Genomic DNA, 144,179 nt, shown 5'->3' on the forward strand with positions numbered 1-144,179 from the left:
TGTGGGGAACTCGGCAAGAAATGCTCCATTTTGAAAGGTGCACGTTCAGCAACGTGATGCCCATGTTGCACGTACGTTTCTTTATCGTCCTCTGTTTCTTGCGCCGTTGTTAACCGCAAGTATCATCAACCCATATCAAGAGTTGGTTAAAAAGATGTTTTGGGAAAGATGGCGTTTTGTCCCGGGACAGACGGAATCGGGTAAGGAAAATTACTGCCGAGCTTGTAAAATAAAAGTTGATGCCTACGATCGTGAGTAATTGATTTCAAGGCCACCGTCGCTCGGAGTTCCGCACAATTGTTCTCGAATGCTTTTAATGCTGGCAAACGGAATAACGACCGAACACAAATATTAAGTAAATCTGATTTTATTTGGTGTTTCCTAAAGGAGTACTGACACGAAATTTCAAAGCTGAGGTAACTATGTAAAAGGCTTCCTTTTTATCAGGAGATATCTCCCAGCAATTTTTAACAGCAACCGTACGGCGTAGCATATTTTAAACCCATTTTAATCTTCGCCAGCACGAGAAAGCCCAGGACGGGCCGACATGACATCATCTACTACTTGCCCCAAACTGCCGACGTCGAGGCTCCCGTGACGAAGCCGACCCGCTGGGTGTGGCTGGCGCGCGCTGCTCCGGCGTGTGGACACGTCATGGTTTTGGGACTGACGTCATGCTGCCCTGGCGCGTGGGGACGGTGAAGACCTATAATAGGCCGGTCTGGGCGCGCGTGTGCGCTCGCTTGCGCACGCGTCTAGAGCGGCAGCGGTACGGCAAGAATGGTGACGTCACGTGACACCTCCTGTCATGGCAGCCGCTCGGCGTTCGTTTTGTCGAAGCCGGAAGTGACACGAATAAACGACGCTGAATGTTTACGTTGCGCTCATTCTATGATAAGTGGGCTGGTAGGCACGCATAGCAGCGAAAAAAACGTAACACGAAAATTTCGTGTCAGTACTCCTTTAAGAAAGTTTTAAGCCCGGTAAATATTATATGGGCAATGGCATCGGGTATCCATGGTCACCCGAGGGTGGCAGAAGAGAGGAAAAGGCAGTAAGGTGTAAAAAAAATGTTGGCCTCCTGGTCTAGGCTGCCCGGGGAACCCCTCCACTGCTCAAAGGTGGGTTTGAAAAATGGGGACAAGTCCGGATGCGTTGGCACGCCCATACCATACCATATAGCGTTGTCAACACAAACATACCAGCCTGCAAATTTGGCAGTTGTTTATTCAAGGATATTTTGTAAGCGCGAAAATGTCCACCGCTGCTCCACACAAATTTCCGCCCTAAGATTACCGACGTAATAGTACCAAACGCCGAAAGCAGATAGGAGAATGCTTTAAAACTTCTTAAAGCATGAAATCAGTTCCTAAAATGGAGTTAAACGCCGCTGTTGAGTTCCTTCGAACCTATATTGTTAACAAGACAGAGTGCCCGCTTGTAAAATTTACCGGGCACGGGGACTTGATACCATTGTTGCTTCTCCCTAATGTACAAACCCAGTGGGAAAAAGTGTGACAGTGATTGCAGAACCAACTCTACCTTATTAAATCCAGGGATATGCTTGTAGAAGATGCAGCGGAAAGAATTGGGAAATCTTTACTGCAGGCTAACCAACGAAGCAACATCGGCCAACCGCTACACAAAAAACCCCGACATGCCCCCGCGGGAGGGGCACGAGTAAATGCAGAGCATTAGCGGCGTTACGCGCGTGGCGGTGGCGATGGGTGTTGTAATGGTGGTGGTAGGGTTGTTGTTGTTGTTGGTATGATTGGGGAAAGAGAGAACGAGACGAGTATTAGGTAACGTCATGTGTTAGGCGGCTGACGCGACGACACCCGGGTTTATATTCCCAACGAACGCAGTAGAGGGAGAGGAGGCGGAGAGAGAGCGCGCTATCACGCCACCGTCACGCCACGACGCGCCCGCACCTGCTGTTGCTTGCAACGCCGGAGCGCGTTGTTGCAAGCGTGTTGAGGGCGAGGAGGAGTGGGGGAGAGGGCGCATCTGCCGTGGTGCGGAAGACGAGTTACGGACGCATCACAGTATTTCTTTCTCTATGGACGCATAACATCGTGAGTTAAAGAAATGCTCTGCATTTAAAACACATGTGCTCTCTACACCTTCATCTAGGTGACAGCACCCCACGGCCGTCTATAAACCGGACTGTTGGCGCTGCTTTTTTTTTTTTTTTTTCATTAACACAGAAAACACAAGAGAAACTGGAAAGAGAAATGCTGAGTCAATGATCTTTAGACAACAAAGCGTTGTTTTTCGAGAAATATGTTGTGCTGTGAAATTCCAGTTTAATTTAAACCTTTTCAGTATGTGTGCGAGTACTGGAAACTTGAAATATTTTCCGAGGAGTGTTTCTTTTATATTTGATTCACAGCGCATTTTTTGCCCCTCAGAGTATTCGGTGTTTTCGAATATTCGACACTCACGAATTATAGTGCTGTAACCGTTGGCTCTGCCGCGCGACAAACCTACTTCCAAGCAACACCGCATAGCAGGCCATTCGCCGCTGGCTTTTTTTGCACGGTGCCTAAGTGATGCAAAAAGGCTATCACGTGCAAACCTTGGGCGAAAAGAGTGTTAAAGGAGTACTGACACGAACTTTCAAAGCTGAGATAACTATGTGAAATGCTTACTTTTTATCAGGAGATATCTCCCAGCGAGTTTCAACAGCAACCGTTCGGCGTAGCATATTTTAATTTAATCTTCGCCCGCAGGAGGAAGCCCAGAGCGGGCCGACATGACATCATCTGCTGCTTGCCCCAAACTGCTGACGTCGGGGCTCCCGTGACGAAGCCGACGCGCTGGCTGTGGTTGGCGCGCGCTGCTCTGGCGTGTGTACACTTCATGGTTTTGGGACTGACGTCATGCTGCCCGGGGGCGTGGGGACAGTGAAGACCTCGGCCGGTCTGGGCGCGCGTGTGCGCTCGCTCGCGCACGCGTCCAGAGCGGCAGCGGTACGGCAAGACTGGTGACGTCACGTGATACCTCCTGTCATGGTGGCCGCTCGGCGTTCGTTTTGTCGGAACCGAAACTGACACGAATAAACGACGCCGTAAATGAACGTTTACGCTGCGCTCGACCGTCTAATGTGTCATTCTATGATTAGTGGGCTGGTAGGCACGCATAGCAGCGAAAAAATCGATTTCCTTAAAAAAAAAAACGTAACACGAAAATTTTGTGTCAGTACTCCTTTAAAGTCTTGTGTGCCAGCTAAATCGGAACGCTATTTGCGCAACGTTTATGAGCGCGAAAAAAAGAGGTCCCTATCACCCTATCAATTTGGGTGCGTAAGCGAGGGATGAGGAGTTATGATTTGTTGGCGTGCAGTAAGGCCATGCCAGCCATTAGCATACGTAGCCACTTTTAGTTCACAGTGAAGGTTCAATCAAATATTTACTCTCGCAATACGCTCACAGCATGATGAGGAAGGCGCATTTTCTTCAACATAGGCAATTTCTTTCTTCCACTGCTTGACATCTTCTTTTTATGTTTCTTTTTTTTTTGTTCCATTTCATTGCCGAGTACTGTTACAAATAATACTCATATGTGTTAGAAAGCTGTGATAAGTTTTGACTGCCGATGTTATCGTTTTGTACATCTGTTTTGGAAGCTGTCGGCGCGCTAAAGCAGGAATATTCTCATTCAGAAATATTCAGTTCAATCCGCATTACTTTTTATTATTTGTGCTAGAAAAAATGTTATTCGATTCGCACTCACAAATTAACTACTCGCAAACTTCTACTTTTCAGCCTCTCATCGTCTGCTGTCAGAAGACGAAGGATGACTACAGGGAAGGAAACGGCATCGAAACCCATTTTCGCGTGACTCGACTGAAGCATGCAACCAAAACTTTGTATTCAAAATAGCGCCGCTATAAGAGACGCAATCAACAAAAATTATTTACGTACTAACAAACAGCGTTAATTTAATTACTTACAATATAAAGCAACGCAACGTTAAAAACAATGCTACTAACAAAACGTTACGCGAACATTCGCTTCAGTGTCATCTATTTCTTACCAGGAACAGACAGAATGAGAAAATAAAATAGGCCGCTAATGATACCATTCAATTTGCAAGGATTCGTGACATTGAACTAAACAATTAACACACTAAGCTTAATTTACAGAATGCGTAGTAGTAATCTTCTAATTGGACAATATGAAAAGCTACGTTCACAATACAGCGGAATAAATAAGTGTTATATATACAGTATTAATCGGATACTAAGATACTGCACCTTACAACCCAGGTTCTCAGGAGCGAAGCCAGTTCATTGTACGGATGTAAGATGTGGCTCAAGTGGGCAAAAACAAGAGAGAAAGAAAAAGAAAACCCCGAAAAATGGCTCCCGAGTAAGCTGGCGAAATAAGTCTACAAAACACCTTTCATGTAGTCGCTTGCAAGTCTTCAGAAATTGAAGTTTCGCAACGCTGCCTGCGCCGAGCTCCGCCTCCTCCATAGGCTTCCGGAGTAGAACTGACGTCCGTGTTGCTCAGTTAAGTCGACGCTCAACTGGGAAGGACCGTGAATTTGAAGATGAAGTCTCCAATAGTGTTAGGAAGGCCAGGTTGATGATTTGGCAGATGAAGGTGATGACCACGCCGGGGATGAACTGCAGAGTGGATTCTAGAAGTCATAGGAATGTGTAACCGTCGATAAGTCCGCAGGTCCGTCGGTCAGTAAAAAAATGAAAAAAGCTCACGCTAACGCGTACGACTTGAAAGTAGTGAGGCTATAGGCAACCTTCACGACCATCACGACGGGTCAAGTCCACGACTGCCGCTGATTTGGTTCTTCGCCACCGCAATGACCTTTACTCTATTTATTGTTGCTGTAAGTGTGAGCTTCTTTCTTTTTTTGGGGGGGAGGGGGAGTGGAGTCATAGCTTGTATTCACTGGCGAAGCGCGCATGCAGGCAACCATGTCAGTGCGGCGTTACTCGTTACGTCGGGCTCCGAGGGATGGCGGTACTTGCACATGACTTGTGTTGGACGTTCGAAACTGTACCCCACAGAAGGCAAAGTAATGGCTCGAGTTCAATGTGAGTGCGATTAATAACATCTCTGTTGACACCACCGTTGAGAATCGGGTTGAAACGGAACAGACGACACACGCCGGTGTTTTCTTCTTGTTCGGCGTGCAGGCGCAGGGGTAGAATGACATGTCTGTGGCGCATCGGTCATGTCCATGGCCGTTTCCAGTGTTGCCAAGCGAAGAAATTGACAGCTAAACCTTTCAATGAATACCAACTATAATCATTGGACATCACGTTGGAGGGGCGTACGCTATGACGTGTCTTTCTCGTTCCGAGCAAATGTTGCCACGATTACGGCGAAAGCTGGAGTTCCTTTTCTTTTGGTTGGGTGGGTGGGGGGGCGGGAGGGGGAGTCTTGGCCAATCTCTCTAACTGGGTATGCTTGGCTTGATAAGCGTGCGCTGGGGACGCTGGGCGGTCACCGCGAGGCAACGCACCCCACGAGCGCTCGGCATTTTCTTGGTTTTTTTACTTTCGAGTGGTCGCCGCAACCTTGGCCAATCTCCCTGAGTGGCCATGCGTGGCTTGACAAACGTGCGCAGGGGAAGCTCGGCGGTCGTCGCGAGGCACGCACACAGGAGCGGTAAAGATTTTCTTGGTTTTGCTAACTGCCGGGCGGTCGCCGCGATGCCCGCGCTCACGTGCGCGCGCTAGTGACTTTTTTAGTATTTTTAACTGCTGACACAAACAATTACGCTTTGCTAAACCACTTCGCTATTAAAATAAATAATTCATCCCTCCAACCCCCCCCCCCCCGGGACGCCTCAGCCTTCGGTCCCCGACAGCTGGCATTAAGACAACACGTGTAGGCAGCCCCTGCTCAGGGTACCTAACTGAGGTACTCCAACCACAGGTAAAGCGATCCAAACGACCACACTGTTTGCTCGATAAAGTTTGATCCTCTTCCACAAGCTTCACATTTACAATTTCGTCTGAGTCTCATTGGATCACATTGCCCCTGACCATACACGGCTAGCTCGGCCGTTTACATGTATGTATGTATGTATGTATGTATGTATGTATGTATGTATGTATGTATGTATGTATGTATGTATGTATGTATGTATGTATGTATGTATGTATGTATGTGTGTGTATGTGTGTATGTATGTATGTGTGTATGTATGTGTGTGTATGTATGTGTGTATGTATGTGTGTATGTATGTATGTATGCATATGTGTATGTACGTATTGTGAGCGCGAGGCTCTGAAGCATAGAAATTCATCTTTTTAACGTCCCCATTATCCCCATCATCAAACACTTCCAGGAACCCTTCGTCTAATTCTGGGCTGATCACCATCATAGTTCGTTCGTATACCGGTGTCCGGAGACGGCTGTGTCGTAAAATAAACGTCCTACTTCACCAAGTACCCAAGGCTCTTACAGTATGTATGTATGTATGCAAGTATGTCGATCTGTCTGTCCGTAAGTCCATCCGTCCGCCCGCCCGCTCGTCCACATGTCTGTCTGTCTGTCTGTCTGTCTGTCTGTCTGTCTGTCTGTCTGTCTGTCTGTCTGTCTGTCTGTCACTCGATTGAACTTGTTGCCCCCCGGATAAGAATTGGGCCTCGTATCTGTTTGTACCGCTGTAAATTAGGTCTGTCATGACTCGTACATGTCAACATTATACATTGCCAAAAGAAAAATCTGGCACCTTTTGGAGAAAAATTTCAGTACAACACGAAAAGTACCTGCGTTTTTCTAATTAAAGGAACAATAGTATTGCTTTTCACGATGGCAAACGAAAATAAACAACGCATTAATTAAAAGCGGCGTCGAAGAGAGGCGCAGTCCCAGCTGATGGCGCGCCACTAGTGCCAAACTACCACCAGTGAACAAACCCGGCCACTTATGATGCGAGTCTGTGAAACAACGTCGGAACGATATGTCGTTCTCCTGCGGTCATGGAGCTAACAAGCGGGTAAATTTCTTGGGCCTGACGAGCGATACCGCGCCCCATGACTGCGCGGTCCAAAGCCGTTGTTACGATTCATCAGGCCAATATTCTGTTGATGATGATTGCTATTGGTTTCCCCTTTGTAGCGGGGTGATGACATGCCATCTTACCAAAAAGGACTAATATGCCTCTGTTTTATAGTCTTGGTTTAATACTAGCGCTGCTTAGGGCAGGCACAAAAAGCATATTAGGCACAAAATACTTTTTTTCTGTTACAGGTGGTAACTGTCCTAGGCAATATTCCCCACTCTGTTTTTCGTCCAGCAGCATTCTAATATTCTTATCGTCGCCTCGACAGCCTTGATGTTAACTTCCTACGAATTATCGTATAAATTTTCCTTTCTGATGTTCAATTTCTCAGCCCTGTACATCTGTAACGACGTTTTAGCTTCCATTTTTTCTCTCCATTTATTCGTTTCAATGTGCCTTGCCTCTTATTTGGTTACCTTGAATGTTTTGGATTCTCCACTGTTCTTTCCGTATTTCTTCGTTAGCCTTTTAGTCTTCCTTAACCCCTGCGTGCCTACGCTTTTCAAGTATAGGTACCTAAAAACCTTAGCTGCCCACCATCGTTGATCCATTGCTCTCAACCTCATCTCAAAACATATGTTACTTTGTGCTCCTCGAACTTCAAACGACGCCCAGCCCACATCTCCCTGTAATGCCTCGTTAGTTGTTATTCCATGCGCGCTTAAGGCCAAACGGCCTACTGTTCTCAGGAGCACCGTGTTCGCGCGCACTGCGAGCTTCGCACGGTGCTCCTGTGCTTTGTGGCAAAGTCTCACACTACGTGCGCCTTCCGTTTGGGCGTCTCGCTGTCGGTGACTCAAACCGTTGCAGCGACAGCCAACGCATCTTCTATTTGAAACTTTCCCCGGCAGGTGGACGGCGCGACCGAGATCTCCTCTCCGCCCTAGCTCAGACGCAGCCAGCGCCGCTGCTGCCGGCCCCTCACGAACTGTGGAAAAGGGGATGTATGTGTTTGTATAGTTAAACCTGGATGTTACGAACCCCTATGCAACGAATACCTGCATTTAACGAAGTTTTTAAATTCCATATTGTCAGCCCCATTGAAACCCATGTGTTTACGACCTCTGCCTAACGGAGGCGTTGCCACGGTAAACGTTGAAGTAACGAATTCTCTACGCTGATGAACCATTGTTTTTTTTAGCTTTTTCTGAAACATCGGCTGGAGAAATACACAAATTTACCGAATTTCTTCCGCGTCGCTAACTACCGTGCATTTCCACGTGCGAGTGCGGTGTCCGTTAGGTGCTAGGCCTGCCTGTCGGCGTGTAGTCGCGCTTCTCCACTGCCACGGTCGTGCCACTGCTACCTGAGGTGTAGGTTCGTAGGTGGTGAGTTCTGCTGCCATTGCGAGCTTTGCAAGGCAAGCTCGCAATTTTAAATGCCGTCTCCACCGGCGAGCGAGAAAGAAGAATCTAGCCGCCCGGTACAGTATACCAGCTCTCGCCAATTTTGAGTCCGGAAAAGAGCATCAATTAGTTCACAAAAACACGCCCTTACAGCATAAGTTTGGTTCTTGGAACACGTTAAGGCATCGAAGTGTCTCAAAAGGCAAAATTGAGTTAAGTACGTTTGTACGGGGGTGAGTAACTTTGTCACGGGTGAGTAACTTTGTAACTAAGTCACGCCTTTTTTTATTCTGAAATAAATTCTTGAAGGGTGAGTTCACCGTCACTGATGTCTAGCATAATGGTTTCGTTTCTGCTTCATTCACGCGAGTCTTAACGCGAAACCAGCATGTAACAAAAGTCTGTATGTAACGAAAAATTGCGAATTTTTATGAACTTGATTACATCCAGGTTAAACTGTACTATTTGTGGGCCGTGTCCACAAAAGCACTGGGAAAGCCGAGAGGCCGTTAAGGTTTCTGTGTAGCGCCGGTATACGGCCCGCCCTTACGACCTCGGGAATGGTGTTGTGTGTGTTGTGAAAGTGTGTGTCTGTACTATTTGCTGGCCGTGTGCACAGTAGCATTCCGCAAGCCGCGGAGCCGTTACAATAGTGTATAAAACGGCCCTCTCAGGGAATAGTTCGCATTCGTTTTGGAGCAGCGAATCTATGCTGTCGCTCTGTTCGAGTATGTTGTAAGCGCGCCCGGAAGGGTATTGTTCCTGTATAGCTTCGGCTCATCTCTCGCCAAACCACGTAAGTTTGCCTTCGGCGTCTTGTCGTCATCACCAAGGCAGCAACTTTTGCTGGCCGCTCACCACCACGTTACCACACGCATGACGCAGCCGACGAAGCCCTGTTCGGGCACCCCTTCCCGAATGTAACACCGTTCACACTCAAAAGAATCACTGCGCTGGCGGCGCTTCGACGCTGCGTTAGTTATAATTACCAGGTCGGTGGTAGTCACGTGTCCCTCGTCGTAGATGATTGCGATAACCAGGAAGGAGGCCGGAAAGTTGCACGGCTTCGTCACGGACAGGCAGACGGGAAATACGAGATACAAGGGATTTAGCCGCCGCTTGCACGCTTGGAATGTAGTAGAGAGTTCGACAGAATGCCGTCTGGTCAGAAAAAGGTAACAAAATTGACGTTTCGGGATCCGCACGGATCCCTGGTTTTCGATGGATTGATGGCTTGGCAGCAGGCTCCTAAGTAGCGTTGAGCGCATGACGTAATGTTCGGGAGTGCACGTGGTTTAGAGTGCCAGATGATCTGTTAATTGTGTTGCTTGTTTTCTGAATTATTAGTGATTCGAGATTGAGCCTCGTTGCGAAATTCTTTTCCGTGATTATGATGCGCGCGTGGTCCCAGTCTATCTTATGGTCCATCTTCTCGGCATGCTCTGCAAGTGCATTCGCCACGGTGTGCCCTCGGTGACGTCGTTTTTGTGCTGTTTCAGACGCCGGCGGAAATTTCCGCTTTCACCAATGTATACCGAGTCGCAGTCGGCGCATGGGATTTTGTACACAACACCAGGGATTCACATTAAGCAAGTCACCCTTGAGCTTGCTTGCTGGAACATGCGCGATTTGTACACCACGTTTTCTGAAGACACGAGCCAGGGCTCCACTTACACCTCGAATGTAGGGAACCACAGCGCGCTTGCATCTTGACACTGTGTTATCCATGGCCTGACTGTTTGGCTGCTAGTTATGCATGATGAAATTATTTATCTTCCTAATAAAATGTTTGGGGTACAAATTCCTCATGAGGTCGTCTTCAATGGTCTGGAGCCCCTCCTTCAGACTGCTTTCACCGGAACAGGTGCGAATGACTAGTTGAACCAAAGAACGAACCACTGAGCACTTGTGATCTACCGGATGAGATGAATCGTAGTCCTACCGGAGTGGGTTGGGTTTCGGTACACGCTGAAGGCGAGGCCTGTGGGAGCACGCTTCACAACTGCGTCTAAGAAAGGAAGGCAACCGTCTTTCTCTTCTTCCAAAGTGAACTTGATGGAAGGCTCGACCCCGTTCAGGCAGTCAAGGAAAGGTTGCGCGTCTTTCTTCCTGATAACGCAAAAGCAGTCATCGACATATCTCAGGAACACCTTGGGTCTTGGCTGAAATAATTCCAATCCGTTGTTTTCAATTACTTCCATTGTAATATTTGCAGACGTGACTGAAATAGATGCTCCCATAGCGGTACCGAAAACTTGCCTGTAGAATTCGCCCTTGTACGAGAAGTAAGTGTTAGGCAGGCAAAACTCTAGCAAGGTGCAGAGCTCAGTGACATCGAACGGCGTGCGATCCACTAATGTCATGTCCTTGTGGAGCAACTGCCTGCAAGTTTCTACCGCAAGATCGACGGGAACACTTGTGAAAAGGGAGCAGACGTCAAAACAAACCAGTACTTCGTCTGTGTCCACAGTGATACTCCTCATCCTGTTTACGAAGTCATTCGTGTTCCGGAGGTGAGTTTCAGTCTTGCCTGCCAGGGGAGCCAGGATGCCATGAAGGTACCTTGAGAGGCTGTATAGGGGCGACCTTGTGAAATCTACTATGGGCCTGAGAGGCGTCCCAGTTTTGTGGATCTTCGGCAAGCCGTAGATCGCTGGAGCAGAACCATTGGTGCAGAGCAGTTGGAAGTATAGCCTTTTTGCTGATGCAGGGAGCGTCTCGAAAATACGAGAGAGCGTCTTTTGCAGGCACGTTTGTACACACGCTTGGGATGGTGCCTAGCAGAGAGAGTGAGTGACTGGCAGCCCCTCCTTCTCCTGCCGCTATCGCTCCCATCCTCCTCCTCCGCCTCACCCCATTCCCTCTCCGCTTTCTCGTGTTCCTTCTCTCTTCTATTTCTGCCCCTTTATCTCAGCCTCCTTTAGTGACTGGCCACACAGAGCGAAGTTGAGTTACGGGCTGCGTGGTGGCGGCCTCTTCGTTGGGCGTGAACTCGGTCGGCAGGGTGGCACCCGGGAATAATAATACCTGCAGCTGCAGTGGGGTGCGCAGATTTAGCCTCTCGACAATCATCACGAAGTCCGCCGAGACGCGCGTCACCTGCGTAACACCCGGTGGGCACGTGGTTTAATAGCTGCAGCCAAGGCTTTCCCAAGCGTGCATTTAACAGTAGACTGCGGTAACCTGCTAAACGTTCTACCGCGATGTGGCTGATGAAGATGCGGCACATGTAGGCGGAATTGTGAACAGGCACAATATTGCTATGAACTAATCTCGCTGCAACTGTCGGCCCGTACATGCTGGAAAGGTAGTGCTTTCTCCATCAAGCGGATGGGTTTCGTACGAAGGCAAGTTTCTCTTCACCGACGCACTTAAAAACAGGCCGCATGTGCGATTGTTTCCGTGATCTCCAAAGGCCAATAGAGCCCACTGATCTTCGCTGCTGCCACACACTTACGGTCCAGAAATCCTCGTCATAGCCTTCGCAGTATCCCATCAATCTAGCCCTGGTAGAATGAGCAATATTTGCACCGATTCGAAAAAGGACGCCTTTTCTTCGGCCAAAACACCAACCATTTAAGAGTATTAACCCTTTCTTCACCATCAAAGGGCCAGTTATGGTGTACTCTATCATTAGCTACACTGGTAGGTCGTAAAATGAAGGAGCTGATGGGTTCACCTGCGGAACGCTTCTCCGAGAGCCCGAGATCATTGTGTCCAAGTCCAAATCCTTATCCCTCCTACCCTCACGTTTGAGAACTATTTACGCGATAAGCGACTTCTGCCGTTCACTCCCCCCCCCCCCCCACCCCCACTGACCCGGCAAGCTAGAACAAGCCCGGACAAACACGTTGCTAACACCAGCCAAAGTTCACCCATACAGGAACAATAAGGACATTTCCCTCCTAAAAGGTTCACGCGGTACACTGCCGCAAGACCAAACCCACTCCCTGTGGGACCAGTCCACCTAGGCCACACCCCCCTAGAGAGGGGCTGACTACCACAAGCACGTTGGAGGAGCAGAGAAGCCAGGCGGGCTTCAATATGAAGGCCACCAGGAGCTACCTGGAATGAGGCGGCTCCTAGACTCCCCCGCCAGCCCCTTCTCCCCGTACCTTTCCAGATGGAATAAAGTACTCCATGTCCTCTCTTTCTGGAAGGTACTTTATGCAGAAAAAGTCGAATGGATGAATCCTCGAGGGGCTTCTCCCGTTCTGTCTTCCTATTCCTAAACGCAGCATGCTTTAAAATATCAAAATTACGTTTTCCAGCTTGCCAAACTCGCGGTTATCGTCATGATCTCCCAGCTGAAATCAAGCTGCGGCACCATATATATTTATCGGTGTTTTGTTTCTATAGCTTTTCCAGCAATTATACATTTTATTATGACGAGGTAAATTGATTCCTAAAATGGATCCCATCAGATGGGATCGCTAATACCTCCACAGCAGGTCCAGGTAGTACAAGAGGCTCGTTCATTCGTTGCATTAGAAATAGGTGTGCGGGCTTTTTGCACTTCGGTCATAAACTTGTTGGGTTAACGCAAAATGGCTCCATAGATGTCATTCGTTCTTGTGTATTCACATTGAGGCGTACGCTTGCAGCAATAGCTCTACCATACTTTCATTCGTTCTGCAGGCACCGTGTTAGCTGCAATGCCCAGAAATTCTGCAGAATAAGGATGCATGGATGTAAATGCGATAACTTGGGCTCTGTACGTTCCGGGTGCTCGGCAAGTTAATAAATGCAAACGGCCTAAATGGCCCATTGAGCGAAAACGCCGGCTTCCGTTCACCAGCTTCCGCGTAACTCCACGTTTCTGAGTACCGGGTGACTCGCCATTGTTAATCACGGAATTGTGGGGCTTCATCTCTAGAGGAACGCAGGAATCACTACAGTGAGGAGCGGGTATACGGCCATTTTAATACAATGCCATTTTCCCTGTATCGCCTTGTCATTATTGATCGGTTCTCGGTACGCCTTTTGCTTTCCACTTTAGACGTTTGCATACTCTTACCATGTTCTAGTGCGCAGGACTCTGGCGCCCGCACTGTAGCTTGACGGCGGCGTTGTCCTCGTTACCGAGTAAACGGAGGGAGAACCGAAGACAAAGAAAACGGAGGAGAAAAGTATGATGAAAGTGTGAGGGGAGGGAGTGAGACATGCTGGGCGGTGGCGCCGCGCTACGAGATGACGCCATAACAGCGCGTGCCGTCGTTCGTTCGACGATGAAGCGTTCATTTCCTGAGACGCAGTTCGCAGCGCCGCCGCAGAGGCTTACCATCGCTGACATTGCGCGGGAGGTTCAAACACGATTTACAGCATGCTCGGGGGCGGCGACACGCTGCGTGCTAACGGCAGAGTAGCATGCGCCGCCGTGGGTTCCCTGATCACGTGACCACTTCCTGATGCGCACCAGCTATGCGTCGTGACCGAGAAGACCGCAGTTCGCGCTGCCCTCAAGTTTCGCATTAGGTAGTATAGTAATCGTCAGCCCTTTCTTTTATACTTTATCCTCCATTGAGCAATTTTAAATAAATAGGTGAGTCAGTAAGTGCGGATTCATCAAAGCACCCCAAAATTGGTCTAACCTAACGTAGTAGCGACATGGGTTATTTGATTCAAGTGGATTTTTTATTCATTGCGGAAAAGTATAGACAAAAACCAGAATGCATTCTTCGTTCTAAAGCAACACCTGCATTTTGATGCACGCCGTTGTGTAAAGTTCAGAATTCAGATCACATGAGTGTCTTTAACGTGCGCCATAATTTCGAAACACGAGCGTTTTCGTTTCTCGCCTTAGCCAGACAAACAAGGCGCCGAGGAAATGTATGATTATCTGAGACTTAATAGTGTTACTTCGACGTCGAGGGAGAGTTTTGGAACGAAGCTGGTGCATTCACCATTCATGCTCTACAAGCGCTAAGGGTCTGTTGGAAGAGCGAGAGTAGAGCCTCGTTTACTTGGATGCGACAAGAGCCCAGAGCCGCTGCCCGATCAGCACAATTTGCGACCCCGACCACGGTTGCCCGTGACGGGGCATTCCATTGGCATGCACACGGCACTTGGCCTTTTAAAGCAAAGCGTTACTTATTTCGTCCAGAGATTTCACAGCGGGCGCGCAAGGTGACCTTTTGACCGGAGGAGACACACTCCCGGCGCACACCCCTCGAAGCGCATCGCGTGATTCGCCAAAACCGCTGTCGGCGCTGCTGCGGGCCCCGACAGCGGTCGCCACCGCCGCTGCGGCCGAGGCAGCCGACCACCCCCGCAGCCTCCCATGCATGCGGCATTGGGTCGTTTCGGGCTACGTGACTCGTCTGGCGTCCGGCAAAGAGGAACGGTGCGTTCGCCCGACCTCTTTCTGAGCGTTGCACAGAACCGAACGGCTTTGAGACGTGGTCGCCAATACAGCTAAATCAAAGGTTAACAAATCGAAACCAAGACTCAACCAGACTAAGCGAAGCTTTTGCTTTGGATATCCGAGCTTAGCTGATCTAAGCCGCAGCCATTTTTTTTACTTCATTTACAAATGGCGCTCTTTTAAAACGATTCGCAATGACGAAGACGAGCCGTCCGACGAGTGAGCGGTTTACCCGCTACCACCTGATTCTAGCCAATTTAAAGTTGGCCCTGCGTGGCCACCACATCCGTCATCAGCGGCGACTGAAAACAAAACAATTCAGGAAAGCTTTAATCACGCGCAAGACTTGAATGGCGGAGCTGTTGTAGATGAGCGTTGCCGGACACATACTAGTTCAGTTTCAGTATCATTGTTTGTTTGCACAGTTGCTGTGCTAGTAATCGCCGTCACATGCTTCGAAGAGGTCGTCTTCTTCGCGGTGAGTGGGAAATGCAAAGTCATCCCCAGCATTCTAGACTTCTCCCCAGCTCTACACAGACTCGAGGCAGCGGTAACAGGATCTGCAAGTAGTCTCGGGAAGGAGTGGCACATAGGCCTGTCTCCAAATATCCATAAAGGCTTCTAGAGATATAGCCAATGAGAGCTTGCTTCTGGGCTAGTTGGTACATTATTAGGGGCGAAGCTCCTAAAGCTATGGGTCTGTCCATCCGTTGTGTCTTGTGGTACGTGACCGCCGCATGCTTTCGGAGATGTCGCAAAGTGGGCCGCGTTGCACGCGCAAGAACCGGCTGAAACCGGCAGCGCAAACTCAGCACCGGGAGCGCGAGCTTGTCTGTGTTCGCCAACGGAGGCGCGAGCGCACGTGCACTGCGAGGGGGAGATCACGCAAGAGATCACGCCACGAACGCAGGCAGCCGTTCTCGGAGATCGAACGAGACGCAAGGACCTTTGCTCGTTTCCTCTCGTCTTGTTCGGGCACAAGTTCGCCCTAAATAAAAGTTCTTTCTTTACCGTTGTGTCCCATCCTACGTGACAAATTGTGGTGGAGGTGCGGGGTAGTCCTCGATGGCGCGGGGTCTTTCACCAGGTCTGGGCCTGGGAGCATTGACTCCGAAAATAAAAGTTGATTTGTACAATGTACGCACACAGTCTTACGTTAATGATGTAATGGGCGAACTTTCACGGGAGAGTTACGGTTACCGATGATCTCCCCATCTCGAGCTTCGCCCGACTTATCATCATTCATTCCGTGGATATGGCGTGATTTTTTTCTTGCAAAAACACTGCGCTAAATTGAAATTACGAAGACGAAGGACGGCGGGACACACGATGCAGACTTACGAGTCTGCATCGTGTGCACTTCGTAAGTCTGCATCGTGTGTACCGCCGTCCTTCGTCTTCGTAATTTCAATTTAGCGCAGTGTTTTTGCAGGCTTCTAGAGAATGCGGCGGCCGCGGTGACCTCTCCCAAGCAGAGTGCCCTGCTAACTTTAGCATTAGAGCTGGAGGTTTCTTTTTTTTTTTACATGCGTGGTAGAGGTTAAGTTGAAGCTTTTTCTTTTTTTGCTAAAGCCACTCCGCAAAGCGAGGGCTCGGCGTCGCTGCGAGGCACGCGGTTTCGAGCGCTCGTCATTTTCTCGCTCCTCGGGGTTTCTGCCAGTTTTTTTTTTTTATAAAGCCACTGGGTGTGCCGAGGACGCTCGGCGGCTGCCGTGATGCACGCATCGACGAGCGCTCGGCATTTTCTTGGTATTTTTCAGTTCGCTCTCAATTTTCCTTGTGGGGTCACGTTTTACTCTTTCGTACGTACAATCGTCTTGCAGTAGTTCGCCCATTTTTGCCAGGTAATCTTTGTGGTCGAGTACAACAGTAGCGTTACCTTTGTCAGCCGGCAAGATTTTAATGTCCTCGGCGTTTTGTAGGCTTTTGATGGCTACCCTTTCCGCCTGTGACAGAACAGATTTTCTTGCTTTTGGCAGTAACATTAACAAAAAAGTAACATTAACTTAGAGCTTCCGAAATTAGACCAGTGATGTAGTTTTTCCTCCTGATTCCAAATATGTAATCAGTTTTTACATAAGTACAATACTTAGTGAGTTATGCTGCAAGTAATGGTGAAACTTGATAAGTTTTCCGGGAACTTTCGCGCATACTCAATGTTCATGCAGAGAGTTGTTCAACAGCTCCTTTTGCTCCCTATTAGCCATAGAGTGTCGATATTTAGCTAGAAATTGCGCTCAAACTTTGAAACTATGAAAGAATTATCTGTGTAGCAAAGTACCTTTTTTTGCCACTCAACTATGATTTAATTTATTAGTAGATATTTACGGCTGAGAGGTAGTGCTGACTCAAGTAGATATCAGCACTCTACGCACACTCATCAATGTGTGTGCCAAATTTCGTTGTCGTATGACCATTCTAAGTGCCCGAAACACTTCCCGCAAAAAATGCAAATCGGCAAAAATTGCGAAATGATAAAAACGCGTTTGAAAGTTTGAAAGTGTGTATTTACAAAAATGAAAAACGCAGTAGCACGGAACTTGTGCTGAACACAGACACACATGTCCAGAGGGAATATCGGGTGTCTAAAACTCTCCAGCACCATAGGTTTTCCCTTCCCGGCTGGTGCGGCAGGACTCTTTCACCCGGGCCCTCTTGGCTGCACTGCGACGGTGTGCACTCGCCTCAGCGGTCTGACGAACATTCATCTTGTGCATGCGCATGCTGTCTCGGCGGTCGCTGAGGGTAACCAGGGCCTCGGAAGGAAGTACCCCAAGCTCCTCCAGCACCTTTTCAAAGCTCGCATGGCCCCTGTTGAACCACAGGACTGCAATGGCTGTGGCTATTTCCACAGCAGTCCGAGAAGCAAACCGTGTCTTTGGACACAGCAGCCATATTTTGCTGTTCAGGGACTCGGCAGCGTTCTGTGTCTTGCCGTGGAGGCACCAGGTAAGCAGCTCGCATCTATGAGACGCTTGTAGGTGGGGAGGATTGCCAAACCCTCGGCCTTGGTCAGGAGGGGGGTGTGGCACAGTGCAGGCTGGCCCTGTGCCTCAGCACGTCGGTGCTTGCACCACGAGTCTTGGCCTGCAGGACGGAACTTGTGGCTTCCGGCACCGTCTGTTGAGCACGAGTGCAAATATGAGGCCCATACGGCCGTGTACATCTTGTGGACATTTCCCCGATCGTTCACAATGGCCACCTTAAAGTAGGTTTGAAGCTTCTGGATGGTGGTCTCCTTCAACTTCTCGGATCCCCTCGTGGAAGTGGCGTTGGCAGCTTCCTCAGGCCGGTGCCCAGACGTTTCGCCACGTGGTTGGTGCACTTCTCTTTTTCAATTGGAGTGTCAGGGTACCCCGTTGTAGGCCTTGCTGTCTCTATCGCTTAGGGAGATGGTGAACCGCAGGGGCGTCTCATAGTCCACAGTCCTCTGCCAAACGGGGCATACCGCGCCTTCGACGACGGCCGTCACTGCACCCAACTTGCACAGCACTACGCTTTCGGCACGATCGGCATTCGGCCTGACGTCGTTTTCGAACAACGAGATCTTTTTGTGCGATGCGCTCACAAAATTCACTGCGGCGTTGATCTCGTCATCGCTGTTGCCGTGGTCGATGTTAGGCCTAGCGGCCGCTGCCCCCATATTGAGAAACCCTATGGCTGCCCCGTCGGGGACATTTTTTTCGGCGGTGACTTTCTCGTGCGTCCTCCGCCGCTTCCCTCTGAACTGGTTCTTACTTGTGTATTTCCGGTGGTCGGCAATGGCCTTTTTCGGGCTTGCCATCGCACGAAAACAGGGAAAAATAACTCCGCAAAACAGTGAAGAGAACTACGGGAACAAAACACGGGCGCTGTCAGCTAATGGCGGCCCCGCGTCAGTGGCGCGTGGTTTGAAACGGCGGGAAAAGACTGTTTTTGTTGCTTTTTTTTAGACTTTTTGTGAACATACGAGACTTCAAAAACAGGGATCGTGGAGAGTAAGGACAACTCTACACGAGCCAGCGGCCGCAATATGGCGGACAGCTCTCTTCGCGGCCCCACGAGCACGCGAACAGCACTAAGTTTCGCATAAATTTCGTGATGCCGCGTGTCACTGCCGCTCACTGAGACGCGTTTTTCACCGACTTCTGATGCTAATTTCGATGTGATATTTTCAGATGTCAAAATTAATTTATAAAGATGATAAAGCAACAAAAAACAGAAAAGGTGAAATTTGAAAAAAAAAAAACGCGACTTTTCGACCCCCGTCTCCCCTTTAAGTGAAGCGTCTTTAGAAGTGCACTGTCGTGGCTAATGCGTTTTGCTACTGAGCCCAGGCGTGGCCTCCGCGGCGCGCCGCCGGTAGCCGATCGCGGAGGCCACGGCCCAGGGATGCGGGTTCGATTCCCGGCCGCAGCGGCGCTTTTCTTATGCCTGCGAAAAGCGAAAACGCCCGTGTGTTCGAGACTTCGGCGCACGATAAAGATTCTCAGGTGGTCAAAATGAATCCGGAGCCCTCCACTACGGCGCACCTCATCGCCTGTGAAGCGTCGGCGCGTTAAACCTCATAATCAATCAATCAGTGCGTTGTGCGTCCGCAATTGTTAGGGACCCAGCGCCTGCGTATTCTGTGTCCCGTGCATGCACGGTGATGTCAGTGCAGTTAGCGGGCACCGGACACGTATACGTGTAGTGCAGATGAATCCCTTAACATGCGCACAGCTACTGTGAACAGAATATTTATGTTACCTGTACGCACGGCTACCTAGTTTTGCATAAAGCGGCTCTCACTCTCCCTCATCGTTACGTTCGCGTACTTCCTGGAAGATGGACATCTCAGAACTGCTTGCATTTTGTTCAGACTTCTAACTTAATTCATGCAGAAGCCTTATTAGTCACAGCTGCTGTCCTAGGGGGAGGCCCGCCAGAAAACGACCTTGCCAACTGCGTGAGCATCACTCCCTCCCCAGAGGGAGCCAGCCACCATTCGCATGATGCCGACAGCGGACGTCAAGGCATGTGTACAACCGATGGGGAGTATCGCACGTAACCGTGTGAGTAATTTACCAACGTTGCGCTTGGCGTATATTGCAAACTGCCTCTATTTGTGCCGCAGTTAGGATCGCTTTTTACGCTTTGCGCACTCTCCCGATAGCTGCATTCTGCGCTACTTTGTAAACAGTGATAAAGGTATCGTTCGACATGGCAATGCGTTCCCAAGGCCCAAATTTTAAAACCTTCCTTACCTTACCCCATTTCCTCACCTTACTGAAGGAGCCCTTCATGCTCCCTTACAGTGAGGCGACCTTGCAGCTCCGATTCTCATTTTTAAAGCCTCCCTCAACCTTCCTTACCAAAGGGCGCCCTTACTCCCGTCAAGGAAGACATTCGTGCACATGGGTGCGAGGGTAAGCGCAATTTGTTCTTAAAATGTGCCTTCATTAGCCGTGATAGGCATGTAATTTGTCGTGTTTTACATTTATACGGGCATATATATTTAATGTTTGCTTATTGCGCAGTTCTTGAAACAAGTTGTACCGGTCGGTTACTGCAGTTGCTTGTAAGTCAAATCTAGTCTGGCAACAGTCTCACGTTGATTTTTGTCAACATCGCATTTAGCGTCGAAACGTGCGAGCCAACGTTTTGTGCGAGCGTAGCGCCAGTGTAACCATGCCCGGGAAAGTGTATTACACAGAAGAAAAAAAAAAGAACTTCTCCAAGAACTGGTACGAAAATACAAAAACTTTGTAGAGTGCAACAAGAGCAACGCCATGTCGCTGCACGCGAAACCTAAAGTGTGGAAGCGACTTTGCGACGAATACAACAGCATGCCCAACGTGTGCCCGCGTGATGTAAAACAACTCCGCGTCATAAGCGTTTCCTCTTCGTTGCGTTTGGTAGCCGACGTACTTTGGGAACAGGCGCAAGCACACCGCCTGCGTAACTACCCAGAGCCCATTGCTGACTGTGGGCTGCGAAACGTTGACGAGGTTGCTTCTCAAAATCACGCGATTCCCAAATTGGATGCGCAAACCATACCCTCTAAACAACCGCTCACACACACACACGCGCAAAAAAAAATAATAATAATAAAAAAAAACCCACCCCGCGGGAATTGAACCCCCAACTTCAGCGCACGGGCGCGACGCGCGAGAGCACTGCGCCACTGCCCAAATGGTGCTTTGTTGCGAAATAGCCTGGGTAATAGATGGAGGTCCATCCTTCCGTGTCATACGTCGGTGTTTACTAGCTGGTTTACACAATTCCTGGCTGGTAAACTGAAATTTCTTAAATAGCGCTTGCACAGCAACGTTCCCCGAAGCCCCCACAATAGCTTATCGCCATCAACTCCGCTGCTTCGCGAAAGCGCTCGCAATAATGTGTGTGCACGGCTGCCGGCTGCGACTGCGATTTCCCACTGCGGGGATAGTGCTTGCTGTACTTTGGTTTTACGTTTCACATGAAAAACCTTGGCCGATGTTGATGCCTTATTACCCAAATTACCCTACGTAACTCTTCTTCTGCACGAAACTGACCTTACATTTTTTACAGGCGAGCCGATCGCACACGCATTTGCAGGTTGCAGCTCCGGGGTAGCGGCGTCGCCGAAGAGCACGGCCGAAGCCTCGAACGCCAAAATACGGATTGCATTAGCGCTAGTCTTGAGTTGTATGGGCTTCGTGGACGTTACTGAGTTTATTACACTCCAGAAACTATCAAAATAGAGCCGCATTCATTGCGGCACGAATGTTGTCGGGGAGCAGTTTTCGCTTCTCGGTCAATTCCCGACGACGCGTCCGGCGACCGGTCGGACGACCGGTCGCCGGACGCGTCGGTCAACTCGGTCAACCCGGCGCGGTCGGTCAACTCGGCAGTTGGCCGATGGTTTGGCGACTCGTCGGCGTCGCCGTCGCGTCGTCGTCGCCGTCGTGTCGGCCTAGTGGGAACGCGCCTTAACGAGGCGTGTGCCAAGTGCTGCGGAGAAGTGTGCGTCCAGTTGAAAGAGCGGGGTAAGGTCGCATCAAGGTAGCCCGCGAGCGACCTTGCAGTAAGGAGACATCAAGGGAGCGTTTCGTAAGGAAGCCTCAGTAGGGAACGTTCCAAAATTGAACTAAGGCCTCCTTGCGAGTAAGGTAAGGAAGGTTTTAAAATTTGGGCCCAAGTGTCCCATGCCCGGCAAGGACAAGGCGCGTTCACCGCCAAGTGCGCCGGTAGTGTACTCGGATAGTACTGCGCAGTCGGAGCTTGTGTCGGACAGGACGCAGCCGATGCTTGAATTGATGGCGAAGTTGCTGGAATCAAAGAACGAGTTTGCAATGCAGGTTTACGCACTCGGAGCTGGCAAGCCTATCAGTAATGGCATATCGTTATTCAAGCGCCATCCACCACCGAAGGAAGGTGTCCCTGTATACATGCCGCAGTCGCTAAATTAGGTCGCATTGGCCCAATCTGCAGTCGGTCGCGAAGCTTGCGGAATTAGCAGTGCGTGGCGGAGCGACGCAAACCTAGGGTGCCTGGGTACGTACGCGCTCTATGCAGCGAGTGCACCGAGATCACCGAGATTTGCTGTACATGTTTCTTTAGGGGAGCTATATATCTATATATATAGGTTTGCGTCGCTCCGGTGCACGCACTGGTGGTGGATATATATATATATATATATATATATATATATATATATATATATATATATATATATATATAAACAGTGCAGGGCTTGGCAGATGAATAGTATATTAAATTAGAGTCACCACGAAAAACATAATATTTCATACGACGTTTCGGCTGGGAAACAGCCTTTTTCAAGTGAAGTACATAGGTTGAATACAGGGTATATGTAGGCTCGCAAGGAGCGCTGTGAGCACGTGGACAAATTATTTCAAAAGTGTACAAGAAGGAAGTACAGCAAGAAACAAGTGGAAAGAAACGTACTGCACGACTGGGCTCGCAGGTAATCCATCTCAATATACAACGCGGCGAAAAGCAAAAGCGAGGCACTTAGGAAGCGTGTTTCCCTCAGCCACCGCCCACCCACGCACAGCAATATTAAGAAAAGTAAACAAATAAGAAAGGGGTACAGGGCATCTTACTCCAAAGGAGCGGAAACAACCTGCCGCATAAGGCGGAAGCGTAGAATCGACAATTAGTCATCCAGACTCTGGGGAACGCAAAATGGCAGAAGGCGACGTTGAATTTCAAGATTGCAGGCGGGAGGATTAGCGAGGGGGCCGCGTCCTCAAAGGAAAGTGCCGCCGCTTCGGGAGGAGACCAGATAATAGCCACAAATGGCTTATCCGCGGCCCGCGTCCCGGGCACAAGGCGGACAATGACGACTCCTCGAAGGGCGCCCACGCCGACAGAGCTGTGCGTGAGCCACCCAAGAAGAGCGCAGGCTGTGCGAGGATTTTGAGAAATGACACACAAGACAGGAAATAAACAAAGAAACAGCACACAGAAAAAAGCAGTTGAACGAGCCCCCGGTTCATGACATGAAATGGATAGATACAACAAATTGTCAGCTTACATTTGATATTTTTGCAAGTAACAAGGGTTTGCACATTATGAAAAAAGTAAAAGAAAGATGTGACGCACGTACGAGAACATATCTCCAATGATCTAGGAAAAAAAAACACTTCGTAGCTAGTCATCAATGACAGTATAAATTCGCACACAGCATTCTTTAAACAAACTGACAAACGAAAGAATACAAAGAATACACGTGTACAAATCGTAGAACATGGGGAACCATAGCAGTGAACAAAAATAGCTTACAAAGTGACATTTCGGGCAAAAGAGCGATGAAGCATACGGAGAAAATAAGTTATTCACACTAGACAGAAAAGTGCTTGGAAAGTGTAATGATGGGATACAGCAAGATTTCGTGCAGGAGAAGCATTAAAGCATACGGAAAAGTAACTGCTGACAACGATGAACCATCCAACGGTTGAGAAGTGGTAACGTGCGATACGTGCCGCTACAAGGTCTAGGTTTGAAGGCACGACAGCCTTCCTTGAGACTCAACGATGAACCATCCAACGGTTGAGAAGTGGTAACGTGCGATACGTGCCGCTACAAGGTCTAGGTTTGAAGGCACGACAGCCTTCCTTGAGACTCATTGATACCTCTTGTGAGAGTGTTATATTTGTGGATCAGATAAGATTCGCAGGCTTCCCTGTCGAAATGGGTTTTAAATCCTGATTGGAGCACTGTGGCCTTAAATTGATCGAACGGGTGTTTCAAAGAGTTGATATGTTTTGAAAGGGGAAGATAAGGTTTTGTTTTTGCATCAGATCTGTGATTATTGATGCGAGTTCTCAAAGAATTTTCAGTCTGTCCAATATATTGCACACCACAATCACCACATTCTAGGAGGTAAACTGCAGTGTCACAATTAAAATTGCCCCTTATCTGCATGGAAAAGTCAGATTCCCTGCTCTGAGCGCTTGTTGTTGGTGGCTTGGCTGCATGGCCCCTTTAAGGTGGGCTTTTGTACTTCCAGGTGTGAAATGTTCCATAGCCCCCACACTATGGTGTGGCCAGGGGGGTTGTTTCGGTGTAAAAACACCCCCCAAAATTTTGTGAGCACCCCATCCTTTCTCCTTTTTCTTGCCATACGCTACTATTTACACAACAAATTAATATCCCATAATATCAAGAAAAATACAGTGTGTGGTTTTCTTTTTAACGAAAAATGACTAAAGTTATGGGGGGGTGCAGAATCCTCTCTCTCTGTGTGTGACAGAAATCTCATGCCCCAGAAGATGTTGGCTGCAGACTAGAACCTTGATTCCTTGTAGCTGTGCAGAAATGCACTGTAAAAGATGGCCGTACTGGGCAAACTCAGTTGCTTCGAAATGGCACCATCCGACCCACACTGTGGACTTGGCGACGAGATTGCAAGGGCTGCGACATGGAAAGCGATCCTAGTGAAGAGAAAATTGCACCCCAAGATGAGGTGACAGGCTGTGTTTATTGAGCGTGTTGCAATTGCTTCCCAAGTGTTGCATTCATCCGTGGCCCAATGGCAAATTTCAACTTATCCGGGCAGTCGGAAAGTGGTAGTTGCACTGCAGTTCAGCCAAAACTCAAGCAACTCACTTTGATATGCCTGCCGTCCCAAGCTGTTCTGAAACTGATGGTAGACACAGAGTTCTCTTGCACTGCAACTCTTGAGTGTACCTCAGAGGGAAGAACCTTGGCAGGATGACCTTCCATTTTGGCTTGTATTGGTACGTAGGCATCACCAGCCCTGTTTCTCACTGGAACGTGTGGAATGATGTGATTGCAAGACAGCACATTGATTGCAGCATGTAAGTTGCCTGCAGTGTGACCAGGCATTCTTTACTGGGCGCTGCTCAGACGACTCTTTCCCCCACCCCTTGCCTGCGCAGCTACCCGCTGAGCGTCCGGATTGGCCGGCCCCGGCTGACTACCAACGAGCGCATCGTGCTGGCCAGCACGTTCCACTCGTTCTATGCTATCGCCTCGCAGCTATCGCCTGAGCCCAAGTCGTTCGGCATCAAGATCGATGCTGGAGGCAGGGGCCTTCCGGCTCCACTGCTACCAAACCGTGACAGGCATCGAGTTCATCAAGCTCGCAGACGGCCGCCAGTAGGTGCCTGTTCAAGCTGTGCGCCGACTGTGCCTTCAAGAACCCCTTCTACTGGCTTGAGATGCCCATCCGGTGCGAGCTGTTCGACGCCAGCATCCAGGAAGCCGTGGTTGGCTGCCTGCCTCCTTCCTTGTGCCGGGCTTTAGGGTAATTAAGAACAGCAGAGCGGAGGAAAGCAAAAAACTCTCCTAGTCTTGTTACCTCACTGCTGACATCGTACAGTGCGAAATGTGAAAGTCTTTCAGTATTTCTTGTTCTTTTTGTCTAAAGGAAACTGGTTCTTTCAAATTAAAGTTGTATTTTGTCCTCACGGCCCCTGAGTCTCCAACAGAATTAACGTATCCAAAACGTTTTTTATTCATCGTGCACTGCACACACACCAAACTGTCATGCAGGACAAAAATTTTGGCCCATCCCTGTCTCACCCCAGTTGGCCATAAATGTTAACCAGTAGCTTACTGAACCAGTGAGTATGTGTGGGTAGGTATAACAAAAAGTAGCAGGTAGAAACGAAAAGAGGAGGCCACTGAAGTGGAGAGAAATGGGAATAGTCTGGGGCATAAGAAGAGGAAGGAAAGTTGGCGACATTAGAGGAGAGAAAGAGAGGAGCATATAAAAATTCAGTGGAAGAGGTTGGGGGAAGGGAGTGGAAAAGGAGAATTGGGGATGGGATGGGAGCAGAAAGAGAGAAGAGTAGATTAGTCAGTAGCTAACGGACGGGGTTGGGGAAAGGTGGTGAGGTGGACAAGTGGGAATGAGTAAGAGGACGATATGAGGGGGGTCGATTGAGTGGTGTTGGAAGGAATTGGGGGAGAGAGGTGGAAGGGAGCACACGACTGTAGGAGATAGAAGGCTGGTGGGAAGAGGAGGGGTGGATACAGAGGAGCAGAGAGGGGAAGGGAAGAGGACGGGAAAGGCAAGAATGAACCGGAGGTAAGAACGGTAGTAGGGTCGACAGATAAGGTGGGGAAGAGCATGAAAGGGGGAGAGGAGCAAGTATTGCGCGACAGCAGGAGACGAAACCCCATAGTCTTTCGATGTCATTTGCAATAAAGGAAGCACCTATGTGGGCATATGCATATGCAAAAAAATGCATATGCATTTTTTTCGTTCATTTTTTTTGCTAAGCTAAACAAAGTGAACCCTAACGCAGGTATTTTTGCTGCAAAAGCACTTGGTACAACAATGGCTGTCGAGAATAATACAAAGAAATACACCTAAATTTGTTATACATGTGTAAACTATCTGTGCATCACACCCACTATGTCTTCTCACATAGCTCGTAATATTTAATGACCTCTCATGTCAGCATACTTGGTGGGAACCATTTGCATTTCCAAATGGTTTCCTTGGTGTGCTTGAAACTGCTCTGTAACAACTGCCAAAGGGGCTTTACTCCCTTGCAATCGCATTTCATTTCCACGCACCCATTCCCCTCGTGTTGCCTACTAAGGGTGGTTGTGCTCCTTCTTCTCGTGTGTCTTCTGCCAGGGGCGGCGAGTGAGGGCCTTGGGGCAGAAGCGGCAACGGAAGGGCCTCTCCCCCGTGTGGCTGTGGACATGGATGGCCAGGGTGGCCTTCTGAGTGAAGGTCATGGGGCACAGGTGGCAGCTGAAGGAGCGCTCGCCCGTGTGGCTGCGGACATGTCTGGCCAGGGTAGCCTTTTGGGTGAAGGTCATGAGGCACAGGTGGCAGAGGAAGGGTCGCTCACCCGTGTCGCTGCGGACTTGTCTGGCCAGGTTGCCCTTCTTCGCAAAGGCCTTGCCACAGTGGCAGCACTGGTGGGGACGCTCGCCCGTACGTATGCACTGGTGGACCTTCAGGTGGCTTGGGTACAGTGTCGTGAAGCTGCACTGCTCACAGTGCAGCAGCGGACAGCTCGGCTGGGGTCGATGCTGCCAGCTATGGCCATCCATACAGGGGGAAGAGACGGTGAAGCCTGCATCGAAGAGAGAGAGAGGGAAAAAACTGAGAGCCCTTGCACTGACGAACACAGTAGCAGTGCACCAAGACAAAACGAAAGAGCCAGCACAAAAAAGGAAGGAGTATCTCCGTTGGTGCCAGGCGAACCACTCTGCACAGGTCTAATGCACCAGTGCATTGCGTTTCAACGCAGACAAGCCCTTCTCTACCTCAGTGGCTCGGCAGCCTTTCACACAGGAGGGTAATGCACACACAGGGGTTTCCCCAGGCATCGAATCAAGGGGGGGTGTCTCAATGGCTCTGGGGGGGTTCATAAACTAGAAAAGCTGTTTTTTTATCCCACTACCCGGCCGAAAAAAACCATTGGCCGACCTATTGGAATTCCAATGGGTCGGCCATTTGGCCGGCCAATAATGTATTAGGCACCCATTGGCCGGCCAATTGGGCGACCTATTGGCCGACCCATTGGAATTCCAATAGGTATTCCCATTGGCCGCCAACCTGTTGCACTTGTTGCATCCCACTGCCGCAGCCACTCCATCTGAGCTGAAGCTGCAGTGTGTTACCTGTATCACAAATACAAGAACTCTTGGAATGGATGAATATCTTTATTGCTCTGTTGTGGCCCCCAGCAGCCGACGGCTCGGCTGGGGGCCATATTGATCTCTGCGGTCGCCCAAGGAGGGAGAAGGGGAGGAGTCTGCAACAGGGAGAGGAGGGGAAACACTGAGAGCCTTTCCTTTGCAAATGCGGTAGCAGTGCATAAATGGAAGGGGAAAGAAGTGGCACGAAAGAGGAGAGAGCGTCTCTTTTGTTGCCAGGCTAGCCACTCTGCCCAGGCCTAACATGCACGGGTGTTGCCTACCAATGCAGGTGAGCAGACGTCTTTCTTGCTGGCTCGGCAGACTTTCACTCAGGATGCTTTGAAAATTTCAGAATTCCGTTTTGTTCATGGACGACACATGTAGCACAAGTATGAAATCTCTTCCAATGTCGCTCTTCGTGCTGAAAGTTGCAGAGTTCATGCCTACCTAAAAATTCTACACGTTTTCGTGCCACACCACTTGTGTCCCAAAATGTATCTTTCACCAAGCAGACACAATTCCACAGGCTCTTCCTAAGCAAGCTCATGTCAGCTCACTGAGCTGTTGATGCCCAAGCCTCTATGCTGGACTTCTACATGCAAGCACCCCGTCAAACAAAAAAAAACTTCGGAAGACTCGGGCGCCACAGTGCGTGACATAACTGATCATGGCTGCTCTACTAGTTTCACTGTACTGAGAATCTCGGTAGTATTCACCAAGTTTAGAGCAGATGACACACCCAGTAATCTGGTTATCTGACAGCCCGAGATGACATCGACTAGCAGGAGGGCAAAAAAAAAGCTGTTCCCTCCCTGTGCACTGCTTCTCAACTTCAAAGCATGTGGCAAAATGAAGTTAAAACACTCGTTTTTGCCCAATTATAACAATTATGGTTGCATTATTGACACAAAATTTTTATACCTGAACAATGAATATGACATTCATTTTGTTATAGGCGGACGGTAATTTTCAAAAATAACACAGGCAGTTTGGAACTCAGCCTGCAGCCATGACCAAAGAAAGACGACCCACAATCGCATCTAAGAGCAGCCTGCATGAAGTTGTTATCGCACACAGCCTCCAATACCAATATGGTAATCTTTTACTTTCGTGTAGATCCTAGCAATGGAAATACAGGCATTCTTAAAAAGAGGACACGCCTTCCTTCACGCATGGCTGAGCTGTAGCATGAGGATGTAATTTTCTTGCAAAAGAGACAACTTTCAACAGTGCACAATCTTCCCAGTGAAATAAGTGTCGTGTCTGTACTTGGAAGAATACAGGATAAGTCGCATGAGAAACTCAAAAAAGAATGCAGGTGCCTGGTGTCATTTTTGAAGCAGCCCAATCCACAGGAAACTCCAATGTGTCTATTTTTCCAGTTTTGTATACACATCCATGAATGTGCACAGGGAAACTTGGCAGGCTCCAAGCATGACAGCTTGCACTTCCATAAACCAGAACAGTGCGAGAGTGCAGATTTACCAAAAAAATGTGACAACTGTTTGCGCTACATAATATTGCACTACATTTGCGCTACATAATAATATTGCGCTACATAATAGAGCCCAGGCCAACTGCTCAACTAGTTACAATAGACTAGGCACCTTACCAATGCTCATTAAGTTCAGCATACATGACATGCCCAGCTATTAGATTATCCGACAGCATAATATGACGGCGATTAGCAGGAAGCACAAATAAACCTGTCACCTGATCTCCCAGGCTAGAGCAGCAGCAGTCGCTCACAGCTTTCTGAACTGAGAGGGGGCCAGGCATCGCTTTTGTTGGCTCAAATAAAACTGTTTTTCCACCACCACCTTCCTGTGCATTGCTTCACAACTGTAAAGCAGGTGGTTGGGTCAAGTTATAATGTCTCTGCCAACAACCACTCAAAGCTGCTTCCTAATATACACACCAGATGCTACTACAGCAACACCAGGAAAATAAAAACACGCAAAAGAAATATTTATGTACTAGAAGCACCATTGCAGTTCAACTGATGACCCAAAAGTTCACAATCTGAAAAACAATACTTTATTCATTTGGTTACAGGTTGCATGGCTTTTCAAAGATACCACCCAGTGATAAAGAAAGCCTGCAATCATGACCAAAGAAAGTCGACCCATCGTCACGACCAAAGAGCATCCACATGAAATCACAGCCACGCACAACCTGGCATGTTTAGTTGGCATTTCTTGCCATTGTGTGGCCTCTAATAATGAGGAGAAGCTTATTTGCGGCCAATATATGTTCAAAGCAACACGGGAATACAAATTTCAGGTGAAATATTCAAGTAAGGCACATGCTTCTTTCACACATGTTAATAGCATGCAGGCATGATTGGCTCGCCTAAGCCACAACTTTTAGCAGCACACAATTTTTCTGGCAAACTGATTGTATACAGCCGATGCAGGAACAAAACAATAGGCCACATGGGAAACTCCGAAGAGAATGCAGGTGTCCGCTACCATTTCAAGACAGCCCGTTCCACAGGAAACTTGCCCTTTTCCCGGTGTTGTGTGCACATCCATGCATGTCACACATAAAGGATTGACAGGCTACAAATGTAACAGCTCGCACTTCTATAAACAAGGAGAGACAGTGTGTGACCTTATCTCTAATAAGAAAAAAAACACATTAAATCATATTAACACCAGGTGGAGCTGTATCGACCCACAAATTTATTTTATCAAGAGTGCCTGCTTTGGGAGCTATACATATCAAACCCATGCAAACGTAGCACCTCAGATGTCCTTTGGAAAAGAAAACCAGCTGTAGTTTACAAGTGCACCGAAGTCGTGTTTCTGATGCAGAAGTAGCCTACAAGTGTAAATAAAAGATTTTGGGACCTTTTACATAGGGGAGGACAATAGTTTGCTGCAACGATAGCCCTGCTTCTGGAAGAAAGCTACCAAGAACCACAAATTTTTCTGGCAGGCAATTCCGCTAGCTGCCCCCTAAACACATTCGCATAGTTGCTGTAAACTTGCTTTTTCCAATCCCCATTTCAGAAGGGATCCCCCAGTATTTCATTTCTGAAGAGTAAGAGGGGGGCTCATAGGTTGGCTATTTCATTGTGCAAAGAGTTGTAATGTTCAAATAAAGACATTGAGGGAGTGAAGAAGCACACAGACGTATGTATACTAACCTCAACTGTGCACTGCAGATTATTTTTGCCATTTAGCAGATATATCAAAGAAATGAACCACACTATATGACTAATAAGGTAACATGACTATCCCCTTATATATAGCCATTTTCAGGTATCAGCACATTTCAAACAATGACACTTCCCTCCTTTCCCTTTTTTGTTATGGTTTGTGCTACCTTATTCCATGCATTTACCAAATGGTGGAAACAAAGTTGAATGGGTAACCGACATAAGTTTGTCTTGTGTTTCCTTACTCTCTGATTGTTCATAGGTGCACACATCAGTTACCTGTACAAGGAACACATTAGACAAGCACTGAATGTGAACTGTTTTTTACCGACAGAAGGAACCATCTCAGTGGGAAATTACATGAGACACACACAGCTAGTGCATTTCCACGCATATCGATGGTGATGCCTAATACTTGTTCTTTCCCATAAAAGTACCCTTTTTTGTCTGCGTCAGCCTGCACAGCTGCAGCGCTTGTTCAAATGGGCCATCTACTGTGGGTTCCTGAGACAAAGACACAGTTCCCGCCCACAGTTACACTTGCCACACAAGCGTGGAGCAATCGTCACCCAGCTCGTGAGGCCACATTGTGACGGCAAAATTTTCGCTTGCAGCATGGTCTTGTAGGGTAAATGGATCCCTCTCTCTGACCCCACCTCTTTCATGCTGAAAAAACCTCCTCTAAGAATGTTGTGTTTGCACGCACACTCACACAGCTGAGCCCTTCCCCTCTTGCTGCACCAAGCATCCTCAGACAGCGTGCCAAGGCTGTAGATCATAGGAGTCAGCGGAGGGAATATGCGACTTTGTGGCTGCGCACATGGCGGACCAGGCTGCTATTGAAGGCAACAGTCGTGGGGCAAAGGTGGCACTCGAAGGGCCTCTCGCCCGTGTGGATGCGCAGGTGCTGGACCAGGGTGCTCCTCTCTGTGAAGGCCTTGCCACAGTGGCTGCACTGGTGGGGGCGCTCACCCGTGTGGATACGCAGGTGGTTGACCAGGGTGCTCCTCTCCGTGAAGGCCTTGCCACAGTGACTGCAATGGAAGGGGCGCTCGCCAGTGTGGATGCGTAGGTGGCTGACCAGGCTGGTCCTCTGCACGAAGGCCTTGCCGCAGTGGCTGCACTGGTGGGGGCGCTCGTCCATGTGGATGCGCAGGTGCTTGACCAGGGTGCTCCTCTCCGTGAAGGCCTTGCCACAGTGACTGCAATGGAAGGGGCGCTCGCCAGTGTGGATGCGCAGGTGGTTGACCAGGGCGATCCTCTGAACGAAGGCCTTGCCGCAGTGACTGCACTGGTGGGGGCGCTCGCCCGTGTGGATGCGCAGGTGGGTGACCAGGTTGCTCTTCCGCCCAAAGGCTTTGCCGCAGCTGTTGCACTGGTGGGGACGCTCGCCCGTGTGGGTGCGTATGTGTTTCTTGAGGTCACTCGAGTAGGGTGTCATGTAGCTGCACTGCTGGCAGTGGAACAGTTGACGATCCGGTGGGGCGTCGCGCCGCCTCCTGTGGCCATTAGGGGAACGGCCTGCAACAGGGAGGAGGGGGAATGAACTGACAGCCCTGCCACCGAAAAACACAGTGACTATGCACCAGCAGCAAGGTTTTAAAGGGGCCATGAAGGCAAAATGCAAGTTCGTATTATTCGAAAGATCTGGTGGTTTATAGTATCCCCAGCAGCAAACGATGCTTTATTACTGAAAAATTGAACATTTTAAGCTAAAATTTCGGGTCTCCCGCTAGGTCGTGCATTTTGTAACACCAGTGATGACATTTGAAAGAAAGGTGTCTAAAACAAAAACTATTAATATTGACTAGAGCTGCTGCAAATGACAAATCATCATTCCTTGCCTCCTTTACCCTCTGCCTTCACAGATGACGTGAATACCTCTGAAGGACTGCTGTGCGCACTTTGTTTCTGACCAGCTTTGTACCAGGCTTTTGTTACTGTTTATGTTAACAATCGTGAAAAATTGCGTATGCTTGACAAACCGAGTTATGCCAGTTGGCCAGCATTGTTTAAGACAAGCACAACGTGCCTGATGGGTGTGCAGCATCCGCAGGCATACTGCACGCCATAAAAATTGGTGCTTTTATACTGACATGTTTGTTTATTACGCACATTGTTACCATTCTTCCATTCTTACCACTATAGAAAAAATGTGCACTAAGCTTAAGAGTAAGAAGCTCGTTCTGCAAGCTTATAATCCCTTTTATTTTTGCTGCATTTTGTCAGCTTCAGCCAGTTCGGGCATACTGCCAATAATACATCATAAGTAGAGAGCAAAAAATAGTAGAATGTTACATGCCTATTCTGTTTTCATCATTTTACAGCTTACTTGAGTGAAGTTTGCGCTAAACGTGCTGTCAGAGTAATTTTGAAACGGCAACCTTTCGGATGAACCAAACTAGGAAGTCTTTCTTGGACTACTTAAATGCAAAAATTTTGGTCTGCCTGCCTGTCTCTTGACTTCTGGCCAAGAGTTGAACGATTCGCAAAACAGACCATGCCAGCAGAACCATTCCAAACAACTAAATCTGCTGGACTAATTTATACGTCTCCATTATTTATCGCAAAGGCTACCTCAGGCACGATTGACGGGAAATGTAAATAAGTAATTAGTAGCTCCTGTGTTCTTTTAGTCAAGAATACAACTTGGGTTAGTTTTTACGATATCAGGGGGAAAAACAGCCCATTAAAAATGATGCGGAAAGACTCCATTGCAGCCAAGGTAAAAGCAAGCACAAAAAAACAGAGCTCACACTGTCCTAGGCAGACCAAAAAACAGAAGATGGAGAACGGAATTTTCACTATACCAATAGATGGGCACGAGCAGTGTGAACGCGGGAAAATTGAACAGCACTGACCAAACCTCCATTCACCTAATCGCAAGAGGAGTGAGAGGGGAGGGAATTGCATGACGGGTGTGAAGGGTGTAGTGGCAGACGACGATAGTCTTTTGATAACATTTGCAGTGAACCATGTAGATACACTGCCAACATTTTGGCCACTATTATGGAACCCACCAAAATAAGCAAAATCATCCAGTCATTTTTCATAAAAAAACCAGACTAGGTTCCACCCATGGCAGTCACGCAAGGAATCAGCAAACACAAAGCTGTTGCCAGCCGAATGAACTTAAAGAGGCATTGAAGCAAATTAGTTCATGTCCTATTTGCGGCTGCATTATGAACTGTCCTCCACTTGATTAATAGATTATTAGCAGACTCAATAGTCTCGATTTATTTTTAGCAGGTGGCAGAACAGAAACTTTCATGAAATGACCACGGCGAGCCTATAAAATAACCCAATGATGCCACAGTAGTTTGGAATGTCTTTCCATGCTAGCCTTCAGAGCTATAGCTTTTGCCTTGTTTGTTAGTATGGATTGTTTAATGCAACAGCAATCGTAAACTTGGTTGGTCAAAGTCCTGGTGTCGCTAAGCTGAAGAGATAGCACACAACATGGCTGATGGATGGTTCACACATGCACAACAAAGTCCGGCCTCTCAGAGAATGCAAAATAATTAAGGTGAAAGAATGCTCAAATTGGTGACATGTTTCCCAGAAAAGCTTCCGTAAACAAAGTAAAGCAATTGAATTGAAAATAAAATTGAGAAAATATGGATTGGGTAGGAATCAAACCCAAGAAATCTGAAATGTGAGACATGCAGCATCCCCATTACCAGGGTGGCTCAGTGGCTCTAGCAAACTCTCAGTGGCTCCAGCTAACTCAAGATGGCACCAACTGAATGTGCAGTGGCCTTACACTTGGAAACACATGTTAGAGACATGTACTGAGGCCTACTCTCATAGTTGGGGCATACTAATTATAAAACTAGCAATGAAGCGAGTAACACCGTGCTTTGCTGCTAAATGTCTGCTTTGGGTGTTCAACAGCGCCATCATGCAGCCTCTACTGAAACCTGCATTCATACGGTACTCTCCCAACTGATTGCGCATGAGGAGTGCAAACATGGGAAAAGAGAAAGACACGAGGGGGTAATGATAATGAAAGGACATGTTCATCAATGGCACATTAATGCATTTGCATTCAATGCATCATAAGGTGTCCGTGTAATTTCGCGTTTGCTTACTGAATGTTAAACATGGTGGCAGTCTGTTCAATATAGCCCCGAGGACTTTTCTCTGTGCCATTGTAGCTGACATCAATAATATAGCAGGCAGGATTACACGAGGAAAGCGGCACTTTCGACTGCGCTTTGTCCATTAAGAAATGCATGTATATGAACCATGAAAGCTTCAAACCTAGCTTACCAATTCAAAACAGACAATCTTCACAACTGACATAAGTGGGCCTTTAGGCTATTAGACACTAGCTAGACTAGGAGCCAGATTATAAATAGCTATGCAGTGACAAGTATGGGTTAAATTGCTGCAAGCCTGATGCTAAACTATCAAATCAAGTAAAAAGTTATCATTGACACACGGCATTCTTCATACACCACCTAGGTACATCATTAAGGAAGTCCACTGAGCAACAGGTGGGCACGTCAGACATCTGCGAGACGACAACCACAGCAGCATCAGACATCAACTGAAGGGCACTGAACAAGGGCGACCAACAATGGGCAGAGAGCACTTTGTAACAAACGAGCAACAAGCTCAAGCACTGATGAAGTTGGCAGGAATGACACGTGCAGCATTTAAAGGAGCCATGAAGAGAAAACACTAGTTTGGTTCATTCAAAACATTGTCTCGTTAGAATCATACTGACACCACTTTTAACGTAAACTTTGCTCAAATAAGCTACATAATTAGGAAAAACGGGAATGGCCATGCGACCCACCAGCTCATTTCCCGCAACAGAACCTATGATGTCACATGAGCTAAGCTCTGCGATTGGCGGAGGCTGGCAGAAGCAGACGCAAATTAGGTAGAGCTTACAAACTAGACGAACGAGCGATTTGCGCTTAAATTTAGGGCCCATTCTTTACAAAGCAATAAGAATGATGGGACAAACAGTGGAAGTTAAGAAAGCACATGTAAACATAGAAGTACTGATGCGTTCTGCTGTTCGTACTGCACACAGCATGCTTGGTTTAGCTGCACAGCACTACGGGGCTTGGGGTTGTCACAGAGGACACTGGCCGATTGACGCAAGCAACGTTGTCTTACGTGACCCCATTTGTCGAGCGAGCACTGTTTCAGGGAACGAATATTTTCTCCCAGAACAAAAACAAGCCAAGTTTAAATGCGGGCAAAAACAAACCAAACACTTGCCACGGTATGGTGGCGCCATCTAGGTTCGGGTAACGTAAAGAAACGCAGGAACAAACCAACACCGCTGTACAGGGTGGAGACAACCTTTGAACGGTCCCGTGCCGCCGCAATTGAGCCAACGGGCTCAACGCGTTATTCTTTTCGTTTCCCACGAGACCTAGCAACGCGAAACAGACAATATGATTCAAACGTCTTCAGTAAACCGCGTTGCGGCGATAATTTTAGCGCGTTTTTGACACAATGACTTGCTTCGGTGGCGAGCGAGCAACCCAAAATGGCGGCGCCAGCATATACGTGTCTCTACCCTGTACGGCGGATGTGTGAATGAAGGGATTCTAGGCTGCAGAGCGGTCGGTTCCTGTGATGTCATTGCAGACCCCGAAGACAAACGATTTAGTGGGAAAATCAAAATTTTAACTTAAATTGTTTAATTTCTCAGTGAATAAAGCATCGTTTGTATCTGGACAAGCGCTGGGGGCACTATAAAACATGAAATCTTTCGAATAAAACCAACTTGCATTTTCTCTTCATGGCTTCTTTAACGGTGTCACCAAATGTTGCTAGAATCGTCACTCATAACCGAACAACAAATTTCCAAACACAGCCTTCTCTCTGGGTTGAACAGCTGGCATGTTTTTCTCAACAGATCGTACAGCTAGGCTGAGGCACTTCGTAGGACTGGAGGAGACCACAGGGAGGTGACGATTTAACTGCTCGGTCACACATAATGGACTCGCAGATCATGGCCGTGTCAGAAGCCTTTTCAGCCCGATCTTTAGTCCCAGCGAATCAAGCGGGTCAGGGATTCACTTGTGGGACCGATGCCTGCAAATATGGAGCACGACATACCAAGCCGCTTCAGTTTTGCGAAGTCACAAAGCTTATTCTACAAGCTATTATGAAGGCCAGGGGTGCCTTCACAACGGCTCGACAATTCACACCTCCAACAAACAGTTTGATACGAAATTGTTCTGTTTTATTTAGTCTCTTGGAACTTGACTGCCAAAATGAATCGGAACACCTAAGTAGACAGCACACTGTTCTGGGGCGCCCAGCAGCTTTTTTTCTGCTGCTAGCTCGGACATGCCTAACCTGCATAATATTTTACTATGACGCCAAAATTCATGCGTCTCTTTCATAAGATATATCATACTAATAGAGCCCTCTCCGATTCGTTGTTTTTGTCCCCAACCTACATGTCACGCAGTGATCACCAATACAAAGTTGGCATTCCTTTCACCCACATGAACCAATATCTCAACTCTTTTGTCCTCAAAGCTTCCGGCGACTGGAAGCACCTTCCAACATTTATCGCTTCGATCCCCGACGCCAACGCCTTGAAAACAGCCATTTCGAACACTGAATTGTAATTTATTGTAACATTGCTTTTACTGTATGTTTTTTATTTGTTAGCCAAGCCAACTCCTCTCGGTGATGCCCTGTGCCTTGAGAGTAAATAAATGAAATGAAATGAAATGACGCAGGAGAGACCGCCAGTAATAGGATGCACAAGACAGGTTTTGCTCTTACCAGCAGCTTGCTGACGACAGTTAAGTTTGCGCTGTCGTGTTGAGAAGTTCGCATTTCACAACCAAGGCGCTTATGTGAACTGCGTTAGAACTTACCTTTCAGTATGCACTAGCAACAAAGACAGCGAAACTGAGTCACGCTGATTTGAACAATTAGCAGGCATCATCCCGGTTGTCTCAGAGTAGCCAGCAACTAGCAAAATGGACATGTAACGTGCGCTCATGAATGTACTGACTCGTTCGGCTAAGATGATTTGCAAACTGTGCTAAGGGTGTTATGGTGCTCAACGGTCAGTACATACATGGTCCTGTGCAAAAACAACTGAACTGATACGTGTTCAAAGCTCAGTTGTATCAAAGTCCACTGCGCTCATTGTCTTGTCGTTCACCCAAGTCACTGAAGCCTGGTATAAAACAACCATGACGGAAGGCGGCCGGGATAGACAGCATGTAATCCTCACAAACTCCATGCCTCGCGAGTGCTACTTTGCACAAGCTAGCAGCTTTTCCTTTCCTTGGCCATCCGGTCGGCAAACGTCACACTGAAGAGTCCTTCAATGTTTTTATAAGACTGGCGCACACAAAAAGAAATCAGAATCCACTCTCAAATTGTCAAAACAAGCGTCTGGCTTAGCACCGCCATCATTGATGCCATCTTGATACGACTTTGCAAGCGACTCCAAAACGGCTGTGTGTAATTTTGCAAAGAATAAAATTCACGAAGCAGCATCTCAAATTCCATTAAGAAATCAGTTTGAACCAGATCCAGATTATCTGGATTCATGCACACTTGTCCCATCTGGGGAATGAAGTGGCCCACAGTTTTGCCCGTGAACTCGTCAACCGGGCAGTGGACCAATCATGCATGCGAGGGTCTAAGGAGCGTATGGTTACTTTTCAAGAAATTACACCTCACCACAGAAATGAAAGACTAGTTTACCCTGCCCCTCATTATTCCCTAACGAAAATCCAGCAAGCGACATGCAGGCAACTCCAATCTCATACCTTCCTGAACCTTTATAAATTGGCCCTAATGTACCCAGGTCTGTACACCGTGAGGCTGGGTCTCTACCCAGGTTTGTGCGAGGCCGAAAAAGCCGACCTAGCCCATACCTTATATGAATGCCCCGAGCTCCAACCTAAAGCCGAATGGCATCTCTCAAACCAAATAGAATTGGAGACTGCGGTGACCGCTGTAGAAAAGGAGGAAGAGGACGAAGCAGGCCTGAGCACGCGCCACGATCATCATCAGTGTAGGTGTTCGATCACATCGAATAAAGAAGCACGGGTCGCTCTGTATAGGGCTCTGGGCCATGACTGGCAGTAGCTTCCGCGACATTTTTGGTGCCGACCAACCCGGAATATCGCCCTTTGGAGGATCACCCGCATAGCTTTGTCAGTCGACCGCCGTCGGAAGTCTCGTAGCGTCGTCAGGAGCGGCGTCACGCGAGCACTCACCCAGCTAAATGACCTGCTGCAGCAGCCCTCTCTCGACGCGGCAACCCTGAGCTCCCACATTGACTACATCATACAGCGAGAGCCTGAGCTCACCGCCCCTAACGAGAAAATCGCTGATGCCACGGATGACGACGGACTGGAGCAGGAGCTCAAAGGAGCGGCAGAGTACACCCGCAAGATATCTTACGTTGTCTCTCAAGCACGCTTCCTCCTACGAAATGCCCAGCAAGTGCCCAGCGCGACCTCTGTCGCCAGCGGAAAGATAGTTGCTCCAGTTACCGATCCTGTGGGTGCGTCAGGCGGGCACACGCATGTGTCACGTCATCAGACTGTTACGCTTCCCAAGCTCCAGATCCCAGCGTTCTCGGGCAATCTACACGACTGGCAAGCGTTTTGGGATCATTTTAACATGACGATCCATGAAAATACCAAGCTGCCGAACTTAGCGAAGTTTAAGTACTTATTGACATACTTGATCGGCAATGCCAAATGAGCCATTGAGGGAATCCGACTTGCTGACGTGAACTACGGCCTCGCGGTGAAGACCTTAGTTCAGCTATTCGGCCGACGAGACTTGCTTATCAACGAGCACATTGACCAACTCATGGCATCGAAGCCAATACGAAGCTCAATCGATATCGAGAGGCTCCGCGAAATGTACGACAATGCACAATTCCATGTCAGCGCCCTGGAAGTCCTGGCAGTTCCGTGACAGCAATACGCCGTAGTCCTAAACTGTGTGCTCCTCCAATGCCTGCCGGATGACCTGACTCTTATGTACAAGCAAAGGGTTAAGGAGACGGACAAAGGGCTAACGGACAAATCCGTGACGCGGCAGCAAGGAGCTGGCTACGTAGAAGAGCTGATGGAATCCCTATGAATTCAAATCGAAATTCGGGAGGAAGGGAGATAAGGACAGCCTCCATCGAACGCAGGTCACCAGTCCGTCCACACCGACTTGAACTCCCCAGGACGATCAGGACAGCCGTTCTTTCAGCGTTGGCATTGACCGCAGAGACCGAGTCCTGAGTGACGCTGGCGCGTCCCTCGTGTGAAAGCCGTGGTCCCAATGCGGCGGACTGTCGAGCCAATCTGTAGGTGGCCGAGAAGAGCACGTGATTGCACAACGCTCGCTGCTGCTTCCGATGCGGCAGACACACCATGTGGCTCGTCAGTGCACAGCCCCGCGCAACCTGAACTGCAGTACCTGCAACGGGCGTCACCTCACCGTGGTGTGCAATGTGCTCCGGCCGGCTGACCACAGCACCCCCAGATCAACGCCAAAGGTACAACCTGGACAAGGGGCACCGCCAACTGAGGTGATGGCTTCTTGAGTAATGTCAGTACTACTGGAGACGGCTTGAGCCTGGGCAGAGGGTGCTCGGCGACGTATAGTGCGAGTACTTCTAGATACCGGCAGCCAAAGCACCTTCATTCGCCAGGATGTGGCTAGGGCCATGAAATGCACGGTTGTCGGCATGGAAGACCTGTCCTTAGTAACGTTCGGCAGTGCGAAGTAACCCAAGGTTCTACGGTGCTGGCGAGTACAGGTGACGCTACGCGGACAAGCTTGTGGAAAGCCGGTTATATTAGAAGCTTTAGAAGTTCCGAAGATTTGCTCCCTTAAGCGGGATTCACACGACGGAGAACCCCTCTCTTTTTGGCCCGCGGGAGCCGCTCACGTGACCGGTTTTAGGCTCCGCCCCTCGGTGGGGATCGCCCGCGGTGGCTCCGCGAAAGAAAATGCCTCCGCGTGTTTTCGCTCGACGGCGGTGGCCCTCGGCGGGGAATAAAACCTGTTCCTCGGCGCTGTCGTCTGCTACTCACTCCGCGTAGCTCCGCACGTGTGGATGCGCCGCCAGGCCGGATAATCCGGTCACGTGCTGTTGACGTCACATATCCGTCCGCCTCCGTGAGAGGGTTCCTCCGTCGTGTGAATCCCGCTTTACGAGTCCAGAACTCGACAGCGCGACCATGGAAACACTGATAGAAAAGCGGTATGACATAGCCGATGCCTTCCAGCCGAGTACATGGAAGGCAAATGAAATCAGCGTACTGGTTTGTTCAGACTACTGGAAGGTGGCCACGGGCAGGGTGGTCCAAATCAACGAAGAGCTTACAGCGCTGGAAACAGTGCTAGGTTGGACGGTCCAGGGGATGGTCGAATCTCCTCCGTGCAGGTTAGCTAGTGCCATGCGTCTGTCGGGTGGCACACGGAGGCATTTGGACTTCGCCGCGTCCACTGTGTGGCGGTGGCAGAACTGCAGTTCCAGTTTATCACTTCAAACCGAAACCCCTAAGGCCCGTTCGAGCACTCGTAAGAAGGCAAGCGGCAAGCAAAAGGTTGATGAAGTCATTGCCAACGAAGAGGCGCAGGTAATATGTAGTGCTAGCCAGCCGACATCCGAGTGTGCAGCTACCCAGAAGACAGTCAAGACGAAGGTTGCATCATGGAGATGGGAATGCACCGATAGCACCACTGAAAACGTAACACGTGGACGCCAGAAAAATCAATCTGCCGAAAAAGCCCCGAAAGAATATGGACCTAAGGATCCGACGAACCCAAGCGCAGTATTGAAGGAAGGGACCCTAAAGGCATGCTCGAGAGCTTTCAGTCATGAAAGCCCATCCAAGAAAAAGACGAAAGTAAAAGGTACACCTTAAGGACATTCAGCAAAATACAAGAGTGTGCAGGTGGAGAACAGCAAACCAGCAAAGAAGGAAACGACAGGCAGACAATCCAGCACACAAGCGGTTTCTCAAGGCAACGCACGACCCACCAAAAACGTGCACGGGCACTTGTGTCAGCGAGGCCGAAATGTCAATCATCGAGTGGCTGGAAGGAAACTCATACGGTGGTGTGTAACCGGAAGGTTCTCATGGTGTTGACTCCATCACCAAGCCAAGTAAGCAAAACATCAAACACCTCAGATAGAGATCAGATAGAGACGGAGACGTGCTTTGTATTTGCTGCCTAATCTACTTGGCCCCGCAAGAAGATGTAGAAAAGGAGGAAGAGGACGAAGCGGGCGTGTGCACGCGCCACAATCATCATCAGTGTAGGGGTTCCACCACATCTAAAAAAGAAGCACGGGTCGCTCTGTCTAGGGCTCTGGGCCGTGACTCGCGGTAGCTTCCGAGCCTAAGACCCAAATTCAGACTGTGGACTGGGCTTCGGAAGCCGCCATGAAGCAACGTATTCTGGCCACCTCACGGAGTCAAGAAGAAGCCCATCATTCATCAAACAACTCAATGATTGTTGACTAAATAAAGTTGTTCCTCCTCCTACTCCTTTAAAACGCCAGAAAACTGCGGGCTACATATCCAAACCCACATCATGATGCAAAGGCAACTGAAGCCCTGATGCTACGAAAAATACAGTGGAACCCCCATAATACGATTTTCAAAGGATCGCGCAAAAGCGTCATATGGAGAGAGTGCGTATGATTGGGTTATGGGTAAATGCCAGCCTAGTAGTCTTTCTCACACGACAGGTGGGCTAAGAATGAATTTAAATTATTATATGTAGCACATTCTTAGGAAATTTGCGAACTTTTAACTCAAATATAAAGTTTCCAAAAATGAAACGCCTATTTTGTGCCCCCTCCCCTTGACAGCATCTGTTCTAGCCCGCCAGCCATTCACCGTGTGTACACGGCCCCTGTGCCATCCGGCACTACTTATACGCCTCGAGCTTTGCGATGGCTGCGCTGCCTGCGCCGCTTTTCCGCGGCGTCAACGGGATGAGTGCTGGCTGACTGATAGGGGCTCATGCGATGTGTTTCTTCTCTTTCACTTTTTTTTTCCTTTCTGAACCCTAAACAACTTGTTATGGTCACGTCTGTAAGCAAATAGTACGTTTAGGGCACTTGAAAAAGCAGTTGTGGCTTGATCGCGCACTGGGACTCCAACAAAAGTTATCCAGGGACGCGGGTCTGTGCGCTTCCTGAGCGCTCTTACGGGTGTCCGGCATGGCAGCACGGTATCACCACTGTCAACGCCGAATATGTGAGGCACAAGTGAATTCTAGTGTCACCTCGTTTAGACCTGATACTGGCACAGTGAGAGGTCGGTGTTGCCTTGCAGCGCGGACATTGAATGCTGCTGCTTCATTTCAAATATATACGTCGTAGAAAAATCTGTCTCAAAGATGTTGTTATCCGAATGCCTGACACCCACCTGAGCCTTTTAAGGGAATACAAGTCACGCAAAAATGTTGAGCACAGTGCAAGGTTCTGCGTTGTTAAATATGTCATGTCTTAAAAGTAAGAACAAAGGAAAGTTAATGAAACCACGGTATAATATATGGTGTGCAAGTCAGGCAGAAACAGAATATATCTGACAAAATGGGAAAATAAACATACAGCAGCTTCGGAAATGCTTCTTCTAAACTTAAGCCAGGTAGTACTCACCAGACCCAACCAGATGCGAAAGAAGCTGACGTTTAAATATAGTTGTGTCCAAATGCAGAACGAAATCAAAGAATGAACGTTCTAGTAATCACACACACACACACAGACACTATGCGTTTACTTTCCTCTTTTTTGACTTAAACGAACAGCTGATCACTTGGCGGACGCATTTTTTGAAGTACAGGGTAGGCAGTTGACAAACGACAAAAGGTGTCGCTGAAAGAGTGATATCTGATAAGGCCCTCTGATCTTAGTTTGTGCTGTTTCTGCAGGATCCCTGTGTCATATGGTTATGTTTTGAAGAAGCGTTTGCTGCGGACGTGGCTTGCTCTATAAGCTTGTCACTACGCGGCTCGTGGAGGATATATGCAGCAGATGGTGAATGTTTGTGAGATCCCACTTAAGGACAAGATGACCCACCATAAAATTCTTTGTCAGGTGCTGTTTGCCAGGTATAATTTTGCATTATCCGCTGTACTTCTTTCGTAGTATCACCTTAAAATCTATGCCACACTGCTTGTCCAGGGTGGTAATCAATATCCGAGATAGGATATTGGCAACCGTAACTGGCTTATGTGCTGTCAGGTATGAGTGCTCTGCAAGATTATGTAAGCGCACAAAACCGATTTACACCGTTGTGTATAGCCGTAGCATGACCATCTGAGGAAACGCTGCTTACGGAGACATAGTAAATTTCAGGGCAGGAAAATGACAATCAGCTCCACGCATATGCCAGCTTCGCGACATTGGTCTGTGACGAACACCTGGCGCCAACACAGACTGAATGTACCACATTAGGATCGCGTAATACACGTTTACAATCTCGTAAATACATCACAGTTACAAACAGAGGGACTGCTCCACATTAATATTTCAAACGCATGCAAACGGTAAACCTCAGTTGTGAACGTGACCCAAAAGCAGTGGCGGCAGTGTGGAGCGGGCCGGAGCGTCCCGCAGCTGCTGCAAATACAGGCTGCTAGGGGGATTTCAGTGGCGCCCATACAGGCAGCGTTTGAGGCATATAGCCCGCCAGCTTTGCGCTTAACGCACGCTAAATAACGTTGATGTGCTGGATCAGATTGAGAAGGAAAAAGGCAAGAGTGCGATGAACGATAGTACAACGATGAGCGAAATGAACGATAGTACAAGGCGGTGATAGCAAAAAGCAGTGTGTCGAACCGAAAAAAATAAGGTTCCGTTACGGTTTTGGTTAAGGCGAAATCATTCAGTTCCGGTTCAGTTCCGGTTTGACAAAATCAGATACCGAACCAGTTTGCGAACCGGTTCGGGAGCTTGAACCAGTTCACGAACTGGTTAGATGAGTTAATTATCACTGAAATTAGAAAAAATCATTTAGTAGTTTAAAACGACAGTCAAGTCAAAATACAAACAAAAATTAAAAATGCTGCTGTTCCCCAAAGGCAGTGGCGCAACTCCAAAGCAAACTTTAAACAATTACAAGATACTAGAAAAACAGATGAAGTGGCGATGATTTACCACGTACTTTCTCGCCCAGACTTTATGTTGTCCCAGTGACTATACGTAAATCCACCACCAAGAGATATGATGGTGGAATATATTTTCTGCCCTTTCCTTCTTCGTTGAAATCGCAATCGTCGCTATATCGCTATGTAATTTCCCGTCAATCGGCGGCCCAGAAGGCGCCTTCGGAAAACTGGCCAGGGCGGTCGTTCTACTAAAGCGACGCCATTTTGAGATGTTGCAAAATGCGCACAAAGAAACAAGCTTCAACACAAGGCCAAGATGGCAGCGATCGGGCGGCTGCTTCGCCCGCGGAGCGCGCGGGAATTTGAAACAACTTTTGCCTGATTCGGGGCATTTCGTGGCCCCGAGGCATTTCAAAAGAAGATTTTAGAGTATTTCCCGATGGAATTTAGCGTTGATATTTTGAAGGCAGGTACTTAAAGGTATAATTATTCCAAAAACTGGATTTTCTCGAAATCGACATTTTGGCCATTTCTGACTATTCTAAGACCCGCGTCCCCCCTTAAAAGAAAAACTGGCGCATTTGATGCCCCGTGCTATATCTCTGCTCTAAGGCGCAGCTTATGTTGCAGGCTGGCAGACTTATTTTAACCAGCTGGTGATTTTAAACGTGGATCAAAACCTCGATACACGGACGTTCTCGATTTCGATCTACTTCACAAAAACAGTCGTGGGGAAGGGATATCGAGGCCACTTGTGGTCAGCAGCAAACGGCTTAGCCATTAGCCACTGAGCAGCTCCTGCGGTCACACTTGTCAAGTAATACAATTTCCAGGTGTCGGACCTTTAAAACAAACTATGACATGCAAGAAGTTTGCACACATCAGGTGTGGGCTTTCGCTGTTGCACAGTGGAGCACTCCTGCAGCCTGATTGCTCCAATAAAGTCACAGCTAGGGAAGGGAAAAGTAGTTCTATATCCCCTGCAAGCTGCCGAGAATGAAATTTCGTCTGGTCAGGTTGCACTACGCTCGCGCTTCCAGCAGCAACAGACCATTGCTACATTGGTGCTCATTAATTTCCCCAGTTGCTACATAGAGCGTGAAAGTGTCCTCATGGGCACGGCAGCATCGCTGGAATTCGGATGCATAATCCCTTCATGTTTTTCATGCAGTGTTTCGCTACCCTGCTTCTGCTTGAAGCGGGATGCGCGGAGCAACAGAGCTCGTCACATGCGACGCAGCTAATCAACGCAACCCTGCCACACGTGCCAACCATGCTGGCGATCTTGAGCCAAAACGACTCGTGGAAGGACCACCCCAAGTCAGCGACGGTTATCGCCGGAGCTTACCACAGCGCTACCCTGGTGGCGGATTGGGCCTGGCGGACTACGAAACCTGGCAGCGAACATCGACTGGCTCATGGGCACGGCAGCATCGCTGGAATTCGGATGCATAATCCCTTCATGTTTTTCATGCAGTGTTTCGCTACCCTGCTTCTGCTTGAAGCGGGATGCGCGGAGCAACAGAGCTCGTCCCATGCGACGCAGCTAATCGACGCAACCCTGCCACACGTGCCAACCATGCCGGCGATCTTGAGCCAAAACGACTCGTGGAAGGACCACCCCAAGTCGGCGACGGTTATCGCCGGAGCTTACCACAGCGCTACCCCGGTGGCGGATTGGGCCTGGCGGACTACAAAACCTGGCAGCGAACATCGACTGGCTCATGGGCACGGCAGCATCGCTGGAATTCGGATGCATAATCCCTTCATGTTTTTCATGCAGGTAAGAAGGCGGTATGGCAAATGCATCCGATCAAATAATGTGTGCCTGATTGTGCTGCCGTGCCCATGGCTGCTTTGTTCGTTATTTTGGGACTTGGCTTTCTGCGTTAAAGAACTGTTATTACTTGGAGGCGATATAGAGACAAATCCTGGCCCTGACTTGGAATCCATTTCGAAACAACTTGAACTAATTGCTCTTGACCTGAAAGATATTAAGGAACAACGACTAAAGTCTATCGAAACTAAGCTTGAAAGCCTTGCGTTGCTTGACAAGAAAGTATCCTCCTGTATAGACCAAGTCGCTCACCTGCAAACTACTGTGCGTACATTAGAACTTAAGATTGATGACCTCGAAAATCAGTCAAGAAGGTCAAATCTGCTCGTATTTGGCGTCCCGGAGAATGAAAAAGAAAACAGTGCAAGCCTTGATAAGCTAATTAATGAGACCATTATTACAGATATTCTTAAATGTTCCCCGGTTTCCATCGAAAGAATCCACAGACTAGGAAAGCCTACACCCAACAAGCAAAAAACAATAATTCTGAAATTAGTTGACTCTCGCGAAAAAACCACCGTTCTCAAAAGCTGTTCAAAATTGAAAGGGACGAATTACTCGATTAGCGAAGATTTCTCAGCCAGAGTTCGGGATATAAGAAAGAAGCTCTGGAATTACGGAAAACCAAAAAAAGAAGCTGGAGATAAAGTGGCGCTGGCTTATGACAAACTTTGGATAAACGATGAGCCCTTTTATTGGGATGATGTGAGCAATAAAGTTATCCCTTTAAAAGCTGTACCGAACATTGCGGCGCAATCAAAAAACCAGCGAGAAGACGACCCCAGTGCTTCCCCCCTGATGCTAACCCCGTCTTCTCGATCCAGACGAGCAAACCAGCTTCCGAAATAAGCTTCATTAACGTAAATGCCCGCAGCATCCTTAATAAATCAGAACACATGGAATCATTACTGTTGGGCCTCACGTAGCCATAACAGAGACATAGCTAACAGCTGATATCACGGATGACGAGATATCTACGCCCACTTACTCTGTCGCAAGAAAAGATAGACCCACTCGTGGCGGGGGCGTGGCCATATTAATAAAAAACACTATTCCTTTCACTGTTCTCCCAGATGTGGAAAACGTGGAAGCACAATCTTTTGCAAACTAAAAATTGGCTGTCAGAGTGTCGCTGTTGGGTGCGTTTATCGTAGTTCCTCGAGCGATGCTGAAGTTCTACCCTCCTTGTATCACTATATAGGGTGTATTCACAGAGCCTTGGACCGCGCGGCGGCGCTACCAGCGCGGCGGCGGCGATGCCATATTCGAGGTTGCACTCCGCCGCGCGGGCAGCGCGTTTCCTGACGCGAAACGTTGTTTGCGGCGTGGTGCTGGCAAGAACGTTCGTGTGGACGGTGTTTTTCTCTGCGTGATTCGTGTGTTTGAGAATGCCTGGTCGTAACGAGTAGCCAGCATTGTTTTCGCTGCGAAATTCCGGGTGCGCTGTTCACGTCTACAACTGCAGACCCGAAGCAGACCGAACGACAAAAGCAAGCGCGCAGTCTTTTTTTTTTGTTGTTGTTGTATCGAAGCGAAGGCAACGGCAGTGCTTGAAGGCGGTATGATTTCGCGTGACGAATGCAACTGTCCCCGTGCGCTGATTTCATTATTTCCTGCGTTGCTTGAAGTGACCGTGGCACGAGTTGAGAAAATTTCTTCACCCAAGGCTGCGAGGATATTTGATGTGGTGGTGGCGTGTGAGAGAGGAGCTGGTTTTACCGTTCCACCCAGGCATGTTGCGCACTTCTTGAGGATTATGAGAGACGGTGAGGTGCTCTGGCGACAGTGTTCTTTGCGTTGAACGCACGGAGGTCGTCCATTTGAGCTCCTAATGAAGTGGAACAATTACGCACAGGGTCTGGGTGGAAACCATCGCGAGGTAAGTACGTGATAAAATTAGGTAAGGTGGTGACGACAAAGATCCCACCGATGAGTTTCAAGTCTTCCTTTCGGTAAAGACCAAACGGAAATTATAAGCAGAACAAGAATATGGAACACGTACGCCTTGGCTACTTCGAAAGCAGCGCAGAGACAAGTGACAAAGGCTGCTGTAGTTTGTCACTGCATACGTTATGTTAATGTAATACGTCTCTGCACTTTTTTTGAAGTAGTCAAACTGTGTACCCAGCGTCAAGCTTTAGTGTCTGATCACGTAACACGCTTGGTCATTAGAGAACAGTCGAAGGCGACGAAAAAGAATTGGATCAATTTGGATGCCCGCAATTAACTGGGAAGCGATATTGCATGTACGCGTGCGTCCACCTCAACACCCGAAGTATAGCCCATGTTGAGGCTGCGAGGCCAGTATGGTTCATCTCATCCATAAAGTACGCCGGCTACCTTAATTTGTGAACATTTTAAGCATGCGAATGTTTCAAACATGTGACGAGGTGCGAGGTGAAAGCTCCGGCGCCCATCGTCCCGGGGCCCACCTAGATGAAACGGGTTCCAGCAGATTCGATACTGATTAGCCATATTATCGATAACTTCTTTGAGAATTCGTCGAATGAAGACAGACAGCCTTCAAGCACTGCCCTAGCCATCGCTTCGAAACAGCGAAAGGAAAAAAAAAAAAAAAATACACGGCGCGCTTTTTTTATTTTGTCGTGCGGCCTGCTTCGGGTCTGTGGTTGTAGGAGACCAGCGCAGTCCGGATTTTCGAAGCGAGAACAATGCTAGCTACTCGGTAGGACGAGGCATTCGCAAACCCACGAATCACGCAGAAAAAACACCGTCCACACGAACGTTCTCGCCAGCAGCACGCTGCAAACCACGTTTCGCGTCGGGAAACGAGCTGCCCGCGCGGCGGAGTGCAACCTCAAATATGGCGTCGTCGCCGCCGCGCAGGTAGCGCCGCCGCGCGGCCCAAAGCCCTGTGAATACACCCTATAGCTACACACCTAAAAGGCACCAGACTGATCTTGTTTGGCGATTTCAACGTCCCTGATATCAATTGGCAAGCCATGACGTTTCATTCTCCGAACTCCGATATAGTCTGCGATATCATGCTAGATTTTAACCTGCACCAACTAATAAAGCAACCCACGCGCACGCAAGGAACAACGTCTAATGTTCTCGACCTAATATTTATAAGCGATCACTACTCACCCGAAAACAGTAAAATAGATATATTTGAAGGCATATCAGACCACCAGCTGACGTATTGCTCTATACCGGAAGAAGGCCGACTGGTTTCCCTGCCACCACCGACAACGTTTCACGATTTTATGAATGCTGACGATGTAAGCATACTCGACCATTTGATTCACGAATACGACGGCTTCGCAAAGCTTGAGACGGAAAATTCAGCAGACATAGACAGACTATGGCACAAGTTTAAAGATATAATCTTTTTTTGTATTAATAATTACGTGCCAACCAAACGCAAGAGGCCTAATAAAGGAAACCCATGGATTACGCGAGATATCATCCACGCCAAACGAAAGGTGAAATGGCTAAGAAAGGCACGAAAAGCAAACTCTCAACAATCAAGCGAAAACCTACTTGCCACGGCAATTACCACTCTTAAATCTAAAATAAAGATTGCAAAGTCTAATTACTTCACTAAGACCCTGCCTAGTTTTATGAAGAGCGCTCCCACAAAATTTTGGAATTACTTAAACCCCAAGAAACGTAATGATCAACCCACATCAGCTGAAGACAACGTAAAAACAGCAAACTTACTTAATACCTACTTCCAGTCTGTCGTTACAGTCGGTGATGGTAACTTACCACCCATAGGCCCGTTTAATCACGGTACTATGGGACCTCTCACGGTAACCGAAGCCGGAGTATTGAATCTTTTATTAGCCATAGATACAAAGAAATCCACCGGACCTGATAACGTACCAAATATTTTTCTTAAAAGATACTCTGAATGGGTATCAAAATATTTATGCGTTCTTTTTAATAAGTCATTAACTGTGGGTAGACTGCCGAAAGAATGGAAGCTTGCCAAAATAATTCCGGTACATAAATCGGGAAACAAAACGGATGGGTCTAATTTCAGGCCTATTTCTTTAACCTGTACGGTGTGTAAGATTCTTGAACATGTAATCCTTAAACACATAATAACACATCTTGAACGTGAGCACTTCTTGTCCCCTTGCCAACATGGTTTTCGGAAGGGTCTCTCGACGACCACTCAACTGTTAGAGCTCACCCATGATTTATCACTAGAGACCGGAAGTTTAGGCACTAAAAAAACGGGTTTTAGGCGCCTATTGAAGGCGCTCAAAATTGAAATTTAGGCATATATAGGCACTAAGTACTACCATATAGGCATATATAGGCTCGAATAATATTTACTCAGGCGGCGTATTTCAGTGCAATTTTTCGGTTTAGAGTAAACACAGGCTACAAACATCGGTATTTTGAAAATGCAATTTTATTTTCTTCATAAAACACTCAAGGGTGACGATTTCAAGATATCTAGGGTGACGCAACACTGTGCGAAAGGCTGTGGAAGCAGTGGCAAACAAGCACCATCTCCAGGTTTTCGGGCTTGAAGTTGTGCCTTCTGTCAGTCAATATCGTCTTGTACGCAGAGAAAGAACGCTCCACATCCACTGAGGTTAGCGGAGCGTACTTGTACTTTGGCACGTTGGATGTTTTGATTCCATCTGGAATCGCGGTATGTCCGCCGCTCAAAACCTCAGACAGTTCCGTCAGCGTCGAAAATCCGGGATTTCTGTCCAACACAGACTTAAGCTTCTCTATAGCTCTGTCAGCAACCGGTCCCCTGGGAGCACTAGCGAACCTTTCCTGTGCGTCCAAAATCAGCTGAATATTTTCAGTCAGCGTTGTGCCCGAACTTTCAAGTTTCTGTATTGTTGTTGCCAAGAACGTGAAATGGGCACACAAATAGGCCAAGTCACATGCAAGTGTAACATCATGTAGAACCTTCTGGGCCCTTCTCACGGCGACACTCTCATCTTCAGCAAAGCTGCTTACAACAGCCTTGACACCGTTTAAGTGTTGGTTGTAGTATTCCACTGCCGTCAGCCAAGTTCCCCAGCGGGTAACAACAGGCTCCGGTGGAAGAGGTACACCCGGCAGCTGCTCCCTGAAAGCACGAACGCGGGAAGGAGCCTTGAGGAACACCGCCTTCCCTACAGCTATCAGTTCGTTGACCGAACTGAACGACTTTCGTAGCTCTTCACACACCCGATGAATCCCGTGAGCAAGACAAGTGACGTGCAATAGTTCTGGGTAAAAAACCTTGAGAAGTGCACCAGCCTTAAGCATATAAGCTGCTGCATCTGTGTAGAGCAGCAGTACTCGGTCGTCGTGGGCTCCGGAGGGGTACAGAAGCTTCAATGACGAGTTCACGAAGCGGGCGATGGTCTCTCCGCTAGTTTTTTCTAGCTCTTTTGAGCAAACCAGGAAGGGTGTTGTTTTCTCTTCTGCGTCAAGCTTTCTGACTACAAAGTGACCGAGTACTCGTCCGGTGACATCTGTCGTCTCGTCCACAGAAATCCAAATGTGGAATTCACCGATTTCTCTTCTAATTTCTTGTAGCGTCTTCTCGTACAGTGGTCGCAGGTACTCCTTGCGAAGAGTCGACTCTGATGGTACCTTTTGTTTGCAGTACTTTTGCAAGAAATTCTTGAAAGTCTTGTTTTCGATTTTCGCCCAAGGGATGTTAGCAGCGACTAATGCTTCGCACAGGTCAGCGCTGAATTCACTTTTTTTTTCCTTGAGCAATACTTTCAGCCAGGAACGATTGTCTTGATGTCGACGGCTGGTTGCGCAGAGCATTGGCTTGATGCAGTGCTGTTCTTTCATGCTGCTGCAAGTGGAACTTTTTTTCACAGGGTACCTGCGCGAAGAAAACAGTAACGAAAACTAAGATATTGCGTAAGGCACGTGAAACGTTGCTAGTGTACTTTTGCTTTTAGTCATGTAGAGTTGTAAACCTGACAATAGCTCAAGGAATGGCGAAGTTGGCCAGCTGCGCAATAGCAGGTAACCGTTTTTAAAATCATGATGCTTATACAACAATCCGATCAACACTGTGCCGGAAATTTTCAATAAGGAAGCCAGTTCCCGAATTAGGTTGCAAACATTGCACAACAATGAATAGCAGTTACCGTAAAAAGTTCTTAAAACGCACATTATTGGCAAGTTCTGAGCATTCAGAATAAATTTAGCGTAAGCACTGTTGGAGGCGTCACGTTTACGGTTGGTCCAGTGTTCACGTCAAGTGCATGATATCGTTAATTAAGATCAAGTGGAAAGTATTGTATTCTCACCTGCTTTCCGCAGGGTTGGCAGAATACTGTTTCTCCGTCGACGGTGTAGCACTGCGATCCACTGGTCCATTGCCGGATAAGGACACTTTTCGGCGTCTTAATCTTCGGCATTCGTCGGCAGGCTTCGGACGGATTACGGAGAGAGCAGAAACGCCAACTACGCTGACGTGCTGGCTGTAGTGATAGGGTCAATAGGTTTTCTCTTAATCTTGCCACAAGCTAGCCTCGCGCTGCCTCTCTAGGGCACGCTCTAGCCTCGCCCGCGTGCAATCTGCGCTGCAATATTCTCGACACCAAACAAATCCGACCTTTTTTTTTTGGGGGGGGGGGGGAGGGATTCGCGAGCAATTTGTAATTGTTTTGCATTGTTTAGAAAGGCTTTTCGAAATCCCGTCCGAGGTAAATAAGTGGGAAAGGGTTCAGATTTATTTGCAATTTTTTAAGCAGAAGGAAAGGCGTGAAAGTCAATGTTGCGCATCTTGCCGAGAGAGTAGCTGTGCTTTCCCGCAGTACCGTCCTGGCCTTGAGAGGTAGGGCTTTTATTGGCCGGCTCCCTCGCAGGCTGGCGCTTGCGCGCTATCGTTGGGGGCGCTAGCAGACGACGCGCCGACGGAACCCGCAAGAATCTTTTTATGCCGCTAGCATTCAATAAAAACCCTTAAAAATGCTAAATACAACGTTTTCAATTGCTCTCTTGTTTTCTTCCAAACAAGCCAGTGCGAACCCATTTCCAACGCCAGCGCGCCTCGTCATTTTCATTACTTCATACCCCCATTCACAAACATACTGTTTTCTATACTCGCTGCACGCCGACTGGTTGGGGGACAACGCGTACTCTTTATTTTCACCTTGCATGCCTTGCAGACTAAATTCGACGAGACCATTCCTCAAAACACGTGTTCTCCTGTCTGTGACAAAACAATTTATGCCACTGTTAGCACTGTATTATTGCGCGAACAATATATAGGGCATTTCGGGTAATATTTCCGTCGCTACGCGTCACTCTGTCAAACAGCCAGCGACATAAACCCAAAAACGGTAAAGTGAGATAGCGCTTAGAGATCGCCGGCTGCGTGAGTGACGAGAGCGACGGTGCTAAGAATACTTTAACAGGAGTGCGACTGAGCGGCAGCTGCCTCTGCAGACGTGCCCGTCAGTCACGGGGAGTCTCGGCGGGTCTCTGTGACTCCTGCCACTGATTGCCCGCGTTGTATAATTATCGAGCACGCAGCCAGTTTAGGGTGGCAAACGAGGAAGAAATGAAAAATACTGCGGCTAATGGCGATACTGGCAGACTACAAAAGGAAAGACAGGCAGCCAAAGCCGCTGCTAGAGCGAGAAAACGAGACCGCTGAGATTATTAGAACGCTAAGCATGGTTGGCATAGTGTAGGAAGAAGATGATGATATTTTTGTGGTTATACGCTTTACTGAGTGGGGTGAAAGAAACTCTGCGTGGCGGATGTCTGAAGAGAAAGGAATGAGCATCGGGCGAGGCCTCAAGTTAGCAATGGAGAGAGACAAGATGCTCATGCATTCCCATCAGTCCAACAATAGATTTCCTTTTTTTCCATCGAGATATACGACTGATTGAGGCAAAGTCTGTACTCGACAGCACAAAAAAGGCATTTATAGGCGCTTAAAAGCTTGTATAGGCACGAACCTCAAAATAGGCACGTATAGGCACAATCAACTATTGCTTAAAATGTTCCCCTTCCTTTAGTTCATGCTTATATGTTAAATAGGCTCGATACGGACTGGAATAAAAAATAGGCATTTTGCCTAAAGTTCCGGTCTCTATTTATCACTAAGCATTGACGGTCAGAAGCAAATAGATTTAATTTTTTTGGACCTATCCAAAGCGTTTGATCGTGTACCACACAAAAAACTAATTAAGAAACTTGAATCCACGTTAGGCGATGGGGTCATTGTTAACTGGCTCATTGACTACTTGACGGATCGGCAGCAGTTTGTTCTAGTCCAAAAAGAAGCGTCCGAAATTGTCCCGGTCACGTCTGGCGTTACACAGGGTAGTGTCCTGGCTCCAATTCTCTTCCTCATTTACATAAACGACCTACCTGCCCAATCCGGAACCAAAATCAGGCTCTTCGCAGATGACTGCATTATTTACCGAGAGATTAATTCACCTGATGACCACATAATTCTAAATGAAACGTTAAAATCTATTTCCAGGTGGTGTAATGATTGGCAGATGAAAATAAACGTACTCAAATCCGCTTTTTTGATCGTAACGAGGAAAAAATGTATTTCTGAATTTGCGTACACGATGAACGACACGCCCCTTACCAGGGTGACAGTGTATAAATACTTAGGGCTCACCATGACGCATGATCTTAGGTGGCGATCCCATATCAACAACATTACATCATCCGCTCTGAAACGGCTATTTTTTCTCAGGCGCCACCTGCATCTCACGCCCCCTGAGACAAAGCTGCTTGCGTACAACACATTCGTCAGAACAATCTTAGAGTACGCAAACATCGTCTGGTTCCCTTCCGAAAGAGTGCATATCAACAAAGTCGAAGCAATACAACGGAAAACGGTTAGGTTTATATTCAACAAATACAAAATAACAGAGTCACCTTCCGGGTTATTAAAAAAAGCTGAGTTGCTGACCATGCAAAATAGGGCGAAATTAGCGCGTTTAAAGTTCCTGTTAAAGCTGAGTTGCTGACCATGCAAAATAGGGCGAAATTAGCGCGTTTAAAGTTCCTGTTCCAATTGCTTCATAATCAGATGAACATTAGTACCACAAACCTCATCTCGGTCGTACAGACACGACCGACGCGTAATAAGCACTCTTTTACACTCACTGAATTCCCTTGCCGCACTAACTGTCTCAGGAACTCCTTTTTCCCTCTAGCTATAAGAGAATGGAACAAACTAAGCCCATCCATCACGAGTGCCACTTCAATGACAACATTTTTAAAACTTGTGGAAAAGAAAATGGTGCAAATTTAGTTTTTTTTAAACCTAACCATGTGGCGCTACCCGTATTATAAACTGTCGTCATCGTCTGTTTGTATGTGTTACTCTGAGTCTTTTACAGTTCGATTGCTTTTATGGCTGTATGTTTTGTTGAAAGGATCAACCAAATGTATACCTTTTCAGACATAAAGCTGTGTGAGTTTGCTTTTAGTGATGTCAGAGTGTATTAATGCCAGTAATATGCACACGATGATCACTGAAACCGCTCTGTTATTATACATTGTGCGCTGTATTGCTATGCATTTAGTACTGACTATCACATTCTGTGACGCATTTTTTACACTTCAATGTACTTTTTTTTGCCCACCTGCTATGATCTCTCACGAGATTGGCAGTATCTCTAAATAAATAATAAATAAATTGTCTGGAGGGGAAAGTGCGCGAGCGGGTATGAAGTTGATGGTACGTGAAAGAAAAAAGGCCTGAATTCTACTGACAGTGCAATATCAACAACGGAGGGCCGAACCGTTTCGGCATGAACCGGTAACTGTAATTTCTTTTTTCCGTTCAGTTCCAGTTCGGGTTAAGCGTGCTCAAAAAATAACGGTTCGGGTTCAGTCCTGACAAAAATACCGGTTCAGTTCCGGTTTTCGGTTCGGTTTGGTTCCGGTTCGACACCCTGGCAAAAAAAAGGAGCGGAGCGACAACATGGTTTCGAAAGACACTGATAAGCCGAGAGCAGAGATAGAGCGAGAAAGCACTGTGAAAGGAAGAAACTTGCATCAAGCGGGTGAGAAAAGCAGGTGTTTGCGTCATAAGACCCAGGGATGTATCAGCGGGGTTCCACTGTACGAACAGTTTCATTTATAAATCTCGCTGGGCAAAGGTTTTCCGCCAATGGCACGCTGCTACGCCGAAGACTGCAAGCGAACTGGAGAGACTGCTAGCCTCTTCCATGCCACGTGGGCATGCCCACACCTCGGAGAAGTGGTGTGGGTGGCTCACACATTACAGGACCCACCACCGACTTCATAAGAATCATGGGAGGCCGTCCACCAGCCCTGACTAACAGATCCCAGAGGACTTAACCAGCCAGGCGAAAACGGGGGCAAGAGCCACTGCAGCACTGTACTAAGGGCTCCACCTGTGATTCCCTCACACTTCTCTTCCCCTCCACGTTCCTCCATCTTTACAGCAATAAACTTTATTCATTCACTCAGTCGTACCCACAATCAGACTTCCCACACTAGAGTGGAGCAATTGTCACCCTGCTGGTGAGGCCACGATGTTAGGACAAAACATTCGGCCGTAGTCAGGTCCCATAGAATAAAATGGGATCTTTCTTTATGACCCCCCTTTTACTGTCCTGCACAATCCCTCTGGCTAATGACCGCACAAAGGTACCTGCTCCCTCCGATCTCATTGGAGGGAGTGTGCGCAACGACCCACCTGGTCCCTGCTCCCTGGGCACTACTGGTGGTGGCGGTGATCCTTCTCCTCGTGGGCTTTCCTCCGGATGTGACGTGTGAAGGCCATGGTGCAGAAGACGCAGGGGAAGGGCCTCTCCCCCGTGTGTGTGCACGTGGGTGACCAGGTGACTCTTCTGGGCAAAGGCGTTGGGGCACAGGTGGCATCGGTAGGGGCGCTCCCCCGTATGTATGCGCTGGTGCCTCTGCAGGTGGCTTGGGCACGTTGTCGAGAAGCTGCACTGGTGGCAGCGCAGCAGCCAGCGACCAGCCGGGGAGTCGTGCTGCACCTTGTGGCCATTTGGTGAGGGAGAAGAGCCTGCAACCGAGAAAGAGAGGGAAAATTTCAGTGCCCTTCCACTCTGTGTGAACAAGGATCACCAGCGGAGCTCTGTAGCATAATGTTAGAATAGTCTTAGCTGCTAATTCTCACAGAATTTTGTTTCCAGATAGTTCTGGTAAAACGACAGTTCTGACCGCTTCTTTTATAAACACACTCCCTCTGCAGACAGCCATGTATTGACAGCGCACAGCGATTCTGTAGAACAACTTCACCGTAAACTTATGACTAGTATATGAAACTCAGCATCTTAGTAATCTTTGCAGTTGATTGCCACAATTTGTAGCGGAATACTCTATAACACACAAGTTAGCCATTTTTTGTTATCGTTGTCCTTCCAGAGATGGCAATGCGTCACAGTGCAACAAACAATGTGGAAAAGCCAGACAGAGCTTACATCAACCCCTTCAAGTTGGTTTCACCTCCAAATAAAAAGCACTGCTGCAAAGACATTTCTCCAGGGGCAACACGACCAGTCATATCAAGTTATGCAGGACGCAGGATCGTGTTTTTATTTTCTATGAGTTTTTTCTATACTGGTAACCGGTTTTTGCGTGGCGGAGAAACTCGCTCCAGAGAAGCATGACACGATACCAGCACAGGCTGTAGACACGGCCAGCGCTAGAACAGCTGCGCAGTTAAAATAGAGCCCTTCCACAGATGAACACACTGACTGAATCAGCACTAAGATTTTATAGATGACAGTCTACCTTAAGCTACTTAAGCATGACAATTTTGACCAGTGTGTCTGTCCCTCTAACTGGCCTTCTGGCCAAAAGTTGAGCCCATTTATCAAAAAGAATTAAGTATCTGCAGAACTGCTTCACACAACTAAATCTGATGTCCTCATTATTCATTGCAAGGAAAACATTGGAGACAAAATGTAAGTACTTAACCGGTAGGTCCCGTGTTCTTATAGTAAAGAATTCACCCGGGTTGTTTTATGATCAATGAAAAAAGGGTGGCATTAAAAATGGAGCAGAAAGACCCCAGCATGTGTGAGGTAAACGAAAGCACGAATGCGCTCAAGTAGTTGTACGCAGAGAAAGAAAGAAAACATAAAGAAAAAGGGGTGCGCACTGTCCCAACAGGTTGCTGTGAGCATTTGAAAGGAGGGAAAATAAGGTCACACTGGACAAACCTCTGTACAGCTAATCACAAGAGAACCGAGACAGGGACGGAATAGTGCGAGGGGTTGGAGTGGAGAGCAGAGGAGTTACATGGCACAGGAGGCACACAACTGTCTTTTGACATTATTTGTAGAGCAGATACATGGCCAATTTCTTTCAAACTGCCTTGGAGCCTTCCCGAAAAAATTGTGTCCATGTTTAACCTCTAACAAATGAACCAGACAAAGTTCCATTCACGACAGTCACGCAAGGAATAGGGCAACACAAAGCTGTTCTCCGCCCAATGAACCTAAAGGGACACTGAAGCAAGTGAGTCTATGTCCTATTTGTGGCCTCGTTATTAAGCGTCGATTGATTGATTGATTGTAGGGTTTAACACGCTGACACAATGCAGGCGATGAGGCACGCCGTATTGGAGGGCTCCGGATTAATTTTGATCACCTGCGGATATTTAACGTGCGCCAAAATTTCGTACACACAGGCGTTTTTGCTTTTTGCCTCCATCAGAAATGCAGCCGCTGCAGCCGAGAATTGAAGCCGCATCCTTGTCCTCAGCAGCAATAGCCACTGAGCCGCCGCGGTCGGTCATTATTGTCTTCCACCTGATTAATTAATTACTTAAAGACCTCTAGACTCTCGATTCATTTATAGCAGGTGGCAGATCACAAAACCCTGTACACCAACTATGGCAACCCTATCAACCGCTGCAATAAAGCCATACTAGTTTGCAGTCTGTTTTCATGCTATGTATGCTTCCCAAACTTTAGATTTTTTTTGTTAGTGTGAACTGTTTAATACAAAAGCATTAGTAGACTCAGTAGGTGAAAAACCTGGTGTTACCAAGGGGAAAAGAAAAGCACACAACATGGCTGACGGATGCTTCACACACACAAAGGAAAGGCCAGTATCTCAAACAGTACAAAACTAGCAGAAATTAAAGCATGTTCCTCAGAAAAGCTCCCAAACCGAGTAAAGCCACTGAGTCGAAAAGAAAATCGATCAAATATGAATCTGGGTGGGAACCAAACCCAGGGCTTCTGAAATGAGAGACAAACAGGCGTCCCCTACAACCCGGTGGCTCAATGGCTCCAGCTAACTGAAGGCGTACACACTGAATGCACTGTGGCATCTGACTTGGAAGCGAACGTTGGATACATGTACCGAGGCTTACATTTGTAGTTCGGAAATGCTGATTGTGCAACTAGCAAACAAGCAAGCCACAACACGATTATCTTCAAAATGCCCGCTTTGCTTAGTGTTCAACAGCAGTGCCACCATTAGGCACCTATACTGAAACCCGCAATCAAATATAACTGCTTCAACAGATGGTGTGAAAGCAGTGCGAAAATGGGAAATGACAAAGGTGCGAGGGGAAGCGATAATACGAGGGCATTTTCAGTAATGGCACATTACTGCACTACCATTAAACTATATCACAAGGTGTCTCCGTAATTTTTTGTTTGTTCACTCTGCATGTTAAACAATGCTATCTTAAATTTAGCCCTGACGGATTGCCAGTATGTCATCATAGCCAACGTAAACAAACTATTGGGGAGAGTGGCATGAGAAAAACAACACTTTCAACTCTGCTTTTCTCCTCAAACATGTGTGTAAGTCAACCATAATCACTTAAAACCCAGCTTATATATTCCAGACAGACAATGTTGACAATATAGTGATGTATCCATTTACGCGAAAAGATGTTAGGCAAATTAGCAGCCGGCTTATGCACAGTTCCATGCATTGTCAAAGATTGGGGAAATGGCTGCAACGATAAAAGATTAAGAATCGCAACGAAAGAAAAACATCTTCATTTACACACGGCATTTTTCGTACACCACCCAAGTGCTTCATTTAAACATGTGCTCACAACCACAGCAGCATCCGTAACAAATCACAATAACACAGCAGTCCGTAACAAATACACTGCAAGCTCAAGCACTGGTGGAGGAGGCAGCAAGGAGGCAGCACAGACACTGCCGGGAGTGAAAACAACGAAATTGGTACGCGTATCATTGTCTATTGTTTGTCTTGCCGTTCACAGCAACCACTGCAGCAAGCGGCCGCGATTGGCACCCCGTAAACACCACAAACTGTTTTCTTGGGCATCCGGCCAGCGATCTTCACACCGAAGAGTCCTTCAGTGTTTTTGAAACACTTTGGCACACGCAAGAAGAAATGGGAAATTCACTTGACAAACTTTCAAAACAACCCTCCCGTTGGGAGCCGCCACTATTGATGCCATCTTGATGCGACTTTGCAAGGCATGTTGCAAGGCCAGGCTAAAGAGAGCAAAACAAAAAGGACACTTTTTGACGCAGACAGATACGTCGCTGTAAACAACATGCATACTTTTTAAAACGCGTTTTACATATGTGGAGTATTCTTGTGGTGCCAGTCACTCACTGGCCTATATTGTTTTGTTTTGTTCATTTGTGTATGCAAAACCGAACACAAGGCGGCGGCCGATCGGCTCTGAGGCCGACAAAAAAAAAAGAGGAAGTAAACGCCGCTCCGCCTTTTTTTATTGCGATTACCAGATTTCATCCCAACTTTTAATGCAGAATTTCTTGCACTCCTTCTTGTAATCCTGAAAGTTGATTAGGCGCATTCTTCCGTGATGTTACTCACCGACTCCCTCCCTGTCCGTGTGCATGGCTCCCGATTCTCAAAACTTTTTACTCCTACGTCCCCTCTCACGTGCGGGAGATTCGGCTCGCTTGGCTGCCCGGCCACTGTGGGTTAACCTTCAATGAAACCTCTGATATGTATGTGCGAGAGCCTCATTGAGCTTCGGCAGCGTCGCCCCCTCGAGACACCAGCACCTGGCACCGGGCGAGCTGTTCGCATCAGCACTACGCTCCCGGGATTCGTAGCAAGCGGTCAGCACCCACCCAGGCTATCCATCAGGAGGTTGCTGCACTGCTGCGGGACGAGACGGCCGGCCTCCTGCAGCTCTACTCTGACGGCTCGGTGCAACCGTCCATGGGCAGAGCTGTGGCAAAAGATGGACACATTACATGTCCATTTTGCTAGTTGGTGGCTACTCTGAGACAACCGGGACGACACCTGCTATTAATAGTTCAAATCACCGAGACTCAGTTTTGCTGTCTTTGTTGCTAGTGCTTTCTGAAAGGTAAGTTTTAACGTGGTTCACATAAACGCCGTGGTTGCGAAATGCGCACTTCTCAACACGACAGCGCAAACTTCACTGTCGTCAGCAAACTGCTGGCAAGAGCACAGCCCGCCGTGCATCCTTTTACTGTCGGTCTTTACAGCGTCATTTCATTTCATTTATTTACTCTCAATGCTCCGGGCATTACATAGAAGATTGGCTAACAAATAAAAAACATACAGTAAAAGGCAATGTTACAATAACTTACAATTCAGAGTTTCAAATGGCTGTTTTGGAGGCGTTGGCCTCGGGGATTGATGCGATAAATGCTGGAAGGTGCTTCCAGTCGCCGGAATCTTTGAGGACAAAAGAGTTGAGATATTGGTTCATGTGGCTGAAAGGAATGCCAACTTGGTATTGGTGATCACTGCGTGACATGTAGGTTGGGCACGAAAACAGTTAATCGGAAAGGGCTCTATGAGTATGATATATCTTATGAAAGAGACACAGACATGAATTTTTGCGTATAAGTGAAAGGTTATGCAGGTTAGGCATGTCGAGCGAGCAGCAGAAAAAAGCTGCTGGGCGCCCGGAACAGCGTGCTGTCTCCTTAGGTGTTGCGATTCATTTGACAGTCAAGCTCCCAGAGACTAAATAAAACAGAACAATTTCGCATCAAACTGCTTGTTGGAGGTGTGAATTCTTGAGCCGTTGTGAAGGCGCCCCTGGCCCGCACGGTGGCTTGTAGAATAAGCTTTGTGACTTCGCAAAACTGAAGCGGCTTGGTATGTTATGCTCCGTATTTGCAGGCATCAGTCCTGCCAGTGAACCCCTGACCCGCTTGATCCACTGGGGCTAAAAGATCGTGCTGAAAAGGCTTCTGACACAGCCATGATCTGCGAGTCCATTATGTGTGACCGAGCAGTCAAATCGTCACATCCCTGTGGTCTCCAGTCCTACGAAGTGCCTCAGCCTAGCTGTACCATCTGCTGAGAAAGAACGTGCCAGCTGTTCAACCCAGAGAGAAGGCCGTGTTTGGAACTTTGTTGTTCGGTTATGAGTGACGATTCTAGCAACATTTGGTGACACCGATAAATGCTGCACGTGTCATTCCTGCCAACTTCATCAGTGTTTGAGCTTGTTGCTTGTTTGTTACAAAGTGCTCTCTTCCCATTGTTGGTCGCCCTTGTTCAGTGCCCTTCAGTTGCCGTCTGACGCTGCTGTGGTTGTCGTCTTGCAGATGTCTGACGTGCCCGGCTGTTGCTCAGTGGACTTGCTTAATGATGAACTTAGGTGGCGTATGAAGAATGCCGTGTCAATGATGAGTTTTTAGTTGATTTGATAGTTTAGCGTCAAGCTTGCGAAATTTAACCCGTACTTGTCTCTGCATAGCTATTTATAATCTGGCTGATAGTCTAGCTAGTGTCTAATAGCCTCAAGGGCCACTTTTGTCAGTTGTGAAGTTGTCTAGTTTGAATTGGTAAGCTAGGTTTTAAGCTTTCATGGATTTACGCGCATTTCTGAATAGACAAAGCGCAGTCAAAAGTGCCGCTTTCCTCGTATCATCATCAATAATATATTATTGATGTCAGCTATGATGGCACAGGGTGAAGCCCTCAGGGCTCAATTGAACAGACTGCCGCCACCATGTTTAACGTTCAGTGAACAAACGCGAAATTGCAAGGACACCTTATGATGCATTGAATGGAAACGCATTATTGAGCCATTGATGAGCATGTTCCTTCATTATCATTTCCCCCTCGTGCCTTTCTCCTTTCCCATGTTTGCACTCCTCACGCACAATCAGTTGGGAGGGTATCGTATGAATGCAGGTTTTAGTAGACGCTGCATGATGGCGCCGTTGAACACCCAAAGCAGACATTTAGCAGCAAAGCACAGTGTTACTCGCTTCATTGCTAGTTCTCTAATTAGTACGCCCCAACTATGACAGTAGGCCTCGGTACATGTTTCTAACATGTGTTTCCAAGTTGAAGGCCACAGCACATTCAGTTGGTGCCATCTTGAGTTAGCTGGAGCCACTGAGCCACCCTGGTGTTGGGGATGCTGTACATCTCACATTTCAGATTTCTTGGGTTTGGTTCCCACCCAATCCATATTTCCTCAATTTTATCTTCGATTCAATTGCTTTACTTTGTTTTCGGGAGCTTTTCTGGGAAACATGTCGGCAGTTTGAGCATTCTTTCACCTTAATTATTTTGCATTCTCTAAGATGGCGGCCTTTAGGTTGTGCATGTGTGAACCATCCATCAGTCATGTTGTGTGCTATCTCTTCAGCCGAGGGACACCAGGTCTTTGACCAACCGAGTTTGCTACTGCTGTTGCATTAAACAATCCAGACTAATAACCAAGGCAAAAGCTGTAGCTCTGAAGGCTAGCATACCATGGAAAGACATTCCAAACTAGTGTGACGTCATTGGTTTTTTTTTTAAGCTCGCCGTGGTCATTGTGTGAATATTTCTGTTCTGCTACCTGCTAAAAATAAATCGAGACTATTGAGTCTGCTAGTAATTAATCAAGTGGAGGACGGTTCATAATGCAGCCACAAATAGGACATGAACTAATTTGCTTCAATGTCTCTAAGTTCATTGGGCTGGCAACAGCCTTGTGTTTGCTGATTCCTTGCGTGACTGCCATGGATGGAACCTAATCTGGTTCGTTTGTGAAAAATGACTCGAGGATGATTTATTCTGCTTATTCTGGTGGGTTCCACAAGTGGCCAAAATGTTGGCAGTGTATCTGCATGGTTCACTGCAAATGTTATCAAAAGACTATCGTCATCTGCCACTACACCCTTCACACCCGTCGCGCAATTCCCTCCCCTCTCACTCCTCGTGCGATTAGTTGAATGTAGGTTTGTTCAGTGCAGTTCAATTTTCCCGCGTTCACTCTGCGGACAGTGTAAACTCCGTTCTTTATCTTCTGTCTCTTGCTCTGCCTAGGACAGTGTAGCTCTGTTTTTTTTTGTGCTTGCTTTTACCTTGCCTGCACTGGAGTCTTTCCACATATTTTTAATGGCTGTTTTTCCCCCCTGATATCGTAAAAACTAACCCAAGGTATATTCTTGACTGAAAGAACACAGCAGCTACTAATTACGTATTTGCATTTTCCATCAATTGTGCCTGAGGTAGCCTTTGCGATAAATAATGGGACATGTATGAGTTAGTCCAGCAGATTTAGTTGTTTGGAATGGTTCTGCTGACATGTTCTGTTTTGCGAATGGTTCAACTCTTGGCCAGAAGTCAAGAGACAGGCAGGCAGACCAAAATTTTTGCATTTAAGTAGTCCAAGAAAGACTTCCTTGTTTGGTTCATTCGAAAGTTTGCCGTTTTAAAATAACACTGACAGCACGTTTAACGCAAACTTCACTCAAGTAAGCTGTATATAATGATGAAAACAATAGGCATGCAACATCTTAGCTATTTTCCTCCTCTGTACTTGTGATGTATTATGGGCAGTATGCTGGAAGTGGCTGAAGCTGACAAAATGCAACACAAATTACAGGGATTATAAGCTTGCAGAACGAGCTTCCTACTGTTAAGCTTAGTGCACATTTTTTCTACAGTTGTAAAACAATGTGCATTGCAAACAAACGTCAGGGTAAAAGCAGCAGTTTTTATGGCGTGCAGTATGTCTGTGGATGTTGAACACCCATCAGGCACGTTGGGCTTGTCTCACAATGCTGGGCAACTGGCATAACTCGGTTTGTCAAGCATACCCAATTTTTCACGATTGTTAACTAAGAACAGTAACAAAAGCCTGGTACAAAGCTGGTCAGAAACAAAGTTCGCACATGAGTCCTTCAGAGGTATTCACGTGATCTGTGAAGGCAGAGGGTAAAGGAGGCAAGGAATAATGGTTCGTCATTTGCAGCAGCTCTAGTCAATATTAATAGTTTTTGTTTTATACACATTTCCTTCGAATGTCATCGCTGGTGTTACAAAATCCACGACCTAACGGGAGACCCGAAATTTTAGCTTAAAATGTTTAATTTCTCAGTAATAAAAGCATCATTTGCTGCTGGGGATACTATAAACCACCAGATCTTTCGAAACCACCAGATCTTCCCCCTCCTCCCTGTTGCAGGCTGTTCCCCTAATGGCCACAGAAGGCAGCACGACGCCCCACCGGATCGTCGGCTGTTCCACTGCCAGCAGTGCAGCTACATGACACCCTACTCGAGTGACCTCAAGAACCACATACGCACGCACACGGGCGAGCGTCCCCACCAGTGCAACCACTGCGGCAGAGCCTTTGGGCGGAAGAGCAACCTGGTCAGCCACCTGCGCATCCACACGGGCGAGCGCCCCCACCAGTGCGGCCACTGCGGCCAGGCCTTCATGCTGAAGACCAGCCTGGTCAAGCACCTGCGCAGCCACACTGGCGAGCGCCCCTACCAGTGCAGCCACTGTGGCAAGGCCTTCACGGAGAAGGGCAGCCTGGTCAACCACCTGCGCATCCACACGGGTGAGCGCCCCTACCAGTGCAGCCACTGTGGCAAGGCCTTCACAGAGAGGAGCACCCTGGTCCACCACCTGCGCATCCACACGGGCGAGAGGCCCTACGAGTGCCACCTGTGCCCCAGCACTTTTGCCTTCAATAGCAGCCTGGTCCGCCATGTGCGCAGCCACACAGCCGGGTATTCGCTCCGCTGACTCCTATGCTCCACAGCCTTGGCACGCTGTCAGGGGATGCTTGGTGCGGCAAGAGGGGAAGGGCTCAGCTGTGTGAGTGTGCGCGCAAACACAACATTCTTACAGAGGAGGTTTGTGCAGCATGACAGAGGTGGGGTCAGAGAGGGGGACCCATTTACCCTACAAGACCATGCTGCAAGCAAAAATTTCGCTGACGCAATGTGGCCTCACCAGCTGGGTGACAATTGCTCCACGCTTGTGCGGGAAGTGCAACTGTGGGCGGGAACTGTGCATTTGTCTCAGGAACCCACAGCATATGGCCCATTTGAACACGCGCTGCAGCTTTGCAGACTGACGCAAGCGAAAAGGAGCACTTTTATTGGAAAGAACAATTAGGTATCACCATCGATATGCGTGCAAATGCACTAGCTGTGTGTGTCTCATGTAATTTGCCACTGCGATTGTTCTTCTGTCAGTAAAAAACAGTTCACATTCAGTTCTTGTCTCGTCTGTTCCTTCTACAGGTAACCGATAGGTGCACCTATGAACAATCGGAGAGTAAGGAAACACAAGACAAACTTACGTCGGTTACCCATTCAACTTTGTTTCTGCCATTTGGCAAATGCGTGGAATAAGGTGGCACAAACCATAATGACAAAGAGACAGAAGGGAAGTGTCATTATTTCTTGTTTGAAACGTGCTGATACCTGAAAATGGCATTATATAAGTGGATAGCCATGTTACCCTATTTATTGATATAGTGTGGTTCATTTCTTTGATATATCTGCTAAATGGCAAAAATAATCTGCGGTGCACAGTTGACATTAGTATACATACTTTTGTGTGTTTCTTCACTCCATGAATGTCTTTATTTGAACATTACGACTCTGCACAATGAAATAGCCAACAACCTCTGTGCCCCCCCATCTTACTTTTCACAAATGAAATACCGGGGGATCCCTTCTGAAATGGGGATGGGAAGGAGCAACTGTTTATAGCAACAATGCGGATGTTTCTAGGGGGCAGCTAGCGGAATTTCCTGCCAGAAAAATTTAAGTGGTTTTTGGTAGCTTTCTCCCAGAAGCAGGGCTATCGTTGCTGCAAACTCTTGTCCTTCCCTATGTAAAAGACCCCAAAATCTTTAATTTCCACTTCTAGGCGACATCTGCATCAGAAACACGACTTCGGTGCACTCGAGAACTACAGCTGGCCTTCTTTTCCAAAGAACATCTGAGGTGCTACGTTGCATGGGTTTGATATGTATAGCTCCCAAAGGGGGCGCTCTTGATAGAATAAATTTGTGGGTCGATACAGCTCCGTCTGGTGTTGATACGATTTACTGTTTTTTTTTCTTACTAGAGATGAGGTCACACACTGTCTCTCCTGGTTTATAGAAGTGCAAGGTGTTACATTTGGAGCCTGTCAATCCTTTATGTGTGACATGCATAGATGTGCACACAACACCAGGAAAAGGGCAAGTTTCCTGTGGAACGGGCTGTTTTGAAATGGTAGCGGACACCTGCATTCTCTTCGGAGTTTCCCATGTGGCCTATCGTTTTGTTCCTGCGTCGGCTGTATACAATCAGTTTGCCAGAAAAATTGTGCTGCTAAAAGTTGTGGCTTAGCCAAGCCAATCATGCCTGCATGCTACTGCTTGAACATGTGTGAAAGAAGCATGTGCCTTACTTGAATATTTCACCTGAAATTTGTATTCCCGTGTTTATTTGAACATATATTGGCCGCAACTAAGCTCCTCCTCATTGTTAGAGGCCACACAATGGCAAGAAATGCCAACTAAACCTGCCAGGTTGTGCGTGGCTGTCATTTCATGTTGATGCGCTTTGGTCTTGACGATGGGTCGACTTTCTTTGGTCATGATTGCAGGCTGACTTCTTTAGCACAGGGTGGTATCTTTGAAAAGGCATGCAACCTGTAACCAAATGAATACAGTATTGTTTTTCAGATTGTGAACTTTTGGGTCATCAGTTGAACCGCAATGGTGCTCTCAGTACATATTGCTTTTGCTTGTTTTTATTTTTCTGGTGTTGCTGTAGTAGCACCTGGGGCGTATATTAGGAAGCAGCTTTGAGTGGTTGTTGGAAGAGACATTATAACTTGACCCAACCACCTGCTTTACAGTTGCGAAGCAATGCACAGGAAGGTGGTGGTGGAAAAACATTTTTATTTGAGCCAACAAAAGTGATAACTGGCCCCCTCTCAGTTCAGAAAGCCGTGAGCAACTGCTGCTGCTCTAGCCTGGGAGATCAGGTGACAGGTTTATTTGAGCTTCCTGCAAATCGCCGTCATATTATACTGTCGGATAATCTAATAGCTGGGCATGTCATGTATGCTCAACTTAATGAGCATTAGTAAGGTGCTTATCTAGTCTAGTGTAACTAGTTGAGCAGTTGGCCTGGGCTCTATTACGTAGCACAATATTATTTTTAAGTCATTCGACCTGTTTTTTTGTTTTTTGACAGGCACATATGTGTGGTAGTCGGGATAGAGGCCGAGGCGAGGCAGGAACAACCACAATGAGCTGACGTAAGCTTAAAAATGTCCGGAACCAGTTCCCCACTCGGTGGGTGAGGTTTTCTCGAACACCAGCAAAGCGGTGAGCAAAAACCCAGAATTTTGAAATTTTTGGGGAGTCATGAGCTTGGCAGTATTCAAAACAACGCATGTGGTATGATAGGGGATATCTTTAGTGTGAGAGCCCTGCATAGGTCACTCCTGATCAAGCTGTGGTTCCAAATTTTCTGAAGCCTTGTGCGGGACCAGCTGCCTTGCCAGGAAAAACGAGGAGGGCTCGTCTGCATTGCTTGGCTAGTGCCCAGGTGCATTATGCCTGCTCAGCGAGGTTTGCCTGGCACCAAAGAAGATGCTTCCTCATCTCTCTTGTTTGTTTCCTTCTCTGCATTGCTGTCACCATTTTTGTTGGTGTAAGCACTCAGTTTGTATATTTTCTCCTGTCGCAGGCCCTCGCCCCTCTTCAAATGGCCCCAGGGCACAGCATGGCCCCCCACTTTGTCGTCGGTTATTGCGCTGTCAGCAGTGCAGCTACGTGACCCCATTCTCGACTAACCTGAAGAAGCACACATGCACGCACAGGGGAGATTGCCCCTACCAATGTAGCCACCATGGCAAAGCTTTCGTGCTGAAGATTAACCTGGTCAAACACGTGCGCATCTGCACAGGCGAGTGTCTCTACCGCTGCCGCTTCTGCCCCAGTGCCTTCGCCCAGAAAACTACACTGAACCGCCGTTTTTGCAGCTACACAGCCGGGCATTCCTTCCGCTGACTCTTCTTCCCCATTTATTTGCCGTCTCGGGCGGAAGACGCACAAGTGCATAGCCACCACCAGTAGTGGAGCAGGAGGAGAGGAGAAGGGCTGGTTCGTGTGCGTGTGTGCGCAAGTACTGGCTTCAGTGTGGTTGGAGGATAGCAAGCTTTTCTGTGGATGATTATAACACAGTTTATTACAGCATGCCAAGTGGGCGAGGCCTCAGAAAAAGGGCCCAATTACTTGAAGAATGACACGTTGCTCAAAGTGAAAATTTCCTCGTTTGTCATCACATCATCCCTTCACCAGCCAGGTGACAATTGCTCCATTTTAGTGCGGGAAGTGTGGTTGCCAGTAGGAACTGTGGTGGACAATGGCATTGTGTGTTGTTCACAAGTGGCCACCGTACTAGCAAGAAGCCACCCCTCTGGGAAAGGGGCAATTACACATGCAAGCGCACATACTGTGTCTCCCACATGTAATTTCCCAGTGTGGTGGTGCCTTCTGCCGGTAAAAAACCAGTTCGCTTTCAGGCCTTGTCCTGTGTGCTTGCTGCAAAGGCAATTTTAAGGGCAGCCAGAAAAATTCAGAGAGTAAAGAAATGCAGAGATATTAACTGATGACCGACTGAAAGTTGTATATACCACCTGGCAAACACGTTGCATGAACGAATGCTAACTGTAATGAAAAAAAAGAGGCCGGGAAAACTGGTTCTCCTTCCATTTCTTCATTATGGTTTGGTTTCATTTTTTAATACATTCACCAAGTGGCAAAAATAAACTTCAGTGGCAGTTGGCATCGGTGTCTCTGTAGAAACAGTTGCGCTTGTAAGTGTTTGCTAAGGAATGCGTGGCCTCGCATGGAACTGCCGACAATCGCTCCCCCTAAGCAACACCATATCATATCAGACACAGAAAGTGTTCAGGAACCTTTGTACGATGTATACCAACGAATCTCAGCGGCTGCAAGATTTTTTTCTTTTCAGGCATGTAGTGTGGAAAAAAATTTAGAGAAGTCGTAGTAGCAGCACTTTATAGCTGCCCCCAGTCACACTGTCATGGTTGCTCAGTTGTCCCCCCTCTCCCCTCCACCTCCCTCACTTAGAAAATATCTCAAGTCCTCCGTTTCCACCTTTATGTCTTTATGTTATGTGACCTTCGCATCACAAACTCAGTGGCTTAAATGGACTGAACGAGTGGTTGGCTTAGATTAAGTGAGCGGCATCGGTAGTGGGAGAAGCTGCACGCCCACTGCAACTGGCCTGGCGGTCAGCATTACACTGCGCAGCCCCAGAACGACTGAGTTGTTGCCGTTGTCATTTCGTCTATCAGGAGTCGCTATACCCCCATCTTTAACGTCTCAGCTGCAAAACTTTGTAGTCCGAGCTGGTTTTCATTGTGTCATTTGGATCACTCGCACATGCCTGCCACAATGTACCGTTTTTCTTCCTGTCTATATCCTTGCATTGTACTAACCCTTGACTTTATTTGGTGGCCATGAGAGCAGGCTGACATCCTTCTGCCCGTGGTATTTCTGAAAAAACAGTAAACCTGTGACCAAGTGAATACAACACATTTTTTATGTTCTAAACTTTTGTGCCATTAATCAAACCACAATGGTCATTACGAACCTACTGAGTGGCGCAAATACACAACACACAAGAAAAAAGACACAGACAGGCGGTACACTGCCAACAGTTTAATAGCAATTACAGCAACGTACATTTATACATACATCCAGACATGTGCAATAGATGTCCCCACAGAGTCAGTGCAAGCCCCCTCAGCTTTGAACAATACCACCAAAGTATCACTAACGCACTTCCCTTCAATCTTATACGATGTGCCTCGAGCAGTTCTCGTGCCTTCCGATATCTGCTTTTTCCCAGTATCTTTGTCTCGGAGAATCGTGGCTCAGAGTTTGTGCAGGAATCACAATGCATTGTCAAATGTGTGACATTATTAGACTTTAAATTTGGGCATGCTCCCTTAGGCGGTCGTTCAAACATCTCCCAGTTTGGCTGATGTAGGACTTTCTACATGTGAGGTGGATTTTGTAAACTACCCCTAAAGTGCAATCAACAAACGGCTTCTCACGCCGTTTTTCCAGGCCCTCTTTTTGCTACTAGTAGCAATGCGAGAGCGAAGTTGGCCGAGCTTACTCGGGTCAGAAAAAACGACAGGGACACCGTACCTCGTCGCAACCTTTTTTAGGTTATGCGACACCTTGTGTAGGTATGGAACCACTTCAGGTCACTTGTCATTTCTTTGCTACCTATTCGTCCTCTTACTACCCTTCACTCTTTGAAGGAGGGTTTCCACCACCACACTCACGACCGACAGAGGGAAGCCAGCCGACAAAAGTCGCTTGCCAAAAAATAGAGCAATCGGAAGGTCTACTCAATACAGCATTGTCAACCGATTACCTGGAACTAAAAATGTAAAATTAAAAAAAAATTGAGCATTAGCAAGCGAAATTTAATATGGCCTCATGCAACTAGCTGAACGAAGTCCACAAATCTGGCGCCACTGTCTAGGGGAGCCACGCTTCAGCGAGCGTGCCATCATATACTGGGCAGGCACGTTCCACTTGTCCTTGGCATGGCTCATGAACAGGCTGAAAAGTTGGCCTTGGCTGCAAAAATGCAACAATATTACTGCAGAAAATTAATTTATTTTTTTGTTCTGTTATAAAATTAAAGCTCCAGAAAGATTTATTTGTCAGGAATTATTTAGAAGCTTCATGGAAGATGAACAAAAAAACAATGTTACCCCTTTTGGCTTCAAGACGAAAAAGAAGCCATGTGGCTAACCAAGCCAAGGAGGCGAGGAGCGTCGCTAGCTGCAATGGCGCCGCCCACGGCGGCCCGCAAATGCAGCGCCAGATTTACCTCTAGAATATATTAGTATGAAACTCTATGGCTGCTGCTTCTCTCAGCCGGCGCCATTTTGATTCTTTTGACCACGCGAAGGATCGGCACGTTCACCGCAAGTCTATCACGATGTCGGGTGCACGAAGGCAGTATTCGGCTGCAATTAAAAGAAATGTTTTTTTATGTGCCGAGACCATCAAGAATGGCGCAGCAGGGCGGCAGTTCACCGTCACCGAAGGCAGCTTTCGCGGGTGGAGAAAGCAACTGGTGCTTGACTGGATAAAGTCTGTGTGGTGTCGGCGGCCTGGAGCGCTGTTGGGGGTTCCCGTCAGTGCTCGTGTTGGACGCCTTTGGCTGCCACCTGGCCGATTCCGTGAAGAAGTTGTTTCGCGAACCCCGCACTGAACTCATTGTCATTCCAGGACAACGCCGCCTGTATAAACAGTGCCTAACGCGTGAGCGAAAAATGGCCAAACAGCCACTCTCCTGTTGCTCTCTCCTACCCTTCCCCGCTCCGTAGCCTTCCAGCGTGGTTTCGTGTCCGCCAGCCAGCGCCGCTTCTCGGAAACTATGCAAAATAGTGGAAAGTTTGTTTAGCGTTCTCGAGGCGGCGCTCCTACGCCTTCTTATTTTTCACCATGCCTGTCTGTCTCAGTCTGTCACTGATAAAACTTCCTTTGTCACGAAGCAAAATCCCTTGCGCTGCCGCAGGCTGATGCCGGCTTTGCGTGCTTATCTACTCGGATCACAGGCCCTGAAATTTTTTGAGGGGGGGCATCCCCTGTCTATCCACTCCGCATTTAGGTATTGTTTTGACCCCCCTGTTCGCACTCCGCATCGGTACGCACTTCTAAAATTGAGGACTGTACTGTAGAAGCGCCCGGACAGCGTGGCGGGATCACAGCTGCTTATCCTTTTGTTTAATATAATTTTCTGAAATTTACAAGCACGTGATATTATTGGAAAGTAGAAGTGATCGCCTGAACAAAAAACGTGCACGCAATTTTTTCTTCTCTAAATACTCCAGAAAGAAAAATATCAGTAAAATAATCGCTGCCCCATCCGAAAATATCGTTTTTCTGTAAGCTATATGTCTACCCGACAATCAGAATGTTCATAGACTATTTCAGTCCGCCTCCGTCTTTATCTTTGGAAAGATGCAGCAAGTATGAAGCGAGCGACACGTTGAACGAGATCCCCAGTGCTCCACAGAACTAGCGCCCCGTCACGGCTAAGATGTAAGCGAAATGGCCCTTGAAGCCCAACAGGAAAGCTGACAGACACACTTCGTAGAAGTGGGTGCAGCGTTTGCGACTCGCGAGCAGTGACGTAAGGCGAGATGTCCGCCGGCACGCGCCACATAGCGGATCAGTGCCTGAACTAAGCGTCCCTACCCTTCCCATTGAAAAGCGCGCGACGCGTCAGGCAATGTTAATACAGGCGGCGTTGTCCAGGAGGAATGACATCCCAGCTGCAACCACTAGACGTTTGCATCAACAAGCCTTTCAAAGACTGCATCAGGTCCTGCTACCAAGAGTGGATGAGGTCAGGAGACCAGTAAGTGACACTTACCGGATGGCTGACGCGGGCTTCTCTAGCGGTGCTTTGTGGCTGGATCGCCAATGCGTGAGCTAGACCCAGAGGAGCTCGTCAGTCGCTCTTTTAAGAAATGCGGCATCTCGAACGCCCTTGATGGCACTGAGGACCAATTTCTGTGGGAAGACATTTCCGACAAGGCGACTTCAGGAGACAGCGGCAGTGAACCTGACGATGATTGAACGGACGTCGGGAGACAGTGCCAGCGAAAACTGACAATGACTGAATGGTAATTGCAGTGCAAATAAATGTTTTCTGTGCTCTTTACCTCGCATTATATGTGGATGAAAACTTTTTTTCTGATTTTGCTGTCCTCGAATTACCCCTTGTATTATACGCGGGTTTTTACGGTATTACTTTTGCATTGATTTTCTGCCTCACAGTTGCGTAATGTTTTGTTCGTGTTCAACAATGTTGACAAGTATAAGCATTGTCAGACTTGCACGTATAGATTTGGCTGTGGGTATATAAACCTATCATGCAACTTCTCCTTCACTTTGGCCGGGTGGCTAAATCAAGTTACAGAGACAGGCAGACAGACAGATGGAAATTTAAGTTGCCCAAGAAAGACTATCATCTTTAAAAAAAATTGCTGTCTTCTGAACTCATTGGATTGTGCGTCTGTGCACACACCTATCCAGGCACTTCTCTTCCCCCCACTCTACTGGAAGTGGCTATGCGCCTTCTCCTCATGTCTTGCCGCTGGAGGCGGTGCGTGAAGTCCTCGGGGCAGAAGCGGCACCAGAAGGGCCTCTCGCCCATGCGGACGGAATTCCAGCGTGCTCTTCTCCGCGAAGGCCCTGGGGCACAGGTGGCACCGGTAGGGATGCTCACCTGTGTGGATGCACAGGTGGGCGACCAGGCTGCACTTGTGCACGAAGGCTGTGTTACAGTGACTGCACTTGTGGGGGGGGGGGGGAGGGGGGCGCTCGCTCGTGTGGATGCGCAGGTGGACCTTCAGTTGGCTCGCGCGCACTGTCACGAAACTACACTGCTGGCAGCACTGTTGGAGTCGTCCACGGTGCTGCCTATGGCTGTTCAGGGAAGGGCTTGCAACAGAGAGGAAGGGGGAAACACTGAGAATCTTTCCACCGACAAACACAGTGACAGTGCGCAAGCAACGAGACGGAAGCAGGAGGAAATAACAAACAAAAAACAGGAGGGCACGTCTCCACTGGTTCCTGTGGGCTCGCTCTGCACGGGCCTTTCCCTTTGCTATAACACCGTCTTCTTTCCACTGCAGTGCCTTCGGCACATTATAATGTGGAACAAACGTGGTTTCACTCATTCATTCTGCATGGGCTGGATGGGGGTATACACTGCCTAGAATGCAGACGAGCCTTCCTCTTTCTTGCTGGCTAGGCAGCGGGTCCCTCGAAAGGCTTCAGAAACTTTGGAACTACAGCTTGTTCAGGAATGACCTATGCAGTGCTCTCACAGCGCAAAAATCCCCCATCACACCGGGCTTTGCCTTGAAAGCTGCTAAATTCATGCCCACCCCAAAATTTCAAAATTTAGAAGGGTTTCTTGCCACATTGCTGGTGTTCCAAATAGGATCACAGAGAAGCGGCTAACCGATTCGACCAGACTTTGCTAAACAAGTTCACGCCACCTCATTGCAGCTGTGCCTGCCTCAGCCTTTTGCCCAACGTCCACAAATGTACATCCGGTTACACAACAAAAAAATAGGTCGAAAGACTGGAAAACAATACTGTGTGACTAAGACACCCATGCCTTCTCTACTAGTTCCACTAGACTCAGGATCTGGGCAGTGTTCACCAAGTTCAGTGGTTCAGTGTAGATAACATGCCGAGCTTTCAGGTTACCCAACTGCCTGATATGAAGCAGCAAAGACAACAATCTGTCGCCTGTTTGTCCACAGCTCCTGAACAGTATAACACCCGGTAGGATTAAATCAAACCAGTCACAGTTCTGTGTCGACTACCGCTCAAAGTTGCCTCTTGCCAAAATGCAACAGCAGCAAAACAAACAAAAATACAGGTAAGAACAAGCAAAGAAATACTTTGAACCATGACGCGGTTTTCTTAATGGCCAAAAAGTTTAGAACCTGAAAAAGAAAGGGTCCCGTATTAATTTAGTTACAAGTTGAGTGCCCTTTTTCTAAAAGTAACACCAAACGCTGAAAGGTCAGCTTGCAATTATTAGCACAGTAGCTCTAGCCATGGCCCCAATAAAGGGTGGCCCACATGAAGTTGTCAATCCAATAAAGTTGTCTCTCTCTCTCTCTCTCACCTAATACAACCTGCCATGTTGTTAGCACTCCTTGTCTACGTGTGGCATGTATCAGCAAGAAGGGGCCTATTTGGTGCCGATGTATATTCGAATAACATAGGAATATGTTGTTCAGATGACATGCCGTTAACTATGGCGCCTGCTGTCTTTCACGCATGGTCATGCAGTAGCATGCAGGCGTAATTATTTTCAACAGCGCACAATCTACTTGGCGAGGTAAGCGTATTATACAGTTGCCGCAAGGACAACAGAATAATGCCGCAATAATTCCTCATAACACCCCAAAGAGAATGCACAGCCCGTTCCAGTAGTAAAGTTTAAATAGCATCATGTTCCGGCGCTCTGCACGCAAGCATGAATTTCGGAAACGGAAGTATGGCAGGGTCCAGATGTAACAGCTCACACTTACATAAATCAGAACAGTACATGACCGCATGTTTACTAAAAAGACGCCACAACTTGCTCTAATACTAGAAAAAGCTGTATCGACCCAAGAGTTTACTTCACCAAGAGCACTCGCTTCAGCACGCACATATCAGCATGATGCAATGGCGCAGTTCAAATGTCTTTTGAAGAAGCAAGCTGGCTGAAGTTGAGTAAATTTAAGTCATTGTGTTTGTGACGCAGAGGTTGCATAACATGAAGATGCAAAGGTGGCGATCGAAGACTTCAGGAACCTTTTAAATGCGTGTGTATGAGGGGAGGGTGCCACTTAGCAACAATGATACTGTTTCTAAAAGACAGCTACTAAGAGCAACTTTGTCTCCTTTAGTCTCTTTAGGCATTTCATATCTGAAGAGTAGACCTTGGTGCCATTTATGTTCTTGGTTGGTAGTTCACTGCAGAACTTTAGGGCTCAGCTAGAAGCCTTCAAGGAGTGGAAAAGCAACACTTCCTGTGCCGGTGGTACGATATGATGTGATTTAGACGAAACAATTGGCAGTTCTATACAAGGCTAAGCTTGCCTCAGAACGCAATACTCAGTTCCCCTACACTGACATGCATTCATGCCAAGTTATTTTTGCCATTTAGCAAATATATATACAAAATGGAAGCGAACCATACTGAAAAAGGGGGGGACACGACTTTTCATATACATGCAACCACTTTTCGGTGCCAATAACATGCCACCCAGCCCTACTTCTGTTTTTTTTCATCATGAATAGCACTCACTTCCACAATACATATGCGAAAGGATACAAGCAACCTTTGGTGGCAGTTGGCTGACAGTTTATTACTCTGTGCTTCTTAACTTTCTCAAAGTTTCTAGCTGCCCCTTAAAATTATCTGTATAGGCAATACACGAGATAAGCCCTCCACATCAGCCACTATTTACTCATTGAAGGCACCATCACAGTGGGAAATTGCAGGAAACATACACGCGTGTACGCATGCAAATCAATGGCAATAAATTGTGATTGACTTTCCAAAAGGGGTATGTCTTTTTACTTATGTTGGTCTGAAAAGTTGCAGTGCGCGTTGAAATGGGCATCGCAAGGTGGTCACTTGAGACCAACACAAGATGGCACTGTCTGCCGCAGGACCCACGAACAATCACAGTTCCCGCACTAGCACGGAACCGTCACTTGGCTGGTGATGCGACAGTATGACGAAAAACTAGAAGCGTTCACTTGGAGCCAGGTCTCAGTGTAGGATAAAACAGGCTCTCTGCAAGCACCCCACCGCCTCTTGGAGTGACGCACAATGCTGCGTAACACTTCCTCATAACTATCCACACCAAGGGCTTGCTCCTCTTGGATTACCTTGGGGCGAGTGCCTACACACAAACAAGGCTGGGCCTTCCCCTCCTGCTGGACCACTGGCAATCGCTGTGCGCCTCTTCCTCATGTGTGCGCTGCTGGAGACAGCAAGCAAAGACGATGAGATAGAAGACTCAGTGGAAATAATGCCTGGCCATGCGACTGCGCAGGTGGGCGACCCGGCTGGCCTTGTAGGTGAAGGCACTGGGGCACAGGTGGCACCAATATGAACCCTTGCCCGTGTGGATGTGCAGGTGGGTCACCCTTCTGCACAAAGGCCTGGCTGCAGTGGCGGCACTGCTGTGGGAGCTCGCCCGTGCGCGTTCACCAGTGCCTCTTCTGCAGACCCGGACTCGATGTCATGAAGGTGCACTGCTGGCAGCACAGCAGCTGATGACCCGGGGGTGGGCAGTCCTGCAGCTGCTGCTGCCTGCGAAGATGGGTAATAGCCTAGCCTGCAAAACGGAGACAGGAGAAAAACTGAGAGCCCTTTCTGCAGCAAATGAAGTGGCACGACACCAGCAGCAAGGCACAAGGTAAAAGGACAAAGAAAAAAGAAAGCGCCTCCACTGGTGCAAGCCAAGCCACTCTGCGCAGGTTGAACGTGCCCTGCAATGCAGACGAGCTCTCCTCTTTTTTGATGGCTCGGCAGTATATCAATCAAGAGGCTCCAGAAGCTTTAGCATCACAGCTTGCTCAGGAATGGCACACCTAGTGCTTTCAATCTAAAAAGATCTCCGATACCCCACTTTGGCAAGATTCCATTCCCTGTGGGTGTGAGACTGCCACTTCCTGTGCACACCCAGCACCATCGACTGGTTCACTTTAAATGTGCCTTCTGTTGATGTGAGCCACTGCTAAATGCCCTCTGCTGTTCAGCCTCAGTACCCTTGGGATGGAATCGCAGGTTTTGACATGCAGAGCCTGACTGAGTTGCAGCAGTACCAAAGTTTCTGAAGGGCCCATGATGTTTTTAAAGCAAAGCTTCCTAGCTCTACCAGCTAACGGTTCTTTCGTGGCGTGCGGGACAACAAACTCCTAACGCGGCGGTGGCAGTGGCGGAAGGGAGGGGTGGAGAGTTTCCCGCACGGAGCACACTGTAGATGGCGCAGCAAATTTCCGCGTTCCTCGTGCGGATGCCCCTGCCTGCCAGCGGCGGCGTTGGTGGTACAGCTTTGTCATCTGCTTTGTTATCAGCTTTATCGTCGTCTTTGTCGTCTGGTTATTTTGGGCCTGTTTTAGTGCAGCTTTGCGTCCATTGCGCACTGCCTTCACACGGCTTGATTAACTTGTTTGACAGCACCTCCCGGGGAACCCACATCCGACAAAATTAAGTGGTCATACTGCAAACATGCTTTAAGGATTGGTATGCAGGGTGGGAAAACAAAATGTAGAAGCCACATACATACATCTGGCCGCTAGAGAAATGCTAGCTTTTGCGCACTGCTTGCAACGAATGGGACTCCATTTTCTAAATTGGTGATGACCAAAAAAATTAAGAAGTATTACAAAAGGTGAAAGTAGCAACTGGTTCTGATTCTAAATCTGGTTCTAAAACTCTGGTTCTGGTTCTAAAAAGCAATTATAAAAGTTCCCTCAGCTTTCTCGCTATTCTCAAACTTACTAAACTAACTAGTGATGACGGACAGCCGTAAAATCGAAAGTTAGACCAGTTGGACTGCGCACGGTTACCGGCAGATTGCACACAATGGATGGGGAACAACCCCTACTTGAGGCATTTCTTACCTTTTTCACCGAACGGAGCGGGAACGATGCATGCGTAGGAATAATAAAAGCCGAACTTCACTGAACCCGAGTTTTTTATTACATAAAAAAACTGACGAGGGCAGACTCGCCTCCGAGTACACCACTTCGAGTATTCGATAGCCCTGTTTTCAATCTCACCGGAGTCGCGTTTATCGGCAACAGCCTTGTTCTTGACGGTAGAGCGGACACTCTGCTTAGACAGGCCTGTACTTCTGGTGATGTCAGCCTGTTTTTCCCCATGTTCAACACCGTTAATTACACTTATTTTATCCACCAGTGATATCAGCTACCCTGTCACTCATGCCGCTGGTCGCACAAAAAAAAAAAGCTACTGGCGACCCGGCTGTAGCAACGTTGCCAGACATAAAAAGGCGACCCGGCTGCCAGCAACGTTGCCAGACATAATAGTTTTCTTCCAAAAATAAACAAAGAAAAAGCACATCGGGTGCCGGCCCCGCGGAAGTCCGCTATAAACGTTCAGTCGAAACAATTTTCGCCTAAAATTTAGTCTGTTGTAGCCAATAGTCTGCTCTAGTCGGGTCCGTTGTGAGCGGAGCGGACTCCATTTAAAATGCATGGGGACCAGACAAACCAACAGAAATGGTCTGTTGTAACCGAAAGTCCGTTGTTGCCGGATCCGCTGTAACGAGCGTAGACTGTATCACCATGCTTTGCTTTGAAGCTGCTCAGCTCACACCCACCCAAAAATTTTAATTCTCGGTGTTTCCCGCCCACAATGCTGGTGGTGCAAAAGCAGCACCCACCAAGCAGACAACAATATGACCAGCCATTGTGAAGCAGATACCGTCACCTCATCAAGGCTGTTCCTGCCACAAACTGCATGCACAGCATCCACGCACACACACCCCACTAAACGAAACAAAATATTGTAAAGACTTAAAAACAATGGTGTGTGGCGACAGAACAAAGCACGGCTACTCAACTGCTACTTCTAGGCTGAGCGCCACATCAGTGTTCACCTTGTTCGGTGTAGATAACATGCACAGCTATCAGGTCATCCGACAGCCTAAGATGACAGCAAGTAGCAGGAAAGAAAAAAAGCTGTCGCCTTCCACTTTACTGCTTTTCTACGGTAAAGCATGTGGTAGGATTAGGCTAAAACAGTTATGGTTCTCTATCTGCTAACACAGAGTTGCCTCTTACAAAATTCAACAAATGCTTCAATGACAACATGAGGGCAAGATTGGGCAAAAACAAGCAAGGAAACATCTTTACACCATGATGACAATTGTGCTTTGATTAATGACCCGACAGTTTAAAACCTATATAATAACACCGCATTCATTTAGTTACAGGTTGACTTCACTGCTTTTTTTGAGAAACACCGCCCCATGCAAGGGAGGTCAGCCTGCAATGATGACCATGACCAAAAAAAGTTGAGCCATGGCCGCAACAAAGGGTGGCCCGCATGAAGTGTTCCCACCTGGCATGTTTTTAGTATTTCTAGCCTTCGTGTGGTTTCTATCAATGAGAAGGCACCTATTGGGGCCAATGTATACATGAATAAACAGAGGAATATATTGTTCAAGCAATATGCTGTTAGCTAAAGCACGTGCCATCTCTTGTGTATGGTAGTGCAGTAGCTGCAGATGCAGTTTCCATGCAAATGTGACAAATTTTGACAGTGCACATGCTTCTGGCATAGTAAGTGTATGCTACAGTTGTCTCGAAAACAATACTCGATAATCCTTGTGATACACTGAAGAGAATGCGCAGCCCATTCCAGCAGTAAACTTCAAAGTGCAAATTTTTTTGGAGTAGTGCACGCATCCATGAATGTTGGACACGGAAGCTTGGCGGGCTTCGAACATAACAGCTTGCACTTCCATGAGGCAGAACAGTGCGAGACACCTCAGGTCTATGAAAAAAATGCAACAAAGTGTTTCAATACTAGAAGATGCTGCATCTACCGATTAATTTCATCATGAGCACTCGCTTCAAGAGCAGTACATTTTGCCATGATGCCATGTTTGAGCTCAGATGTTTCACTTCAGACTGTGGTCAGAAGTGGCACCAGTCTGCCTGCCGAGTTTATTCCCCCCAACGGACAAAGAAACAAAAGGAATGAAAGAGGTGCAAACACGGTGTAGCAGCAAAGACGACTGTGTTATGAATGTTGGGCTGGACCGCATGGAGAGCAATGAGCCAGACTACTGTTTCTAAGCCAACACGCGTTATATTCAAAAGGCAATCCAAACAGGCAGATACGAAAGGGGGAAGACAATATTTACAAGACTCGCAGAGGACTGGCGAGGAATTGGTCCACTACAGCCTGCTGGGGCTGGCATGGTGGATGGAGCAGAGACGGGCTGGTGACTTTGGTGAGTCGACGCGAGGTGGCAGTCTGTCCGCAGAGCTGACGAGATGTGTGCGCCGAGACGCTTCAACCCGGCGTTATGTTCCATGACAAAGAATGTGGCGGTGTCAGTGATTTGCAGCGGGAGGAGATAGCTTGGGCTCGAAACGACGCCTCACTGCCCATGCTCCGGGTCACCGGCACACCACTCACTCTTGGGCCCGGCTTCTCCCGGCGGCGTCCAGGGCTGTCGTCGGGCCTACACCCCGACAGACGGAAACTTGGAAGGAAGCGCCGGCGACAGACCTTGGGCCAACAATGCGAGGGCGCTGTCTTGCTGTCGTCCTGGCCGACCGCTTCCGAGCTCCTTCTTCTTCTCTTTCTTCTTGCTGGCCCTTTCTCTTCGGCAAGCGGTACACCAACGTTTCGGCGGATTGGCCACCACACTGCCCTGGCTCTTCACTACACTACCTCCCTCTTCAGAAAGTTCTTAGAAAGAACTATTCTAGAGAAGTTGGTGATGGAGTCAGTGTCCAGAGAAGGTCTAAACACCAATCAACCTCGAAAAGTCACACAGCCCAGTCCCTATGTGCGAGCTCGTAGAACATAAAAGTTCACACAGTAAAATCCAAGCAAGTCCCTATAAACAGTTCGCACGGGCACAAAAACAGTTCAAACAGTTCTCTCAAGCTGCTTCACAGGTCCTCCGACGTGTTAACTATAAAATGTTCTAAGCTAACAGAAGAATCTATGCCTAAGTGCACTACAAGAACATAAAGCGTAGTAAGCTGTGTGCAGCCGGAAATTGTTACTCAAAGTCACATTGCCATGTCCATGCATGCGTGTTTCCCGGAAAAGCGTACGGTTGCTAAGAAATTCGGCGCCTCTTTCGCGTCGGGCAGCATGACCCTCTGCTATGAAACCCCCCTGATTTCTTTTTCTGCGCCTCTTAGGAGCATGTTTGTGTTCTGACAACTGGTAAGAAAAGGGCTGTCCTGAAGTCTTGGAAACATATTATGTTGTTTACGCCTTTGTGGCTTTCTCCTCTGTTCGCGTCTGGGTTTAGCCTGTTTGCGCAAATGCTTGTGCGAAGTCGTTTTACCCTGCGTATGACTTCGCAGGGTGATCCGTATAGTGGTGGTTGGTCCTGCGGAAAGGTTGCACATCCTGATACTCCGACGAAATACTGAGCCTATTGAAAATCACTTAGCCTGGCACATTACATGGCATTTGCTTTTGCGACTCAACTTAGGCAAACATAGAGTCTTGCAATGGTTAAAACGCCCTTGCCAATCTTGCTTTAGAGATACGTGGCTAAGCAGAGTACAGACGGATGTTTTCGATGTTTTCGTGGCCGAATGCATCCCAGTCTTCTTGCGGCTCTTTCATTTCCGCGGTAGCCTTTGCGAGCACGAAAACATTTCACTGACACCTTGGCGTTCTTTTGGAATAATGACTTCGGGGCGTTATTTGAACATGCTTCGAAACAAAGTGAACCGTGTGGCTCATCTGCCTCAGGATCTTCTGCGTTAACATCACTAGTTTCAGGTGCCTGTAAGTCAAGCTGTCTTGGATTAGGAACTGAGCTACAAGCTTTGTGGATGGGTTTGGAGCCTGACACATGTACAGAAGTACAAGATATGTCGGGAGGATGAGCGAGGCGTATGCACGATTCAAGAGAGCGGCGATTTCTTTGTTGAGGGCGGCTATTCTTCGTTCATCCCCATCCTTCTTTTTCTCATACTCTCTGAGTGCCTGCATTTCCTCTTCCTCTTTCCTTTGCTGATATTGTTTCCGGATCGCATCTTTGTGCTCACCAGAATCTCTCAAGAGAGCGACATCAACACCAAGTCTCCTCGCCCCCCTATTCAAGGATAGCTCCTCTTTCAACTTCACTTTCTCCCTGTCGAAGTACTAGTTGCGAAGTGCTGTACCCGTCAGTCCCAAGTCTTGTCCAGGGCCCGTTTGCCGGAACGCGATAAGTGTGGGAATAAGTTCTCAACTACAATTTCAGCGCTGTTGAGGTAATAAGTCGTTTGCCCGAGATGGAAACAAGCGCTCGGGTAAGGTAATATTTCCACCCGCCGCGGTGGCTCAGTGGCTAAGGTGTTGCGCTGCTGAGCACGAGGTCGCGGGTTCGATTCTCGGCCGCCGCGGCTGCTTTTCTGATGGAGGCGAAAAGCAAAAACGCCCATGTGTACGAGATTTCGGCGCATGTTAAAGATCCCCAGGTGGTCAAAATTAACCCGGAGCCCTCCACTACGGCGTGCCTCATCGCCTGCGTTACGTCGGCGCGTTAAACGCCACAATCAATCAATTAAGGTAATGTTTCCGTCGGCGTGCTCCTTAGGAACGGGCACAGGGGGTATACGCCAGGGCTGCTCCCCGGCCCGGAGGTTCACGACTACAGGAACATGCGGTACTCCAGGCCCGCTCGGTGGCCCAGAGGTCTGAAAAGTCAGGAACGAAGCTGCTCGTCCCCGTGTTCTTGGACCTCCGGGCCAGCGAGTGGACCAGGCGTATACCCCCCGTGCCCGTTCCTAAGGAGCACGCCGACAGCCACGGTGCCCGCATGCCTCGCGGCGTAAATCCGAGCCTGGGAGCCTGAAAGCGTGTGCGCTCAAGGCGTGTCATCAACGCGATCCGACGTCGTGTGCGGTTCGCGGCGTAGGCCCAACGAGCACCACCGCATCGACGGTCTTGCCCCGTCACCGATCCCAGAGGCATCTGCACCTGGACCGGGGTGGGGTGAGACGCTGGCGGGACATTTCGTGTACGCTTTTGTGTCCTGTGAGGTAGTCGCAAGTGTGCTGTTTCGGTGGGTTTTGCGTAACTGGAAATACAGGTGATGGTGATGGGTGTCGGAACCAGTCGTTAGGTCTGGTGCAAGGTGCTGGTTGGACCTCTGACCTTTCCAGAACGATAGATATTGCCAGGAGAAGCCATGATGCTTTCACTTTCAAAGCATGAAAGCGGACCCAAACAATTTTTTGCCATCAAGCAAACATTTCAATGAAATGGAAACAAAGTATAATGGAAAAATGGGGGAGGGGGGGACGGGGGGACACGTCATCATTTAGTTACATATAAATCCAGTACACCATACCAGTTATCGAAAAAATCCTGACCCTTCCTCTCCTTTCTCTTTACTCATTATGGCTTGCACTCATTCATTCAAGTTACCGTATAGTGCGGAAAATAGGTCGAGGCTTTTTCCAGAAAATATTGCTAAAATTTCACCCCTCGACTTATATACCAGTCATTGGTGGAAGTCGAACGTTCGTCTGGCAACATGGCGCGCCGCTTCAATTTTCCGCGTATCAACGCCATCTTTTTTTTTTTTGTGCAGTTGCAGTTAGTGTTTGGATTTGTAGCGAAAAGTCAACCAGCAACAAAATGAGCACTGGCACGCATCGGCAATTCACCGATGCATTTAAAAAAAAGGTGATTGAGTACGCCGAAGCGAACAGGAACATGTCCGCGCAGCGGCAGTTGAGCGTGTCAGAAAAAAGCGTACAGAAAACCAAGCCTTCGGCGTGCAGTGCAAGGAAGACGTCGTTTCGCGGTTGCCGTGCGGTGCACCCGGAACTCGAAGATAAAGTGGCAGATTTTGTCCACAAGTACCGTGCCAGATCCTTGCCTGTCACAACGGAGTGCATCCGCACAAAGGCCATCGAGCTCGCCCGTGAAACGGGGCTCTCCAGGGAGCAATTTAAGGGCTCCATTTACTGGGTCTGCCGCTTCATGCGACGGAAAGTCTTTACTCTCCGCCGGCACACTTCAATCTGCCAGAAGCTGCTGGGGATGTACGAACAGAAGCTGTTGGATTTCCAACGTTACGAAATTTGTCGCCGGCAGCAGCAGGGCTACATGGCGGGTCAGATCGGCAACGCTGACGAAACGCCGGTCAGGTTCGACATGCCGTCGGCCTCAACAGTCACCAAACACGGGGCAAAGCAGGTGAAGCTGCTGTCCACAGAGAGCGAGCATTCACGCTTCACGGTGATGCTTGCGTGCACCGCCGACGACAGAATGCTGCCCCCCTACATCATTTTCAAGCGGAAGACGCTGCTGAAGGAGGCCTTCCCGCGGGACGTCGTCGTTCGTGTGAACGAGAAGGGCTATATGGACGAGGCCCTCATGGTGGACTGGGTCCGCACACTGTGGGATCGGCGTCCGGGCGCACTTCTACACTGTCCCAACATGCTAGTGTTGGACGCTTTTCGGGGGCATTTGACGGCGTCGGTCAAACAGGCACTCCGCGACGGGAGGACGGACCTCGTTGTCATTCCCGGAGGCATGACATCGACCTTGCAGCAGCTGGACGTCGTGCTCAACAAGCCGTTCAAAGACCATGTGTGTGAGTAGTACAATGAGTGGATGGCCGGCGACAATCCGCGCACCCCAACTGGCCGGCTGCGCAGGCCACCTCTGGCAACTGTTTGTGCTAGGGTGTCCCAGGCTTGGCGTGCACTGCCCGAAGAAATGGTTGTGCGCGCTTTCAAGTGCTGCATCAGCAACGCCCTCGACGGTACCGAGGACGACGTTCTGTGGGACGCTGCCAGCAAAAAGCAGTCGTCCTCGGATGAGAGCGGCGACACCTCCAGAGAGTGAGCCACCGGGCAACGCGCCGTGATACGTGTGCGGCCTGCGATGAGCGGACGTTTCCGGGCGCGAATTCAGACGCGAATTTGAATTGTGACCGAGGAATAAAACGTTTTGTGCCTAAAATACTTTTTCGTTAATTTCTCTGCCTCAAGGTAAGGGGTCGACTTATATTCCGCTTCGACCTATATTCCGCATTATACGGTACTTGTCCGAAATAGTGGAAACAAACTTTATTGGGCAGCTGGTGTAAGTTCATCCCCGTGTATCCTTATATCCTCACTTTCTGAACCTTCATAGGTGCACCCATAAAGTACCTGTACAGGTGCACGAGACAAGCACTAAACATGAACTGCTGTTTACCGACCCAAGGTGCCCCAGAAGTGGGAAATTACACAAGTCATATGCACACAGTGTGGGTGTTTTGCACATATATCTATGGTGACGCATTGTGAGCCCCTCATTTCAAGAGGGGTGCGTCTTTTTGCATGTGTTGGTTTGCAAATATGCTGCATGTGTTCAAATGGGCAGTCTATGGTGGTGTGCCAGCCCTCGCTGCAGGCCACTTGTGACCAACGCAGGATGCTACCATCTGCAAGGGTCCTACCCATACGGTGAATACCGTCAAAACGCCAGAAAACTGCAGGCTACATATCCAATCCCACATCATGATGCAACAGCAACTGAAGCCCAGATGCTACACCAGATACAGTGGAACCTCGATAATACTACTTTCAAGAGATCGTGCAAAAGCGTCGTGTGACTGGAGTGTCTTATGATCGGGGTACGGGTAAATGCCAGCCTAGTATACTGTCTCACACGACAGGTGGGCTAAGAACGCATCCGAACTACTATATTTAGCGCATTCTAGTGCAATTTGCAAGTCTCAAACTGAAATCTAAAGTTTCTGAACATGAAACACCTACTTTGTGCCCCCTCCCCATGACGGCATTTGTGCACACCAGCCATGCACCGCGTGCTATGAAACCCCTGTGCCATCCGGCACTATTTATAGAATGCCAGCCCTGCACCTAACGTGCGCTAGATAATGTTGATGTGTTTGAGCAAATTGAGAAGGGAAAAAGCAAAAGTGTGAAACTGCCAAGGCCAAGCGAAACGAACGATAGTGCAAGGTAGTGGAAAGAGAAGAGCGGAGCGACAACCCAGTTTAAAAATACACTGATAAGCCAAGAGTAGAGATAGAGCGAGTAAGCGTCGCCAAAGGAAGAAACTTGGATCGAGCAGGCGAGAAAAACGGGTGTTTGGTCATCATTGTGGGGTTTTATCATGTGTTTTGACTTGGTCGGCTGGATGGGAGGTTCAAATTCATGGTCCGCCGGCCACCTGGACTTCGACTTCTCGCAGTTGGTCGTTGACGTTCTACCTCCGCTCGGGACTGTCATAACTTACCGTATTTACTCGCATAATTTGCGCACTTTTTTTTGCGAATTTAGGGCCTCAGAAAGGGGGTGCGCAAATGATGTGGGTATTTTGCGAAACGTCCAAAATAACGTGTACACGGTCCTAACGCGGACTATACAAATAAGAGACAATCGAGTATGATAGCACAAGCAAACGATACTCGTTTATTTAAATGCTTACACAGTTAAAAGCACACAGAAAAGTAGTTGAAAGTACACAGTCGAAAGTACCTACAAAAGTCCAGTCTGGTTGTGGTCTAGTCGGAATCGCTGGTCGAGAAGTCCGACTCCGAGTCGTCGTCACGGCCGCCATCACTGCCCTCCCAAAGCGCATCGTCCTTAGTTCCGTCGAGCGCATTTGACAGCCCCGTCTTCTTGAAGCTGTGCTCCACGATGCTGGGCGAGACCATGTCCCACACTGTCACGATCCACTCGCAGACCGTCTCCAGTGGCGGTTGCTTTATCCTCCCAATGGGAGTGAGCCCGTGCTCTCCGCTGGCCATCCACTCGATGTACATCTTGCGCACGTAGTCCTTGAAGGGTTTGTTGACCGACACATCCAAGAGCTGTAGGACAGATGTTAGGCCACCCGGAATAACGGCCAGGTCAGTCCACATGTCGCACAACTTCTTCACAATCTTCACAAGATGCCCTTTGAAGCTGTCGAGCACCAACAGCAATGGCAGTCGCAGCAAAGCCCCCGGTCTCTTGCCCCAGTGTCGATCCAGTCCTGCATCAGCTCCTCGTTCATCCACCCGTTTTCTTGTGCACGGATGTGAATGCGGGCCCCAGCTTCATTTTTTGCACTGTCTTCCTCTTGAAGATGACGAAGGGCAGGAGTTTATGGCCATCCGCTGTCACGGCAAGCATAACCATGCAGTGTTGTTTTTCGCAGCCGGTGGTCTTGAAGGGCACAGACGAGACGCCTTTCTCGCTCACTGTGGTGTTGGGCGACATGGCGAACGTCAGTGGTGTTTCGTCAGCGTTCCCAATCTGGGACATGATGAAGTTCCCCGTTCGGCGTAATCCAATCACGAATCAGTGAAACAACACAATTTTCTCCTCGTAGTCCTGGGGTAACCGCCGGCAAAGGGCCGTTCTCTGTCTGAGAGACAGTTGGTGGCATCCTATGAAGCGTGTCACCCACCCTCTGCTCGCCTTGAATGCCGCAGCAGGGATCCCTTTCTCATGTGCGATCTTCCTTGTTTCAAACTGTAGCATCTCGCACGACACGGCAAGACAGGACGACTTCATCTGTCGAGCATACTTCAAAAGCTCTTCTTCCACGGCAGGAAACTTTCCTTGCTGTGGTCCCCGAAACGCTCTTCTTCCAGGTTTGGTATTTTGGAGAGAACTTTTCTGCTTCTTCCAATACCGCACATGGCTCTCGTTCACGTTGAAGTGCTTTGCGGCAGCACGGTTCCCTTTTTCCTCAGCAAATTCAATGACACTGAGTTTGAATTTGGCCGTATACAAATCGAGATTCGCGATCGCTGCGCCGCCTGCCGCCGCTTCTCCGCAGCATTTGCGGGATTAGTGCTGCGTGGCTGATAGGTGGCCATGCAGTGTTTTGGTTCTCTTTCGCTTCTCTTTGCCTTTCTCGCGCACTAAACAACTTGCTATGGTGATGTCTGTAAGCAAATCGCATGTTTAGGGGCACTTTAAAACATACAGCTGCATCTTGGTATATCACGCGAACGCCAACAAGAGCGACCTGGGGAGGCGGTTCTGCGCGTTTCTTGGCCACTCTTGCGGCGTCGGCGATGGCAGCAGCACAAGTGAATTCTATTTCTGTCGCCTCGTTTAGACCTGATAGTGGCACTGCAAGAGGTTGGTTCGTTTTGCAGTGCAGACAACAAATACGGCTTTGCTTCGAATATGTACGTCGTAGAAAAATATGTTTCGGCTTTCGGGGATGTGATAACCCAATAGGTGACAATAACTTGTGACTTTCATGAGAATATAAGCCACGCGAAAATGGTAAGTACACTCAAAGGCTGTGCTTTGTCAAATGTGTGCCCACTCATGCCTTATAGCAAGCACCAAGATTTAAGTTAATGAAACCACGGGAAAATGAACGGTCTGCAAGTCAGGAATGAATAGAATAGTCGTACGGGAATGAAAAAAACCCAGTGCAGCTTCTGAAAGCCTACAGACGTTTGTTTAAGCAAGGTATTATTCAACCAGACCAACTAGATGCAAAATGCACTGATATTTGGCAAGGCATGGAGGGGGGGGGAGGAGGAGGGGACGCTCAACTATATTGTTTACAAATGCGGAGCGAAATCAACGAATGAACGTTTTAGTAATCACACACACAAGCTGCGTGTTTACTTTTCGTTTGTTTTTTGCCTTCAACGAACGGCTGATCACTCGGCGGACGCATTTTTTGAAAAATACAGGGTAGGCAGTTCACAAGCGATACGAGGTGTCGTCGGAAGAGTTGATTGATTTATTGTAGGTTTTAACGAACCGACGCAACGGAGGCGATGAGGCGCGCCGTCGTGAAGGGCTCCAGATTAATTTTGACCACCTGGAGATCCTTAACGTGCGCCGAAATATCGTACACATGGGCTCGTTGGAAGAGTGGTATCTGATAAGGCTCTCTGATTTCAGTTTATGCTAGATACTGCAGTCTCCCTGTGTCATATGACGATGTTTCGAAGAAGAGTTTAGTCGCCGACGCGGATTACTATTTAAGCCCGTCTCTGCGCTTCTCGTGGAGGATAAATGTAACACATGAATCTTTGCGAGTGCTCACCTCGGGGCAAGACGACCCAGCATGAAATTTTTCGTCGTGTACTGACTCCCGAGTATAATTTTGAATTATCCATCGTACTTCTTTCGTAAAATGTTTATGAAATTTATGTCGCATTGGCTGATTCAGGGTAGTGATCAATATAAGCGTAACTTGCGTGCTGTCAGGTATGAGTGCTACGCTAGATTATGTAAGCGCACTAAGCCGATTTACATGATAGTGTGTATGGCCGCAACATGGCCATCGCAGGAAACATGGCTTACGAAGACACTGCCACTAAATTTCAGGGAAGCGGAATTGCAATCAGCTGCATGAATATCCCTGCTTCGGGACACCAGCCTGTGACACACACCTGGCACTCATATAGACCGAATTTCCAACACTAAGATCGTGTCATAAACGTTTATACCCCCGTAAACACACCACGCTTGCAAACAGAGTGCCTGCTTCATATTATTCTGTATTTATAACGCGTAAAAACGGTAAATCGCTGTCTTGAACGAGCCCCAAAAGCAACGGCGACAGCGGGGAGCGGGTTGGAGACTCCCACGGCTGCTTTCGAAACGGGCCGCTAGGGGCATTTCAGTGGGGCCCCTACAGGCCGCGCTCGAGGCGTATAGTTCTTGTAGCCCATCGCTACTGCAGCAAAAGGTGACTGACTGACGGCGACGGCAAAACGTGAACACAAAGGGAGGATTCCGTCGCGGCGCGTACACAGGAATAGGCAGAGGCAGAGGCAGAGGATTCTCTCGCAGCGCGAACGCAGGAAAGAAGAGGCGGCAAGGCGACACCGTGGCAGGGCTGATACGCCCTCTCACATCTCCGATGCAGAAATTAGTGCTTCCGACTCCACGTCTGCCTTTGTGTGTGTTGTGTGCGAGTTCTCACGGTGCAAAAGAAAGGAAAGGAGGAAGAAGGCACACGCTCGAGCAGTTCCGACTCCCAGCGGAAAGGACGAGAGGAAGGATGTGCATGTGTCGGGAAGGGCAGAGAAGGGGAATGCAGCTGGGTAGGGTGCCTGGATGTTCCTCCTCGCCTGTGCTCCATCACGGAGGGGCGGAGTGGAGGCGCACCCAGACACGGAGAAGGGAAGAAGTGAGAAAAGAATGAAGGGACTATTGGCGAGCAGCATCGTATATCACTGCTCTCCCATGCACCATGCCGCCGTCCAAAGCGTGCTTGTTTGTGCACACATGCCAATGGGTTCTCTTGGGTGAGACAGGGAGCGCAAAACATGCGAGTAAAATTTTCTTTCTGTAAACCTGGAAAAAACTTAAGGGTGCGCAAATTATGCGAGGGTGCAAATTATGCGAGTAAATACGGTAACTCCCACCTGTGAACCTTTGCACATAAAGCAGCGTCAAATGGGGGTTCAGAATAAAGAAAGGTCAAGACAAGGCGGCGAAGCGGTGTAAAAGACAGGAAAAACGCTGGTTTATCCCTGCCAAGGACCATTGTATGAAGCGGATCATGTGCACCTGAGCGTTGTATAATCAGGGTTTTTAATGCATATAATGGGGAGTTTGTAAGGACCGCGGTGATCTGTTGTAAAAAGCGGGTCATCATAAGGCCCAGAGACGTATCAGTAGTGTTCTCATAAATCTCGCGGGGCAAAAATTCTCCAACAACGGTACCCCGAATACGCCGAATATTGGAGGCCATGTGGAGAGATTGCTACCCTCTTCCATGGTATGTGGGCCTGTACACACCTCCGAGCAGGAGTGTGGGCACCCCACACATCAAAAGAACCCACCACTGACTTCGTAAGAATCGTGGGAGGCCCTCTTCGCCAGCCCTGTCTAACAGATCCAAGAGGACCTAATCAGCAAGGCCAAGACGAGAGCAAAAGCCACCGGAGCCCTGGATTAAGGGTTCCACCAGTGATTCTCTCATCTTTCTCTCCCCCTCCACGCTCCTCCATCTTTACTTCAATAAAGCTTATTCAGTCAGTCAGTCCTACCCACAATCACACGTCCCGTAATAGAGTGGAGCAATTGTCTCCCTCCTGGTGAGGCCACCATGTGAGGACAAAACATTCGGCCGTAGTCAGGTCCCATAAAATAAAATGGGCTCGTTCTCCATGACCCCCCCTCCCTGGTGTCCTGCACAATCCCTCTGGCTAACGACCGCACAAAGGAACTTGCTCCCCTCCGATCTCATTGGAGGGAGTGTGCGCACCCACCCACCTGGTCCCTGCTCCCTGGGCACTACTGGTGGTGGCGGTGCTCCTTCTGCTCGTGGGTTTTCCTCTGGATGTGGTGCGTGAAGGCCATCGCGCAGAAGCGTCAGTGGAAGGGCCTCTCCCTCGTATGCGTGTGCACGTGGCTGACCAGGTGGCTCTTCTGGGAAAAGGCCTTGGGGCACAGGTGGCATCGGTAGGGGTGCTCGCCCGTGTGGATGCGCTGGTGCCTCTCCAGGTGGCTCGGGCGCGGTGTTGTGAAGCTGCACTGCTGGCAGCGCAGCAGCTGGCGACCCGCCGGGGACTCGTGCTGCACCCTGTGGCCATTTGGTGAGGGGGAAGAGCCTGCAACCGAGAAAGAGTGGTAAAATTTCAGTGCCCTTTCACTCTGTGTGATGAAGGATTACCAGTGAAGCAGCGGTGCGCAATGTCAGAATAGTCTTAGCGGCTAATTCTCGCAGAATTTTGCTTCCGCATAGTTCTGGTAAAATGACAATTACGGCCGTTTTTTTATAACCATACTCCCTCTGTACACGGCCATGTATTGAAAGCACACAGCAATTCTGTAGAACAACTTCACCGTAAGCAAATTATGACTAGTATATGAAACTCTGCATCTTAGCAGTCTTTGCGGGTAATTTCCATTAATTTGTTGCGGGACACTTTCGATAACACAAGAGCTGGCCTTTTTGTAACCGTCCTCCCTCCTCAGATGGCGATGCTTCACTGGGCAACACACAATGTAGAAAAGCCAGACCAAGCTTACACCAAACTCTTTGAAGTTGGCTTCACCTCTAAATACAATTGCACTGCTGTGAAGACATTTCTCCAGGGGCAACACGAGCAGTCATATCAAGATATGAAGGCCCCAGGACCTTTTTTTTTTACTTTTATGAACTTTTTTGCACTGGTAACCAGTTTTTGCATGGCGGAGGAACTTGCTCCAGGGAGAGCATGACATGATACCAGCACAGGCTGTTATCACTGCCAGCCCTAGAACAGCTTCGCAGTACAGAGCCCTTTCACAGACGAACATAGTGACTGTATCAGCATTGACATTTTATAGCTGACAGTCTCTCTTAGGCCACTTTAGCATGAAAATTTTGGCCTGAGTGTCTGTCCCTCTACTTGGCCTTCTGGCCAAAAGTTGAAATCATTCGTCAAAAAGAAGTATATATCTGCCGAAGCACTTCAAACAACTAAATCTGCTGTCCAAATTTCATACATGGCTTCATAATTTATTCCAAAGAAAACATTCGAGACAAAATGTAGGTACTTAACCAGTAGTTCCCGTGTTTTTATAGTTAAGAATGCAACTTGGGTTGGTTTTTTATGATCAATGAAAAAAAGGGGGGGGGGCATTAAAAATGTAGCAGAAAGACCCTGGCATGTGTGAGGTAAACGCAAGCACAAATGCACTCAAGCAGTTCCACGCAGAGCAAGAAACAAAACATAAAGAAAAAGGGGTGTGCACTGTCCCAACAGATTGCCGCGAGCAGTGCAAAGGTGGGAAAATAGAGTCACACTGGACAAACGTCTGTTCAGCTAATCACAAGAGGAGTGAGACAAGAAGGAAATAGTCCGAGGGGTTGGAGTGGAGAGCGGAGGAGTTACATGGCACGGGAGGCACACAACTGTACGTCTTTTGACGTTATTTGTAGTGAACAGAGCAGATACGTGGCCAATTTCTATCAGACTGTTTTGGAGCGTTCCAGAAAAAATTGTGTCCACAATTCACCCTTAGAATGAACCAGACAAAGTTCTATTCACGACAGTCATGCCAGAAATGAGCCAACACAAAGCTGTTGTCTGCCCAATGAACTTAAAAGGACACTGAAGCAAATGAGTCTATGTTATTTGTGGCTGCGATATTAGGTGTCTTCCACCTGATTAATTTATCATTTAGCAACCTCTAGAGTTTCGATTCATTTGTAGCAGGTGGCGAATCAGAAAACCCCGTACACCAACTATGGCGACCCTATCAACTGCCGCAATAAAGCCATACTAGTTTGCAGCCTGTTTTCATGCTATGTACGCTTTCCAAACTTAAGATGTTTTTGTTAGTGTGAACTGTTTAATACAAAAGCATTAGTTGACTCAGTAGGTAAAAAACTTGATGTTACCAAGGGGAAAAGAAATAGCACACAACATGGCTGACAGATGGTTCACACACACACACACACACACACAAAAGAAAGGCCAGCATCACAAACAGTACAAAACTAGCGGAAATTAACAGCATGTTTCTCAGAAAAGCTCCCAAACCGAGTAAGGCCACTGAGTCGAAATAAAAATTGATCAAATATGAATCTGGGTGGGAACCAAACCCAGGGCCTCTGAAATGAGAGACAAACAGGCGTCCCCTACAACCCGGTGGCTCCATGGCTCCAGCTAACTGAAGGCGTACACACTGAATGCGCTGTGGCATACAACTTGGAAGCGAACGTTGGATACATGTACCGAGGCTTACATTTGTAGTTCGGAAATGCTGATTGTGCAACTAGCAAACAAGCAAGCCACAACACGATTATCTTCAAAATGCCCGCTTTGCTTAGTGTTCAACAGCAGTGCCACCATTAGGCACCTATACTGAAACCCGCAATCAAATATAACTGCTTCAACAGATGGTGTGAAAGCAGTGCGAAAATGGGAAATGACAAAGGTGCGAGGGGAAGCGATAATACGAGGGCATTTTCAGTAATGGCACATTACTGCACTACCATTAAACTATATCACAAGGTGTCTCCGTAATTTTTTGTTTGTTTACTCTGCATGTTAAACATGCTAGCAATCTTAAATTTAGCCCTGACGGATTGCCAGTATGTCATCATAGCCAACATAAACAAACTAGTGGGCAGAGTGGTATAAGAAAAACCGCACTTTCCTCTCTGCTTTTTCTCATCAAAAATGTGTGTAAATCAACCATAATCACTTAAAATCTAGCTTATATATTCCAGACAGACAATGTTTACAACGTAGTTAGGTGTCCATTTACGCTATAAGAGGTTAGACAAATTAGCAGCCGGCATATGCACAGCTACATGCAATGTTAGACTGAAGGAATGGCTGCCACGATAAAAGATTAACAATCGCAACAAAAAAGTATTTTTAATGACACGTAGCATTCTTCGCCCACCACCAAAGTGCTTCATTTAAACGTGTCCACACAGATGGCTGAGCACACCAGACTTTAGCAAGACGACAACCACAGCAGCATCAGATTGGAATTGAAGGGCACTTAACAAGGATGACTGAAAAACAATGAGAAATAACAGAGCTGCCGGTAACAAATATATACGACAAGGTCAAGCACTGGTGAAGGAGGCAGCAAGGAGGCAGCACATACACTGCCGGGAATGAAAACAACGAAATTGGTACACGCCCGAAACTCAATTATATCACTGTCTTTTGTTTGTCTTGCCGTTCACAGTAAACATTGCGGCATGCGGCCGCGATTGACACCCCGTAGGCAAGTGTGCGAGAACGCGTTCTCCTCTTCTTGGGTATCCGGCCAGCGATCGTCACACCAAAGAGCCCTTCAGTGTTTTTGAAACACTTCAGCGCACTCAAAGAGAAATCGAAAATTCACTTGTCAAACTTTCAAAAGAAACGTCCTCTAAACGCCGCCATCATTGATGCCATCTTGATGCGACTTTGAAAAGCCTGAGTAAATACCGCAAAAGAAAATAACACTTTTGATGCAGAAAGCTACCTCGCTGTAAACAACATGCATAGCTCTTAAAACCCGTTTTGACATACGTGAAATATCCTTGCGCTGCAGGTCACTCACTGGCCCCTTGTTTTTTTTTTTTTTTTATGCGAAATCGAATTCAAGTCGGCGGCCGACCGGCTCAGAGGCCGACGAAGAAAAAAAAAGAAAACAAACGCTAGCTGCTCCGCGGCGCCTTCTACGCGCGTCGCGAATCGTCCCTGTTCTGTGTGTGCTACAGTGAACTAGAATATTTGGTGTTGTTCGAACGCGCTCTGCGCCAGCCACGCGTGTGTCCCCTCGTTGCGATTAGGTTATTTCCGAAATGGAGTCATGCCGGTGTACAGCGTCTACATCGTTAGCAAATCTGGAGGCCTGATCTTCCACGGCGACTTTCCCAGCCTACCCCGCGTAGAGGTGGAGGAGACCTTCAGCCTCCGACTGGACATGGTGCTCTCGAACCAGAACGTGCTCAAGCGCGTGGTCGTGGTTTTCGGGCAGCGTGACGGTGTGTCCGTGGTGCACGCTGTGATGGCCTTCGAAGATGGCAGAGATGTAAGCCTTCATCGCCGACGAGGTCAAGTACATAGGAGGAAAATGTCAGCTATTCACTCCAATCCGATGAACAAGCAGTAACCCAGGCTGCAAGAAATGAGCGGGGAGGGTGGGAGGCAGTATGTGAATTAATTTTTTGAAATTAATTTGGCCAGACGGCTGTTACCCCCCAGTAAGTGCAGGTGGTGGGACTGGCCTGCTCCTGTGAGGGATAAAAAAAAAGAAGAAAAAAAAACTTCCATTCTGCTGCATGAATCGCTCATGCGTTCTGGTATATGGCCACCATATGCAGACGTGTATGGACGCCTGTTTTTACAAACCCCGGACCAGGTTCTAACCCTGTGCTAATTTGCAAACAAAATCTGTAGTGTCGGAATCAGCATAATTACTGTAAACAAATGTACTTGAAACATGCAGCAAAGCGTTAAATGTGCCTAGCTGTGTTTTCTGTGGAAGTTATTTACTAAGTAAAACTGTTGACCTGGATGGGAGCCTTCATACAGTCGTCCAGAAAAGGTAATCTCGTTGTAGAACACAAAGATCAAAGCCGGCATCGCCATTAAAAAAAAAACTAAGAAAAGAAAACACCGCGGCGCCGGTCGGTGGAACTATTCCGGTTTTTCCGAGTTACTAAATGCGATCGCTGGCTGCCGTAGTTCCACAGGCGAGTAATCGCAAAATGAGTACGTAAATATGTGTTTAAGAGATGCGGACATGATGTTAAGGTAACAACTATGCTGCCGATATTCCCACACCAAAATTTTGTACCCTGCGTCACAGAATTTAAAATACCAGCGCTCATTGCAGTTGACGAAAGAAGCGCTAACATTTGCCGCAACGACGCAAATAGACAGCCCGTGCGCACCGTATCAGAATGCGATGCGCTGAACGATCGAGAGCTTGTTTCTGCGTAATCATAGAGCGCTGCTACGTACGTGGACGCATATTACATTGCTGGGAGAGGGGTTATGCTTCAAAGAACAGTCTTGCCGCATGATATTCGGAAAAACGGGAAGAATATATTTTGCGCCGTCGCCGCTTCATAACCCGAGCCACAGTGACCCTGCCCGAGCCAAGCTGCAGCATCGCCGGGCATGCACCCGTTTATGGGAAGCTCTCCATTACGCTTGCGTCTACATAAACGTTACGGCTGCTGGCTGATTAAGTCTAGCGAGATCAACATATGCGCCATGCTGAGGGAAATAAACTCAAATTTTCTCAAATTACCACAATAGCTGTTTGAGCATAAACAAAAAGTACTATAAGGTCGGATGAACCAATCACAATATTTCATTCAAGTGACGTGTTTGGCCTGACACTGCTGGCGGCGTCCGGCTCCCGAATGCAAAAGAAAATGGCTGCCCGACGCAGACTCGCGTGTCGGACCGACAAGTCGGATCCGACATGTTGGATCCGACTTGTCGGACTCAAAAGAAATACCCCTTTAGGGGCGTACTATTTAGAGAACCAGCAATGAAGCGAGTAACACTGTGCTTTGCTGCTAAATGTCGGCTTTGGGTGTTCAACAGCGCCATCATGCAGCGTCTACTGAAACCTGCATTCATACGGTACCCTCCCAACTGATGGTGCGTGAGGAGTGCAAACATGGGAAAGGAGAAAGGCACGAGGGGAAAATGATAAGGAAGGACATGCTCATCAATGGCACATATTTCATTTGCATTCAATGCATCATAAGGTGTCCTCGCACTTTCGCGTTTGTTCACTGAATGTTAAACATGGTGGCCGTCTGTTCAATTGAGCCCTGAGGGCTGCACCCTGTGCCATCATAGCTGACATCAATAATATAGCAGGCAGGATGATACGAGGAAAGCGGCACTTTTGACTGCACTTTGTCTATTAAGAAATGCGCGTAAATCCATGAAAGCTTAAAACCTAGCTTACCCATGCATTCAAACTAGACAACTTCACAATTGACAAAAGTGGCCCTTTAGGCTATTAGACACTAGCTAGACTAGCAGCCAGATTATAAATAGCTATGCAGTGACAAGTACGGGTTAAATTCCTACAAGCCTGACGCTAAACTATCAAATCAAATAAAAACTTATCATTGACACATGGCATTCTCTTCATACACCACCTACGTACATCATTAAAGCAAGCCCTCTAAGCAACAGCTGAGCACGTCAGACATCTGCGAGACGACAACCACAGCAGCATCAGATGGCAACTGAAGGGCACTGAACAAGGACGACCAACAATGGGAAGAGAGCACTTTGTAACAAAGGAGCAACAAGCTCAAGCACTGATGAAGTTGGCAGGAATTGCACGTGCAGCATTTATCGGTGTCACCCAACGTTGCTAGAATCGTCACTCATAACCGAACAACAAAGTTCCAAACACGGCCTTCTCTCCGGGTTGAACAGCTGGCATGTTCTTTCTCAGCAGATGGTACAGGTAGGCTGAGGTGCTTCGTAGGACTGGAGGAGACCACAGGGAGGTGACGATTTGACTGCTCAATCACACATAATGGACTCGCAGATAATGGCCGTGTCAGAAGCCTTTTCAGCACGATCTTTTAGTCCCAGCAGATCAAGCACGTCAGGGGTTCACTGGGGGGACTGATGCCTGCAAATATGGAGCACGACATACCAAGCCGCTTCAGTTTTGCGAAGTCACGAAGCTTATTCTACAAGCCACCGTGCGGGCCAGGGGTGCCTTCACAATGGCTCGACAATTCACACCTCGAACAAGCAGTTTGATGCGACATTGTTCTGTTTTATTTAGTCTCTGGGTGCTTGACTGTCAAATGAATCGCAACACCTAAGGAGACAGCACACTGTTCCGGGGCGCCAGCAGCTTTTTTCTGCTGCTAGCTCGACATGCCTAACCTGCATAACCTTTCACTTATAAGCAAAAATTCATGTCTGTGTCTTTTTCATAAGATATATCATACTCATAGAGCCCTCTCCGATTCACTGTTTTCGTGCCCAACCTACATATCGCGCAGCGATCACCAATACAAAGTTGGCATTCCTTTCAGCCACATGAACCAATATCTCAACTCTTTTGTCTTCAAAGCTTCCGGCGACTGCAAGCACCTTCCAGCATTTATCGCATCGATCCCCGATGCCAGCGCCTTCAAAACAGCCATTTGAAACTCTGAATTGTAATTTATTGTAACATTGCCTTTTACTGTATGTTTTTTATTTGTTAGCCAATCTTCTCGGTAATGCCCCAAGCCTTGAGAGTAAATATTGAAATGAAATGACGCTGGAAAGACCGGCAGTAAAAGGATGCACGGCAGGCTTTGCTCTTACCAGCAATTTGCTGATGGCAGTTAAGTTTGCGCTGTCGTGTGGAGAAGTGCGCATTTCGCAACCAAGGCGCCTATGTGAACCGCGTTAGAACTTACCTTTCAGAAAGCACTAGCAACAAAGACAGCGAAACTGAGTCTCGGTGATTTGAACTATTAATAGCAGGTGTCTTCCCGGTTGTCTCAGAATAGCCACCAACTAGCAAAATGGACATGTAATGTGTGCTCATGAATTTACCGAAGTATTTAACTACGATTTGCAAAGTGCGCTAAGGGTGTTATGGCGCTCAACGGTAAGGACATACATGGTCCGGTGCAAAAACAACTGAACTGGTACGCGTCAAAAACTCGGTTTTATCACTGTCCACTGTGTTCATTGTCTTGTCATTCACCCAAGTCACTGAAGCCTGGTATAAAACAACCATGACGGCAGGCAGCCAGGATTGACAGCCCGTAATCCTAACAAACTCCATGCCTCGCTAGTGCTATTCTGCACAAGCTGGCGGCTTTTCGTTTCCTTGGCCATCCGGCTGGCAAACATCACACCAAAGAGTCCTTCATTGTGTTTATAAGACTGCCGCACGCAAAATTATTTGGAATCCACTCTCAAATTGTCAAAACAAGCGTCTGGCTTGGCGCCGCCATCATTGATGCCATTTTGATACGACTTAGCAAGCGACTCCAAAACGGCTGTGCGCAATTTTGCAAAGAATGAAATTCACGAAGCGGCATCTCAAATTTTATTGAGAAATCAGTTCGAACCCCACCAGATCCAGATTATCTCGATTCATGCGCACTCGTCCCATCTGGGGAACAAAGTGGCCCAAAGTTTTGACCGCGAACTCGTCGAACGGGCAGTGGACTTATCGTGCCTGCGAAAGTCTAAGGAGCGTATGGTTACTTTTCAAGAAATTACACCTCACCACAAAAATGAGAAACTAGTTTACCTTGCCCCTCATTATTCCCTAACGAAAATCCAGCAAGTGACATGGAGGCAACTCCAATCTCCTACCTTCCTGAACCTTTATAAATTGGCCCTAATGTACCCAGATCTGTACACCGTGAGGCTGGGTCTCTACCCAGGTCTGTGTGAGGACGAAAAAGCTGACCTAGCCCATATCTTATATGAATGCCCCAAGCTCCAACCTAAAGCCGAATGGCATCTCTCAAACCAAACAGAATGGGAGACTGCGGTGACTGGTGTAGAAAAGGAGGAAGAGGACTAAGCGGGCTTGAGCACGCGCCACGATCATCATCAATGTTGGTGTTGGATCACATCGAATAAAGAAGCACGGGTCGCTCTGTCTAGGGCTCTGGGCCATGACTCGCTGTAGCTCCTGCGAAATCTTTGGTGCCGACCAACCCGGAATATACCCCTTCGGAGCCTCACCCGCATGGCTTTGTCGGTCGACCACCAACGAAAGTCTCGTGGCGTCGTCACGTGAGCACTCACCTAGCTGAATGACCTGCTGCAGCAGCCCTCTCCCGACGTGGAAACCAAGAGCTCCCATGTTGACTGCATCGTACAGCGAGAGCCTGAGCTCACCGCCCTAAATGAGAAAATCGCCGATGCCACGGATGACGAGGGGCTGGAGCAGGAGCTCGAAGGAGCGGTAGAGTACACCCGCAAGATATCTTACGTCGTCTCTCAAGCACGCTTCCTGCTACGAAATGCCCAGCAAGTGCCCAGCGTGACCTCTGTCGCCAGCGGAGGGATAGTTGCTCCAGTTACCAATCCTGTGGGTGCGTCAGGCGGGCACACGCATGTGTCACGTCATCAGACTGTTACGCTTCCCAAGCTCCAGATCCCAGTGTTCTCAGGCAATCTGCTTGACTGGCAAGCATTTTGGGATCATTTTAACATGACGATCCATGAAAATACCGAGCTGAAAATACCGAGGTTAGACATCGTCCAATGACGGTGCGTCTCCTCCCGTCGTCACAGCCTTTAGTTGGTGCGGCCGCCGCAGATCGCGCATGGTAGTTTTTCTTCTTTTGCGCTTTGTAAAATAACCGACTTGTCAACCGGATAAACGATGAAAAGTGTGCTAATTTGAGCCAGTCTACGCAGTACAAGCAAAAACGGGAGCTTGACAAATTCACTTCAGTGTCCCTTTAAGTACTTATTGACGTACTTGATCGGCAACACCAAACGAGCCATTGAGGGAATCCGGCTTGCTGACGCAAACTACGACCTCGCGGTGAAGACCTTAGCTCAGCGATTCGGCTGGCGAGACTTGCTTATCAACGAGCACCTTGGCCAACTCATGACATTGAAGCTGATACGAAGCTCAATGGATATGGGGAGGCTCCGCGAAATGTACGACGATGTACAATTCCGTGTCAGCGCCCTGGAAGCCCTTGGAGTTCCGCGAGAGTAATACGCTGTAGTCCTGAACCGTGTGCTCCTCCAATGCCTGCTGGATGACCTGACTCTAATGTACCGGCAGAGGGTTAAGGAGACGGACAATGGGCTAACAGACGAATCCGCGACGCGGCAGCAAGGAGCTGGCCAGACAGAAAAGCCGATGAAATTCTTAATAGTTCAAATAGAAATTCGGGAGGAAGGAAGACAGGGACAGCCTCCATCAAACGCAACTCGTCGGTCCGTCCAGAATGCCGACTTCAACTCCCCAGGACGATCGGAGACACCCGTTCCCTCAGCGTTGGAATTGACCGCGGAGACCGAGTGCTCAGCGACACCGGCGTGTCTTTTGTGTGAAAGCCGCGGTCACAACATGGCGGACTGTCGGGTCAACCTGTTGGCGGCCGAGAAGAGCACGTGACTGTGTGACGCTCGCTGCTGCTTCTGATGCAGCAGATACAACCATGTGGCTCTTCAGTGCAGAGCCTCGCGCGTCACCTCACCGTGCTGTGTGACATGCTCCGGCCGGCTGACCACACCACACCCAAATCAACGCCGCAGGTAAAAGCTGGACAAGGGGCACCACCAACTGTGGTAACGGCGTTGAGTGGGCATTCCGGAGCAATGTCAGTACTACTGCAGACGGCTCGAGCCTAGGCAGAGGGTGCTCAGCGACGTTTAGTGCGAGTACTTCTAGATACTGGCAGCCAACACACCTTCATTTGCCAGGATGTGGCTAGGGCCCTGAAATGCATGGTTGTTGGCACCAAAAACCTGTCCTTAGTAACGTTCGGCAGTGCGAAGTCACCCAAGGTTCTACGGTGCCAGCGAGTACAGGTGACACTACGCGGACAAGCTCGTGGAAAGCCAGTCATGTTAGAAGCTTTAGAAGTTCTGAAGATTTGCTCCCTTACGAGTCCGGAACTCCACGCCGCGACCGTGGAAACACTTATAGAAAAGTGGTATAACATAGCCGACGCCTTCCAGCCGAGTACATGGAAGGCAAATGAAATCAGCGCACTGGTTGGATCAGACGCCTACTGGAAGATGGCCACGGACAGGGTGGACAGAATCAACGAAGAGCTGACAGCGGTGGAAACAGTTCTAGGTTGGACGGTTCAGGGGATGGTCGAATCTCCACCGTGCAGGTTAGCTAGTGCTATGCGTCTGTCGGGTGGCACACGGAGGCATTTGGACTTTGCAGCATCTACTCTGTGGCGGCGGCAGAACTGCAGTTCCCGTTTATCACCTGAAACCGAAACCCCTAAGGCCCGTCCGAGCACTCGTAATTAGGCAAGCGGCAAGCAAAAGGTTGATGAAGTCATTGACAACGAAGAGGCGCAGGTAATATGTAGTGCTAGCCAGCCGACATCTGAGTGTGCAGCTACCCAGAAGACAGTCAAGTGGAAGGCCGCATCGTCGAGATGGGAATGCACCGATAGCACCACTGAAAACACAACACGTGGATGCAAGAAAAATCAATCCACAGACGGCCCCGAAAGAATATTGATAAGGATCCGACGATGAACCCAAGCGCAGTATTGAAGGAGGGGACCGCAAAGGCATGCTCGAGAGCTTTTAGCCAAGAAAGCCCATCCAAGGGGAAGACGAAAGTAAAAGGTACGCACCAAGGACGTTCCGCAAAATGCAAGAGTGTGTAGATGGAGAACAGCAAGACCAGCAAAGAAGGAAACGACAGGCAGACCATCCAGCACATAAGCGGTTTCTCAAGGCAACACAGAACCAACCAAGAACGCGCACGGGCACTTGTGTCAGCGAGGCCGAAACGTCAGTCATCGAGTTGCTGGAAGGAATCTCATTCAGTGGTTTGTACCCGAAGGTTCTTCCGGTGTTAACTCCATCGCTAGGTCAAGTAAGCCAAATGTCGAACACCGCAGATGGAGATGGTGACCAGTTTTGTATTTTCCGCCTAATCATCGTGGGCCCGTGGGAAGATGTAGAAAAGGAGGAAGAGCACGAAGCGGGCGTGAGCACGCACCACGATCATCATCAGTGTAGGGGTTCGATCACATCGAATAAACAAGCATGGGTTGCTCTGTCAAGGGTTCTGGGCCATGACTTGCAGTAGCTTCCGCGACAATCAGCTCCGAGCCTCAGACCCCAATTCAGGCCATGGACTGGGATTTGGAAGCCGCCATGAAGCAACGTATTCTGGCCACCTCACAGAGTCAAAAAGAAGCACGTCATTCCTCAAACAACTCAATGATTGTTGACTAAATAAAGTTGTTTCTCCTTCTCCTCCTTCAAAATGCTAGAAAACTGCGGGTACATATCCAATTCCACATCACGATGCAACGGCAACTGAAGCCCAGATGCGACGAAAGGTACAGTGGCACCCCGATAAAACGATTTTCAAGGGATCAATTCGAGGGATCAATTTGCAAACCTCTAACTGAAATCAAAAGTTTCTAAAAATAAAACTCCTATTTTGTGCCCCATCCCCTTCACAGCATCTGCGCTAGCCCGCCAGCCATGCACCGGGTGCTACACGAGCCCTGTGGCATCCGGCGCTACTTATACGCCTCGAGCTTTGGGATAGCTGCGCTGCCTGCCGCTACTTCTCCGCGGTCTCTACGATATGAGTGCTGGCTGATTGATAGGAGCTCATGCAATGTTTTGGTTCTCTTTCGCATTTTTTTTTCCTTTCTGCACCCTAACCAACTTGTTATGGTCATGTCTTTAAGCAAATAGTATGTTTAGGGCTTTTCAAAAAACAGTTGTGGCTTGATATAGTGCTGGGACTCCAACAAAAGCTATCTAGGGACACGGGTCTGTGTGCTTCCTGAACACTCTTACGGGTGTGCAGCATGGCAGCAGCGTGTTACAACTGTCAACGCGGAATATGTCAGGCACAAGTGAATTCTATTGTCTCCCCGTTTAGACCTGATATGGCACAGTAAGAGGTCGGTGTTGTCTTGCAGCGCGGACAACGAATGCTGTTTCATTTCAAATATATACGTCGTAGAAAAATCTGCCTCAATAATGTTGTTATCCCAATGCCTGACACCCACCTGAGCCTTTTAAGGGAATACAAGCCACGCAAAAATGTTGAGCACAGTGCAAGGTTCTACGTTCTTAAATATGTCATGCCTTAAAAGTAAGAACAAAGGAAAGTTAATGAAACCACGGTATAATATATGGTGTGCAAGTCGGGCACAAACAGAATATCTCTTACAAAAGTGGGAAAAAAATATAGTGCAGCTTCGGAAATGCTTCTTCTAAACTTAAATTAAGCCAGGTAGTATTCACCAGACCCAACGAGAGGCGAAAGAAGCGGACATTTAATTATAGTTGTGTCCAAATACAGAACGAAATCAAGGAATGAACGTTCTAGTAATCACACGCACACACACTATGCGTTCACTTTTCTTTTTGTTTTTTGACTTAAACGAACAGCTGATCGACAAAAGTTGTAAAAGAAGCGTCTAGGTCTGCTGACCAGGTGCGACAGCTTGCTGTGGCAGCCAGTTCGAGTGCGGCGGATGTCACCAACACATCTCTAAATGTTGCTGAAGTGTGAACCAACGAAGCAGCACTACAGCATGCCACGATAGGGCGTGAATGGACCCGACGTTGCCTCCACATCGTTGAAACGACCCTACCACTTCGGGACGCGGCACGATGTTTCTTCCAGCCATGCGGAAGCTGGTGATGGCAACAATAACGCATCACGTTTCAACAAGTCATGGCTTCGCGATCATCCATGGCTCCTTTACGATGACATCAAAGGTGGGATGCTTTGCAAGCTGTGTAAAAAGTACGACGAAAGACCATTCGACTAGTCCGTGTGGAACGAAGAACCCTGTAAAAGGATTCCGCTGGAAAGCGTTCGCAAAAATGAAAATTGCTACTCGCACCGCGACGCAGTAGTGCTGGAGGCACTTAGCAACGAGGCTGCGTCACCTTTGGAGGCTCTGCAATCTCCAGTTTCACGTGGTGCAATGCAAAAAGCATTCGCCAGCCTGTACTACCTATGCAAACATAGGATAGCGCACACGACGAACTACGAGCCACTTCGGGACTTACTGACGTTTCTGGGGCTGAATGTAAAAGACCAAATCGCAGCGGGAAAGAACGCGACCTATTGCAGCCAGCGAGCTATCAAAGAGATGGTGACCTGCCTGTCGAGTGTCATTGAGAACAATATTTTGCAGGAGCTGAAGCAAAGCGAACATTATTCTCAAATGTTCGACGAGACAACCGACTGCACTACAGTAGAGCAGTTAGTTATCCACTGCCGTTACATTTTCGATGGAAACTTGCAGATGAAGTTCCTGGCAATGATTGATGTGCTGGGCAGCCCAGACCAACAGTTGAATGAAGAAAAAGTGATTTCTCTTAATGCAGCCAATGTTGCAGGAGCAGTGGAAGATTTTATAGTAAAGAAAGGCTTGGCCTTTGAGTGCCTTCGTGGCATTGGAACTGATGGTGCCCCCATAATGACAGGAAGGAAAGGGGGAGCTGTTAAGCTGCTGACAGGCAGAGGGCAGCAACGGCTCCACAATGTACTCAAGCTGTAGGAGTACACTGTGCGGCTCACAAGCTTAACCTGGCTGCAAACCATGCTGCAAAAGCACTTCTGTACATTGGCAAGTTCAAGGACCTGCTGCAGCACCTGTACAGTTTTTATGCATCTAGTCCAGTCCGCACTGCTGGACTGAGTGCTGTGCAGAAAGTACTAGATACACAAGGAGGAGGAGGAAAGATCATTGGATCATCTGCCACACGCTGGTTTAGTGTAGGAGGATCGTGTGCAGCCGTTCGGAACAATCTTTCCTCCATACTGGTCAGTCTGTCAATAGAAGCAAAGGAGCGGAGCGACATAAAGGCTGCAGGCTTGCATAAATTTATGTCCGACAAGAAGTTCATTGGCACTCTATTGATGATGTCTGAAGTGCTTCCATCCGTTGACAGGCTGTCCAAAGCGCTCCAGTCAAAGTCGCTGCATGTGGGTCTTTTACAAGGGCTGATTAAATCCACAATCAAGATGCTGGAGGCACAAAAGAACATCCAGACACAAGTTCAGGCCTTTTGTGAAGCCAATGGAATACCATTCACACCCACACAGGAATATGAAGAGTGGCTAAGGGCTACAAAAAGTGCATTCCTGGACAAGTTGACTGAAAACATCAAGGACAGATTTCAGGACGATGCCATACTGGCAGCCTTTTCTGTGTTGTTTGCCAGAGGCAGCTATGAAGAGGCTGTGTCTGGCAATGGTGTGGAGATTGCAGATGCACTGGAAAAGCTCTGCTGCGCACTGGGCAAGTCCTACACTTCTGACATGATGGAAGAGTGGCGGAGTTTTGCAAACAGCTTGAATGCAAGAAGCTGCAAGAATTGGCAGATTCACAGTTTTTGCTGCATGTGGCTACAGGTATGAAGGAGTTGTTTCCTCTCTTGGCACACATTGCTGGTGCATACCTGGTCCTGCCTCCACACACTGCAGACTGCGAAAGAGACTTCTCTGCTTTGAAGCTAATCAAAACACACTTGAGGAACCGCCTCAAGAAAGAGTCGCTCGATGCACTCGTTCGTATTGCATGTGAAAGACCTGAAGTTGAAGAATATCCCTATGACAAGGTAGTGGAAAACTGGGCCAAGCTGAAGAACAGGAAGCTGAAAGTGTAAACGAGTCACCAAATTAAAATAGATGTTTCTAGGTTTGACAGTACCGCTGTGTTTTGAAATTTTTGCCCCCCCCCCGCTCTGATGATGTCCACCTCTCGAAAAAAAATTGGGAGAACCCTGCCTGCCAACATCCATCATCTTAAGCGGATCGTGTGCACCCGAGCGTTGTATAATCGGGGTTTTTAATGCATTGTTCCTGTGGGGAGTTTGCAAGGACCGCGGTGATCAGTCGTAAAAAGCGGGCCGTCAGAAGACCAGCGGATGCATCAGCGGGGATCCACTGTACAGTTTCATTCATAAATCTCGCTAGCAAAGGCTTTCTGCCAACGGCACCCTCACTATGCCAAAGACTGCAAGCGAACCGGAGAGACTGCTACCCTCTTCCACGCCACGTGGGCCTGCCCACAACTCTGAGAAGTGGTGTGGGTGGCCCGCACATAAAAACGACCTACCGGTAATGGTGGGTCCTACCGACTTCATAAGAATCATGGGAGGCCGTCCCCACCAGCCCTGACTTAGATCCCAGAGGACTTAACCAGCCAGGCCAAAACGGGAGCAAAATCCGCTGGAGCACTGGACTCAGGGCTCCACCTGTGATTCCCTCTCACTTCTCTCCCCCTCCCTGTTCCTCCATCTTTACTGCAATAAAGTTTATTCATTCACTCAGTCAAACCCACAATCAGACTTCCCACACTAGAGTGGAGCAATTGTCACTCTGCTTGTGAGCCCACCATGTGAGGACAAAACATTCGGCCGTAGTGAGGTCCCATAAAATAAAATGGACTCGTTCTCCATGACCCCCCCCTCCCTGGTGTCCTGCACAATCCCTCTGGCTAACGACAGCACAAAGGCACTCGCACCCCTCCGATCTCATTGGAGGGAGTGTGTGCACCCACCCACCTGGTCCAAGCTCCCTGGTCCCTACTGGTGGTGGCGGCGCTCCTTCTTTTCATGGGCTTTCTTCTGGATGTGACGTATAAGGGCCTCTCCCCCGTGTGTGTGTGCATGTGGCTGACCAGGTGGCTCTTCTGGGCGAAGGCCTTGGGGCACAGGTGGCATCGGTAGGTGTGCTCACCTGTATGTATGCGCTGGTGCCTCTTCAGGTGGCTTGGGCACAGTGCTGTGAAGCTGCACTGCTGGCAGCGCAGCAGTCTGCAACCCGCTTAGGGGTCGTGCTGCACCTTGTGGGCATTTGGTGAGAGGGAAGAGCCTGCAACCGGGAAAGAGGGGGAAAATTTTAGTGCCCTTTCATTCTGTGTGAAGAGGGATCACCAGCGGAGCTCTGTAGCATAATGTTAGAATAGTCGTAGCTGCTAATTCTCACAGAATTTTGTTTCCACATACTTCTGATAAAACGACAGTTCCGGCCGTTTCTAGAACAGCTTTACAGTTAAAACAGAGCCGTTCCACAGATGAACACACTGACTGTATCAGCACTAAGATTTTATACATGACAGTCTACCTATTTTGACCAGTGTGTCTGTCCCTCCCCCTGGCCTTCTGGCCAAAAGTTGAGACCATTCATCAAAAAGAATTAAGTATCTGCAGAACCGCTTCACACAACTAAATCTGCTGTCCTCATTATTCATTGCAAGGAAAACATTGCAGACAAAATGTAAGTACTTAACCGGTAGGTCCCGTGTTCTTATAGTAAAGAATTCACCCTAGGTTGTTTTATGATCAATGAAAAAAGGGTGGCATTAAAAATGGAGTAGAAAGACCCCAGCATGTGTAAGGTAAACGAAAGCACGAATGTGCTCAAGCAGTTGTTCGTAGAGGAAGAAAAAAAAACCATAAAGAAAAAGGGGTGCACAGTGTCCCAACAGGTCGCTGTGAGCAGTTGAAAGGAGGGAAAATAAGGTCACACTGGACAAACCTCTGTTCAGCTAATCGCAGGAGCGAGACAGGGACGGATTAGTGCGAGGGGTTGGAGTGGAGAGCGGAGGAGTTACATGGCACAGGAGGCACACAGCTGTCTTTCGACGTTATTTGTAGTGAACAGAGCAGATACGTGGCCAAGTTCATTCAGACTGTCTTGGAGCCTTCCTAGAAAAATTGTCCATAATTCACCCCTAACAAATGAACCAGACAAAGTTCCATTCACAACAGTCATGCCAGGAATAAGCCAACACAAAGCTGTTGCCCCCCCCAATGAACCTAAGGGGACACTAAAGCAGATGAGTCTATGTCCTATTTGTGGCCTCGTTATTAAGTGTCGATTGATTGATTGATTGATTGTAGGATTTGGCTTCATTGTAGGAAATGGCTCCAGCTAACTAAAGGCATACACACTGAATGCACTGTGGCATACAACTTGGAAGCGAACGTTGGATACATGTACCGAGGCCTACATTTGTAGTTTGGGCATGCTCATTGTGCAACTAGCAAACAAGCAAATAACAACACGAATATCTCCAAAATGCCCGCTTTGCTTGGTGTCCAACAACAGTGCCACAATGAGGCACCTACTGAAACCTGCAATCAAATAAAACCGCCTCAACAGATGGTGTGAAAGCAGTGTGAAAACGGGAAAAGCCAAAGGTGTGAGAGGAAATGATAATGAGAGGGTATTTTCAGTAATGGCACATTACTGTATTCTCATTAAACTATGTCATAAGGTGTCTCCGTAATTTTTTGTTTGTTCACTCTGAATGTTAAACATGCTAGCAATCTTAAATTTAGCCCTGACGGATTGCCAGTATGTCATCATAGCAGACGTAAACAAACTATTGGGAGAGTGGCATGAGAAAAAACGCACTTTCAACTCTGCTTTTCTCGTCAAACGTGTGTAAATCAACCATAATCACTTAAAATCTAGCTTATATATTCTAGACAGACAATGTTTACAACGTAGTTAGGTGTCCATTTACGCTATAAGAGGTTAGACAAATTAGCAGCCAGCCTATGCACCGCTCCATGCAATGTCAAAAATTGGGGAAATGGCTGCAACGATAAAAGATTAGGAATCGCAACGAAAAAAAAAACATTTTCATTTACACACGGTATTTTTCGTACACAACCCAAGGGCTTCATTTAAACATGTGCACATAGATCGCTGAGCACACCAGATTTTAACAAGAGAACCACAGCATCAAGGATGACTGACCAACAACGGTAAATAACACAGCAGTGCGTAACAAATACACCACAAGCTCAAGCACTGGTGGAAGAGGCAGCAAAAAGGTAGCACAGACACTGCCGGGAGCGAAAACAACGAAATTGGTACGCGTATCATTGTTGTCTCGCCGTTCACAGCAACCACTGCGGCAGGCGGCCGGGATTGAACCCCGTAGACACCACAAACTGGGCGACAACGCGGCTTCTCGTTTTCCTGGGCATCCGGCCAGCGATCGTCACACCGGAGAGTCCTTCAGTGTTCTTGAAACACTTTGGCGCACGCAAGAAAAAATCGGAAATTCACGTGTCAAACTTTCAAAACAACCCTCCCGTTGGGAGCCGCCACTATTGATGCCATCTTGATGCGACTTTGCAAGGCCTGGCTAAAGACAGCAAAACAAAAAGGACACTTTTTGACGCAGACAGATACTTCGCTGTAAACAACATGTATACTTTTTAAAATGCGTTTTACATATGTGGAGTATTCTTGCGGTGCCATTCAGTCACTGGCCTATATTGGTTTGTTTTGCTCATTTGTTTATGCGAAATCGAATCCAAGGCGTCATTTCGCCATCGCAAGGAGTTCGCGGAAGTTCGGAAGGCGCTTACTGCCTCCGCAGATTCCTTGGGCGTCCGCTGGCTCTCGTTCGTGGCGTGGCGCATTGAAACGCCGAACCGCTGCTTCAACCTGCCTATGTAGTGGCTGGAAGCAACAAACTTACCCAACTGCATGCTGTTTGTTATTTTCACAGCCTCTTTAGACAGCGCCGGTTACTAACGGCGCGTCCCACACTTTTTTCGCGCTCTAAGAACTCGAACAGCGCATCCACGTACTCGCTGAACACTGGGGCGCCGTTCCGTAGCTACCGTCGAAGTTTTGCTTTTCCAAAGTTTTGCTGCAGGAGATTGTCAAAGTTCTTCTCCCATTCCCGTATGCGCTTTTGGTCGAGCTTGAACTGTCGAGAGGTCTGGTGCACGTTTTTTCTGTGCTCTCGGTGCCATCGGATCACCTCGATATTCTTTGCAACTGTGTAGGAATGCATGACCTACCACCGCCAAAACAAAGAAACAAATGGCGCGTAGCGTTCCGGGAATCCGGACGCAAAGTTGAAGCAGGATTGGATTGGACAGGATTCTTAGACTGGATCCGGCAAACCAGTGTTGCCTGCACACGGTGCGTGATAACTGCGCGGGAGGAGGGGGGTTGGGGCGCTTTCCCGGAACGGCGCGGAAATTTGAAATTAGCACTGAAGTGGTGGGGGCGCTTGCACGGGTCCATGCGCTTGCACGGGTGGGGGCGCTTGCTCGGAATTTTACGGTATTCATTTGGCTACAGGTTGCATGCCTTTTCAAAGATACCACCCAGTGCTAAAGTCAGCCTGCAATCATGACTAAAGAAAGTCGACCCATCGTCACGACCAAAGCGCATCCACATGAAATTGCCGCCACGCACAACCTGGCAGGTTTAGTTGGCATTTCTTGCCATGGTGTGCCCTCTAACAATGAGGAGGAGCTTATTTGCGGCCAATATATGTTCAAATAAACACGGAAATACAATTTTCGGGTGAAATATTCAAGTAAGGCACATGCTTTCTTTCACACATGTTCAAGCAATAGCATGCCGGCATGATTGGCTTGCCTAAGCCACAACTTTTAGCAGCACATAATTTTTCTGGCAAACTGATTGTATACAGCTGACGCAGCAACAAAACGATAGACCACATGGGAAACTCTAAAGAGAATGCAGGTGTCCGCTACCATTTCAAAACAGCCCGTTCCACAGGAAACTTGCCCTTTTCTCGATGTTGTGTGCACATCCATGCATGTCAGACATAAAGGATTGACAGACTCCAAACGTAACAGCTCGCAATTCCATAATTAAGGAGAGACAGTGTGTGACCTCATCTCTTGCAAGAAAAAAAACGGCAAATCGTATTAACACCAGGTGGAGCTAAAGCACTGCACGGGCCGATTTTTTCTGGCCTGGTCCCGGCCCGGCCCGGTGTTTTCAAATATGGCCCGTACCCGACCCGGGCCTGAAAGGTTTGGGCCCGGCCCGGCCCGTTTCAGCCAATTATGCCTCGAGCATAAACGAGGCACTGTCCAATCCCCAGTTTTTGTGAAGATACCAGCAGCACACAAGATATTTTTTGGAGAGGGCTGTGAGAACTTGAGACATCACGATTTTCAGTGATACTGCGTATACCGTCGGTTAATTGCGCTTGTAACACTTTTGCGAAATACTTGCAAGGCAATATTATAAGCGGAGGCATAGGTGGGTGTCTCATGCACGCAGTGCTAACCACGCAATGTCCTTATTGCATTTAAAGGAATGACGACAACATACAACGCTCACATAAAATGGAAGAACCGTGGACATTTATAGTTGAGTTTACATCAATTTCTGACAAGCTGGGGCTGTTGAGTAACAACAGCAGAAAATTCGCCTGCAAACTTCGTTTATTGCACAATGCAATGAGAGAGGGGAAAAAAGCACTGGAACTGCTCCTGGTGGGATTAAACCAGGCTGAGTAGTTGAGACCGGCAGCCAGCTAGAGCCTCTAAAGGCTACAGCGGGCCTGAAAGAGGTGCATCTTCCATGATACCTTTCGCGGGAGGATCCCGACAAGAGGAGAAAGAGGCATCAGAGGAGGTTGGCTTGCCAAAGCTAGGCCGCCTGACTTCATGCTCCATCCTAAAATTTTTCTTCCTCCATGCATATCACGCGTTCGCCACTCGACGCCGTTGCGGCACCCTGGCTCACTGAGGGAGACGGGCGCGGTGGTGGCGCGGTGCCTCCTCTCTCATCTGTCTTCTCGGTCTTTTAGAATTCGTTGCCTGGGTTGTGTAGTTTTGTGTTTGAACAGACATCCGAACCAATAAAACCAGGCATTAGCATACAGGCGCCATTACCCACAGGTATAAGACCCGGCAATGATGCGGGCCTGGCTCAGGTCCAAGGCCGGCCCGGGCCCGATCGAACAATCCCTTACCTGGACCTACCCGGCCCGCGGTCCGGGCCTCCCTGGGCCTGTGCAGTGCTCTAGGTGGAGCTGTATCGACCCACAAATTTATTCTATCAAGAGCGCCCCCTTTGGGAGCTATACATATCAAACCCATGCAACGTAGCAGCTCAGATGTCCTTTGGAAAAGAAAGCCAGCTGTAGTTCTCGAGTGCACCGAAGTCGTGTTTCTGATCCAGATGTAGCCTACAAGTGGAAATAAAAGATTTTGGAATCTTTTACATAGGGGAGGACAAGAGTTTGCAGCAATGATAGCACTGCTTCTGGGAGAAAGCTACAAAGAACCACTTAAATTTTTCTGGCAGGAAATTCCGCTAGCTGCCCCCTAGAAACATCCGCATCGTTGCTGTAAACAGTTGCTCCTTCCCATCCCCATTTCAGAAGGGATCCCCGGTATTTCATTTCTGAAAACTAAGATGGGGGGGCACAGAGGTTGTTGGCTATTTCATTGTGCAAAGAGTCGTAATTTTCAAATAAATACATTCAGGGAGTGAAGAAACACACAGCCGTACGTACACTAACATCAACTGCGTACTGCAGATAATTTTTGCCATTTAGCAGATATATCAAAGAAATGAAGCACACTATATCAATAAATAGGGTAACATGACCATCCCCTTAGATAATGCCATTTTCAGGTATCAGCACGTTTCAAACAAGAAATAATGACACTTCCCTTCTGTCTCTTTTTCATTATGGTTTCTGCTACCTTATTCCATGCATTTTCCAAATGGTGGAAACAAAGTTGAATGGGTAACCGACGTAAGTTTGTCTTGTGTTTCCTTACTCTCTGATTGTTCATAGGTGCACATATCAGTTACTTGTACAAGGAACACACGTGACAAGCACTGAATGTGAACTGTTTTTTACTGACAGAAGAACAATCGCAGTGGCAAATTACATGAGACACACACAGCTAGTGCATTTTCACGCATATTGGTGGTGACGCCTAATTGTTCTTTCCAATAAAAGTGCCCCTTTTTGCCTGCATCAGTCCGCAAAGCTGCAGCACGTGTTCAAATGAGCCATACACTGTGGGTTCCTGAGACAAATGCACAGTTCCAACCCACAGTTGCACTTCCCGCACAAGCATGGAGCAATCGTCACCCAGCTGGGAAGGCCACATTGCGTCAGCGAAATTTTTGCTTGCAGCATGGTCTTGTAGGGTAAATGGGTCCCCCTCTCTGACCCCACCTCTTTCATGCTGCACAAACCTCTGTAGGAATGTTGTGTTTGCGCGCACACTCACACAGCTGAGCCCTTCCCCTCTTGCCGCACCAAGCATCCCCTGACAGCGTGCCAAGGCTGTGGAGCATAGGAGTCAGCGGAGGGAATACCCGGTTGTGTGGCTGCGCACATGGTGGACCAGGCTGCCATTGAAGGCAAAAGTCGTGGGGCACAGGTGGCACTCGTAGGGCCTCTCGCCCGTGTGGATGCGCAGGTGCTGGATCAGGTTGCCCTTCTCCGTGAAGGCCTTCCCACAATGGCTGCACTGGTGGGGGCGCTCACCGGTGTGGATGCGCAGGTGGTGGACCAGGTTGCCCTTCTCCGTGAAGGCTTTGCCACAGTGGTTACACTGGTGGGGGCGCTCGCCCGTGTGGATGCGCAGGTGGTTGACCAGGTTGCTCTTCCGCCCAAAGGCTTTGCCGCAGTGGTTGCACTGGTGGGGACGCTCGCCCGTGTGCGTGCGTACGTGTTTCTTGAGGTCACTCCAGTAGGGTGTCATGTAGATGCACTGCTGGCAGTGGAACAGTTGACGATCCGGTGGGGCGTTGTGCTGCCTCCTGTGGCCATTAGGGGAACAGCCTGCAACAGGGAGTAGGGGGAACAAACTGATAGCCCTGCCACCGACAAACACAGTGACTATGCACCAGCAGCAAGGTTTTAAAGGGGCCATGAAGCCAAAATGCAAGTTCATGTTATTCGAAAGATCTGGTGGTTTATAGTATCCCCAGTGGCAAACGATGTTTTATTACTGAAAAATTTAAAATTTTAAGCTAAAACTTCGGGTCTCCCACTATGTCGTGCACTTTGTAGCACCAGTGATGACATTCGAAGGAAAGGTGTCTAAAACAAAAGCTATTAATATTGACTAGAGCTGTTGCAAATGAGGAATCATCATTCCTTGCCTCCTTTTCCCTCTGCCTTCACAGATGACGTGACTACCTCAGAAGGACTGGTGTGCGAACTTTGTTTCTTACCAGCTTTGTACCAAGCTTTTGCTACTGTTCTTAGTTAACAACCGTGAAAAATTGCGTATGCTTGACAAACCGAGTTATGCCAGTTGGCCAGCATTGTGTAAGACAAGCCCCACATGCCTGATGGGTGTGCAGCATCTGCAGGCATACTGCACGCCATAAAAACTGGTGCTTTTATGCTGACATGTGTTTGTAATGCACATTGTTTTACCACTATAGAAAAAATGTGCACTAAGCTTAAGAGTAGGAAGCTCGTTCTGCAAGCTTATAATCCCTGTGATTTTTGTGTTGCATTTTGTCAGCTTCAGCCAGTTCCAGCCCACTGCCCATAATACAGCATAAGTACAGAGCGAAAAATAGCTAGGATGTTTGCATGCCTTTTGTTTTCATCATTACACAGCTTACTTGAGTGAAGTTTGCGTTAAACGTGCTGTCAGTGTTAATTTAGAATGGCAACCTTTCGAATGAACCAAACAAGGAAGTCTTTCTTGGACTACTTAAATGCAAAAATTTTGGTCTGCCTGCCTGTCTCTTGACTTCTGGCCAAGAGTTGAACCAATTGCAAAACAGAACATGTCGGCAGAACCATTACAAACAACTAAATCTGCTGGACTAACTCGTACATGTCGCCATTATTCATTGCAAAGGCTCCCTCAGGCACAATTGACGGAAAATGCAAATATGTAATTAGTAGCTCCTGTGTTCTTTTAGTCAAGAATACACCTTGGGTTAGTTTTTACGATATCAGGGGGGAAAAACAGCCAATTAAAAATGATGCGGAAAGACTCCAGTGCAGGCAAGGTAAAAGCAAGCACAAAAAAAAACAGAGCTCACACTGTCCTAGGCAGAGCAAGAGACACAAGATAAAGAACGGAATTTGCACTGTCCCAACGGATGGGCACGAGCAGTTTGAACACGGGAAAATTGAACTGCACTGAACAAACCTCCATTCAACTAATCGCACGAGGAGTGAGAGGGGAGGGAATTGCGTGACGGGTGTGAAGGGTGTAGTGGCAGACGACGATAGTCATTTGATAACATTTGCAGTGAACCATTCAGATACACTGCCAACATTTTGGCCACTGTTATGGAAGCCACCAGAATAAGCAGAATAAATCATCCTCGAGTCGTTTTTCACAAACGAACCAGATTAGTTTCCATCGATGGCAGTCACGCAAGGAATGGGCACACACAAAGCTGTTGCCAGCCGAATGAACTTAAAGAGACATTGAAGCAAATTAGTTCATGTCCTATTTGTGGCTGCATTATTAACTGTCCTCCACCTGATTAATTGATTATTAGCAGGTTTAATAGTCTCGATTTATTTTTAGCAGGTGACCGAACAAATTTTCACGGAATAAGCACGGTGACTCTATAAAATAACCCAATGACGCCACAGTGGTGTGGAATCTCTCTCCATGCTATGGTAGCCTTCAGAGCTATAGCTTTTGCCTTGTTTGTTAGTGTGGATTGTTTAATGCAACAGCGGTAGCAAACTCGGTTGGTCAGAAAGCTGGTGTCGCTGGGCTGAAGAGAGCACACAACATGGCTGATGGATGGTTCACACATGCACAACAGAAGGGCCGGCATCTCAGAGAATGCAAAATAATTAAGGTGAAAGAATGCTCAAATGGCCGACATGTTTCCCAGAAAGCTCCCGTAAACAAAGTAAAGCAATTGAATCGAAAATAAAAGTGAGGAAGTATGGATTGGGTGGGAATCAAACCCAGAAATCTGAAATGTGAGACGTGCAGCATCCCCAACACCAGGGTGGCTGAGTGGCTCCAGCTAACTCAAGATGCCACCAACTGAATGTGATGTGGCCTTCAACTTGGAAACACATGTTAGAGACATGTGCCTAGGCCTGCTGTCATAGTTGGGGCTTACTAATTAGAGATCTAGCAATGAAGCGAGTAACACTGTGCTTTGCTGCTAAATGTCTGCTTTGGGTGTTCAACAACGGCGCCATCATGCAGCGTCCACTAAAACCTGCATTCATACGGTACCCTCCCCTGATTGTGCTTGAGTGCAAACGTGGGAAAGGAGAAAGGCACAAGGGGGAGGCATAAGGAAGGACATGTTCATCAATGGCACATTAAATAAATGGCACATTAATGCATTTGCATTCAATGCATCATAAGGTGTCCTTGCACTTTCGCGTTTGTTCACTGAATGTTAAACATGGTGGCAGTCTATTCAATTAAGCCCTGAGGGCTTCACCTTGTGACATCGTAGCTGACATCAATAATATAACAGGAAGGATGATGTGAGGAAAGCGGCACTTTTTACTGCATTTTGTCTATTAAAAAATGCGCGTAAACCCACGAAAGCTTAAAACCTAGCTTACCAATTCAAACTAGACAATCTTCACAACTGACAAAAGTGGCCCTTTAGGCTATTAGACACTAGCTAGACTAGCAGCCAGATTATAAATAGCTATGCAGTGAGAAGTGCAGGTTAAATTCCTGCAAACCTGACGCTAAACTATCAAATCAAGTAAAAACTCATCATTGACACGGCATTCTTCATACGCCACCTAAGTTTATCATTAAGCAAGTCCACTGAGCAACAGCCGGGCACGTCAGACATCTGCAAGACGACAACCACAGCAGCGTCAGACAGCAACTGAAGGGCACTGAACAAGGACGACCAACAATGGGAAGAGAGCACTTTGTAACAAACGAGCAACAAGCTCAAGCACTGGTGAAGTTGGCAGGAATGACACGTGCAGCATTTATTGGTGTCACCAAATGTTGCTAGAATCGTCACTCATAACCGAACAACAAAGTTCCAAACACGGCCTTCTGTCTGGGTTGAACAGCTGGCATGTTCTTTCTCAGCAGATGGTACAGCTAGGCTGAGGTGCTTCGTAGGACTGGAGGAGACCACAGGGAGGTGACGATTTGACTGCTCGGTCACACATAATGGACTCGCAGATCATGGCCGTGTCAGAAGCATTTTCAGCACGATCTTTTAGTCCCAGCGGATCAAGCGGGTCAGGGGTTCACTGGCACGACTGATGCCTGCAAATATGGAGCACAACATACCAAGACTTCAGTTTTGCGAAGTCACAAAGCTTATTCTACAAGCCACCGTGCAGGCCAGGGGTGCCTTCACAACGGCTCGACAGTTCACACCTCCAACAAGCAGTTTCATACGAAATTGTTGTTTTATTTAGTCTCCTGGAAATTGACTGTCAAAAGAATCAAAACACCTAAGAAGACAGCACACTGTTCCGGGGCGCCCAGCAGCTTTTTTCTGCTGCTAGCTCGAACATGCCTAACCTGCATAACCTTTCACTACGACACAAAAATTCATGTCCGTGTCTCTTTCATAAGATATATCATACTCACAGAGCCCTCCCTGATTCAGTGTTTTGAACTCCAACCTACCGTACAATGCGGAATATAGGTCGACTCCCTTACCTTGTAGCCGAAAAATGCAAAAAAAATTAGGTACCAACCATTGTTTTATAGACTATAACTTGTTTCGGCTCAGATTACTCATTTAAAACTGCCTGAAGTATCGTCGGACGACTGCTTCTGGCTCGCTGTCGCCCACACAGCAGGTCGTCCTGGGTGCAGTCCAGAGAATTGCGTATGCAGCACTTAAACACTCGCAAGACCATATCATCGTGAAGCAAGCGCAAAGCATGGGACACTCGTGGCCAGAGGGGGGAAGTGTGACAGCCGGCAGTCGGCGGGGCGCACAGGGGAGCGATGAAATTCATAGCGGAGTTGTAGATGGCGCTACTTGACACTGGTGTGCTGCCGTCGCGACTGCTGAAGAGAGCGTCGCCGAGCTGCTAGCACGCGCGTCGCGCACACTTTGCGTTGAAACGGAGGAAAACGTTTGAGCGATAAAAAGACAGTGGTTGAGAGTCAATTTTTTTTTTAATTTGTGCTGAAGGACATGTGATGCGCGGTGCAAACATCACGAGCTGTTTGCAGCTCAGAGCTGCATAAATACGATTAACTATACTTATTTTAGTGAGGAGAGAAAAAAAACCTATGCGTGATTCGCTAGCTAGCGAACGGCAAGAGAAGCTTAATGTGACAATCTAAAAAAAAAAGGAGAAAGAGTCTTAATGCGGTCTTGTTGGTGCATACTTAAATATCGAAAACAGCGTGCGGTCTCGTCTCGCCTTTCTTTGTCCCGTCGTAGCGCTGTTTTCGATCTTTGATGAAGAGTGTATTTTACACCCGTACGCGTAGCGGAATTTTCAGACGCTGGATACGTTCGCATTCATGAAAAGGCATGATGCTAAGTTAACGCAAGCAAATGGGGGAAGCGAACACGAACGACTCGGAACGCAGATTTGCAACTTAGTCCTTCACCCGTCCGGCGTATAGTCGGTGGCCACGCAAATACAAAATTAAAAACATACGAACAAGCAAAAAACTACGTTGTGCACACAAGCAATAAATCGCGGCAACTCTTTGCCGTTCTGTTCGCTTCAGAGTTCGCCAGCACGGTATACCTTTAACAGAAGCTTTAGTATTGTAAAAGAATGTGTTCATGTTAGTGCTTTGGCGAACCTAACATGCAGCAAATATTTTCCAATATAGTAGCTTTTACAGCGCGGAATCACAAGGTCAAAGGAAATACATATAGCACAGCAATCTACATACGCAAAATGTTGACTGGAGCGCACATGAGCTTTTTATTTCATAGAACACCTATCATATTTACAGTTCAGACAAGGAGAAGCAGCGGTATAGCAGCGGACTCTACTTGACCCTCCTTAACTTTAAATGCTTCTGGCGCTCCCTTTGAAGAGCCTTGTTCTTGTTCAAAGACATTGTATACATGCAGCCTACCACAATTTTCGCAGTAAGTTCTTTGCGATGAAGCTCGCCCCCTACTTGGCGGAGTGTTACACTGCTCAAAAACTGCATAAAGTCGTGCACACTGAATGCGTGAAGTTTCTCTGTTGAGAAGAACAACGTAAATGCATCATCTAACACCAGTACAATTGTGGCCAACGCATCGCCAGGGTACAAAAGGCCTCCCCTCTCAAACTGTAGCGTGCACACACTATCCGCAAGGCATTCAGTTGCTGCTCTGATGACTGCCAGGCCAGAAGCACACTGTCAGGCCAGAAGAAGCAAGAAATTATACCACATAACTTTCTCGTTACACATCCTGCACGTTCGGCAACCGCTTCACCCAGGCAAAAAAACATAATTCGCGCTTTCGACGCCATCAGTGCACACAACGTTACCTATTACATTGCACATGAATTGCACAATATCACGCACTGCACACCTCTGGCACAGTGGCACATGAGCTACGCTTCCGAGCTTCGATGTGACGGCGATCGATGTACACAGCGGGGTTTACTATGCGGGCGAGTGGGCGGGCGCGCCGGCGAGCACACCAGCGGTGTTTCAGTGCCCCTGGCGGCGCCGGAAAATTTCATCGCACATCGCGCCTCTCCTTTCCACGGCGCGGATATGTCGCCCGTCACACTTCCCCCCTCTAACCACCATAGTACAGGGTAGAGACGCGCATACGCTGGCGCCGCCATTTTGGGTCGCTCACTTCCTGCCGAAGCAAGTCATTGTGTCAAAACCGCGCTAAAATTATTGCCCCAACGCGGTTTACTGGCGAAGTTTGAATCACCTGTTTCGCGTTGGTAGGTCTCGTGGGAAACAGAAATAACGACGCGTTGAGCACGTTGACCCATTGCGGCAGCATGGGATTGTTCAAAGTGTGTCTCCACCCTGTACGACGGTGCTGTCCTCCAGGTCCCCTACGGTGACGTCCCCACGTTTCTTTACGTTACCTGAACCTAGATGGCACCACCATACAGTGGCAAGCCTTTGGTTTGTTTTTGACCGTATTTAAACCTGGCTTGTTTTTGTTCTGGGAGAAAATGGCCACCAAAAAAAGCCGTTGCAGCCGTCTCTGCTATCCTTTTTTTCGACAAAAGTTGTAGAAGAAGCGTTTAGGTCTGCTGACCAGGTGCGACAGCTTGCTGTGGCAGCCAGTTCGAGTGCGGCGGATGTCACAATCACATCTCTAAATGTTGCTGAAGTGTCAACCAACGAAGCAGCACTGCAGCATGCCGCGACACCCGGCGTGAATGCCGCCGACGTTGCCTCCACATCGTTGAAACGACCCTACCACTTCGGGATGCGGCACGATGTTTCTTCCAGCCATGCGGAAGCAGGTGATGGCAACAAGCACGCATCACGTTTCAACAAATCATGGCTTCGCAATCATCCATGGCTCCTTTACGATGACATCAAAGGTGGGATGCTTTGCAAGCTGTGTAAAAAGTACGACGAAAGACCATTCGACTAGTCCGTGTGGAACGAAGAACCCTGTAAAAGGATTCCGCTGGAAAGCGTTCGCAAAAATGAAAATTGCTACTCGCACCGCGACGCAGTAGTGCTGGAGGCACTTAGCAACGAGGCTGCGTCGCCTTTGGAGACTCTGCAATCTCCAGTTTCACGTGGTGCAATGCAAAAAGCATTCGCCAGCCTGTACTACCTATGCAAACATAGGATAGCGCACACGACGAACTACGAGCCACTTCTGGACTTACTGACGTTTCTGGGGCTGAATGTAAAAGACCAAATCGCAGCGGGAAAGAACGCGACCTATTGCAGCCAGCGAGCTATCAAAGAGATGGTGACCTGCCTGTCGAGTGTCATTGAGGACAATATTTTGCAGGAGCTGAAGCAAAGCGAACATTATTCTCAAATGTTCGACGAGACAACCGACTGCACTACAGTAGAGCAGTTAGTTATCCACTGCCGTTCCATTTTCGATGGAAACTTGCAGATGAAGTTCCTGGCAATGATTGATGTGCTGGGCAGCCCAGACCAACAGTTGAATGAAGAAAAAGTGATTTCTCTTAATGCAGCCAATGTTGCAGGAGCAGTGGAAGATTTTATAGTAAAGAAAGGCTTGGCCTTTGAGTGCCTTCGTGGCATTGGAACTGATGGTGCCCCCATAATGACAGGAAGGAAAGGGGGAGCTGTTAAGCTGCTGACAGGCAGAGGGCAGCAACGGCTCCACAATGTACTCAAGCTGTAGGAGTACACTGTGGGGCTCACAAGCTTAACCTGGCTGCAAACCATGCTGCAAAAGCACTTCTGTACATTGGCAAGTTCAAGGACCTGCTGCAGCACCTGTACAGTTTTTATGCATCTAGTCCAGTCCGCACTGCTGGACTGAGTGCTGTGCAGAAAGTACTAGATACACAAGGAGGAGGAGGAAAGATCATTGGATCATCTGCCACACGCTGGTTTAGTGTAGGAGGATCGTGTGCAGCCGTTCGGAACAATCTTTCCTCCATACTGGTCAGTCTGTCAATAGAAGCAAAGGAGGGGAGTGACATAAAGGCTGCAGGCTTGCATAAATTTATGTCCGACAAGAAGTTCATTGGCACTCTATTGATGATGTCTGAAGTGCTTCCACCCGTTGACAGGCTGTCCAAAGAGCTCCAGTCAAAGTCGCTGCATGTGGGTCTTTTACAAAGGCTGATTAAGTCCACAATCAAGATGCTGGAGGCACAAAAGAACATCCAGACACAAGTTCAGGCCTTTTGTGAAGCCAATGGAATACCATTCACACCCACACAGGAATATGAAGAGTGGCTAAGGGCTACAAAAAGTGCATTCCTGGACAAGTTGACTGAAAACATCAAGGACAGATTTCAGGACGATGCCATACTGGCAGCCTTTTCTGTGTTGTTTGCCAGAGGCAGCTATGAAGAGGGTGTGTCTGGCAATGGTGTGGAGATTGCCGATGCACTGGAAAAGCTCTGCTGCACACTGTACAAGTCCTACACTTCTGACATGATGGAAGAGTGGCGAAGTTGTGCAAACTTTGTGCTTGAATGCAAGAAGCTGCAAGAATTGGCAGATTCACAGTTTTTGCTGCATGTGGCTACAGGTATGAAGGAGTTGTTTCCTCTCTTGGCACACATTGCTGGTGCATACCTGGTCCTGCCTCCACACACTGCAGACTGCGAAAGAGACTTCTCTGCTTTGAAGCTAATTAAAACACACTTGAGGAACCGCCTCAAGAAAGAGTCGCTCGATGCACTCGTTCGTATTGCATGTGAAGGACCTGAAGTTGAAGAATATCCCTATGACAAGGTAGCGGAAAACTGGGCCAAGCTGAAGAACAGGAGGCTGAAGGTGTAAACGAGTCACCAAATTAAAATAGATGTTTCTAGGTTTGACAGTACCGCTGTGTTTTGAAATTTTTGCCCCCCCCCGCTCTGATGATGTCCACCTCTCGAAAAAAATTGGGAGAACCCTGCCTGCCAACATCCATCATCTTAAGCGGATCGTGTGCACCCGAGCGTTGTATAATCGGGGTTTTTAATGCATTGTTCCTGTGGGGAGTTTGCAAGGACCGCGGTGATCAGTCGTAAAAAGCGGGCCGTCAGAAGACCAGCGGATGCATCAGCGGGGATCCACTGTACAAACAGTTTCATTCATAAATCTCGCTAGCAAAGGCTTTCTGCCAACGGCACCCTCACTATGCCAAAGACTGCAAGCGAACCGGAGAGACTGCTACCCTCTTCCACGCCACGTGGGCCTGCCCACAACTCTGAGAAGTGGTGTGGGTGGCCCGCACATAAAAACGACCTACCGGTAATGGTGGGTCCTACCGACTTCATAAGAATCATGGGAGGCCGTCCCCACCAGCCCTGACTTAGATCCCAGAGGACTTAACCAGCCAGGCCAAAACGGGAGCAAAATCCGCTGGAGCACTGGACTCAGGGCTCCACCTGTGATTCCCTCTCACTTCTCTCCCCCTCCCTGTTCCTCCATCTTTACTGCAATAAAGTTTATTCATTCACTCAGTCAAACCCACAATCAGACTTCCCACACAAGAGTGGAGCGATTGTCACCCTGCTGGTGAGCCCACCATGTGAGGACAAAACATTCGGCCGTAGTGAGGTCCCATAAAATAAAATGGGCTCGTTCTCCATGACCCCCCCCTCCCTGGTGTCCTGCACAATCCCTCTGGCTAACGACAGCACAAAGGCACTCGCACCCCTCCGATCTCATTGGAGGGAGTGTGTGCACCCACCCACCTGGTCCAAGCTCCCTGGTCCCTACAGGTGGTGGCGGCGCTCCTTCTTTTCATGGGCTTTCTTCTGGATGTGACGTATAAGGGCCTCTCCCCCGTGTGTGTGTGCACGTGGCTGACCAGGTGGCTCTTCTGGGCGAAGGCCTTGGGGCACAGGTGGCATCGGTAGGTGTGCTCACCTGTATGTATGCGCTGGTGCCTCTTCAGGTGGCTTGGGCACAGTGCTGTGAAGCTGCACTGCTGGCAGCGCAGCAGTCTGCAACCCGCCTAGGGGTCGTGCTGCACCTTGTGGGCATTTGGTGAGAGGGAAGAGCCTGCAACCGGGAAAGAGGGGGAAAATTTTAGTGCCCTCTCATTCTGTGTGAAGAGGGATCACCAGCGGAGCTCTGTAGCATAATGTTAGAATAGTCCTAGCTGCTAATTCTCACAGAATTTTGTTTCCACATAGTTCTGATAAAACGACAGTTCCGGCCGTTTCTAGAACAGCTTTACAGTTAAAACAGAGCCGTTCCACAGATGAACACACTGACTGTATCAGCACTAAGATTTTATACATGACAGTCTACCTATTTTGACCAGTGTGTCTGTCCCTCCCCCTGGCCTTCTGGCCAAATGTTGAGACCATTCATCAAAAATAATTAAGTATCTGCAGAACCGCTTCACACAACTAAATCTGCTGTCCTCATTATTCATTGCAAGGAAAACATTGCAGACAAAATGTAAGTACTTAACCGGTAGGTCCCGTGTTCTTATAGTAAAGAATTCACCCTAGGTTGTTTTATGATCAATGAAAAAAGGGTGGCATTAAAAATGGAGTAGAAAGACCCCAGCATGTGTAAGGTAAACGAAAGCACGAATGTGCTCAAGCAGTTGTTCGTAGAGAAAGAAAAAAAAACATAAAGAAAAAGGGATGTGCACTGTCCCAACAGGTTGCTGTGAGCAGTTGAAAGGAGGGAAAATAAGGTCACACTGGACAAACCTCTGTTCAGCTAATCGCAAGAGAAGCGAGACAGGGACGGAATAGTGCGAGGGGTTGGAGTGGAGAGCGGAGGAGTTACATGGCACAGGAGGCACACAGCTGTCTTTCGACGTTATTTGTAGTGAACAGAGCAGATACGTGGCCAAGTTCATTCAGACTGTCTTGGAGCGTTCCAGAAAAAATTGTCCATAATTCACCCCTAACAAATGAACCAGACAAACCTCAATTCACAACAGTCATGTCAGGAATAAGCCAACACAAAGCTATTGTCCCCCCAATGAGCCTAAGGGGTCACTAAAGCAAATGAGTCTATGTCCTATTTGTGGCCTCGTTATTAAGTGTCGATTGATTGATTGATTGTAGGGTTTGGCTTCATTGTAGGAAATGGCTCCAGCTAACTAAAGGCATACACACTGAATGCACTGTGGCATACAACTTGGAAGCGAACGTTGGATACATGTACCGAGGCCTACATTTGTAGTTTGGGCATGCTCATTGTGCAACTAGCAAACAAGCAAATAACAACACGAATATCTCCAAAATGCCCGCTTTGCTTGGTGTCCAACAACAGTGCCACAATGAGGCACCTACTGAAACCTGCAATCAAATAAAACCGCCTCAACAGATGGTGTGAAAGCAGTGTGAAAACGGGAAAAGCCAAAGGTGTGAGAGGAAATGATAATGAGAGGGTATTTTCAGTAATGGCAAATTACTGTATTCTCATTAAACTATGTCATAAGGTGTCTCCGTAATTTTTTGTTTGTTCACTCTGAATGTTAAACATGCTAGCAATCTTAAATTTAGCCCTGACGGATTGCCAGTATGTCATCATAGCAGACGTAAACAAACTATTGGGAGAGTGGCATGAGAAAAAACGCACTTTCAACTCTGCTTTTCTCGTCAAACATGTGTGTAAATCAACCATAATCACTTAAAATCTAGCTTATATATTCTAGACAGACAATGTTTACAACGTAGTTAGGTGTCCATTTACGCTATAAGAGGTTAGACAAATTAGCAGCCAGCCTATGCACCGCCCCATGCAATGTCAAAAATTGGGGAAATGGCTGCAACGATAAAAGATTAAGAATCGCAACGAAAAAAAAACATTTTCATTTACACACGGCATTTTTCGTACACCACCCAAGGGCTTCATTTAAACATGTGCACATAGATCGCTGAGCACACCAGATTTTAACAAGAGAACCACAGCATCAAGGATGACTGACCAACAACGGTAAATAACACAGCAGTGCGTAACAAATACACCACAAGCTCAAGCACTGGTGGAAGAGGCAGCAAAAAGGTAGCACAGACACTGCCGGGAGCGAAAACAACGAAATTGGTACGCGTATCATTGTCATTTGTTTGTCTCGCCGTTCACAGCAACCACTGCGGCAGGCGGCCGGGATTGAATCCCGTAGACACCACAAACTGGGCGACAACGCGGCTTCTCGTTTTCTTGGGCATCCGGCCAGCGATCGTCACACCGGAGAGTCCTTCAGTGTTCTTGAAACACTTTGGCGCACGCAAGAAAAAATCGGAAATTCACGTGTCAAACTTTCAAAACAACCCTCCCGTTGGGAGCCGCCACTATTGATGCCATCTTGATGCGACTTTGCAAGGCCTGGCTAAAGACAGCAAAACAAAAAGGACACTTTTTGACGCAGACAGATACTTCGCTGTAAACAACATGTATACTTTTTAAAATGCGTTTTACATATGTGGAGTATTCTTGTGGTGCCATTCAGTCACTGGCCTATATTGGTTTGTTTTGCTCATTTGTTTATGCGAAATCGAATCCAAGGCGGCGGCCGATCGGCTCTGAGGCCGAAAAAAAAAAAGAGCGTAAGTAGTCGAGTTATGCAGTGCCCAAGATGCCAAGCATAGAGTTTCATACTAATATATATTAGTATGAAACTCTATGATGCCAAGTGTTGTTTGTGTGGAGCGGCTCACCCACTTGACTATTCTAATTGCCCTGCTAGACCTCAAGAAGTCCCAAGTTGTCGAGGTCATGGGTAAGCGTCGCTGCTCGCGCGGGGATGGTGTTACCATTGTCAAAGAAAGAACACATGGTTACGCTGGAGTTACGGCCAAACACTCTCCATCACTCGCTGATGCAACCGCAGTGAGTACCATTGTTGGAGCGGTGGAACAAGCCGTTGCCAAGCTCCAACAGCCTTCCCTCGCTGACCCAGCTTTTGCTTCCGTTGTAGCAGCGGCTGTTGAGGAGGGTGTCTCTTCAGTAATCACCATGGAGCAAGATATAAAGAGGAGCGCCGACTGCGGCCCAGAAAAAATCATTTGTTCGGGCCGATAATGTCCAAGCGCCGCCAGCCGCCCAGCTTTCCCTTTGCTCTCTTCCTCCTTCGTTGGCCCTCTCGTCGCTGTGCCTCTGTACATGGCTCTTCCCTTCTTCGCTCTCCCCAGAGAAGTCTTTTCTTTTGCAGCGACGCCTGTCTTATGCCTGTCCTACTATGCAGGAGAAGTGCGTGCACGCGCGGAATGTAAACACCCGTGCGCAGCCGCAATAGATGGCGCAGATAATCGCACACCAGGGAGTGCGTTCGCAGGGATGCCCGCCAGTGGGCAACGGACAGGGAACTCATCATCCTTGGTGACTTCAACGGGCACCTCAGTGAATTAGACGGCCACACTGACTTTAACGGGAGGCTGGTGTTAGGGTTGGCCGAGGACATGCAGCTCAGCATTCTTAACCTAGATCAGCGGAGTGTGGGCCAAGTCACCTGGTGTGCACGAGGAAGCACCACTACCATCGACTATGCACTGATCTCACACGGTCTGGACAGTGCCTGTAGGATGTGCACGGTAGATGAGGAGGGCTTAAGGAGTGTGGGGAGCGACCATAACCGCCTGTGCCTGCAGTTTGGGGCTGCAGGGTTCCGGAAAAGAAAACCACAGCGGAAGGACAGAGGCAAGTACCTGCCCAGAGCTGCAGTGGGGAAGGTCTGTGAAGATTTTGAGGTTAGCCCACGCAGACATGCGGCTACATCTTACGAAGACTTTGTACAGGCCTTAAGGGAGGTCATTGAGCGCCACATGGTGCAGGACAGAAGGTCGGACGAGGCCAGGAAGAACCCATGGTGGGATGAGGAGGTGGAGACGGCATGGAGAGAGCGCCGTAGAGCAAACCGAGCTCACCGGCTTGCCATCAAGACTGGGTGTGCCGAGGCGGTCCCAGCTATGTGGGCTCAATACATTGAGCTGAAACGCAAGGTGCAGGCATTGGTGCAGGCGAAGTTGGCCGAGCACAACATGAGCCTCTTTCGGTCACTACACTCGGATGGCAAATCTACCGCCCAGAGGTTCTGGAGGTATGTCACGTCGTTGGACAGGCCAGCCCCCCCTCCGTGCCAGCTTCGGGATGTGGCATCTGGACGCTCTATCCTCAACCTGAAGGAGCACCTCACCGAGCACTTCACTCGTGTATTTCAGGACCCCGATCCTTCAGCTGACCTGTGTGGTGGGCAGAAAGAGGACATACCACCTGACTCGACCTCGGCCAGGTCAAGGGAGGAGAGCACACATTATGCCTTCTCAGGGTTGTCGGTGGACCGGGCCTTAGCACAGCTGCGGGCTCGAACAGCCATGGGCTTAGACAGTCTGTCAGTCCGGCTGCTAAAAAATCTCGGGCCTGTTGCAAGAGAACAGTTGGCAGACCTGTTCACAGGCATCATTGAGGGAGCTCCAATCCCAGAGGACTGGCGTTTGGGCAGGATCACCCTCGTCCCGAAACAGGGTGGCAACCCTGCACACCTGGGCGACCACCGGCCACTCACCGTCACTAGTGTTGTGTACCGCCTGTTCACGAGCATCCTTAAGGACTGGCTGAGCGGGTGGGTCGAGGCACACAACCTCCTGACAGAGTTGCAGAACGGATTTCGTCGGGGGCGCAGACTGGACGACAACTTGTTTGTGCTCACTCAGTGTACAGAAATAGCCAGGAAGGAAGGACGCTCCCTGTTGTGCTGCTTCTTAGATGTGGAGAAAGCATACGACTCGGTACCCCATGCCCTTCTCTTCAAGCGTCTGGCACGTATGGGTATCCCAGGGGCCATACTGGACACCATACAACGCCTGTACGAGGGAAATTCAGTGGTGGTGAAGTTTGGTGGCGTGCAGTCTGAACGGATCCCAGTGGCCAAGGGACTCCGGCAGGGGTGTCCACTTTCACCCCTGCTTTACATACTGTATGCAGCTGACATTGAGCGGGAGCTGCTAAAATCAGGCTTAGGCTTTGGCCTAAGATTTAGCACCAGGGGCATAGATGACAGCTGCAGACTTCCGGGTCTGGCCTTCGCAGATGACTTGGTCGTTATGGCAGAAAGCTCATCAGAGCTCCAAGTGCTGCTGGACATCTGCCATGCCGAGGTCACAAAGCTGGGCCTACGGTTCAACACCAAGAAGACTGCAGTTGTCCGCCTTGCTGGTGGACAAAACGCAAACAGTACGCTCTCACTGGCCGGAAAACCCCTCACCACTCAGGCATCATACAAGTACCTGGGTGTGTGGCTGGGAATGGACGAGAACCTGTACAGTGAGCAGGAGGAGAAGCTCCGGCAATCAGCACTGCGAGCCCAAGGGATCCTCAGACGCCGGGTGCTGTGGGGCTGCAACCGCTTCACTATGGTACGCGAGTTGTGGAAGCTCGTCCACGTACCAGCCCTGACGTTCGCCAACGCCGTGGTCTGCCTGTCATCGGAGACTAGGGAATGGCTGGAGCGACGCCAGCGTGAGGTGGGCCGCACGGCAGTCGGCTGTCATGGCACCGTAGCCAACGAAGCTGTGCAGGGCGATGTGGGGTGGTCCTCGTTTGAAGCGAGGGAAGCTTCCAGCAAGCTTGTCTATAAGGGCCGCCTGCTTTTTATGAGCCGTGAACGCTGGGCGCGCCGAGTCTTCGAGTACCTGTCGGCGACGTGCCTGCGCACCAAGTGGACGCGTCGAATGTACAGGCTGGAACAAAAGTATGGACTCTCCCGAAAGCCTGTCGAGGCGAACTCGGCAACCTTGTGGACACGAGAAGTGCGGCTGCGAGTTTGTGCGGCAGAAGAGGAGGAGTGGCGCCGCAGCTGCTCCGAAAAATCTTCTTTGGCCCTCTACAGAGCCCACAAATGTGCGATCAGCTCGGTCCGGCTGTATGACAACAGCCTGGGCAGCACGCTCCTTTTTGAGGCTCGAGCGGGGGCACTTCGTACGCGAGTTCGACAAAAGAGGCTGGACGATTCGGTGGAGGATGTCCTGTGTCGTGCGTGTGTGCATGAGGAGGAAACGATGGAACATGTGGTCCTCCAGTGTGATCAGCTTGGACCAGACCGCAAGGGCGTGGGGAGCGATGGCAACACTCCTCTGCATGTTGCTCTTGGGTTTGAGGAGGGTGGCTCGGTGGACATGCGCGCTGTGGCGCGGACAAAGTGCCGCCTTGAAATGTGGAAGAGGGCGACCCTTGGCACACAGTAGTATGGGTCATAGTGTGGCGTGGGACTAGGACGGTGGGTTCGGGTTCTTCGGCCACTGGGCCTTCACGGGCCCTGAGTTCTTGTATATAGAGTGCGTGCGTAATGTTAAACGTTTTTTTTTTTTTTTTTTGGTTAGGGTCGAGACCTCTCACCCGCCCGCTGCAAAGGGTACAACCGCAATATCATCATCATCATCATCATCATCGCATACATCGTGATCGCTTATTCCCTATCGGGGAGCATTTATTCTGACATAATGAAGACCCGCTAAAAATATTGCAGTAACCCAGCAGATGTAAGACGCAACTGAACGACGACGACTTCTGGAGCACCAAAGAATGAGCAAGAGTAATATGGAATGCCACAACACGCAGTCTAGCGCGATTCTGCTTACGGCAAATAGATGCAGCGCAAAAATTATCCTCTGTTGTTCGTCCGTTCCCCGGGCGCGTGCTTAATTATTTATGCTGCCTCTGCGCACGAACAACGCTTACAAGGTTCGCCCGGAGTCTCTATCCTTAAACGGCAATGAAACACACATTTCTGTGCGAATGACTGAATAGGACGGCTACCCTGTTGTATTAAGTATACAAAAACACTGTCAGCTTGATAAGGCGCCCAAGAATATCAAACGCAATCTTCATTGTAACTCATGCCGCTACCGCCCGATGTTCACTGTCGCTCTACGGTCGTGTTATCTCGTCGATAACGCTGCGGACTTTAAATAAAATTCTGCAGTTTGTATGGCTGCAATTTTGGGCTTACCAAAGTTCCCGGCGTTTTTTTTTTTTTCTTTAAGCGGCTGACCATCGAAACAACCGGCTCGTTAAACCTTTTCTTTCGGCGAGTCATCACTACAGAGATATAGGGTCCGGATGCGTTCAAATATCACGAAATGAAGTCTTGTGAAAAGACCGCACTGTCAGGGCCTTGATCTTGAGCAGATTGCTACGCCGCGGGCAGTCGCGGCTGATGTTATCGCGTTTCTGTTGTTTTCTGATGAGCGTGTGAGTGCTGGTCCGTGTTCTAGGCACACTCTGTTCTGGACGTAAATTGGGGAACTGCGAGAAAGCTGGGGGAACTTTTATAATCGCTATTGATCAGAACTAGTTGCTCCTTTCGCCTTTTGTGAAACCTGTTAAAACACAGCCAAATTGGTATTCACAAATTTACAAAATGGAGTCACATTTTTGGCAAGCACTGCGCAAAAGGTAGTGTTTGTATAGCAGCCGTATGTCTATATGTGGTCGCTACATTTTGTTTTTCTGCCATGCAAACCAATCCTTAACGTACCTTTGCCGTACGACTACTCAGTTCCTTCGGGTACGGGTTACCCAGAAGGTGCTGTCAAACAAGTTAATCAAGCCGTGCAAAGGAGGAGCACAATGAATGCAAAGCGGCGCCAAAGCAGTCCCAAAGCACTCCGTGCCCAAATCTACCGTTGCCGAAGCTAACGACAAAAGCGATGGAAAGCGTTCCGCCAACACACACAAGGAACGCCGGCCGCTTAGCCGGCCGGCCATTCGCTGCGCCATCTACATTGTGCTCTGCGAGTGATGGACATTAAGCTTACACCAGAGAGAGCGACGTCGGCATTCCTGTTTATCTTGCTCCATGGTAATCACCCAGTTAACTTCCACCATAGGGACCGGGCAACCGTTGTATGGCGCCACCGTCGCTTCAGCGAACAGCGCCGCCCGTGGCGAACCATTCGTCAGTGGAATGCCGGTGGCGGTCAGCGCAGCGTTATTGTGCATGGCTTTCTGTCGTTTTTCTGCGGTGCAGTTTGCAAAGCGTAGGTAACTACAGGGGCTTTTTTCAGATCGGTAAATCTTGAGCGTGGATGTGACCTTTATGAGGCACGCCATGTGTGTGATTTACGCCAATACGCAGTATTTACAAATAGCAGACGCGCTCAATGCGCCAAGCTGGAAGTGAAAGTCCTTTCCTTCATGCAATTTCTTCATGCCTGCATGCAGTTTCGCGTATCGAGGAGCATATTGCAGCTAAATGCTCCCACAAAGCTGGTGTGTGCAACCGATTCAGGAATGCTGCGGTGCTGGCCTTTGACAGTTGATGACGAAACAGCGTTGTGCACAAGCGAAAGACAAAGTTGGGGGGTGCGTTCTAAGATTTACCTCAAAACTAAAATTGTGATGTACGACGCTTCCGTAACTTCATTAACTACGGCTGAAACGTTAATTTCACAGAAATGCTCTCACTACAGTCATCGAGAATTGTTTACAGAATAAATACCGCATGATAGAAAGTTATTGCTTGACGTGGGGAAGCATTGCTTTACAAGAATTGCAATGGTTGCTGGCTAGTATTGGTGAATGGTTTTTCAAAAACCAATTCGTGCCTGGCTGAAGGACGATAGACAGGAGGGTGCCGAAAACCTGTACTCAGTTTCACAACTGAATGCTGCGGTCGTTTTACAAGCTGCCACGTACCCTTGAAAAATCATGCACTTCTCCGTCTAACGACGATGAGGGTTTCTCGCAAAACTTTCTCGTGCGGCTTTCATTGGTTGCCTTCTGGATTTAAACTTTGACTACTTGATCTTCGAATTTGACCAGCATGCAGTTTGGTCTTTTGATCGCAGCGTCTTTGACCAATTCCCATTCGATTTCGCGCGACGAAAGCTTTGCGTTCAACCATGGTAATCATTCGACGCAGGGCTAGATGATTTTGCTGTTTAATTTTGAACTTACGTGCACCCCTATCCAAAGCTAAACTTTTTCCAGCGTGTCGGAAATGTGTCTGTGCTGGAGGACTCGCGGTGATGCACCCATATTTTAGGTAACTAATCGCGCTTTTTGGCGTCTTCACAAGACATTACACGATTTTTTAGGTACTCTGTAAATATTACTTAAGCATTAAAAAAACCGGCTGATAATAACACTGCCACATTTTTAACTATCGGTGCCAGCATTTATTTCACGCAGGTGGTAAATTGGGAAGGGGAGGAGGGATGGTTTGTAGCTTGGGCAGTTGGGTGGGAGAATAACTTTAGCTGATAAAATGACCACCACAAACGTGGGAGTTCCACTTCTGCATTCAGGCTCCCATGCTGTCACACTGTCGCTCAGCAAACCTGAAGGCACAAAGCTCACGGTTACAGAAAGAAAGTGTAACTACCGCAACATTTCTACGGGTACACGGTAATTCATCTCGTACGCAAGTGCCTTTCTCTTCAAAGCACACGTATCGAGGTATCCCAACGCTAAGGCTGGAGTGGAAACCGTAGTCATTGAAGCCATTAAAGATAATTTAAAGTGGTAGAAATGAATACTAATATTCATAATAATTTTATTCCTACTCAGATCGCGCAGAGCCCTAAAAATCTAAAAACCCAACACATCTGTCTAGACTTCGTTTCATCTCACATGTCCACCCACAACACCACCAAAACATTCAAAGCACCGAAGCAAACACGACAAAAACAACAGGAGGCTGTGTAGTCCAATGCACCGGCTCATTCCACTGATGAGGGGAGCGCCGAGTGGTGGCCCCATCCGTTCAGCTGCCCGATCCCTATTGGCCTCGAGGACATACCGTGGCGCCACCTACGAGTGACGTCACTTGTAGGACGCCGAATCGCGTTGTCGTCTGCTACAACACATTTCCCGTGCGTATGCGGAAGCGTGTTTTTTGTTGTGGCCACCGTCTCACCCGCTCCTTGTGGATTTGATGCAAATTACCAACAAAGTTGTCTGTAAACCAAATAATTCGGGTAAGCAATCAGCGACTCGCTTGTTCCCGGCGACACCGCCGCGTTTAGGTAGTTGCTACCATCGCGTCGACCCACAGCTCTTACATACGCAGCAAGCTAACGCCAAAGACGATGCAACTGATGCGCGAACTGCTCGTATTGCCTAATAAATGAATGACGCGAGAACGGTTATCAGATTGCTTCGCCGCACATGATTAAAAGTATTCTTATGGTCTGCAGTTTGGCTTAATCAGTGCCTATTTCCCCTACGCTGTTTTTATAGTCATGCCCGGATTTGATTAACGATCACAGCCGTACCCTGTACTCGGCACGGCTGATGTTTACTTTTCGCGACTTGTCCGCAATGTATGAACGGTATCAACGCGAGTTTTTAACGCCTTCGAGCGGGTTCGGACAAGGTTATATTTAGTTTTCATTAGGTGCTCGGCGTGGTAATTTATAATTGCAGCGTGTTTTGTATGTTTACAGTAAGCCGGCATTTCTCAAGCATCAATTTCGAAACTCACGACTGCTCACAGAAGGCGAGGCTGCGTACGAGGTGAAACACGTCGTTAATGATTTCGGGTAATGGGGATACTTATAATAGGAGAACCGAGCGTTCGGGGCCCCCAAGAAGTTAGAGGAACCCAAATGCAACACGCGCGTGCGCGACGGGAGCTCCCAGGCGAAAAAAACAATTGCAGGCCCAATTGGACCTGTCGAAAACACAATTGGGCCAAATGGAACCATTTACATTTTCAAATGGTTCCATTTGAACCATTTGTGTTTTCGGCAGGTCCAAATGGTCCTCCAATTGTTTTTTTCGCCTGGGAGGGCCTTCGCCAACAGCTCGCAGCCGGCTTCGGATGCACGTAATCGGATGTTGGAAACTTTAGGCTTGGCTTCGCAGCAGATATTTCATCGCCGTTAGAGTTGCGAGTGACAGTCCCTAACAGAAAGTTTCACCGCGCTGGGAACTCTGTAAGCGCGGTGATTTCCGTTGACGCGATCGACATTCAAGATACCTGCACGGCCTCTCGGCCGCTCGCCGCACCGTGCGGGAAAGGGCCCGCGCTGCCGGGACCGACCTCCACGGCCGGTCGGCGTAAATCGCGGCAGATATTTGAGCATCGCTTTGAAAACCACAGCTGATGACACTACCTATCAGGATTTTTCATCACACTAACATCCACTTTCACCAATCTGGAACTTCTTTTCCTCGACTTGTGTGATTTTAAAAAGCGGCGACAAGTTGTTGCTGCCGCGACCTGTGTCGGTTCGAGCCGCACCGTCGGCTGTGCGGGCAGGCACGGCGGGCGCGTGGGCTTCTGCGAGCAGTTAACGATTCACTTAACTTCACTCGGCGATCGTCGTAGTCCACATTGTTGATCGGGGAAACAAGCCGCTGCTTACGCTTCGGTCGCATGCGTAATACACCACCACCACGCTCATGGTGTTTGCGGATAATCTACCACAGTTGATACGGTTATACAGTCACCATTAGGTCGAACTGCGCTTGACGCATTGAGAATTAACTTCAAACGATGGAAATTAACACGAAAATACTTTTAGAACGCGCTTCCTAAGCGAAGTGTCACGCGCTACAAGCCAACTACGCAGCAAGATAGGAACAGTGATCCTACAAGTGACGTCAAAACGATCGCAGCGCGGCCTCTCCAGTGGTGGGCCTCGCGGCCAATAATCGAGTGCGTGTCTTGCACAGTGGTGACAGCTGGTGCCATATTTGCAGCCCAGTCCACTTTTGTGTACCTCCTCTCCCCAAGTGATCCAGCAAGTTTCCACCGCCCCTGAAGGTCCGCTGCTCTCAGCAGCTAATCCTGCCTCGGCTTCTGTTAAAGTCTCGTCTAGTCTCGCTACTTTTGTCCATAGATCGGAACATCCTACTTACGCTGAGGCTGGTACTTCGTCTGTTCGTGGTCCTACGGCCGACACAGAGTATTTGCCCCCCCTTTTGCCCTCTTCAGACTCTGACATGGAGCTTCAGGCTTGGCCTATGGAGTCTGTTTATCAGTATAGTAAATGTTCCGGATCACCTAGTACCGAAACCCTGGAAGTGCAGCCAAAAGCAAAATTCAAGAAAGGTAAATCTGTTTCAAAGCCCAAGGATCAGATATTAGAGGCTGCAGTTGCTGCAGCCGGTCTGTCTGAATCATAGGGGTTCTAAAAGTTATTCACTGGAATTGTCGCTCTGTTTCGGCAGGCTTTGCGGATTTACTTTGTTTGTGCTCCCAATTTTCCCCAGACGTAATTTTGCTACAGGAAACCTCGCTTAGTAGCAACCAAAAATTTGGTCTTTATAATTACCGCACCTTTCGACTAGACAGGCTAACCCGCGGTGGTGGTCTGTTAAGTTTGATGTCAACAAAGTTTGCCCACAACGCGAAGGTGTCCTTCCAACTTCAACGCCCAGACTGTGAATTTTAGTGCTGTAATTAAAGCTACCTGGTTGGTTCCCCTTCTCATTGGCCGTGTACTTTCCTAGTGGCGTCGTTTATTCCGAACCACTTGATTTGGCTATTGCTTCGGCTGTACCTCCCATTATCTTTGCAGGAGACTTTAATTCCCACCACGTTACTTGGGGCTTCTGGAATGAATTCTTGAGGTAATCGCTTGTTGGATTGGATTACAGATAACAACTTAACATGCATAAATTCGGATTCTCCAACCTATATATGGGACAACCGCAATCTGTTTTGGATTTAACTATATCTTCTCGAGGTGTTTCAGTGCCTTCTTGGTCGACCGTTGATGGCGGGTCGAGTAGTGACCACATCCCAATAGTTTTTCACATCGGGTGTTCCATCCGTTTAATTAACCGCCAGAGCCGATCTTTTGTTAACTGTAAAAGGTTTCAAACCTCTTTGACGGAGTCCCTGTCCTCTCTGGTCACACAAAATGAAGCTGAATGTGCGACAGGCCTTTGTTCCGCCCTTTCCACTTCAGCTCAGTCATTATTTGAAGTGATGTCGAAGAAGTCAGTATTGCCTAGTCCCTGGTGGGACGAAGAATGTTCGCGCAGCTTTAGACGTAGAAAGGCGGCCTGGAAGAAACTTTGCCAGAACATATCCCACTTAACTGGTGCAACTACAAATATTTTTCAGCGGTATTCAAACGCACTGTTTCTAATGCTAAACAGACTTATGTCACAGATCGATCTTTGTGTCTCTCCAAGCCTAACAATAAGCGTGCGCTTTTTCGCTTTCTTCGATCGCGGAAAGCAGTACCCTCTCCAGATAATACAGACTCTGTGGTGCTATCTTCAGGTGAACTCTCATAGTCCCTAGAGTCGATAGCTGATGGGCTTCAAGCTCGTTTTTCATCTTCCTTAGCGTTGTCATTTACTCCGCCAGACGTGGTAGACGACTTCATAGAGGTAACGCTCTCAGACCTCGCTGACGTCATGACTAAATTGACTGCTGCAGCTCCTGGCCCAGATGGCATTACAACAGAAATGCTGAAATTATTATTTGACGAGGCTCCCAATCATTTACTTAAGATGATCAATTATTCTATTTGACATGCATGGATCCCCGATGTTGGGCGTCTTGCCAAAATACTTCCTGTACTTAAGAATGCAGGGCAGGGCCTCTTGGTTGAAAACGTCAGGCTTATTGCATTGACATCTAACGTGCTTAAATTAATCGAGCGGATTTTGCAGCAGCGCATAATGCACTTGGTGTCCAGTTCTAGTATCTTTTGCCCAAGACAAATTGGTTTCCGCCCTGGGTGTTCGATTGGAGTGCGCATATGGACCTTGAAAGCCGGATTAAACTAGCCCGTCGCACTAACCAGTTTTCAGCCCTAGTTACCCTAGATGTAACAAAAGCTTTTGATAGCGTCGAATAACCTGTGTTGTTGTCCCGGTTACAAGTCTTAAACTTCCCAAGGTACATCATAGCTTGGATTTGTGAATTTCTGAGAGACAGGCAGTTCAGTTCTGTAAAATTTCATGTTACTTCCTCACACCGGTAAGAGTCTAGGGGTGTACCCCAAGGGGCGGTCCTTTCCCCTGTTCTTTTTAACATTCTTGTAAGCGCTATTCTGATGTCTCTACGTATGTATATGCCGACGATATTGCGTTTTTTGCATCAGCACCTGACATTCAATCTCTTTACGAATTATTGCAGTCATATCTGAACATTATTGCCTCCTGGTTGGACAGTATTTGTCTCTTTATGAATGTCAACAAATGTTTCTTATTAGTTTTTCCGATCTCAGGCCCTGTTAACATTACTCTCAGTTACCGACAGTGCATAATTCCTCAGGTTCCTTCTTTAAAGTACCTCGGGATTATTTACACCAGTGAACTTCACTGGACCCCACATATAGCCCTCATTGAGGCCAAAGGTGCACGTGCTGTTGGGATGTTGAGAAGTCTCAGCCATAGAAAGAAGGGCATGCACAGAGACCCTTCTTATGATATACAGAATGTACGTTCGCCCCATTTTAGAGTTTGGGTGCTTGTTATTCGCTGGGTGCGCCGCGTATAAGCTTCATCGTCTGGTTATTCTGGAGCGCCAGGCTCTTCGCTGCTGCTGCTTAGGGTTGCCTAAGAATGCAGCAAGTGCAGTAGTTTACTTGGAAGCGCGCGTTCCCTCTCTGCATAATAGGTTCCGGATACTGACTGTTGAAGCTTTTCTGAGAGCTTATAGCTCTGAGGTGAACAGGGAACAGTTTATCTTTATTGCAGAACCAGGTGCGTTTATGGTGCACCAATGGCCCAGGTTCTTATGTCCACAAAGCACTTTGGTACAGAGCTTCCTTTCTCCATTGGGTGTAGCAATAAATCAGGTTATTCCATATACTGACAGGAGTTCACCTCTTTCTATCCATTTCCGGAACATTTTCCCCAAAAATGCTAAACTTTTACCAGCCCGGCTGCTCAATCGTCTTCTCAAAGATTTAGCCTCCATGCAGCCAGGTGCTATAATATATACAGATGCCTCTCAACGAGAAGAAAAATCCGGTATAGGAATATTTTCCCTTTCCCTTAACTCGACCTTTTCGTCCTCGTCTGGGTGATTTTATCCACACATTCTTCGCGGAATTCCTGGCAATTGTCATGGCGCTACGAAAGCTGGATGTATCAATTACATCTCCAATGATAATTTCCAATTCTTTTTTTGTATGCTTAGCCCTTTCTTCCCCTAAAGACACTCCCCTTCTGCGGACGTTTCGGTCACTCCTGCTACCTCACTTCACTGAAATTAATCTTCTTTGGGTCCCTGGTCATGCGGGGATCACATTCAACGAGACTGCCCACTCTCTAGCAAGGATAGCACTTTCTGGGCCTGTAGTAGACGTCGTAGAGCCGACACCTTTAATAACGGCAGCTAGGTACCGTAGGATGCTGAAACTCCAAGAACAGCAAGAATCGGTTGTATTATCATTAAGAGATTTTAATCATCTTAAATTCTCATGGAAACCTGAATGGTGCCGTTCACGCAACTTAAAGGTGGTTCATGGTGGTCAGCATGAACGGAAACAACACACAAATAAGAGAATGGACGACACAGGCGCTGTCTAGCAACTGAAATTTTATTGGAAGAACATGCGTTATTTAAGCAACCAAGAAGAGATAAAAAATTGATGAAATCATACACGAGTCACACAACCATATCACGTACGCGCTTTACACACCCGACCCCGCACGGGGCACCTTGAGCAATCTCGGTGACGGTACTGGCGATACCGCGGACCCCGAGCCCCCAAACATAAGCTGGATCCAACCGTGGCGATGTGTTTATAGGTGGAGGGTTAGAAACCACGAACGGTGGCCGTCGGAGCCCAGGTCAAGCTCCGGCGGATGGGCTCCCTGTCTGTTCACCAGGCAGGGAGCTCCGGGACCTCTTTGGCTACCAGGGTAAGGTCAAAGAAGAAAGTACCCCCGTCTCCCTGCTTTCCAATGTATCATATGGCATTTTCCAAACCCCCCCCCAAACGTGATCGGCCCCCGAAAAGGGGCCGCACCGAAGCTTCATTCCCACCCTTGCCAACAATTGCATCCCAAAAGCCAGATAACTATCCGCGCTTCTTAATTGTTGAATCTCTTGACAAGTCAAATCCTATCTCCTCCCAGTCAGTGTTCCTTATCACCAAATTCCTTGAAGGCATCCTTGGCAAGTCTTTCCAAGCCAAGAAACTGAGAACGGGCGAAGTTCTGGTCGAGGTGAACACTCACCAGCAAGCCACAAGCCTCCTTACCCAGAATCGCATGGCAGATCTGGACATCAGAGTCACACCCCACCGTAGCCTCAATAGCTCTCAGGGTGTGATTTCTGAGCCAGATCTGATAAATGAAACGGAATCCGATCTGCTCGAAGGTCTGAAAGGCGAGGGCGTGACGGCAGTGAGGCGCATCACCATCCGGCGAGATGATAAGCAAATCATGACAAAACATATAATCTTGACATTTGACCGTTCCACACTCCCCGAATCCATCAAAGCAGGTTTCATTCATTGTTCTGTCCGGCCTTACATCCCGAACCCGCGGCGCTGTTTCAAGTGCCAACGGTTCGGGCATGGCACCACCTCCTGTCGCGGCAAAACAACGTGTGCAAAATGTTCATCCCAAGATCATGATACAGATAACTGCCAGGCTCAACAATTAATGTGCAGCAACTGTCGTGGACCTCATGCTGCGTACTCCCGCACGTGTGAAAGGTTCCAGATGGAAAAGAAAATAATAAATCTCAAAATCACTGAAAACATCACCTTCCCACAGGCGCGGAAGAGGTTCGCCTCTTTCCCCCTGGGCAGGTACGCCGACGCAGCTCGCCGGGGGGCGGAGCGGCGTCTTGTTTCGGCGGGGACCCAGTACCGAGAGTCGGACTTGGTCCCGCCCCCGCCCCCCCCTGGGTTGCTTCTTGCAGCCCAACCCGCCTCCGCACCGCTCGCTGAGCCAGCAGCGGCTGTGGTGGCATCCACGTCCGGTGGGGATGCTGCTGCACCCACCGTTTCCCCCTCTCCACCGGCCCGAAGCACACGCGAGGGCCCGGACGAGATGGAGACGGAGGCAGTCGCAGCGACCTCCTCCTCCGCCTCGCTGCCTGTGCCACCTGTGGTGCTCCCCACGCCTTCGGCACTGGCACCGCAGGCAAAGAACACCCGAAAGGGTACCACGTCAAGGGGGCCCAGTCCGCTGGGCACCCCCTTGCCATCAGATGACGACATGGACGTCGAGCCCTTCCGGCTTTCATCGCAACGGAAGGAACGGGCTGCGACGTCCAGGTCAGTAGAGAAGGCCAGAAAGCCCCTCCCAAGAGTCCAAGCCCCGAAAGACCCTACATAAATAATCACACTCCAGTAGCTTTAACACATCCTAATGGGAAGAGAAAACATAGTTCAATGGAACTGCAGAGGCCTTCTGAATAATC

General features: G+C 48.3%; 4 protein-coding genes, 1 long non-coding RNA gene and 4 pseudogenes across 5 annotated transcripts in view; 4 read left to right on the plus strand and 5 right to left on the minus strand.

Annotated features, from left to right (window-relative positions):
* Positions 1-11,885, minus strand: part of LOC144179812 (neprilysin-1-like) — a 40,944-nt gene extending 29,059 nt beyond the window's left edge. Inside the window, exons 1-2 of the mRNA XM_077708246.1 lie at positions 11,847-11,885; positions 11,345-11,488 (exon numbers count right to left, since the gene is read on the minus strand). Of these exons, the coding sequence (XP_077564372.1) occupies positions 11,345-11,488; positions 11,847-11,885 (183 nt within the window). The remainder of the gene's footprint in view (positions 1-11,344; positions 11,489-11,846) is intronic.
* Positions 11,886-17,277: 5,392 nt separating this feature from the next.
* LOC144179813 (uncharacterized) lies at positions 17,278-18,537 on the minus strand (annotated as a pseudogene).
* Positions 18,538-24,935: 6,398 nt separating this feature from the next.
* On the plus strand, positions 24,936-25,495 carry LOC144179814 (trafficking protein particle complex subunit 4 pseudogene; annotated as a pseudogene).
* Positions 25,496-26,682: 1,187 nt separating this feature from the next.
* LOC144179815 (uncharacterized) lies at positions 26,683-57,984 on the minus strand (the record flags this gene model as incomplete). Its single annotated transcript, XM_077708248.1, has 5 exons — positions 26,683-27,283; positions 27,908-27,967; positions 31,452-31,518; positions 31,820-32,535; positions 57,591-57,984. Coding segments are annotated over 5 exons (1,728 nt in total), but the record flags the coding sequence as incomplete, so codon positions are not given.
* A 7,906-nt stretch (positions 57,985-65,890) lies between these two features.
* On the plus strand, positions 65,891-67,340 carry LOC144178955 (uncharacterized). Its single transcript, XM_077707105.1, has one exon. The coding sequence runs from the start codon at positions 66,194-66,196 to the stop codon at positions 66,863-66,865; it is 672 nt and encodes a 223-aa protein (XP_077563231.1). The 5' UTR covers positions 65,891-66,193; the 3' UTR covers positions 66,866-67,340.
* A 9,988-nt stretch (positions 67,341-77,328) lies between these two features.
* On the minus strand, positions 77,329-94,038 carry LOC144178967 (uncharacterized). Its single transcript, XR_013324116.1, has 2 exons — positions 93,663-94,038; positions 77,329-79,063 (listed from the first exon to the last, which is right to left on the minus strand). It is a non-coding gene; the product is annotated as an uncharacterized LOC144178967 (long non-coding RNA).
* A 13,144-nt stretch (positions 94,039-107,182) lies between these two features.
* Positions 107,183-109,210, plus strand: LOC144178949 (zinc finger protein 862-like; annotated as a pseudogene).
* Positions 109,211-115,905: 6,695 nt separating this feature from the next.
* On the minus strand, positions 115,906-117,433 carry LOC144178957 (uncharacterized). The gene has a single exon (XM_077707107.1). The coding sequence runs from the start codon at positions 117,266-117,268 to the stop codon at positions 116,672-116,674; it is 597 nt and encodes a 198-aa protein (XP_077563233.1). The 5' UTR covers positions 117,269-117,433; the 3' UTR covers positions 115,906-116,671.
* Positions 117,434-123,681: 6,248 nt separating this feature from the next.
* LOC144178948 (zinc finger protein 862-like) lies at positions 123,682-125,741 on the plus strand (annotated as a pseudogene).
* The last annotated feature ends 18,438 nt before the right edge of the window (positions 125,742-144,179 follow it).

This window comes from Haemaphysalis longicornis, unplaced genomic scaffold (assembly GCF_048455015.1).
Source record: "Haemaphysalis longicornis isolate Haplotype H1 unplaced genomic scaffold, Haemaphysalis longicornis Haplotype H1 scaffold_4, whole genome shotgun sequence".
NCBI classification, from domain to species: Eukaryota; Metazoa; Arthropoda; class Arachnida; order Ixodida; family Ixodidae; genus Haemaphysalis; species Haemaphysalis longicornis.

Excerpts from the sequence above, each read along its gene's own strand:
- LOC144178955 (XM_077707105.1), top strand. The coding sequence starts at position 66,194 with ATGTTTAATTTCTCAGTAATAAAAGCATCATTTGCTGCTGGGGATACT.
- LOC144178957 (XM_077707107.1), bottom strand. The coding sequence starts at position 117,268 with ATGAACTTGCATTTTGGCTTCATGGCCCCTTTAAAACCTTGCTGCTGG.